The 144179-nt window shown below is 36.3% G+C and overlaps 7 protein-coding genes across 8 annotated transcripts in view; 4 read left to right on the top strand and 3 right to left on the bottom strand.

Moving 5' to 3' along the window:
- The window catches only part of LOC146735432 (uncharacterized), an 819-nt gene extending 688 nt beyond the window's left edge, over positions 1 to 131 (top strand). Inside the window, exon 1 of the mRNA XM_085506297.1 lies at positions 1 to 131. This exon is cut by the window's left edge and continues 688 nt beyond it. Within this exon, the coding sequence (XP_085362423.1) occupies positions 1 to 131 (131 nt within the window).
- A 9115-nt stretch (positions 132 to 9246) lies between these two features.
- Positions 9247 to 30604, top strand: LOC102806476 (uncharacterized). Its single transcript, XM_085506296.1, has 15 exons — positions 9247 to 9342; positions 13364 to 13447; positions 13731 to 17321; positions 17710 to 17829; positions 22297 to 22409; positions 22877 to 22935; positions 23205 to 23263; positions 23449 to 23564; positions 23726 to 23784; positions 24190 to 24338; positions 24493 to 24600; positions 24682 to 25505; positions 25620 to 25718; positions 29431 to 30507; positions 30554 to 30604. Exons 2-15 carry the CDS (start codon positions 13393 to 13395, stop codon positions 30602 to 30604), a joined length of 6480 nt encoding a protein of 2159 aa, XP_085362422.1. The 5' UTR covers positions 9247 to 9342; positions 13364 to 13392.
- A 1449-nt stretch (positions 30605 to 32053) lies between these two features.
- LOC102806352 (protocadherin-like wing polarity protein stan) lies at positions 32054 to 41243 on the top strand. The gene is made up of 17 exons (XM_085506295.1): positions 32054 to 32059; positions 32198 to 32387; positions 33893 to 33987; positions 34145 to 34285; positions 34495 to 34588; positions 35357 to 35644; positions 35764 to 35918; positions 36056 to 36245; positions 36537 to 36745; positions 36917 to 37129; positions 37240 to 37357; positions 37517 to 37638; positions 37806 to 37921; positions 38468 to 38544; positions 38736 to 38847; positions 39569 to 39632; positions 40216 to 41243. Exons 1-17 carry the CDS (start codon positions 32054 to 32056, stop codon positions 40450 to 40452), a joined length of 2427 nt encoding a protein of 808 aa, XP_085362421.1. The 3' UTR covers positions 40453 to 41243.
- Positions 41244 to 41246: 3 nt separating this feature from the next.
- LOC100369254 (uncharacterized) lies at positions 41247 to 45229 on the bottom strand. The gene is made up of 2 exons (XM_002742093.4): positions 45063 to 45229; positions 41247 to 43609 (listed from the first exon to the last, which is right to left on the bottom strand). The coding sequence occupies exons 1-2, from the start codon at positions 45111 to 45113 to the stop codon at positions 42770 to 42772; spliced, it is 891 nt and encodes a 296-aa protein (XP_002742139.2). The 5' UTR covers positions 45114 to 45229; the 3' UTR covers positions 41247 to 42769.
- Positions 45230 to 48217: 2988 nt separating this feature from the next.
- LOC144344189 (uncharacterized) lies at positions 48218 to 89726 on the top strand. The gene is made up of 9 exons (XM_085506351.1): positions 48218 to 48369; positions 62237 to 62311; positions 64881 to 65055; positions 67689 to 67850; positions 69053 to 69297; positions 71331 to 71462; positions 74093 to 74249; positions 82469 to 82579; positions 85720 to 89726. Exons 2-9 carry the CDS (start codon positions 62303 to 62305, stop codon positions 85758 to 85760), a joined length of 1032 nt encoding a protein of 343 aa, XP_085362477.1. The 5' UTR covers positions 48218 to 48369; positions 62237 to 62302; the 3' UTR covers positions 85761 to 89726.
- An 11816-nt stretch (positions 89727 to 101542) lies between these two features.
- LOC102804527 (uncharacterized) lies at positions 101543 to 130510 on the bottom strand. Of its 2 annotated transcripts, XM_085506078.1 has the most exons (9): positions 130423 to 130510; positions 118027 to 118108; positions 115391 to 115556; positions 109220 to 109372; positions 108298 to 108698; positions 107427 to 107531; positions 104982 to 105120; positions 104524 to 104622; positions 101543 to 103864 (listed from the first exon to the last, which is right to left on the bottom strand). In XM_085506078.1, exons 2-9 carry the CDS (start codon positions 118039 to 118041, stop codon positions 103836 to 103838), a joined length of 1107 nt encoding a protein of 368 aa, XP_085362204.1. In that variant the 5' UTR covers positions 118042 to 118108; positions 130423 to 130510; the 3' UTR covers positions 101543 to 103835. The 2 variants fall into 2 exon arrangements, with proteins under 2 accessions (XP_085362204.1, XP_077868201.2); XM_078012075.2 differs by lacking the exon at positions 118027 to 118108.
- On the bottom strand, positions 129385 to 129894 carry LOC144358040 (uncharacterized). Its single transcript, XM_078012076.1, has one exon. It carries the CDS (start codon positions 129892 to 129894, stop codon positions 129385 to 129387), a length of 510 nt encoding a protein of 169 aa, XP_077868202.1.
- Positions 130511 to 144179: the final 13669 nt, after the last annotated feature.

The following is a 144179-nucleotide window of genomic DNA, read 5'->3' as shown; positions in this document are numbered from 1 at the left end:
TGGATGCATCTATTTTATCGCATGATGATAGAATCACTCTTGAAAAATCTACTCACGTTTATGAAATGTTATACAAAAAGCGCATCAAACCAACGGATTGTGACGTCATGTTAAACCAAAGTAATTTATAATCGATGACGTAAACTTCGAGTAAATCACGTACCGTGTGATAGAGACGGTGTTTTTCGTTGCATGGGTTTAATTTACAATGCGCATTGCTAACAAATGTCAATTATCTTACGTCCTGATTTGAAAAATTCTCCAAAAAATCAATAGACAGTAATGCCCACAAATAATGTCAATGTATTTCAAGTTTGGTATCAAATGTATTTCGTTTTATCTGTAAATAATCATTTTCATGAAACCTCTAAATAGAGTAAACATCACCAACAATGTTTTATTAGTCGTTTAGCGAGTATTTGTAGTGGGTTCTTTGTTTGTAATGTAGACATGTTGATTCACCGCCACATTTAAGTAATCGTTATAAATTTGTTGGTTTGGTGTTGGTTTATATTTAAGTTTAGTTACATTTATTTTATGAATGTGAATGTGAATGTGAATGCCCAGTGCGCTATTGTTAAATAAATAAATAAATAAATAAATAAATAAATAAATAAATAAATAAATAAATAAATAAATAAATAAATAAATTCAAGTTCACTTTTGAAGGCGACGTAGTGGAGCGCCACCAACGATGAATTATACACAAATGAGTTATCTTCTTGACTAAACCAACACGTGACCGATTTGAGATTTGACCCCGACTGCCGGGATTGTATCGATTGTTGTGCATCTCTGCCATTTCACAGTCGGTAAGTGTGGGTATGGTTTGTTAACTACCGTGCCATATCCTACTTTTTAGTCAAAGTCTGGGACCCCAAGTAAAATCATATTTATTAAAGTTCTTGTTCATACATGAGTTGTTGTAATTTCATTAAGCTTCTTTCAGTCATAATTCAAGACAAATAAAAGACAAAAATATGGAGATTATAGCAAAATTTCCTTTTGTTCTGTAATATTCTTGTGTAATCGGTAATTATGAAAATTATTTATTGGTTAAATAGGAAATACATTTCGTTTTGAATTATTCTTAATATAAATTTCTAAATTATCTTGTCAAACTCTGTTTTTGCAGGGTTGTTTCTCCAAAAAACAAAAGAATTTCACAATGTCGAAAACGAAAAGTCTTTATAGTGGCGTTTTTTACGTGACATTGAACCTTGGTATGTTGATAACCCATTAATATCACTCTCTGTTGTCAATAAAGTGTGAGACACTGTAGTACAGAAGGTCTAATATTTTAAGTATGAACTCATCGACTAGTAGTCAGCTAATGAATTAATATCATTACTATTTAGTCAATCAATCAGCATATTATGAAAACCTATAAAATATTGGAAGTTTGGACCATCCTCAAATGGGATATATATTCTGAACGGGTTATTTTGTTTTGGAACGTATCGGCGTTACAAATAAAGTCTCACTCAGCAATAACAACTAGCCGGGATAGAAAACAATTTTTAAAATTGGGGAAAATGTCCTATAAAATGTGACAAATGGTAGCAAAAAATGTCCTAGACAAACTATGTTCGACCCCTGGCATGATTTTTGTTGGGGAGAAAATTATATGTCAAAATGCTCCATGCTGTAAATTATGTGCGTGAACGCGATCTAAGGGAGAATATCCTGGTGTCCCTGGAAGGTTTCTAACTAAACTTAAGGGCAGACCATGTATGAAGTCTATATAATGTCACAGAAACTTGTTATGGTGTGTATTATTTGTGCGGTACATCCACAACCAATCATATTCATATTGGCAATGCTATGTAGAAAATATATTCAATATTGCTGCAATATCTCAAAGTCATCTAACTAGCTCTCTCGTTTTCTTAGTGGTGTGCGTGGAATGATAGTGCATTGACCTATAAAATTATGTCCGTGATTTGCATTATGAATAAGAACAGATCAAAATAAGCATTCAACGAGAAATTGTTCAATCTATGCACTCAAGTAATTTATTTGAATGTTGACTACTGTAATAGAGTTGTGCATGTATTTGTGTTCGGTGAGGTGGTAGGCTTAAAGTGGCATTCAGCCTTCGTAATGTTGTTAGAACTCACTATATAAGGTATTTGTGCTTGTGAATAGCAGTCCGTAACAAGCGGGATCACCAGCGGTACACAACTAACCGACGCCTCCCGATCGTCACCGATTCAACCCACGTCCTCCCAGTGCTTTGTTATGAGTGTCAGTTCTCATCAGCCTAGGGAGTTCACAATAATAAAACTATGAGTTGGGAAAAGAAAAAAATGCGAATTTAAAGAAATGTGATTGGAAAGAGACACGAATTTAATGACTATCAAAACGTGCAAGTCATTTTCTGTAAACAAATGTCTGTTATTTAAAACAAATATGCAATTCAAAAACTTGTTATTTCTTGTTACAAGGGTGTGCCACCACTCAAAATGACACAGAGAAGTGCTCTTCGGATTGCCATAAGCCCACAGTATAACGACAACCCTGTCACAGAGTCTTGCTGGCAGAGATGACACCATCGGCTACCACAAACCGTCTGGCGTGCCGAATTTTGCGGGGACAGTGGACATTATGGTGAATCCGAAATGTGTCGAACCCCGTCAGACTTACCAGAATGTCAACAAGAAAACCTCTATTATATGGTCATATTTGCCAATGTATATGACAAACTGGTTGCAAGGCTTCACATTGAGTGCATGCTTCTTCAAACCATACACCGAGTTACTTAAACACGTAAATAAATTTACAGATGAATATACAAAAATACAACATATTCTAGTTTGTTATTGAAATGCGATTGTTTGACAGTTGTAGTCAACTTTCGTGAAGCGACGTATTGAAGGATTCTTTGTTTACATCTTGATTCGTCACGAGATCTGGGCATCATTGTTAAACTATATATTGAAGCTGTTTGCTACGTCTCGTTTACTGTTTGAGTAAGTCGTGAGAGGATAACAATACAATCTTTGTTCTCCTGTTTCAGCGGTGTATATACACACAATGGATTTACAAGTATATTTTAAGAGTTCACTTCCTGGTTCACACTGAATTCTCTTGGCTTGCTTGCCTGTGGTTACTGCTAACAACAATTGAATTAGTCATTTGCGAATTCATACAGACAGACGGGAACAGGAAGTCAGTGGAAAACAAAAGATTTTTCCGTAAGCGTGAGGGAAATTTGGTTAGCGTGGGGAAAACAGAGGTGTTAATCCGAAAATTCATTGTCTTTTCCTGTTTGTGATTGGTCCTGGCAACGTTTGGGGGATCGTGACGTAGCTCCGACTGTGAGAATGGTGGACATCGATTTGAGCCCATGGCCTTTGCTTTGTGATTGCCTCCCGGTAGGGGGACTAAAAGAAAAGACATAAGTTCCTTTATTTGTTTATTTATGACAGTTAACAGTTTATCGATTATGTGAGAGTATGCACTCGATTTATTACCAAACGCTTCAGCGTGGTATTAAGAGTTTGTTTTCAGGGGTGGGTGATACCAAGGTGGGAAATGGATGCACATATGGGGTTAATTCCTTGAATTGCAATATAGAGGGTTCAAGCTGAAATACAATATATAGTGTTTTCATGTTTCGTCTGATATTTCTGTGGTATTCTGCTGCTGTAAGTAATGCACGATTTGTTCCGAAATTCAGTATATTGTGTGTATTCCAGGGTTATTCGTTTTTTGCTGAAAACACCCCTATTTTTTTAGTGGCAGAGTCGAATAGTCTCACTCCCACTGGGAAATCTGCATTGTTGCTTGAATGTGAGTTAATTAAACACCTTTTCCAGACCGGCGAAAGAGTATACAACAGCCAATTTTAACAGCCTGTCACGTGATTTTAGTCTGAATGTCAACATGAAGAGGCTAGTCCATTTTACGCAGGAGTAATTGGGAGTAGAATATGTGAGGGATAGTATCAACAGAGATGTGTATAGTGAAAAGTAATATCTATCCTTCATTTGCATCTCTGAGCATTTCTGTTTTAGTATATTGGTTTGAAAATGTTGAACTTGCATGATTTGCAATGTGTTTTTTTAATAGGACTCCCCTATTGATCGAATCCCGGGTTTGAACGAGAACGGCACACCACGTGATTCGTTTGAATACAATGCTGATGGCAAACATGCCGTGTTACTGCAGTACTGCACTGACGGGATGACTTACTGGTACTGCATGCTACAACTTCGCTTGTGATGTTGCTTGTTAGCCATGGATTACATGAATCTTGATTACCAGTCAAATGTTGCTCATTTGACGTTGGTAATCTTTATTTGGAACTGAGTAACTTCCTGGTACTTCGTACTATGATAAAAATCAGTCAACATACATCAAGTTCTCTCAATCGTAGTATTCCATGTGATGTACACCTAATATGCCAAAAATGTTGCTGAACGATTTGAACTGAATAAAAATAGCAGACGAAAATTTGTTTACAAAATAAAAATACCTCGGTTGCCAATGAAAACCGGTAAAAAACAAGCAATATGTTTTCGGCTGTTATCATGGAAGGGACATGAACGTGAAGCTAACGTCTGTTTATAACTAAAACCGGGCACCTTATACGAGGTTCGCAAAATAACATGGCAGTCATTAGAAGTCACTTTATTTTATTGTTAGGACGTATTCAGCCGTTAAATGTATTATTTCCAACCGTTTTGCGATAGTATTTTCTAGATTGGAGGCAGCATTTACATTTTATTCAAAGTTCAAAGCTGCGTTGGGATTCCGTTGACAGTGGTAACAATGTCGGCGCCGGTGATCTCTTACCAGTGCGCAACGTAGCCACAATAAAAGGCATGATCATTTGGGCACTGCTATTACAAGACTTTGGCTGTTGCCATGGTAGCGGTGGGTCAGGATTGTTTTTCCAATTAGTGATGGTACGACCTGCCTGTCAAGTATGAACCGTGACAAAATCAGCCAAGCCAAAAAAAAATCACAGAAGAGTTAAAAAGCCATTCCTGCTGAACAGTTACTCTAACTTCGGGGTCAACTTTCTCATTAATGAAAACAGATATCAAAAATTCAAATAGTAACTTTTTGCCCACACTCAAGCCAAGTACAATGAGCTATGTCTGAGGTGTTGTATCACAGGGAGTTGGACAAACTTATGTATTTAAATAAATTATTGAATAATAAAATGTTATATAACTTTTCTTTTACCCCCCTCCCCTTCCTGGTATCTATTTCAAGTATTTTTGTCAGGTTCAAATCGTTCACTAGCATTTTTGGCATGTTAGGTGTACATCACATAGAATACTAGGATTGGGAGAACTTAATGTTTGTTGACCACCTGGAATCTGAGTTTTATAAATCTTGAAGGGCTCTCGGAAGATCCACCCGCTGCCTGGACCCGCAGTGAAATCTCCGATTAATATGGAGCCGCAACCATCAACATCGATATACCATGAGGTTTCTGTTGGCGACGTTGCGGCGTTACTCAGTTCCAAATAAAGATTACCAACGCCAAATTAGCAAAATTTAACCGGTAACCAAGACTCAGTCCATCCACGACAAGCAAGCAACATCACAAACGAGGTTGTAGTGTGCAGCTCACGAGTCAGCGACGACCGATTTCAACGAAAGTCATTCCGTCAGTGGTGTACTGCAGTTGCACGGCATGTTTGCCAATGCACAGATCTGTGGAGGAACTTTTAACTTCAACATCAACCGTGTATCGTAGTCGCCCAGTTTAAGTTCTGGTTCTGTCGTGGTCCCAACTAAAGGGCGACAGTCGTCGTGTCGCGTCCTGTTCGATATGGGACTCATAGCGACGTATACAACGCGTGTAAAATACATTGTTTATTTACATGAAATTCGAACACGCGCTGCGCTACGACCACCGCGCTTAAACATCCACGAGTTATTTATTCGGACAATGACTTAAATTAGACGTCTGATTATTTTATTTTCACACGTACAGCGACACGCGTTCTACACTGACAAGCGTTGCTAGGTCGCAGCACTGTCTTGGAGCATATTAATGGGCAATTGGGTTCCCCGATCTAAATTTCTATCCCGGTTTGTTGCACGTTCTTTTTTTAATATGAAATAATCAAATATGGGACATGTGTATAATAACAGAACCCCACACCCTCCCCGTGGCTTCGCTCGTGAAAGTACGGCAGCAGGATACACCGCATGACTCGTGAAAATAACTTCCATACGCAATGAAAGCCACAGGGAGGGTATCTGTCATAATACTTCATTATCACTGAAAACATTTTTCCCCTGAAATAAATTCCAGTGAAAATGCCATTTCCCCTCATACTCTATTGAGACACAGCGCAGTGAAAATTAGATTCACATGTAATGCTTGAAAACATGTCAGCAAAAATAAATTAAGTGAAATTATACACGTCTTCATAATAGTTGGAAATGAACAAATTACACCCGACCCTACCACTCTATATACAATGTAAACTACACCCCAAAACATCCTTTCACCCACAGTTACTACCGTGTTTCACCAGTGTATTCTATTTGACGTCAGGAGAAATTGAAATAAACAAATTAATTATAATTTCAGCCTCTAGTTGACCACTGATTAAATAAACTACCTCGTCTTTATGTCAACTTGCAGTTATTCGTTGCCTACACCAGTGACTTCAAAATATATGTTTCAATCCCAGGAATTTCACTCGCTGTTAATTGCATGGGAGTGGCAGTCTTTAATGAATTTCTATTGTCATGTCAATTTCTTGCGATTACTCGAACATTAAGCTGTAACCACACACCGCCTAGGTGCTGTAATTAAATCCTGGTGTAAGCACCATATGAACTATGAACAATGCATGTGAAGCCAGCTGTGGGGTATATTCAATCCTATAGATTTCTCATTGTTTGGTAACTATTTGCTGCAAATGCAACAAAAATCAATATAAAAAATATTACCCACACAGTATTCTACAGGTTACTTGTAAGTAAACAGTATTCGTTTTACCACGAGAGTAATCGAATGGTGCTTTACTTAACCCTATTATTCTGTGTTTCGTAATGTTGAGACATTATGAAACACAGAATAATAGATGAATTTATGAATCACTCCAATTTAAAATTCTATATACGCACAAATATACCACCGATATCCACATTATAAAGCCATAACGACACCACAAATACAATATAGTGTGTGGAAAGCTATTGAAGAACAATTATTTGATATAACTGAGGACAATATAGCGTGTGCATCCGACGTTTGCTGGAGACACGTGTCAATACGGTGAGCTTTCAATTATACCTTATGTGTGTTTCATTTAATGCGGTGTCTCATTTTATTGGCGTTTCTAATTTCACTTGTTTCCGTATACATCCAATGTTCGATTATGGCGATTATGCATTGCAAATTATATGGTTGAATCAATGGAGTGTGCGTCACTTTAATTATGTTTGTTATAATAGCATAAGGAAACGCAGATTAACACCATGTTTTGAAGACAACAATGTATTAACAAACCTCGCGGTACAACGTTCTACTCGCGTTATTTGAACAAAGAACGATAGATGAGAGAAGATGTGCGATTAGATGAATTACTCGCGTCCCAGACACTTGAACCGATCATCTCAGACTGTTTACTTGGCATCCGAGGCCAACATAAGGTTATTGCGCGACAGTGTATTGCCGGGTTCGGTGTTTACCGGCACGGGCTCAAGCTGAAATAGTATTACAAAATGTTCATGATATCACCAAGGCATCGAGGTTATGATTTCCTATACAATTGATACAACACCCGAAACGTTCTACTTGCAGCATTGATTACTAGCACATGCAACTGCCATGCACCTATTATAGATACATCGATCTGTCCCGCAAATTTACACCGGGGATTATTAACGTTTCAGTGTTGATAAATGTGAGAACTTCTTAATCGACATGATTGCAATAAAATACAGTGGCAAATTAATGTTGTGAATCAGCTTGAAATTGCGGTTAGACAATCGACACATTTCCTGTTTCACGAGAGATCCACTGTACATGCAATCATTTTGTTGGCGTCGTTTAGCGTAACTTTGAAAACAAAATATTTTAATATTGTTTTTGAATAATATTTTGTTGATTTCAGTTGGCAGCAGGATTTTCCCCTACTTGTGTGTACTTCTAAACTCGAAAAACCATAATTTATTTACCGACGACTTGGATAATAAAATAACACGTTCTCGCTCAATCAGAACGACGTATAATATGATTTGGTATACTAGTATAATAGTGAAGCAAGTATAAAAACCATGGTAACCCTGATCTCGATTTAAACCAGACATCATGTACCAGAAACTGCCTATAACTGTTTATCCTGTATCCGACCTTTTTATCGCAGTGTCCCCTGTAACCACTGATTCATTTGTTATTGTCCAAGTTTGGCTGATTTGAAACAAACGCGGTACGTCTAGAGCAAGTCATCGTCACCCAAGCTAAGAGACAAGGTAGTGCGTTATTGTAGCTTATCATATATCTCTTACTAATTTACATCGCTGATGATGTTTGAATAGCTTGGTCCAACTATTTTTTTTTTAGTTAAAGCACGCATTTCAGAACTGGTTCTACTCGTATTTGAAATTCGTAGTGAACTTCGTTTTACATTGATAGTACATAATACAGTGTTATTTTGTGACATGAGTCTTCGTGCATCGTCGATTACATTACCTATTAATTATATTTAGAATTGAGGCCGAACCTTTAAGGGTCCGGGAGTCTGGCCCGGTCAGAACACGGCTGAATTTTACAACACATGGACGTTTTGTTCCGTGGACAGGCAAAAATCAACTCACAGCGTGGACAGACGTAGGAATGGCAGCAGTGACTGAAACGTAAATAGCTCGAAAAATGTATTTTTAAAACAATAAAAGGAATATAAACCCCCTGTAAAACCACATGCATCAGTAGTAAAGGAAATATTTGAACTCGTGGCACGGTCGGTGTTCAGTATGTAGAGCGACAAGTGGCAATTCACGTCCAAGTCGTAAATCTTCCTTCACCTCTGTCAAAACATAATACACAATGTTAATTTGGATGAAAAATGAATACGTGTGTGTCAGACTTTCTGCTGTATGTGTAACAAATATTAATAATACTAATATAACTGATTATATACCTATTCGAGTCTTAGTGTAATATAACGGGGTTTTTAAGCAGCACAGTGATTCGAGACTCGCTTTACATAACAAAGGCTGATACCTGATTGTCCCGTTGCTTAGACTCTATATGGTAAGAAGTACTCGGCTCTCTATTGCCCACAACGGTTCCGGTTCGTACGCTCAGCAATGTCTGTGTACATGTAGGAAGTTTGTAAGACAGTAAAAAGAAGAGTTTGCGTAAGATACTTTTTTATGTTATATCACTTTGTGTAATCTTTATCAATTTTACTGTTCAGGAATTCCCCGCACCTAACTATAGATAGGCTAGTCCAGGGGCTTTAAGTATTTTACGCGATGCTCAAACGACAATCGGCAAATGAACTTCTACTGACAACAGGTTTTGTCGACCTACCTTGTGCATGTTTAATCTTATAATACATTAGTCACTTATAACAAGGCACCCCTAAGTATGTCGTAACCATTATTTCTCGCAGTAATCTTTAAGGCGTCGCGTTCCAATATACTGCATCCACTTTGGAATGTAGAGGCGTAATTAATAATAAAAAAATAGTGGATCGTGCCCCTACGTAGTATTCAATACACGTTGACTAAATGCACCAATGTTTTTTTAAGAATAATAATAACACCAGTATGTGTTATGTTTGGCCACACAGTTTTTGTTAATGACCTCAGCGCACGTACGCCGATATTAGCAAGCTGCTGACAGTACGCATGCTGTTTACTCATCGCTCGCTTAACTTAAATTTATGTATGCTCCATGATTTTAGTATTGTTCGTGTACATCGCATGTCGAATTACCAATATTGATGTTGGGAAAACGGTCCAGCAGGAAGTATGTTTTTATTTCCTCCTAACGTCCCAGTGACACCATTCAGTTTATTGTGAAAATAGAACTCGAGATTTAGTTTAAAATATGTTATAATACAATACTACATGAATACAACGACAGTGACCAAATTAGTAGTGCATACTTAATAATTCACGAAATAGTAGAATTATAAACGTAGTAATGATGGGACGAAAAACTGCTCGAGATCTGTGCCTACCACATGACATGAATGGATTCATTGAATTACGTTAAAGTGCGTTTCAGAGCACAATCCCGTGGACTTGACCCACGTTGTTGTTTCCACACTGCGCCGATTTAGCAGACACATATGCGGGTCACAACGTGTGTTGAATGCGTTTCCCAGTAGTCACATCCATAGTTATTGCACCACGTTCTGCTTATATCGTAATAGTAAACATACGTTGCTTTCATTGACTCGTTGTATGTGTTTCATAGTGCATTCAATGCCTGGCAACATCACTGGCGGTGCTGGCACCAGTCATCGATATCTGTTTAACGCCCTCGGTGTTATTTTGAACACAGTTCAAGCTTACCATACACAAGTTCAATCGTTTAGTTATACAAATGAGCAGATTATGTTTACGATTATAATTAGCTTTATTGGAATGTATCCAATACATTGTTCTTGTGTACATTACCTATATTGATTATTATTTTGCACCATTGTTAATTGCCAGTCATTGTGCCGATAACAATAGCATTACGTATAACCAAACGCTTTCTTCAAACTCATCAATCAAACACAAGAAAAGTAGCGTGTCACAAAAAGTCTCGTCTTAACTAGTTCACCTTTTCAACTTGTCTCAAAAAAACATGAAGTAGACTTTTTCACACAAAATATGCATTCTTCAGTTATGGAATACGTAACAAGTATACAATCAGACTAGATTTACCTCAATCTATAGGTTATAAGGCGGGTCATGCTTATAGGTTTATTCGAAGGGAAAGTATTTAAAAAATAATTTCCGCCTTAATATATTTCAAGCACTTTTATTTGAAGCAGGCTAGTGACCTACGGCCATACCGTTTCGCTGTTTACACACGTCTACCCGTGAACTTTTGAATTTTTAACATGCGTTATCACACGCGTTCGTATTTTCTGCTTAAATAAGTTATCATTTATCTAAGTCTTACTAAATATTAACTAAGAATATATTTGGAATTGATTTTCCCTTACTTCTAGTTGATTGTCCTTCTGATGTTGCATGTTTTTTGCGGATAATCATTAAATTTGTATGCTTTCAACTGAAATCATATGAATACGTAATGTGCGTTCCTTTGTATTCGCTCACCACCCGACTGCACATCCCCCGCTTTATCCCGTATAGTGTCAACATCTTTAACGGCTGCCATTCAAATGGTAATATAATAATATGACAGAACACAGTGGCCGCGCCCTGACGTTTGTGAGGTGTGGACGTTATTTTTACGACTGTTGCGGTGCATCACGCATGATTACGTCTATGTTATAATATGTTCCCCGACTTATTAAATATTTTCCCAGACGTTGGCAAACGCGCCCGAGTTTGCCGCAGTGTAAGAAACGAAAATGCCTACCGCAGACTGCGTTAAAACCAGAGGCGGCGGCAGCTTTTCTTGACTGTGGGGGCGAAGATTTTATGCGAATGTCAACAAATCTCGCGCCTAAGGCCCGAACTGTTCTGGAGGGGTGCGGGACATGCTCCCCGGGAAAATGTTGAAATCTAAAACTCTCTGAAACGCTGTTTCCTGCATTATAGGGGAGAAAATTGTGATGGTACACTTAGGTAAATTTCTCTTACGGTTTCTGGAGATGGATGTATGGCTGTTTCATCTTATTGTATCGTGGGGGCGTCCTATTTTTCGTGGGGGCAACCGCCGCCACTGCCCCCACGGTGCCGCCGCCACTGAAAACAATATATTTCACACGCGTTGTATACGTGGCCATGGGTTCGAACGCCACGTGGTGAGACGACTGAAGCGTTTTAAATACGACTATAGACAACAAACATTGACATGTTGTCAGACCCTTTGTGTATGGGCCGTCGAACTAGTTTACGTTTTGGTTGGCAAGAACCGGTCGAAATAAAAGGCGCTGATATACCGCAACAGTCGTAAAAATAACTTCCATACCTCACAGAGAGGCCGACAGTATGCCGATGTATGATAAAAGTCGTATTTATCTCGACCATGTCCATACCGAGCAAAATTCAGGATTTTTTGATAATCAAAACTAGTACAATAGACCTTTGGACATTCCTTGAGACATTGTCCGTCTTCGTGTGTATTTCAAGTTACCATAGATATTAAATAATAAACGACTCCACCATTCCGACCAAGACTCAAAATTTGGAGAGTACGTGTCATTGATATGGGCTGTTTTCAAACACGTTGATTCGTTTTTGATCCAGGTTTTCTTGGCATTAAAAGCTACACTACTTTAGCACTGGCATATCACTTTAGTTTTGACGTTGTTCTTAGGTTGAGCTCCCTTGTATTGAACTATGAATGCGGCTGATTTGCATAATTCACCGTAAAAATACCGAATTTAAATTATTATTACATGCAAACGTGACTAATTTTCATAGTTACTCTGTATTTCATAGCTTTTGGTATTTTGTTTGTGCAAAAAATGATTCTGGAGGTTTTTAAATTCAAAATCAAATATGCATATCTATAAGTGCACTTTTTTAGATAACGTTAGATTTAAAGATTCTACATGTTATGTTTAAACGTTTTAAGTCGTAGGCGTAGTGATATGTAACAAATCTGTTATGTGCGCAGTAGTCACTTACAGCGCCCATCTGATTGAACCCTTTTATCCAATGAGACAGCGGGCTTTAGTCACATGACCTATCATTCAATATAGCAGAATTTTGAGCTGACGAGATTTTTAAAATTTCCTGTGTCGCCGGACCATACACAAACAAATATTAAGCAAAACCAAGACCATTTTCATAATATAATATAATATAATATAATCGCCGTTGCGGGTTGTTAATTAGCAACCACGCCCCAATCATGTTGCCAACTTTAATCGCAGTATTTAGTAGTACTTTTGGCGGTATAAAATTCAGCCCATTATAATAAAAACAAATTTCTACGTCAGTCGAATGCAGTAGGACAGTGGCTTAACACGGTCAAAAAATTTTTGACAAAGCCAGTAATTTTGGCTTAGTGGTGACCGCGATTCAATGTTCTAACTAAGAAACACACTAGTCAAATGCTCAGGTTCCAGGTAAAATATACCCCAGTAGTGTTCACATTATTATACAATACACAGGCGTAACAATGTATATAGTTGGAGCAGCAACATGTAATGCAGTACAGTTTTGTATAACCTTTGTTTGTAGTCTGAATTTGATTATTAATTATTTAATTGCATGCTATTCCTTTTCTTTTTTGCAGTTTTTTTTCACCAAAATTATATCACAATCATGTTAAACATGATATCACTTTCAGTTTTCATGGGATTCGTCGTGTTCATAAGAGGTACGGTCTGTGTTTTGATAAATGTCGAACTGCCTGTCTACCAGTGGGTGTATTATCTTACAGCCTATACCCGAATATCAAATATATTAATACACCATATATAGAACGCTAAATGAACAACAACGAATAGGAACATTTCAGAGAACTACCCACGCATCCCATTTTACACGAGGAGTAAATACATATGCCAGTTATTCACAATATTTAGAGACGTGTTAGTAAAAATGTCAGATTTGTCTATATCCAATAACTATTAGTTTTATTTTTGCCTTTATACACTCAGCAGCAGACTCAACGGATGTGAATTATACTACGCTTGATGCATCAATAACAGAACTTATTTTGACGACTCAGAATTCTTCACCTATCAAAGAAAACACAATTCAATTAGAAAACATCACGGCGACCGTAATCGAAACATCGTCAGTGGGCTATATATCTGAATATGAAGCAACTTTAGTGGAAACTGCATCGCTCAGCGAAACACGATTGTCAACCGAAATAACTACTAACGTACCTGCCACTGGTGTTGAAACAAGGACACAAACACTACCATATACATCAATAGAAATGACAACTGAATTGAAAAGCAATGAAGTTGAAAGAGAGACACAAACACTACCATATACATCAATAGAAATGACAACTGAATTGAAAAGCAATGAAGTTGAAAGAGAGACACAATCACTACCATATACATCAACAGAAATGACAACTGAATTGACAGACACTGAAATAGAAAAAGATACACTACCAATTACATCAACAGAAATGACAACTGAATTACTTTCTGCTGGAGTTGAAACAAAGACATATACACTATCATACACGTTGACTGAAATTGAAACAGAGGTTTATACACAAACAGCAAAAGAAGTGGTAACAGAAATGTCTTCCAGTAAAGAAGAAGTGGAGATATATACACTACCGTACAGCCCAACTGTAATGACAACACAATTGATAAACACTGCAGTTGAAACAGAAACTTATGAACCACTATATACATCATTAGAAATGACAACTGAATTGACAGACACCGGAGTTGAAAGAGAGACACAGACACTACCATATACATCATTAGAAATGACAACTGAATTGTCGGACACTGGAGTTGAGACAGAGACACCTAAAGTAACACATACAACAACAGAACTGACAACTGATTTCACTGGAGTTGGGACACAGACACATACACTACAGTATCCAGAAACAGAAATGCCAACAGAATTACCTACCACTGAAGTTGAAACAGAGACATATACACAACAGGATACAGCAACAGAAAGCACAATAGAATTATCGAGCACTGAAGTTGAAACAGAGACATATACACAACAATATACAGCAACAGAAAGCACAATAGAATTATCGAGCACTGAAGTTGAAACAGAGACATATACACAACAATATACAGCATCAGAAATGCCAACAGAATTACCTACCACTGAAGTTGAAACAGAGACATATACACAACAATATACAGCAACAGGAAGCACAATAGAATTATCGAGCACTGAAGTTGAAACAGAGACATATACACAACAATATACAGCAACAGGAAGCACAATAGAATTATCGAGCACTAAAGTTGAAACAGAGACATATACACAACAATATACAGCAACAGGAAGCACAATAGAATTATCGAGCACTGAAGTTGAAACAGAGACATATACACAACAATATACAGCAACAGAAAGCACAATAGAATTATCGAGCACTGAAGTTGAAACAGAGACATATACACAACAGTATACAGCAACAGAAATGCCAACAGAATTACCTACCACTGAAGGTGAAACAGAGACATATACACAACAATATACTGCATCAGAAATGCCAACAGAATTACCTACCACTGAAGGTGAAACAGAGACATATACACAACAATATACAGCATCAGAAATGCCAACAGAATTACCTACCACTGAAGGTGAAACAGAGACATATACACAACAATATACTGCATCAGAAATGCCAACAGAATTACCTACCACTGAAGTTGAAACAGAGACATATACACAACAATATACAGCAACAGGAAGCACAATAGAATTATCGAGCACTGAAATTGAAACAGAGACATATGCACAACAGTATACAGCAACAGGAAGCACAATAGAATTGTCGAGCACTGAAGTTGAAACAGAGACATATACACAACAGTATACAGCAACAGAAAGCACAATAGAATTATCGAGCACTGAAGTTGAAACAGAGACATATACACAACAGTATACAGCAACAGAAAGCACAATAGAATTGTCGAGCACTGAAGTTGAAACAGAGACATATACACAACAGTATACAGCAACAGAAAGCACAATAGAATTATCGAGCACTGAAGTTGAAACAGAGACATATACACAACAGTATACAGCAACAGGAAGCACAATAGAATTGTCGAGCACTGAAGTTGAAACAGAGACATATACACAACAATATACAGCAACAGAAAGAACAATAGAATTATCGAGCACTGAAGTTGAAACAGAGACATATAGACAACAGTATCCAGCAACAGGAAGCACAATAGCATTTTCAAGTTCTGAAGTTGAAAAAGAGACATATACACAACAATATACAGCATCAGAAATGCCAACAAAATTACCTACCACTGAAGTTGAAACAGAGACATATACACAACAATATACAGCAACAGGAAGCACAATAGAATTATCGAGCACTGAAGTTGAAACAGAGACATATACACAACAATATACAGCAACAGGAAGCACAATAGAATTATCGAGCACTGAAGTTGAAACAGAGACATATACACAACAGTATACAGCAACAGGAAGCACAATAGAATTATCGAGCACTGAAGTTGAAACAGAGACACATACACAACAGTATACAACAACAGGAAGCACAATAGAATTATCGAGCACTGAAGTTGAAACAGAGACATATACACAACAATATACAGCAACAGAAATGCCAACGGAATTACCTGCTACTGAAGTTGAAACAGAGACATATACACAACAATATACAGCATCAGAAATGCCAACAGAATTACCTACCACTGAAGTTGAAACAGAGACATATACACAACAATATACAGCAACAGGAAGCACAATAGAATTATCGAGCACTGAAGTTGAAACAGAGACATATACACAACAGTATACAGCAACAGGAAGCACAATAGAATTATCGAGCACTGAAGTTGAAACAGAGACACATACACAACAGTATACAACAACAGGAAGCACAATAGAATTATCGAGCACTGAAGTTGAAACAGAGACATATACACAACAATATACAGCAACAGAAATGCCAACGGAATTACCTGCTACTGAAGTTGAAACAGAGACATATACACAACAGTATACAGCAACAGAAAGCACATTAGAATTATCTAGCACTGAAGTTGAATCAGAGATATATACAGAAATGACAAATGAATTGACATATACACAACCATATACAGAAATGGCATCTGAATTATTTTCAATTGAAGTTGAAACAGAGAAATACACACTACAAAAGACAGCACCAGAAATGAGAACTGAATGGACATACTCAGAAGTTGAAACAGAAAGTAATACTTCACCACACAAATCGACTGAAATAACTGAATTCAAAAGTGAAACAGAGACAAACGTATCAGTCGCATTGGAAGATTATACTGAGAACTCCACAGTTCCTTACAAAACATCACAAACAGCATCTGCAGTGCTGTATACTGAACCTCTAATAACAACATATATCACTGAATTGACTAAGCGAGACACAACACTAGAAACTACACCTTCACCACTGGTTGAAGTAACTGCAACAACTATGTCAAAAACAATACACCATACAACACTCAAGACATCAACTAAAATGCAGACAACCATGACAACAGCTTATTCAACTCGTAAGTAAACAGATAAATCAACATACAATGCAATATACATTTTTATGATAGGAATGTGAGTGTATGCTTTCTTAAAATTCGATTAATGCTCTAGATATGCAAATTCAAACAAATGAATGAAATCTGAGTTTCGCAATATCGGAAGGGTTTTCATTTATTATCATTTATTAAGATTCTGAAAATACTAATGAGAAATTTTGAATAGCGAACAACATGACACAATTTGAAATATAAAACATATTATAGATTATGACTGTGATCTTACGACCAAACCATATATAATATGGACAGGTACATGATACTTATGCACGTATGCACGTATTGTTGGCATCATTGTAAATAACATTTGATCTTAAAATATCATCTTCATCATCTGTTTTATCAATAGCCATAGATGTATGTGCAGCCAACAAGCCATGCCAACATAACGGTCAATGCACAAACATAGCAGATTCATTCATATGTGACTGTACACTGACAGGATATGATGGTTATCAGTGTGAAAAAGGTGAATACTCAATTTACAAATATATATATCATATATACCACATATCTATTGCGTTATTGATAGCTGCATGTGACAGATTACAATAGATAAATGTGTAGAAGTATTTGATTACGCTTGGCAAATGTTGCCAATTTGACAAATTTGACAAATGTGTCTAAATGATGTTTAAACTTGACAAATGTGTCTGAATGCTGAGTTACAATTGACAAATGTGTCAAAATGCTGAGTTACAATTGACAAATGTGTCTGAATGTTGAGTTACAATTGACAAATGTGTCAAAATGCTGAGTTACAATTGACAAATGTGTTGAATGGTGGGTTATAATTGACAAATGTGTCTAAATGCTGTTCAAATTTGACGAATGTGTATAAATGCTGGGTTAAATTTGAAAATGTGTCTAAATGTTGAGTTACAATTGCAAAATGTGTCTAAATGCTGAGTTACAATTGACAAATGTACCCTAATGCTTGGTTACAATTGACAAATGTGCCTTAATGGTTAGTTACAATTGACAAATGTGCCTTAATGCTGGGTTACTATTGAAAAATGTGTCTAAATGCTGAGTTACAATTGAAAAATGTGTCTAAATGCTTTTCAAATTTGACAAATGTGTCTAAATGCTGGATTAAACTTGAAAAATGTGTCTAAATGCTGAGTTGCAATTGGCAAATGTGTCTAAATGTTGGGTTACAATTGACAAATGTGCAATAATGCTGGGTTACAATTGACAAATGTGTATAAATGCTGGGTTACAATTGACAAATGTGTATAAATGCTGGGTTACAATTGACAAACGTGCCTTAATGCCGGGTTACAATTGACAAATCTGTCTAAATGCTGAGCTACAATTGACAAATGTGCCCTAATGCTGGGTTACAATTGACAATTGCGTCTAAATGCTGGGTTACAATTGTGCCTTAATGCTGGGTTACAATTGACAAATGTGCCTTAATGCTGGGTTACAATTGACAAATGTGTAAAAATGCTGGGTACAATTGAAAAATGTGTCTAAATGCTGAGTTACAATTGACAAATGTATATAAATGCTGAGTTATAATTGACAAATGTGTCTAAATGCTGAGTTACAATTGACAAATGTGTTGAATGTTGGGTTATAATTGACAAATGTGTCTAAATGCTGTTCAAATTTGACGAATGTGTATAAATGCTGGGTTAAATTTGAAAATGTGTCTAAATGTTGAGTTACAATTGAAAAATGTGTCTAAATGCTGAGTTACAATTGACAAATGTACCCTAATGCTTGGTTACAATTGTCAAATGTGCCTTAATGGTTAGTTACAATTGGCAAATGTGCCTTAATGCTGGGTTACTATTGAAAAATGTGTCTAAATGCTGAGTTACAATTGAAAAATGTGTCTAAATGCTTTTCAAATTTGACAAATGTGTCTAAATGCTGGGTTAAACTTGAAAAATGTGTATAAATGCTGAGTTGCAATTGGCAAATGTGTCTAAATGTTGGGTTACAATTGACAAATGTGCAATAATTCTGGGTTACAATTGACAAATGTGTATAAATGCTGGGTTACAATTGACAAACGTGCCTTAATGCAGGGTTACAATTGACAAATCTGTCTAAATGCTGAGTTACAATTGACAAATGTGCCCTAATGCTGGGTTACAATTGACAATTGTGTCTAAATGCTGGGTTACAATTGACAAATGTGCCTTAATGCTGGGTTACAATTGACAAATGTGCCTTAATGCTGGGTTACAATTGACAAATGTGTAAAAATTCTGGGTACAATTGAAAAATGTGTCTAAATGCTGAGTTACAATTGACAAATGTATATAAATGCTGAGTTACAATTGACAAATGTGTCTAAATGCTGAGTTACAATTGGCAAATGTGCCTTAATGCTGGGTTACAAGTGACAAATGTGTCTAAATGCTGAGTTACAATTGACAAATGTGTCTAAATGCTGAGTTACACTTGACAAATGTGCCTCAAAGCCGGGTTGCAATTGACAAATGTGTCTTAATGCTGGGTTACAATTGACAAATGTGCTTTAAAGCTGGGTTCCAATTTACAAATGTGTCTAAATGCTGAGTTACAATTGACAAATGTGCCATAATGCTGGGTTACAATTGACAAATATGTTTAAATGCTGGGTTACAATTGACAAATGTGTTTAAATGCTGAGTTACAATTGACAAATGTGTCTAAATGCTGGGTTATAATTGACAAATGTGCCCTAATGCTGGGTTACAATTGACAATTGTGTCTAAATGCTGGGTTACAATTGACAAATGTGCCTTAATGCTGGGTTACAATTGACAAATGTGCATTAATCCTGGGTTACAATTGACAAATGCGTAAAAATGCTGGGTACAATTGAAAAATGTGTCTAAATGCTGAGTTACAATTGACAAATGTATATAAATGCTGAGTTACAATTGACAAATGTGTCTAAATGCTGAGTTACAATTGGCAAATGTGCCTTAATGCTGGGTTACAATTGACAAATGTGTCTAAATGCTGAGTTACAATTGACAAATGTGTCTAAATGCTGAGTTACACTTGACAAATGTGCCTCAAAGCCGGGTTGCAATTGACAAATGTGTCTTAATGCTGGGTTACAATTGACAAATGTGCTTTAAAGCTGGGTTCCAATTTACAAATGTGTCTAAATGCTGAGTTACAATTGACAAATGTGCCATAATGCTGGGTTACAATTGACAAATATGTTTAAATGCTAGGTTACAATTGACAAATGTGTTTAAATGCTGAGTTACAATTGACAAATGTGTCTAAATGCTGGGTTACAATTGACAAATGTGCCTTAATGCTAAGTTACAATTGACAAATGTGTCTAAATGCTGGGATACAATTGACAAATGTGCCTTAGTGCTAAGTTACAATTGAAAAATGTGTCTAAATGATGAGTTACAATTGACAAATGTGTCTAAATGATGAGTTACAATTGACAAATGTATCTAAATGTTGAGTTACAATGACAAATGTATCTAAATGCTGAGTTACAATTGGCAAATGTGTATAAATGCTGGGTTAAATTTGACAAATGTGTCTAAATAGCGGGTTATAATTGACAAATGTGTCTAAATGTTGGGTTACAATTGACAAATGTGTCTAAATGCTGGGTTACAATTGACAAATGTGTCTAAATGCTGGGTTACAATTGACAAATGTGTCTAAATGCTGGGTTACAATTTACAAATGTGTCTAAATGCTGAGTTACAATTGGCAAATGTGTATAAATGATGAGTTACAATTGACAAATGTGTCTAAATGCTGGATTACTATGGACAAATGCGTCTAAATAGCGGGTTACAATTGACAAATGTGCCTAAATGCTGGGTTACAATTGACAAATGTGTCTAAATGCAGGGTTACAATTGACAAATGTGTCTAAATGCTGAGTTACAATTGGCAAATGTGTAAAAATGATGAGTTACAATTGACAAATGTGTCTAAATGCTGGATTACTATGGACAAATGCGTCTAAATAGCGGGTTATAATTGACAAATGTGTCTAAATGCTGGGTTACAATTGACAAATGTGTCTAAATGATGAGTTATAATTGACAAATGTGTCTAAATGCTGAATTACTATGGACAAATGCATCTAAATAGCGGGTTACAATTGACAAATGTGTCTAAATGTTGGGTTACAATTGACAAATGTGTCTAAATGCTGAGTTACAATTGGCAGATATGTATAAATGATGAGTTACAATTGACAAATGTGTCTAAATGCTGGATTACTATGGACAAATGCGTCTAAATAGCGGGTTACAATTGACAAATATGTCTAAATGCTGGGTTACAATTGACAAATGTGTCTAAATGATGATTTACAATTGACAAATGTGTCTAAATGCTGGATTACTATGGACAAATGCATCTAAATAGCGGGTTACAATTGACAAATGTGTCTAAATGTTGGGTTGCAATTGACAAATGTGTCTAAATGCTGGGTTACAATTGACAAATGTGTCTAAATGATGAGTTACAATTGACAAATGTGTCTAAATGATGAGTTACAATTGACAAATGTGTCTAAATGATGAGTTACAATTGACAAATGTGTCTAAATGATGAGTTACTATGGATAAATGCGTCTAAATAGCGGGTTACAATTGACAAATGTGTCTAAATGTTGGGTTACAATTTACAAATGTGTCTAAATGCTGGGTTACAATGACAAATGTGTCTAAATGTTGGGTTGCAATTGACAAATGTGTCTAAATGTTGGGTTACAATTGACAAATGTGCCAAATTCTGAGTTATAATTGACAATTGACAATGTCTAAATGCAGTTTAAATTTGACAAATGTGTCCAAATACAAATGTCAATAGGTTGAGAACTGTGAATGAAATTACATGGCATGTAAAAGGTACCTTTTACATAATTTTCCAAGCAAATCATATTTTTAAGTTCCTTATTAGAAATAATAAGTTTGAGCTCATTGTTGAAACATTTCAGAGACAAAAACTGCTGTGTTAAAATTTGAAATAACAAATGCTCTGTATACGGAGGAATATGCTAATCGGATTTCTGCTGAATTTCAAAGTTTAGAGGACACTGTTGTTGAAGAGGTAAGTATATATATATATCTTTTTTGACTGAGAACAAACTACGTAATATGACAACCTGTTGTTGGTAACCATAAATACAAACCGACTTCCCACGCCACATAAGAGGAGTTAACTAACCGAGTGTCTACATACGACTTCTCAGTTTTGGTGCCACTTTTGATAAAAATAACATTGATAATAATAAGTTTTGGAATCTTCTTAAAACTTGTGTTGACAGAAAGTACAGGCAGACCAAATTTTCTTAAAACATTGGGAATGCTACATTAAGTATTGATCATATGACAAATTAAACATTAACCATTATAAGTCACCAAACAATCTCTATGTTTTGAAAAAATAGAATTTCCTAAACAAGTTCACTCATTTTTACATAGTCGATATTCACTAAGGAATACTTACAATGATCAATAATAACATAACCAGCGGTTGCCCTATTTACTTTGCTGTGTCGATATTTTTTTTTACAGATTTCAAACAAAGTAGAAAACGTTCCTGGTTTCAGACGTGTGGAAATTGTAACATTCGGGTAAAACTACATTAAATAATAGCAGTCTTCTTTTAACCAGAATTGTAATATGATGATATCTCACTAGACATGTGTAACATGTTATAAGTATTGTGATATTAGAATGGTGCAGCATGGACATATAAATACAAATGTTGTAATCCGTAATGAAATAATTTATATATATGCTGATATATGAACATTCACGATCACGTTGTTTATAAATAAGGATTCCTTGAATTACTGATATCGTGAAGTTCAATTATTATGCATGTGTTTATGTTGATTAGTTTCCCAGGTGACTACATTTTTGGAGTACCAGGAAATAGAGAACCTGATAACTCTGAAGGTGAGTGAGACCAGATTACTTGTAATTGATTTACCAATGTTTATTAACCATTCTCTAAGTTAACAAGTTATTTTAATGGAAGTAATATGATTTAGAATTTGGGTTCTTCATATGTGTATGTGATCATTTGAACTGTAATTAGTAAGAATTGAGTTACTTGTTTATGCAAATCACTGTAATTGCAGCGAAAGAAGTGGTAACAACCGTTAAACTCGTTGTCACCAATGCTGAGTTTGTGGAAGACCTGAATAATCGCCAGTCAGAGTCATTTAAAACATTGTCCACATCATTAACTGCCGAGGTATGTATGATTGTTGCCCCTAAATAATTTGCGTAGTTAATAAGCTAAAATGTGAGCTGGACGTAGTACAAATAAGCTATCACTCGATGGTCTGCGCATGAATTTGTTTTGTGATACATGTCAACTCACCACTGACAGTTGTTATCTGCTTCTGTCGGCAGGTAGCTCGTCTTTTACAACATACACCAGACTTCATCCGTGCAGAAATTGTGGAGTTCAGGTGAGGGTCAAACACATAAGTGCAACAATATTATGCATGCGTGTTAGAATTGACTGAGTGATTTTATTTAGTGTCAACATTTTCCTCGCATGCTGAGCTTGTTCGGGCAGATCGTTTTTTGTGTATGTAGCTATACGGATTTGTATATTAATATGGAACCCAACATAGACATTCCAAGCTAGAAGTTTGGATCTCAAATGACTCTCGGCGTGAAAGTGTTGACGCGCTTGAAATATTGTAGTCGGAGAAATTCACATATCCTGAAGTGCGTCTCTCGAAAAACGTTTTATGTTTTCAGACGAATCCTGATGTGATTCTCCTATCACTAATTTACGTCATTTGAGTGTTTTTCAGTTATAAAATGAGAAATGGTGTATTTTCTATGTGTTCAAACTTTTTTTATAGACGGGGTTCTGTCATAGTTGTCATGAATCTTGTATTTGCTGAAAACACCACGGATGCATTACAGGAACTATCAACGCAGAATCTCATCAGTAATCTCGAAGCAGATGGTCTAGGAAACTATACAGTTGGAAACATAACCGTCATACAAGGTTAGTACTCGTTGAATTGTATACGAGCTGTAAATAGAAAATACAATATTTTTATGTAGCGTGGTACATGTACGTGGAATTTACATGCTGATGTTTTGTGTTTTACTTTTGTATACTCCAGCCTCTATGAAACGGCATTTTTTTCAATTCTCAGATCAATGTATTGGTAATCCATGTTTCAACAACGGATACTGTGTGTCTGCAGATTATGGATATCTATGCTACTGTCTAGAAGGATATAAAGGTCTTCAGTGTGAGCAAGGTTAGTCATTTTTAATGCACATACAATGTATACTTAGATAGTGTATCGTATACTCACGTTGTTTTCACTCTTTATATTCAGAATACAGCGAACATATTATTCTAAAGAGTGGATGTGAAACTCTGGACTTCAATGAAGAGAGTGTAATAATGCAACCGTTTTTTGACTTATCAACAACCGTCATCAATCCCGAAGTAATAAGTTCCTATGAAATAACTGGAGACAACTACGGCGTGTTTTTCATAAACGAGACATCCGGCGAGTTAACTACTTCTATTACACACTTTGATAGAGAAACACGAGAAGAATACGAGCTGCGTTGTAAACTGGTCATGAGCGGGACAGAGTCGCTGAACTTTGATTTGAAAATAATAATCATCGACATCAACGACAATGAACCACGTTTTCAGAACACTCCATATGAGAATATACTAATGGAATATTCACCTTTTGGAACTCTTGTCGCAGTAGTTATCGCAACTGACGATGACAGTAGTGACATACTCTCGTACTCGTTTGATATCAATTATAGCGTTTATTTACAGAATATGTTTTCCATTGATTCGAGAAGTGGTGAAGTAACCACTCAAGGTTTAGTCAGCAGGGATTATTTTCGTAAATATGGCTTACTGGACGGAAATGACATTTTGCTGCCGGTAACAGTCAGCGATGGCATGTTTTCTGGTCGAACCAACATCTTAGTACAAATCGAACCGCTATTTGTCAAAGGCACAAACGGAACCGAGACAGTCTTTCGTGAGGTACTAGTAAGAGAAGATGTAAATATCGGGACACTAGTTGCAAATGTTGGATTGCCTGATCCCGAGGACCCGGAAACACAGTATAGTTACCGAATGAGTGAAGCAGGCAGTGGGAATTCTAGTTTCCTGATAAACGAAACAACGGTAAGTGTGACGTAAACAGTGTGTAATAAAACTCCCTTGGAAATATACTACAACCCTGTGTAATTAAATCAATAAATTTTCTTTTTTAATAAATACTTTTCATTAATTTGGCAGGGTGAAATCAAAACAGCTGCATTGCTGGACCGAGAAGAGAAAGAAACATATATAGTGTTTGTGAATGTACTTGAAAACCAGTGTACAGCTGGGAATGGGGTAAATTTATATAGTGTTTGTAAATGTACTTGAAAACCAGTGTACAGCTGGGAATGGGGTAAATATATATAGTGTTTGTGAATGTACTTGAAAACCAGTGTACAGCTGGGAATGGGGTAAATATATATAGTGTTTGTAAATGTACTTGAAAACCAGTGTACAGCTGGGAATGGGGTAAATATATATAGTGTTTGTGAATGTACTTGAAAACCAGTGTACAGCTGGGAATGGGGTAAATATATATAGTGTTTGTAAATGTACTTGAAAACCAGTGTACAGCTGGGAATGGGGTAAATATATATAGTGTTTGTGAATGTACTTAAAAACCAGTGTACAGCTGGGAATAGGGTAAATATGTATATAGTGTTTGTGAATGTACTTGAAAACCAGTGTACAGCTGGGAATAGGGTAAATATGTATATAGTGTTTGTGAATGTACTCGAAAACCAGTGTACAGCTGGGAATGGGGTAAATATATATATAGTGTTTGTGAATGTACTCGAAAACCAGTGTACAGCTGGGAATGGGGTAAATATATATAGTGTTTGTGAATGTACTTGAAAACCAGTGTACAGCTGGGAATGGGGTAAATATATATAGTGTTTGTGAATGTACTTGAAAACCAGTGTACAGCTGGGAATAGGGTAAATATGTATATAGTGTTTGTGAATGTACTTGAAAACCAGTGTACAGCTGGGAATAGGGTAAATATGTATATAGTGTTTGTGAATGTACTTGAAAACCAGTGTACAGCTGGGAATGGGGTAAATATATATAGTGTTTGTGAATGTACTTGAAAACCAGTGTACAGCTGGGAATGGGGTAAATATATATAGTGTTTGTGAATGTACTTGAAAACCAGTGTACAGCTGGGAATGGGGTAAATATATATAGTGTTTGTGAATGTACTTGAAAACCAGTGTACAGCTGGGAATAGGGTAAATATGTATATAGTGTTTGTGAATGTACTTGAAAACCAGTGTACAGCTGGGAATGGGGTAAATATATATAGTGTTTGTGAATGTACTTGAAAACCAGTGTACAGCTGGGAATGGGGTAAATATATATAGTGTTTGTGAATGTACTTGAAAACCAGTGTACAGCTGGGAATAGGGTAAATATATATATATGTGTTTGTGAATGTACTTGAAAACCAGTGTACAGCTGGGAATAGGGTAAATATGTATATAGTGTTTGTGAATGTACTTGAAAACCAGTGTACAGCTGGGAATGGGGTAAATATATATAGTGTTTGTGAATGTACTTGAAAACCAGTGTACAGCTGGGAATGGGGTAAATATATATAGTGTTTGTGATTGTACTTGAAAACCAGTGTACAGCTGGGAATAGGGTAAATATATATATATGTGTTTGTGAATGTACTTGAAAACCAGTGTACAGCTGGGAATGGGGTAAATATATATATATGTGTTTGTGAATGTACTTGAAAACCAGTGTACAGCTGGGAATGGGGTAAATATATATAGTGTTTGTGAATGCACTTGGAAACCAGTGTACAGCTGGGAATAGGGTAAATATGCATATAGTGTTTGTGAATGTACTTGAAAACCAGTGTACAGCTGGGAATGGGGTAAATATATATATATGTGTTTGTGAATGTACTTGAAAACCAGTGTACAGCTGGGAATAGGGTAAATATATATATAGTGTTTGTGAATGTACTTGAAAACCAGTGTACAGCTGGGAATGGGGTAAATATGTATATAGTGTTTGTGAATGTACTTGAAAACCAGTGTACAGCTGGGAATGGGGTAAATATATATATAGTGTTTGTGAATGTACTTGGAAACCAGTGTTACAGCTGGGAATTGGGTAAATATGTATATAGTGTTTGTAAATGTACTTGGAAACCAGTGTACAGCTGGGAATGGGGTAAATATATATATAGTGTTTGTGAATGTACTTGGAAACCAGTGTTACAGCTGGGAATTGGGTAAATATGTATATAGTGTTTGTGAATGTACTTGGAAACCAGTGTTACAGCTGGGAATTGGGTAAATATGTATATAGTGTTTGTGAATGTACTTGGAAACCAGTGTTACAGCTGGGAATTGGGTAAATATATATAGTGTTTGTGAATGTACTTGAAAACCAGTGTACAGCTGGGAATGGGGTAAATATGTATAGTGTTTGTGAATGTACTTGAAAACCAGTGTACAGCTGGGAATGGGGTAAATATATATAGTGTTTGTGAATGTACTTGAAAACCAGTGTACAGCTGGGAATGGGGTAAATATATATAGTGTTTGTGAATGTACTTGAAAACCAGTGTACAGCTGGGAATGGGGTAAATATATATAGTGTTTGTGAATGTACTTGAAAACCAGTGTACAGCTGGGAATGGGGTAAATATATAATCAGTTGTGCGTGCTAGCTACATTAGAGGATTTTCGAATGTAATATATTTGTAATTATTATATCACACATGTTTGTCAAGAGGTGACAGTGATTGCTTCAACGGCACCCAGGTGGACTGCATGGCCATGTAACCCTAGTACTAGTTATACGGCCTGTAATGTGTTTATTTATATTTCTAGATTAACGTTGAGATTACAATAGAAGACATAAATGACAATGATCCTGTATTTGCCGAGAATGCATACACATCGTCTGTACGGGAAGATACTAATGGGCCCATTACTCAGAATGATCCGGTTGTTGTCGTGAGTAAATATATTATTAATTGCGCACTATAGGTAGCATTAATGTGTACGTGAACGAATGAATTATCCGGTGAGACATGGAAAACTGTTATGTGCACCGCGTTATGTCGTCTGCAATTAACCCTTTCGATTCCTTCCAAACTTTCTATTATTCCGTGTGAGGGCGCTGCAAATACGTCATTCGCGCGTATCGAACTGAACAGAGTAAGGCAGATCAACAATTAGTATGGCGGATTCATCGCTGAAATTCGCTCATTCAATACATTTTGCGCAGAACTATTTAAATTAAATGTATACGGTGCCAGCACTTAGTAACACGTAATTTGAAAAATGAAAAGAATTACAAAATATGCAGCAAATATGACATGGAATGTCATGATTTCCCATTTTCAGTGATGAATTTTACAAGGATGCCGAAGTCGCCGTGTGGAAACGTAGCAAAGTAACATTGAGCAAACAATAAGTTCTCATTTACTATATAATGTTCTCCGAGTAGGTATACGGTGTTACAGGGGAAAAAACAAGTGAGCTGTGAAAAATAATCTCAAACTAATTTGACAGGCAAAAACAATAAAAGAAAGTAACCTAATAAATTGGAAAATAAGAATACAATTTATTGTGATTTACTTTTCAACAAAGTATTTGATTATGAACATTTAATGCGGAATGATTTGTTACGTTCTAATAAACCTGAGGTATACCCAATCGCGTACGCCCGCTTACGTTGGAAATAGAATAAACTTTCTTCTTTACAGAGAACTCGGAAATCACACCTCTTTGGCAATACAATACGAACACAGACAGAATGTGCAATTCACAGCATTTATTGGCTCCGTGCCAAGGCGGGTTAACATCATTTACGATGATTACAATGGTAACGTCAGATTATCGATATTTGTTTTTGTCGAGTACATGCGTGTTCAATAGCAACGTACTATGCTGCGTCATGATTTGAGTACCACGTTGTGTGTTGCATTTAGTTACTTATTATTTCCAACTGTAATGTGTCATTTGTTGATTTGTCTTAGATACCACCAATTGTTGCTAAGGACGACGATGCAGGATCAAATGCTGATATTCGGTATTTCTTATCGGGAGATGGCAGTGAACTTTTCAAGATTGATCCCAAGACAGCAGTAATAACGAAGAATGCTTTAACAGATCTAGACTATGAAATAACTCAAATGTATACCTTGACAGTGACCGCTAAAGACATGGACGGTAACGCTGGTTTTAGAATGGACAATGTGTATTTAAATGTAATGGTCTTGGACATGAATGACAATATACCTGTTTTCGTTGAAAATGACACATCAATTTCAGTTAGTGAAAACATTGCTGTAGGTACGGTGATTGGGTATGTAAACGCTACGGACGCAGATGACGGGCAGAATGGTGAGATATATTATTTCATTCAGACGGGAAGTGAAGGGAAATTCAGACTGAACCCAGACTCTGGAGAACTATCGATTCTATCTGAACTTGACAGAGAAATTAAGGAAGTATATGAACTGCTTGTCGTTGCAAGGGACAAGGGCTACCCGGCAAACGAAGCAAGTGTCACCGTTACAATTACCTTGCTTGATGTTAATGATAATTCTCCCGTCTTCAACGAGCGACTTTACGTTGCGAGCATCTCCGAAAATGAGCCAATTGATAGCTACGTGCTTGACTTAAACGCAACTGACCCAGACAAGGACGACTTCGGTTTGGTGTTTTATTCTTTAGAAGAAACAATTGACTTTGCCATTGATCTAGATAGTGGTATTTTAACTACTAACACCAGCTTTGATCGAGAGAAAAAGTCTGTATACAATATTCACGTATTAGCAGCTGATGGTGGAATTCCCGGTCGAACGTCTTCCGTATCTGTTCACATTTCTATATTGGACGTGAATGATAACGAACCGAAATTCGATTCCGATCAGTACACCGCGACAATATTGAAAACACCTACAGGAAATATCAACGATGGGACAATTGTGACTGTAGTGTCTGCAAATGATGCCGATGATGGTGTCAATGCTCAGATCACATACAGTATCGAGGATGAAAACTATAACGACCTATTTAACGTTGATGACAAAGGTGTTGTAACTGTAGCAGTTGGTGGTGGTGTAGCTAGTGACGAAATTCAGTTTAACATATCAGCTACTGACGGCGGCTCGTCGACAAAGCGTGCAACGACAACCGTATTCGTAAAACTAGAAGCGCCTTCAACAACATTAATATTCAATGAAACAATTTACAGATTCGCCGTTAATGAAAATGAGTACGATATCACTATTGGCAAAGTCGAAGCGTTTAACCCGGATGATACATTGATAACCTATGTAATGCCCTTTGCGATTGGCGGTATTCATGTGAACTCAACGACAGTAAGTAGTAGCCCCACACCGCCCCTCACTGTTCGTGTTACTATACGACACGACACGACACTACACTACACTACACTACACTACACCACACTACACTACACTACACTACACTACACTACACTACACTACACTACACTACACTACACTACACTACACTACACTACATTATACTGCAGTGAACTGAACTACACTACACTACACTACACTACACTACACTACACTACACCACACTACACTACACTACACTACACTACACTACACTACACTACACTACACTACACTACACTACACTACACTACATTATACTGCAGTGAACTGAACTACACTACACTACACTACACTACACTACACTACACTACACTACACTACACTACACTACACTACACTACACTACACTACACTACACTACAGATATCACACTACAGATATCACACTACAAATAAAGTCCTCAGATTCCAATTTTACACATAGAACCATTTATTTAGTAAACTACTCACCTTTTTACAAAATTAAATTTATTTGTCTAGTTCCATTAATCAATTTATCATACATTATCGTCAGAGTGTTGAAAGTTCTAAAAGAAAGGCTGATTTAATTACACTATTGTAAATATAATATTGACCCAGCTGACTGTTCAATCTCAATGCATCAGTCCACTGACTATAAACTAGCTTGGTTTCGCTACCCGGGGCCTGCATAAGCTAGAAATAAAATGCAAGCATACCATGGCAATTATATTCGTGTCTCCGTGACCTGCCTTGATGCAAATTATAAATATAATGTGAAACCTCTGCGATACTAGAATACACTACACTACACAACACTACGCTACGCTACGCTACACTACACTACACTACACTACACTACACTACACTACACTACACTACACTACACTACACTACACTACACTATGATATATGATCTGAATACGTGTTCTTTGTCTTTCACTGCGCACGATTGTTTTTATGTAGCTATTATTATAGCAACGTTTCAATACCATTTCATTCGAGCTCGTTATAGCATCTCACTAGACACATCACGTAAGTTGCATTATACAAGTATTTCAACTATTAAACAATGTTTCTATGTTTACCCAGGGTGAACTAACCATTGATGCACCATTTGACAGGGAATCAAAGCCAGTCGTCATCTTCAATATTATTGCACAAGGCGATGGGAATTTTGCATTTACAACGGTAAGATTTAAATACACAATTATCGTCACACCAAACAATTATTTTTGTCTAATAATCGTTATCCACACCTGTAGGAAATGAATGTATAATATTATTACGAGAACACCGCAAAGTATTTACTCTGGCAGTACATGGTCACATTTGTATCCATTACGTAGTAGTCAATACGATAGCCTGCGTATTGCATTACATTACATTGTAGTTATACTCTATGTCTCCAGATCGAGGTCACATTTATTGATGTAAATGACGAGAAGCCAGTGTTCATCTTTCCGCCAAACTCTCCATTCTACTTTGATTCTGGTTTCCAAGAAAACGCCATCATTCCTGTGTTATTGAAGGTTGTTACGCTAGACGCTGATGAGGGAGTTAATGCCGATCGCGTGTACACTCTTGTTGACGGTGACGATGGTGAGTATATATGTTAATTGCGTATCGTGCCAGTCATGTTATCCGCTGCGTTGTCTACCAGTGCAATCGTGTTCGTACGTCCACCGGCGTGTGGGATAGTGTCATCACTGTTAACGTTACATTTTCTCTGCTAAACTGTATATGCATATTTCCAAGGCTTTGAACATATATGTCAGCATTGTTCCATGGAGTTACATTCAACCAGTGGCGGATCCAGCAAAATGTATTGGAGGGGGTCCAAGCTTCGCTTAAGATATACGGAGCGTAAATCGCAGAGAAGCTATGCGTAATCTAGATGATATGAATCGTCATGCGTTTGGGGGGAGGGGCATTACCCCCCTGGCCCCCTCTGGATCCGCCACTGCATTCAACAGTCTCTAACTATTTGAAATCGATATACCAGAGAATCGCATTTTGTGCTATTATATCATGTGTAAGAGACGATAGAATCTTGAGCAAAAAAATCCGGATGTGCATGGCATGATACACCTGGCACATACATGTATAATGCTACCCACGTGTCGTATTTCCTCTAGCGCTCCCCTGCTAAGCTCAAAAAATTCATTTTGAGACCCGAGTTTTCGGCATTACCTCTAAAAATGTCTTCAATTCAACATAAAAAAACAATTTTGGTTTAAAATTCAGTAGTAAATTCTGGGAGGATTTGTCATTGTTGTTGTTCTTTAGATAAGATAGAAAGTGTCATTGCTGTAGGTCGAGATATTTCAATGTGGGCGAACCTTATATCCGGAAATTTTTTTTTTTTTTTTATTTGACTCAAATCCAGGCGCCTAAATCATGAGTTATAGGGAATTTTCTATTTTTTTTTATTAACTGTTTGTTGTGTTTCAATTAATGAAAATTAATCAAAAAGGGGGACTATGTCCCTAATTTTCAAATAAAATATGCTACAAATGTTCTAGATGTTTCGGAAGTAGTGGAAGTGGCTATTCAAATAAAATTTGCATACCGAAATTGTGGTAGGTGGACCTAATACGCAATATTTGCAAAATGATCAAGTTATGTACGATATATACATTATCTAACTTGAAACATGACATGTCTATAGGCATCGACACCAACAGAAAATGGAAAAAAAAGTGGCGACTATTATGCAATGTCCTAATCAAGGGAAGCTCTAAAGTAATTTGATCATAATCATATTTATATTAACACTAACTTGTCTACGTGGCAAGGCAGTCTTTCTATCGTAACGACACTACGGCAGTTTGATGTGCTGTCCCGGCGCCAAAAAAAACCGACACGAACGCAAGCACCTACCTACCTTTTGCAAACATTTTTCATATATGAATTACACCTAGCAATTATGTCGGGCCTTCAGGTGGCAACGTGCTTTTATGACATGACAATGACGTAATGCGTGACAACATTGCAGTACAAAAAGCTGCATTATTTATTTAATTTTTCCTCACCACGCACGCGCTTCGTCGCTAGCGGACTATACTTACTTTATCGCTGATCTGACTTAATTTTATCTTCCACAGACGGTATATTTACCATAGGAAACATAACTGGGATACTATCCGTTGTGAAGGCTGCTGATAGAGAATCAAATGACACATATGAACTGGTTGTTATGGTAACGCACTTGTTATATTATTAACAAACTTGTATTCTAAAGAAATCGTATATATTTTTTCCGTAAAAAAACAGTCCGTACATCATTCGTGATACACATAATAGTACAAATCAATATAGTTTGTTCATTCATTAGTACCTTCCATGGTTCATTGTAGGTGACGGACAGTGGTGTACCTCCACTTAATGCTACGACTACTATCGTCATTCCTGTTACCGACGAGAACGACAATGCACCGACTATTTCTGCTGCCCAGACATCACTCACTGTACAAGAACACACACCTAATGGAACAGAAGTGAGTGGGTAGTAGCTGAAATATCGACGATTAACTTGTACTGAATTATTAAAAAGGCAGATTTTAGCGATATTAAATGTTTATTCATGTATTTATTTATACCGACTTTTAATTACATTTGTAATTATTCTAATTTTTGGGTATACTTACCATGGAGTCATGTTTTGCGTTATTTGTAATAATATTTAATCAATGATCCGTAATGTCAGGTGGCGTATGTTATGGCGGAAGACAAAGACATAGGTGACAATGCCATGGTGACATTTACGTTAGAGGGCGATGGTGGAATGTTTACAATTGACGGTAAGTGTGTATTTTCATTCTTTGTACTAAAAATATCATAGCAATTTTATGATTATAACATTTGTGATTGCTAGGCAACAGTTACTGATACTTCATGTGAAAGTTGTCTTGCCTGACTTCGTGTATGTGTACAAGTGCAAGCGCTAGTGGAACAAATAATATGTCGCCATAGAAACAACTCTCATAAATAAAAATCATGTTAATAGTCGACTGTACAATTATGTATCTATGCTATGTGGTTAGGTGTTCATACATATTGCATATTATTCCGCTATTCACCTTATGACGAAGTGAAAGTTTCCTTTAGGGAACGTTGTCACTAAATGCGTGTTATATGCGCAATTCTCTATTGACGTCACGGCCTTGTTTTCGTTATTGGCCCCTGCTTTGACAGGGACAGCCTTTCTTTTACTTTTTTGAAGAGCATTTCTATAATCAATTAAATGTTCAGTATTTGACTAGTTGTCGACAAATGCATCATGTCCTAAATTTTAAAATAGTATATAAATCATCATAAGCATTTCAATGATCTTCTCTTTAGAAAAAATACTATTATTTATTAGTCACATTCTCTATCAACGAAGTGTTTCTTTATTGACGCCTATGTGTTTATATAAGACTTTCCAAAAAATCTATTTGAGAGATTTACGAATGGCTATTATTAACATATAATAACGGACAAAACGGCGTCACAGAAGCGAGCCGTGACGTCACTAACGATGCATTACGATCGTACAATTACATCTGTATGTTCTCTTACATCTCCAGAAACGTCAGGATCAATTCAGATATCAAACGACCTTGACCGTGAACAAGTTGATCGGTATACCCTTACTGTTGTTGCAACAAACGGAGGAACAATCGCTAAGTCATCGGAGCCATTAACATTTAGCGTTCTCATTGGGGACATTAACGACAATAAGCCAGAGTTCTTGACCGATCTGTCATATCCAGTCGTGCTACCGAAGGATACGGCAGTCGGTAGTATGGTGCTGCAAGTACAGGCTATTGATATGGATTTGGGGAGCAACGGTTACATAACGTACGATCTAATAGGTTGGTTTGAATTACTCTCTAATAGTAAACGTAGATTTTAACAATTTGAAGTTTATCTCATAACGTAACATAACAATTGCTGCTATAATCTTCTTGTTTGTGGTCATTGTTTCACATAGGTGGCGGTAATTGTAGTCAGGATATGTTTACTATGAATTCAACAAATGGAAATATTGAAACTTCGCGTCTATTATACAGCGAGGTACAAGGTATTTGCGTCATTGACATCCGTGCCATGGACGGTGGTGTATATCCATTAAGCAGCATTATATCGGTAAATACATTAAAGTAAAACTACAACTCTCAATTAAACATACTGCAGAATCGACAATAAATATAAAAATCGAATTTCATGTTCTAAATAACATAATTGTATAGATAAAAGCAGTGACCTATTGTAATTGTTTGTAGATTGAAATAGACATTATTGAGGTCAATCACCCACCCATATTTCACTTTGATATGTATAATGGAATCGTGTCTGAGGCAGCAAACATTGGTACCATTGTAACCATGAATCCAAGGAGAGTTAAGGCAGAGGAGAAATCGGACCAGGGTCCAAATGCTGAAATAGTTTATGAGATACTGGATGGAGGCGACGGTAAGATTGTTGATACCGTATTATTGGAACATCCAATACTAGATTGTTATTATGTGTATAATTAACCAATATGAATATATATAATGAATCAGTGGCGGATCGAGCAAAATGTATTGGGGGGGGGGGGTCCAAGCTACGCTTAAAATATACGGACCGTAAATCGCAGAGAAGCTATGCGTAATCCAGATGATACGAATCGTCATCCGTTTGGGGGGCATGGCCCCTGCCCCCTCCCCTCTAGATCCGTCACTGTAATGAATGTTGATTTCATTATTTATAATAATTTCACAGGTTTGTTTGAAATCGATCCAGTGGATGGAGATATCAAAGTTGCGAGTAAACTTGATAGAGAATCTGTTGAAATGGTAGTGATTATAATCGTCGCACATGACCTTACACCTGACCCCAAATCCGCTACTACTAATGTAACAATCACTATGACAGACGTCAATGACAATCCCCCAATGCTTCCACGAGAGGCCAGTATCATTCTACCGCAGGTACGTACTACTTGACATATCTTGATATGAGAAACACTATATTCACTTCGACCGTGTTTTTATACGTTGATGTTAGTATTTAATGTATATGATTGCATTGAGCCATATTTGCACTGTGAGAACTATTTAAATTATCGCAATCCCTAACCATGTTGTATTTCAACTTTACAGACGACTGATCCAGGCTACGTTGTGGCACAGATCAAAGCCAATGACTCTGATACAGGAGTGAACACTGAGAGTTATTATTCTTTCGCAAACGCACAAATAAATGGTATTGGTAAGGTTGATCCAAATGATTATTTTGATATCGACGATGATGGAAATGTTACAACAAAGGAGTTACTGTACGATGCGAATAGAACATCTACTCTTACTATTGACGTAAGGATATTATTTTATATAAAACAATTATCATTATTCATTTGCAAATATTTCTGCTGTGTGTCACGTGCTTCACACTAAATACTAATACACTGATGTATAATTTTCAGTTGGTTGTAGTGGCCCGGAATAAACAAAGTTTAGTATCGACAGGAAATCAAAGGGAGTTAGCATCAACCTGGATAACAATCGTGTTCATTTATGAATATACACCTTCTTGTGCTAAAGGTAATTCATTTTCACTGTCGATTTGTACAACCTAAACTAACCATTGGTGGCTTCCGATGTAGTTTCGATTGTTGTGTAAAAGATTAAATGTGCAAGAACTGTGAATAGCCAAAAAATGGATTTTTATCATCCACAATAAATGTGTTTTTGTTATCTTAGATGAATACAGCGTACTTATAAGTGAGAACGCAACAATAGGTGATTATTTGGACGTGTTCCTCGGCCCAGAGAACAATAGTTCAAGACCATTACCAGAACTCGTATATACGATTACTGGCAGTGTACGGATGAGTATATATTCATTGTTAAGTTTGTCAATACTTGTGCAGTGAATATCTCCACACAACTTTGCAAGATTTGTTTATTTTTTCTTCATAACATAACATAATTATATATACTGTATTAATCGTCATCGTCATCATCATTGTGTGCACATTTTGTTTCACAGGACAGATTTATAATTGACAGAAACAGTGGCGATATACGAATCTGGAGGAGTTTAGACATCTCTCTCTATAACCTGACGGTTACAATAGCTATGGCGGAATCAATAAACAGCAAAGGGTAATAATTTAGATTAAGGTTACAACTTGTTATCGTAGATATGATAAGTTGTGATATTGATATGTTCACTTCAAAGATTGAGTTAACGCACATTGTTTTCGACAATTCATTTATCTCGTTGTTTTCTTTTGTTCTTAAATAGTAGTTTGAAGGCCCATTTGTACTTGGAGATGCATTTGATATGTATGCTTGTTCGAATTACTGCTTGCAAAGTTGATTGTGTGGGATAACTCATTAATATTTGTCGATTGCGGCATTGCGAACTGTCGCCATTTGGTATTACTGGGAGACAATATTCACGATCTGTCAAAATACGTAATTATCTCACAATTCGCTCAATTTCAAATAACCTCCTGTTCACGAATTCTTACACTGTAAAAATATTACCTATATAGAACAAAATAGCATAAAAGATATACGCTAACCAATAGGATTTATTTTAGTGTTATCAAATTATCTTGGAGTTTATTATTCAAACATAAAATATGTGCAACTTATCATATCATGTCTAACACAAAATACCGTTATGTTTCATTATTTATTCAGGACCTGTTCTATAATTGTTGATGTTCTACCGCTACCCACAGTACCACCAACCGAGCAAGTGACAATACCAATGACAGGTTTATTTTTTCTCTCACCTTGTTATTTATTTCACTAAACTGATCTGCTTGGTCCCAATGACTAAAATCTGTTCCATAGTTTTTTTTTAGTTTTATCATAGTAAAAACAAAGAACATAAATAAATCTATGCATTTGTAATATTTTATTGTAAACCTATTATATGTCACTTTATAACGACAATTTGTAATAGGACCGTCAGAGTTGTCGACAGAAGCAATCACTATAATGATTATTTCATCTACCGTGGCTATTGTGTTGCTCTTCGTTCTGGTAACAGTGGCTTTGGTTTGTCACTGGCAAAAGTGAGTGTTATGCAAATTTTATAGTCTTGTTACTTATTATACCACATGTTTAGAGATAACTTCTTGCTATAGTACCATTTTCTGTGTCTGTTGTGGATAAGACTCGTGTTGGAGGAACGCTTTGGATCACTTTTTTTATTTCAGAACGAAATATACAATATATTGCTCTGCTCGTTTTTACAAGATACATATTCGACTCAATCTCACTGCTTTAATATTATGTTAATTGTTCAACTCAAAGCAAACTACTGTTAAAATAATTAACGACTTGTATTTCGATTGTAGCCTTCGGGAAAGCCAGAAATATATATTATAAAAATCAGTCAAATTTTGTTTCAGCTTTTTATTTTGAACAATGCAACTTTATTGAAACCACCAAAATACGTCAATACACGTTTCATGGACGCTTACCAATAACGAATCAAATCCTAGTTCTTACAGACCTGTAAGATAGATAATTGGTACATCGAACACGTTTTGGCGACGCTAGTTTACTTTATGCGAAAAAAAACGTGTCACGGATTTCCGAATTATGAGAATTTGTTTTTATTTCACAAAGATCATTTATAGACTAATCAGAAAATATATAACCCTTAAGTGTTCAACATTTTCATTATTAAAATTTAGTTTTAAAAACATTACCCAGTTTTCCGAGTGAAACAATCCAAATATTATTGTTCTATGTATTGTACTACCATATTCTGTATTCACTATTCTTCAGAAAATCATTGAATGATAGGATACAGCAACTGACACGTCCAAACTTTGACAGCAGACAACAACAGGTAAATGTATAATATATTGGTATATGGGATAAGTTGACTTCACTTTCCTATTTTATACTAAGATGTGTCTCCAGTTTACTTGATACTATCTACAATAAAGGCTCATGATACGTATAAGTGATAGTTTGTTTTCGCAGTGTGTTTGCAATAATAAACCACGCAGTTGTGCCTATATTCAGTTAGTTCGCCAAGCTGTCTAATTTACAATGTACATAACAATATTACACGCTTTCAATACTAATGCCTGCTTCACAAAAAACTGTTTACATATTAACACAAATATAGCTATTTACAATCTGTACACAAATAAAACAAAACTAACACAAGTTTTCGAAATGAACAACAACGTGCCTGGCATAAGCATTTTTAACACGAGATGTCTATAATGTAAAACAAACATTACCAAACGAGTTTGTACCTGCCATAAATGCGTGGAATTTTTGTTGAATGTTCATTATGTGTCAAATATTGCATATATATTTTGTAGTACGTGGAAAGCGGTGCGATACTTGAATATGTATTTATACATTGTACACACGCGTGGTCTTTGTTGTATTTACCATAAGCGTATTTTGTTTCACAGAGTTCAAACATATTCGACCCTCGACGAAAAAATTGGCAACTTGCACGACCATTGCCAGAGCCGTTCGATCCTATAGGTAAAGATGGATACTCTGAAAGTGTCTCGGATTACCCGTCTCGCTACGAACAATTTCTACGAGAAAATCCCGACGCGTATGAATGGCAAGAAACACACTCCTCCCCGGACGTTTTCCAGGACTACTTGGAGATAGGACTTCCAGAACCGGACTACTTATAACACGATCTAATGAATATTTTTGAGAAATCTTTTAACGCACGGCAAATACAGTCGACTGTAATAAGAGTCTGATTTTTTCTTCTTTACCATATTAATATAATATTAATATATATCTTCCTCATCATCGCCATTGAGATGTAAAATAATTCATATTTTCCACTAACGCCAAATATTACATTAACGAATTCGCATAAAAGTTTTTTTTAGCAATGCTGAGAATACAGTTTATAAGTAATATATACATCTGCAACAGAACAACTTCAGTAATAATATTATAGCTGCTAGCAGCAATAATCGTTTTGCAATAAATATGTAGTGGGTGCTAGAGACTTACCCCCCCCCCATAAGACAATTAATATATGATCTAAGTATGAACTGTATTTCTCGAGAACATATAGTTATATATCATTTAAAACTGTTGCTATGGGTTGCTAGGTGGCAAAATGACCCTTTTATTCAGAACAGAGACAAATATTGCATATGCTGCTTTTTGTTGGTTGCTAAGAATGTTCACTTGGTTGCCAGGGCACACCCAACTCACCCCTCCGATTACCGTTGATCCTATGCACTTGGTAGCATTAGCTGTATCTGAAATGGTTTTATTGTAATAACTTATAATAACATGTGACCTCCATCATTCCCAACTTATATTAAGAATAATAGGACGGACGGATATGGTACACCATCCTATTTTAGCATCATATAGTGATAAAGGAAATTCTAAGAATGGTTACCATGGGCGTGGTATGTTGCTAGGATATGTAATAAAGGAAATCGGCCATACAAAACAATAGTTATGGTGTTTTTTTACGAAACCTCGGTACCTTTTAATTTATGGAAAAAAAACACATTTCATGACACAATGAAAACATCGTCACTTTTGCGAGATTGATGTAAACATAACCCCACGAATCCGTACGGGGCATTATAACGAGAAATCGAGAATTAGATCTCGTAAAATGCATATATCGGATTGATGGCTCCTCTAAAGTATGCAGCTAATCAGAGTTGGTGTAACATGTGACAACTGGTCATAAACAAACTGTAGCGTTGTGTTTCCGATAACGAAGAATCGCCGATATATTTGTTGTCAGCTTTTCCGGTTTCCCCTGACTGGGTGTCTTCGGTATGTGACGTAGTGATGGAAAAACTACATTTGTTCAACTATCTATGCAGGCTATAACTTGATCCAGTAAAAGTGTGTATTAATTTTTCAGCCCTCTAGTAACTGATTGTAAAATGTCAGCCTAATCTCGGGCTTGGAAGCAAATCTTCTACTTTAGACGTATTTTGTACAGTTGTAACGAGCAATGTAATTGGACAATGTATATACCTCTTGTATTGCCATATCCAAATGAACGTTAACTATATAGAATCTGCATCTGCGATGGTCGAAAAAACTAATCTTGGTTTGCGAAGATGTGCCAATACAAACTCTATATTGAGACATTTTGTGATCGTGGTAAATACTAATGCTGCTATTCTGTATAAAAGCAGGTGTTCAAAGTAAATAAACCGATGCTTGTTCTACAAGTAGATCACTAGCTCTTTTCAAAAAATGTAAGCAAATGACGTCATTAACAATCAAATTAGTAAAAATGATTATTCATTTTTGAGGGGATTCAACATAGATTTTCATGTATTAGGAGTAAAACGTAATGTATATTGAATATATATATATAATCATGAAAATACGTTTTTGTTGATCTTTGGCACAAAGTGATAACAGTTGTTAAAATGAAAAGAAATTTAATTGTTTACCATTTCCGGGTTGAAACTCCTTCACTTTAATAACGATTGTGGTTGCATGCTATTTAATCTTACCGACTTATTCCAAACTTAATGAAGGTTTACTTACTAAAATGTGTGTAATGTATACATCTGTTAAGATAATATTGAACGGTTCAGTAGCGGCTTACATTCATTACAAAATAAACGATAGATCAGAACTATTCAATAGTAAGCCTACTAGATAATAGAAATAACAAGCGCTCAGTGAATTATTGAAAAAAAAATTGTAAATGCGTGATTAGTAACTGCAAGAACACATTTGGGTTACAACCACACACTTTCTTTGTATCTCATTTAGACGTAATATTCAAAGGTGGTGTAGTCAAAATAATGAAAGGTGATTTATATTACTCTACTTCTTGGTCTAGCAGAGAAACAAACACATTTGCCCAGTGTCTATCAGTGCACTGATTTGTAAACCATAGTTGTGATGTTTACATAATCATATCTGAGGGGCGAGTGTACCATTAGCAATTAACAGTGCTAGAAGAGACGCCACGTTTGTTAGATGTCCTTACATCACCGATTATAGTTTGCTAGATTTGAATATTTCATCACAGTCTGTTGGTTTGATGCGCATCTTGTATAAAATTTCATAAACGTGAGTAGATTTTTCAAGAACGATTTTATCTTCGTGCGATAAAATAGATGCATCCATCAACTCATCTTTATCAGGCAGAGGTCTAAAGCAAGTACTGTCAAGTGCGGCTCTGAATAACTGTTCACGTAACTTGTTTTCTTTCCAGTGGTTGTGCCATCCGTCCATATTACGAGGTCTCCATGTAAGCATACTTTCCGTGTATGGAATGTCAACCTTCCGACACAGTATCTTTAATATCTTCTCAGGATGGTGAGACAAGTCATACGCATCTATGATTATAGGCTCTTGTTTCAGTACTTCCGTGACATATTGATATAAACGATACAAACCTTTATTGTCCCATTGCAAAAACGTTAGCCACTGTTTCCCATTTGTATTACGTGCATTCTTTACACCGGCAAGACTATGTATACTTCGTATTGGCTCCCGAATCAAAAAGACGTACGTGAATCCTTGCGGTATGTGGTTGAATTTACCGTACATATACGAAGCCATATCCTTAAATGCAACAACGGCTTTTCCTTCGTAGTTTTTCTCTAGCATCTTTTTTACTTTGGTGTAGCTCTGACCGAGTTCGACAAATTTTGGATTCACCAAAATGTCCTCTGCTCCAGCAAAATACGGTACACCAAATGGTTCGTGGAAGCAGATAGTGTCATCTCTGCCAGCAAGGCACTGTGAGAGGGTTGTAGATATACTGCGGGCATGTGTCCATATAGCAATACGACGTACACTTTTCTGGGTCATTTTGAGTGGCGGCAAACCCTATTAAGTAAAGAAATTGCAAAAATATTCATCAAATATAGACAATTGAAGATATCATCACGATATCGATATCATGAACAAACCTGAGAGACCATGTAGTACTTGTATATGTAGTATCAAAGCAATTGGACTTGCGGTTTTCAACGAAAATATCACGTTTTACCAAAAATTACAAAAATATTCATCAAATTTAGAGAATTAAAGATATCATCATGAAATGAACAAATCTGAGAGGTCAACATGCAGTACCTATATATGTAATATCGAAGCAATTGGACTTGCGGTTTTTAACAAGAAGTCGAAAATATCACTTTTGACCAAAAATGACAAAAATGTTTACCAAAATTAGAGAATTGAAGATATCATGAAATGAACAAATCTAAGAGAGGTCTGCCAAAGGTACATATACACCAAGTATCAAAGCATCCAGTCTTATAGTTTTCAAGAAGAAGTCGAAAAAGTAAAACATTGACACGGACGACGGACAATCACTCATATGATAAGCTCCGCTCGACAAAGTCGACAGCGGAGCTAATAAATGGAGGTTGCTGTTTGTCATTCAGTTTGTGTATGTGCCTTATTACTATTTATTTTTTTATTCACGTTATTTTTTCATCATACCATGAAACAATGTATATGCATACTCCCCAGAAAACGAAATAATTAGATGGTTTTGAGATTATTTTTGCCAAAAAATGCACATAATGAAACGCGACAGAATATTACACTACATTGGCACAGCATATAATTTACAAATCGTGGATGAAACACAGAGGAGATGCCAACCTGAGCTAGATTTCTTCAATATTCACAACAACACTGACATATTCATAACAATAGCCACAGTTTAGGCACATATATACTGTTTGTATTGACCTTAAAAACAAGCATTTGAATCACGAAAGAGACATGTGTGCCAAGTTTTAAAGACGACCTGTCCATGTGAACATACATAATAGTATATTTACTTCCTGTGACCCTTGATCGTTGGCCCTAAATATTGCCAAGTCATGTGGGTTGTTTAGTACATTGGGAACATGTGTGCCTATCGTAAACAGTGGCACGCTATGGCCGTCTACGGCATCCACAGGTGACGACCCCGCTTTAAACTTTAAATGACCCGGATGTTCCACGTCAACCCCATCTGTAGCATTGGCAGAGGTGGACATAAGAATAAAGTCATTGTGTGCTCACCATGCAGACATGTGAATGTCTGTATAAAAGCATACTTTAAAGCTGTATCTATATCAACGCTGTGTATGTTTTAACAAAGACTGTGAATGTACATCGTGAAATACAACGCACTACGCACATAATTGTAGGTCACAGTACGTGTGACCTATATCGGCGTCCATGGGTTCCATCTCATATTTGCAATAACATACTATTAATTCAGTCGTTTACATGAAAGTTGGTAGTGACGCGGTAGTTAACAAACCACACTCATACTTACCGGCTGTGAAGTGGCAGAGCTGCAGGAAAAGTCAGTATGAACCTGTGTCATGGGTCATGCTCTCAGACAGATCACGTGGTGATCATGTGATATATTCATTCGTCTGTGCCACACTTCCAAGGTATGCAGAGGGTTGCTGGAAGGATGGTATTTAAGACTAAAATAAACTAAACAAAAATCATGTTGCAGAGAACATTTTATTTGGAACGTACATAAACAAAAGTAAGGTAATGTCCAAAAGAGCAAATGACATTACTACAAGACTAAAACAGATTTAAAATAAAAAAGCAAACAAAGCAAAATTGGAAAAGATAAACTTGTCACAACTGGAGTGAATTCCATGAATAGATACTAAATACTAAAATACTAAAATTTTGGAAAAGTGGCCCATAAATAAAGAGAGCTGAGAGAAATTTCTGTCTGCAATCTTTGATAATGGTATATTGACAATGAAAAACGGAATGTTTTTCATGGACGCGGCTTTAACCTTCAGAGTGACGAAGAACTATTTTTTACAAACACATCCCGCCACCCTGTGCGCACCCGGGATCTGTTATAGAGGGTCAGCAAGGGGTAGTTTTGTAAGCTGTAATCAATTGTCGTAAGCATGCATGTAATTTAAATTAGTAAAAAACGTAATTTCGTAGACATGAGCAAGGTGTAAGATGTAATCCGCTATTTTATTCATCCGTACCTAGTACAAAGATCTTATTTTTCAAACGTATAACGCATTTTTCACAATGAATATCGTAATTCGTACGCAATTTCCGACTTGCAATTGCTATTTTGAAGCCCGGTGTTAACGCGAAAAATCTTCAATTCGCAAAAACTCCCGGGTGAGGTCGTTGCACATGCGCAGTGAAGTTCTTGAATTTTAGATATGTTTTGCAATATACTTTCCGTTAGGTATAGTTTAGTTGATTTTCGTATATAGCGTGGGGTGTTCAATGAAAATAGACGATCTGCTTGTAGTATATAGTGTCTATGTCATCAGAAAACGATGAAAACTATTCAACTATTATTGAATGTTTATTTATGATTACTAATATATTGTACGTTGCAAGCGCAGCGCATTATTTATTTATTTATTAATAGCTCGTACACATTGCTTTGCAACATATATTTATTTATTTATTTATAACCCATAAGTTGCAAGCATGGTGTATTTATTTGCATTTGAGTTAAAACGTAGGAGTTATTAGTAAATATAATTAAAGTAAATAATTAAATATATTTATATATAGGCCACCGGCCTATAAGTACAAGTAACATATGTCAGGAATGTATTACAGAGCGCTTAATAACTGTTTGTGCTACAATTTGCATTATAACAACCCAGAACACAAATAAACAGAAACTTGCATTACAATAATACTAAAAATCTAACTTGTTGAATTCAAGTTACGTTTCTTAGTAGCATAGGAAATAAATTTGGCAAGGTTTCTAACAACAGTCACATTAGTGGTGTTCATTAAATGAAAAAAAATTGTCAATTGTGGGGAAAATAAGAACATTCTCTGGGATATAGTTTATTCTCAGGGCATTATAGAATGGGCAAATCAAACAAAAGTGAAATTCATCCTCAACTTGGTTAAGGTTACAATAAACACACATTATGTCAGCCCTTTCATTATGTAATGGTCTATCAGCTTCAATGCGCAAATTGTGTGCAGAGACACGAAATTTACAAAGACAAGTTCTGATTGATATGTTGTCAACAATGTTTAGATATTTTGACCAAATACAGTTTTAAATGTGTTATATGCTAAAAGTTTAAGTATATATATAAGTATATGTACATAACTGACAGACTGAATTAATAATTAGTTTTACATTAGTTTGTTTGACGTTGTACATAATTCATGTCGCATTTTTTGGCAATTCAACTATTCTTTTGTTTTACTAGAATAAAATATGGAAACATAGTCTCTTTAGTTCCTTTCTTACATTGTGCAGCCGTAGATCGTGTGTCTCAAAGTGCGTTGGTGAGGTGCGCTAGCGAAACTCCAAATTCATGCGAAATCTCAACAAAATCCTAGTTTTCTCTCCAATAAAATAGTCAATATTGAAATATATAACTAGTCATTTCATGAATATTGTCGCGTATCGAGTTTCCCTGTGATAAGTTATTGGTGTGGAGGTAGACATACAATTAAGTCAGTGAGTAGACACGGGAAAATGTCTACCCTAATACGCAAATCTGATTGGCTGTCACCGTCATGGGGTATAATAGTAATAATATGTATTTCCGCGCTGGCCAGAAATAAAATAAATCTAATTTATTTAATAATCGTTTAGTGTATAAGTAATTAACATTTTTCAATAAATATAACGTTAATTCAATAGCTATCAGTCATTGACCTTTTGCACATGGTTACCATAGTTTTTACAGCGTTGTCACTGATCAGGTGACATGCATGTAGAGGTCAAACGTCATGTTTTGTCGTCCTTGCGATGGTGTAAGTATTTTTGCTACGTGCATACTTACCCCATTCCCTCGGTCGTGGTTTGAACAATATGCATCCGTTTGATTTTCAACAAGCCTCATTGTCACTTGAAATTGGTTATTTATATCGAAACATATACTATAGCCGTGTTTAAGCAATATTCTTCACAAACGCGATATTAAAGTGGTCAAACATTTGAAATTATGAAAATGGAAGATCGTGATCTGTGCTTTTTATTCTTTATTTGGTGTTTGTTTGTACACAGTTTTATTTTTCCTGAATTTGCTAACGTTTTGTTTTCCTGCAATACCTGACATGCATTTTCATGAGTTTTCAGTTTCTTGCTTTCAATCATCCAGCCACCCTCATGATTTTTAATGGTCGACCCCTAAATGGGATGGGCTTCTTGTTCTCACGTGGTTCCTGACGGTTTTCAGTGTAGTTCCGGATTCGAATTGTACTTTTCGAATGTAAACACGGGCTTAAATAACAGCAAACAACCAACACAAATTGTCACCGGAATAAAAAATTATATGTTATTATATTTACTAACTAAATAGAAAACAAAATATTCAACTAGTTTCGACTGCAGCGTATATCATACATATACCAATTTCGAATAGAAACTAGGTTTGAATTGTTAATTGTATAATAATAAAAAAAAAAAAAGGCTAAAAAAAAAAAAAAAAAAAAAAAAAAAAAAGGTTTGAATTCGAAAGCGTTTTAAAGATCTGATTTGTTTACTAGTGAACTTCTCAATAGCGCTGCATTTGTCTGTTTACGTTGTCGGTGTCTGACTGATTTTATCTTATTTCGGCTAAACGTACTTTATAACTGCACTACAAAGATACGCAGATTAGGTAAGTGTAAGCGCCTGTGCTGCTGGCCTGAACGTAGCCCTGAGTACAGTCCTGTAGGTTGGCCTCCTTCCGCTGATCAGTCGGCCCCCACAGTCCTGAGAAGTCGCATAGAGCAGGGATTCGACACTATTGTGAAGGAATGTATTGGGCGATTTAAGAGGCATTCAGCTTTGCAGTTAAAAAATAAGCAGGTCGTCACGTCTAACTATTCTGAATGCCTTAACTGGAAGTGAAATTACATAAGATTTCCCACTCTAGTCGATCAAATCGACATTTTCCAACGTCAACCGAAAGTATACGCCGCCATCTTGTTCTTGACGTATTTATAAACAAAACGTTGTTTCGTTGCGTAAAACTAGTTTTTGCCAACGTTCCAGTGCTGTAGGTTCGTTTTTCGACCACAAAAAGGGTATTTGTGATCGCTGGATTTGATCGATAGATGTTTTAGCTGGTTACAATCATGTAAACTGCAGAACGGTTCTCCGCCATAAATTTGTAGGCGGGTGTCGAATCCCCGGTCTATGCGACTTCTTAGGACTGTGGGGGCCGACTGATCAGCGGAAGGACGGAGGCGTTAAATTGCTGGTCGCTGGTTGCTGGTTGCTGGTCGCTGGTCGCTGCTTGCTGGTCGACAGTTGAAAATATCTATGATCTATATTCTACTGTAAAGTCACTATCAGTTCAATATCATAATAATAATGATAACTTTATCCTAAAAGAAAAATCGTTTGCTTAAATTGTGAAAGGTCGAGGGTCACGATGTTCGACTAGACTGCGCCACCAACGTTCTTGTCGCAGTTCGCGCGCTTGCCTACTGATGGGACTGTAGAAAACAGCAGCTACGAAAATGTCGAAATTTGGGTATGTAAATATAAATTTTATATCAATAACGAAATGTACGTTTGTTGAGTGTGGCCATAAAAGTTTAAAACTACTTCCAAGAAATGAATTTGAACTATTAAGTTTACAGAAAACATGACACAGACGGTAGAGATGCCTCAGCCACATGTCTATTTTACTTTTGTATAATTATTGGACATTGCACAAACATTATTATTGTGTATGTTCCAAATAAAATACCAAATCCTAGTATTTACCATAAAAAAGGCCTAGTATAATCTGACTACTGCATCACACTGAGAATCGATAAACCATTTTATTTTTAGGGGGAATAAGCAACAAATGGAGTTTGGAGTTTCCTGAAGATTTTCGGGCGTATGGGGCTCAAAATCTGACATTTTTTGGGATGATTTTTTTAGATGGGGGGGGGGGGCAGAAGCAGAACCATCTAAATATGCCTCAATCCTACAGAACCTGGACATTTTTAAAGTAAGGCCGTGCAAAATACGTTATTTGGTTAGCATCTTTGACTTCTTAATTTTTAGGGGAGGACGAGAGTTTTTTTTATTTACTGATTAAGGAGCTAGAAATCTAAATAGTGCAGTGAGCTTTTATACAGTGAATCCAAATCATCAGTACATGAAACATAGAATCAAATCTGTCGTGTTTCAAATCGAATTTGTTATATTTTGGTATTTCGATAGCTGGCACAGTGGTTGTGTAGGCATCACAAGCTCCCACAGGTATTACAGTCTTACGCCACCAACTAGAAACGCGTACTCTGGTTATATCGTATATTTATTCCATATGGTCAATCGTTACGGAATCAAAACAAGTTAATACATCTCCAGAATATGGTTCTAAAATATACAAAACAAAATAGGGAAACTATAATAGTCGAAGTAAATCAAACAATTCTCATCATAAAATGTACAGTAAATTAAATATACATTTCTCTTAATATGTGCAGAAAGTCGAGCTATACAACCAATAAATATACGGCAAATAAAATATGTAACAATAAGTAACAATGCTAACTGAAATATTTGTCAACCATTTTGACCAGCCAAAGCACACATTGCATACCATGTGCTTTATAAAACGTGCAGCTGACCACATGTACGCAATGTGTTTGGGCACAAAAAATGGGTGGCAAATAATATAAATAACAAAACAATTTTCAAGAAATAAGTCTTAACAAATACTAGCGAATACTAACATTTACAGACTTGCAATAATAACCCAAAGTAAGAGTGATAAAATAGAGTTCATACGAGTACTCAAACTTGTAACAAATCACTGCCAATAATTTCATGCTGATGAAGCCAACAATGAAAAGAAAACCTTCCTTACCTCGTTTAGTGGCACCTTCCCGGACCGGTGTACAAATGTTAGCAAACCTAGCAAGTTTCAGAAAACCCAATGCGGCAGGGCAATTCAGAGCAGACACAGAGACGTCTTCACTCTTCAGAAGCACATGCTGAACTGAAGACAATAGCCTGCCTAGCCCAGAGTTCACCACAGGTCAAACAGGTGAAACAAAGGAATCTAACTATGTAATCAATAACCAATCAGAGGGGAGGTTTGCACAACTTACAGGTTGAAAATCGGTTACAGCTGATTTATGCAAAATAAAAATAAATGCCATTTAGCTAACATGGTTCCCCATCAGGAATCAACAGATCGAGCCCAAAGACTGAGGACATGCCATATGAACTGGTATATATTTTTTTCATACACAGGTACATGTAATGTTTTTTTTCCCACAAAAATAAGTCTTACCATTACAAAAACCTGTAATACTCACAGCACTTCATGTCAAAAGTAGAAAACCAAACTACAAACTAAATTTTCACACATTTTTAATTTTGTGCCAAGAGCTTCAGGGGTTTTTCTAGAAATAAAACTGCAAGAGGGAGCACTGCAATTCAGCGGAGCCACCAAGTGGGGAGACAGGGTTCTCCCTACCAGGGTGTGGAGTTTTTGATAATTCTAAGTTTAAATGGAGCATTCTATGGCTTCCTTGGGGCCGGAATTACTATCAGACAGGTCACAGTTGAAGACTGTGGCCACATGTAATCCCTGGTCAATGAGAATTTTATGGTTGCCAAAGGATCTGCTCTCCAGGGTAAGGGAGCACATGGCCTCGGCATGAGGGCGCTGCGCCCCTGTTCCCTTGTTTAAAAAAAATCCCGAGCTTCTCCTGTGAATTATGTGGAAATAGAACTGTGCAAATTTCATGTTCTACATTATATGTGATTATCATTACTATTTGCATATAATGTACAACTTTTATGTAATTAATATTGTATGCTTTATTTCAGTGGTGTAATTTTAGTGAGATTCTTGCGTAATAATAAACCCTGGACAGCATCATATTTCCAGAGTGACTCAAATGTTGAAGCTCTCTTCAACTTTATTGAGTTGGATTGCTTCTTGGAAACATCAAGTATTTCTCTTGGGAGTGGACAGGCTAAAAAGACTTTGCAGCAAGTGTTTGGTTCAGTGCCATCAGTTGTTCTTAAAATTGTTACCTTGGAAGAATGCACAACAGGTACATATTTAAACCATATATATTTTTTATTCACAATATTTACATTTGGATGTAGCTGTTACACTATGTGTATAAAAAGTCCAGTTTGGTAATTGTTTATTAAAAAAAATTAAACTACTTATATTTTGTCTGGCTCAGGCTGACAATTTTGTTTCTGAAACAACCGCCAATTTTGCCTTTTTATGCATATCCTTTTACAAAGATTTGTACAAAATCTGAGACGGGGACTTGTAATTTGTCTGTGTCCATAATAATTTCCTGAATGATGACACATATCTTTGTTTCCTAAATAATTTGATCAAATATGGCAGAGTTGTGGTTATTTTAATGTCAGAATCCAGGCCTTGCTCTGTCCATCTTCATTTCTTGAAAAATACCAATTTTGTTGTATCCTTGTGCAATGATAAAATGGTTAACAATAGATGTGCATTTAAATTTGTTCCCATATTTAATCAAAAGTGGCTAATTCCTGTAAAAATAAAAGTTATTTCTTGAAGATGGCTAGCATGATTTTGTCCATATCACCACACTAAATATCACTGCACTTTGATATGGACATCTCTTTCAAACACACTTGCATATCTAAGCCAACATAACTGTATTGTACAGTGTTTCCTCTGCCACTCACTAGACATACAAATGGCTAATAAACTGGTCAAGTGGCTAAAAGTGTACACAGCTGTTTAGCCAAACTGGCTAATAACTGTTTGTGGCTAAAATGATAATACTCAAAGTTATGCTCATGTATGCAGTGTTATATTTAGTTTGTTATCTCATAATCAGTTTAACATTTTTTTGGCTTACAATATTAATAGTTAGCCACAATGGTTAAACAAGCAAATAAGCCAGAGGAAACACTGATGTTATTTATTCCAGTGTTAATGAAAATGACATCAACATATCAAGGTCACTTATTGGCTCCCCACTGGACAAAGTCCAGTAGGGGGCTTGTAGTTTTGCATTTGTCAGTCAGTCCGTCCGTCTGTCCAGAGTAATTTCACTGAGATGGCTTGACCGATTTTGTTGAGACTTGGTACAAAGACACAGGGACCACCCATACAGATGCACATTGTTTTACTTTTATGAAATGATCAAATATGGTCAACTGGCAGTCATTTTGATTGTCAATCATGGCTTTTGTCTGTCCATTGATATTTCTCAGAGATGCCTTGACTGATTTCAATGATACTAGGTACAAAGACACAGTGAGGAGGTATACATTATGCACATGGATTTATTTCCTGATTTGATCAAATATGGCTGCCTGGTGGTCATTTTGAATGTGAGAATCTGGCCTTTTACATAGTAACCAAGCTTACATATGCATGTCAATATACTTTTAGCTCCTGTGATGTACAGCGCCCTCATATGCTTTTAAGGAAACATTTTTATAGATTCTTTATGCAACCTCTTGAATCTTCTTTTATTATTATTACTGTGGACCAATTTGCACAGCACCCTCAATCATCAATATAGCCACCCCACATGACTTTTCTCTATTATTTTTTTTTTCATTTACTTGTATCAAACTGTGATCTGGCATTCAAAATGTTTTGGTTTGCCTGTTATTTCTTGAATTTGACATTGTATAAAGACAAAGTGACATATGGCTGTCCCGCAGCAATATCAAATTCCAGTCATTTTGTCTCTGTCATTATTAGTCCCCGTTCGGACGTAGTCCGAAAACAGGGACTTATGTTTTGCCCTGTGTGCGTCCGTGATCACCTGTATCTCGAACATGCATGGACCGATTAAGTTCAAACTTCACTCATACATCACACATTATATGGGACATATGCACATGCATTTTTTTCATGATCCGATTAATGATAGCCGAATAGCGGCCATTTTAAGGCCGAAAATGCATCAAAATCACGTATTTTCACAATTCCGGAACCGGATCTCAGTCATACATGGATGGATTTTGTTCAGATTTAGTACAACGTGTTGTACATATGCAGGTGCATTTCGGTCATGATCTGCTTTGAATTTATATGTCACTCAAATATGAACGGAACGGGGACGTGTCATTGACAATGACTTGTTTCTGAGATAACTTGACCAATGTAAATACAAACTGACCCACCCTTAACCAGGTTATAAGAATATTTTGAATTCAAAACAAATCAACAAGACAAGTGGGGGCTATGAGTATCTTCCACTTCACTCTGTACATGACATCCACAGCCGACAACATTATTGTTAACTGTATGGATTCCTAGTCCTATAAATATGGCATCCAAATTGTGTGTGTTTTGATATATCTTCTTAGACTTTTTTGTATACTTTTTTTCTTTAGAATGTGGTAATGCATTGAGAGAGCTGCAAGATAATAGAAATATTTTAAGTAACAGTGATCAACATGAAAGTAAGGGAAAATTGTCTGATACTGATTCAGTAGATGTGAAGAAAGGTGGCATCATTGATAGGCAACAGTACATGGCAAGTTCTGATAGTGAAAGTGTGAAACAGAGAAGAAAGGCAAGACGTAGAATAGTACTAACGTCAGATACTGATTGTAGAAACATGAATGATGGTTGCATCAGTGACAGGCAAAAGAACATGTCAAGTTCTGATAATGAAAGTGTGAAATTAAAAAGAAAGGCAAAAAAACGTACGATGGTACTAACGTCAGATACTGATTCAGGAGACATGAATGATAGTTACATCAGTGACAGGCAAAAGAACATGTCAAGTTCTGATAATGAAAGTGTGAAATTGAAAAGAAAGGCAAGAAAACGTACGATGGTACTAACGTCAGATACTGATTCAGGAGACATGAATGATAGTTACATCAGTGACAGGCAAAAGAACATGTCAAGTTCTGATAATGAAAGTGTGAAATTGAAAAGAAAGGCAAGAAAACGTACGATGGTACTAACGTCAGATACTGATTCAGGAGACATGAATGATAGTTACATCAGTGACAGGCAAAAGAACATTTCAAGTTCTGATAATGAAAGTGTGAAATTGAAAAGAAAGGCAAGAAAACGTACGATGGTACTAACGTCAGATACTGATTCAGGAGACATGAATGATAGTTGCATCAGTGACAGGCAAAAGAACATGTCAAGTTCTGATGATGAAACTGTGAAATGGAGAAAAAAGACAAATTGTATGAGTGTAATATCAGATAATAATTCGGACATTCGCAACCAAGTGATTGATCTCACTGAATCTCCTGTTACTGGGAATATTTTCATTGATCTCACATCCTCCCCTGCAGCTTTTCATGAATTATCTTCCAAAAATCAGGGAAAGGGTAATGAAAATGACATGTATAAACCTCTTAGCAGTGACAGTGCTGCTTCTGAATGGTCTGACGAGGGAAATGTTCCAGTAAAAGGAAGGGTAATACCAGCAAATGAATTTTCATTCCTGACACCAAAAGCTGTTAACAAATTGCCATATGATATTGATGGGACATGTGCTTATCGTCTAAAATATGACCCAACCCCAGGCAATACCATGAAAAGTACTTTAGATGGGAGAAACTGGAGACGCTATAATAGGTCATTTACCAAAGCTTTCACAAAAAAACATGGGAGACGTTTACGATCTGTGTGTAAAGGAAGTTACAAATGTGTAAATTATCAGTGCCCATTTCGTACATATTATGAAACTTGCAATTCAAGGCATTATCTGAAACAGGACAAAGATATTGTTTGCGAAGAATGTGAGCACAAAATGAAATATTTTGCATGCAATACTGTAAAAATATGGGAATTCCCCCAAAATAGCAATACAGTAACTATTTACCATTATGGCGCACATACTTGTAACCCTGTAAAGCGATCTACACTCCCTTCTGAAATGCAGGAAGCAGTGAAAAACAATCCCAATAAAAAGCCATGTGAGCTATCTTCACAGATTTTAATGAATGCTGTACAAAATGCAAAGTGTCGTGAAGATATAGAAGAAACTGCATTCAATTTGTCTGACAAAATGCAAGCAAGAAATATGAAATACAGGACACTTGGAAGCCAAGTAGCATCAAAAAAATTAGATGAACTCCAAAATAAATGTGTTAATACATACAACGATAACTATTTATTATACAGATATCAAATAAAAGAACAACGAAATGGTATGTGGTTTGTAATTCAGTCAACCTGCAAAGATGGTAAAATTTCTAAACACGAGTTTCAAACCAACTGTCCAGAACAGTATCAAACTTACGTCATCAAGTCATCTGTGGAGCGACTGAAAACTGCCACACATATTATGGATACAGAACACATGATGTGTGATGAATGGTGTTTCATGGATTTTAAGCACAACAGAGTAAAGTCAAAGAGACATAAACTCAAAAGTGTTAGTGTGAGTACTTACCATCCTTTGTTGAAAAGGGTCGTTTGGTTAGCCCGAATGGACTGTGAACAAGAAAATAGTGAAACAGTAGAGTTGTTCCTAGAAATGTTTGATGAAATGATGTCCAGCTTTACAAACTCTGCTATTAAACAGTTCAAACCTGTTACAGGCTGGATGCTTGATGAAGGTGGTGCTCTTCATTGTAGTCTTGAAAAAAGATTTGGAAGACAATACTGTGATGAAAATGTTGTAAGTTGTCGTCTACATCTTATGCAGTGTGCTCTCCGACATGCCAACAGTGCTTTTATGGGACAGTTAAACAAAAACTATACAGTAACAAAATTCAAATCTCTTGTAAATGAACTTGTGTATTCTGTCACAGTGAATGAGTATATGACATACTACAGGGAAATAGAAACTTTCATCAAAGAGAGTGGAAATTCCGGATTACTTCGATGGTTACATTGGTGGGACAAAAGACGTCATCATGTCATGGAAGCGTACCGACATAAACCATTGTCATGCCCCAATACAAATCTAGCAGAGGCAAGTCATGCATCCATGACACTCAGTGGTGGTTCAGATATCACATTACCCGAGGCAGCTGTATATGATGTTGCTGATTCATTTAAATATGGGCAACAAATTAGAAGCTATTGTGAAGGCACGGCCAAAAGTGGTAAAGGCCCATCCTATGCGGTAAAAAAAAAAGAAAAGAAAAAAAGGAAGATAAAACGGTGAATGTGCTAATGAAGGAACTAGATACTCAGTATGATGGAAATGGCGGTCCACTTATGCCATCTACATCAACTTTTCAGTCGAATCCAGAAGCATCTCATCGAGCAGATAAGGGTAGAGATATTGATATAAGGCCAAAAGGAAGAACCAGAGTGAACATAAGTAATAGTTTAAATGCCTCTCTTCAAAAAGCCAAACTAATGTTCAACTATAAAATGACTGAGATTGAGGTAAATTCTCCAACACAGGCATCTCTGTGCATTGAAGGCAGTGATGAGAACATATATTTTATTACACTTGCTGAAATGCCGAGATGCAGTTGTCCATTTGCTGATAGTCAAAATTCTATTCGACAAGGGGCTGTGGCCTGCAAGCATCGGCTCTTTGTTCTGTTACTTCTTGGGTATAGAGAAAAGGACAAGATTATGTTACAGTTTAGTTATAACCAAAAAGAAATAAGAGAAATTGTAACAAAATTAGAAAATTATAAGATCACGCAGACACCTGCACATGTAATGTTAGAAACCTCCAGCCCCAAACAGCTGAAACTATATACAGCAATTGACACAGATAGAGATACTTATGAAATTGTATTTTTACATGGATTAATTTCAAAGTGTTATGGATGCAATGACTCGTACAGTAATAAAGAGAAAACGGAGCCATACGACTTGATAATTAAGCACCCAGAAGTCAGGCCTTGCTATAACAGAGCTTCAAACAAGTGGTACATATCTAATGGGAAAAAAAAGCAAAATGCTTACTATCATCTGAGTTTACATTGTGTGCGAACAATTCACCCCAACTTTGAACCTTTACTTGTTGTAATGCCAATCACAGTTCAGTTTGCTTTAACAAATAAACACAAGCAAGTCCTGAAAAAGGCAGGTTTTCCTCACTTGGCTGAAGTTTAGTTAAAAGTACCATCTATTTAGATAATAGAGTAACACTGTAAATACTTTATTTTAGCTGGAATTGATTTTCGCTGAAAAGGCTTTTGGGCGTTTTGTATTGAATTTATTTTCACGGATTTTTGATGAGCTGAATGTGAAATATAAGAAAAAAGTATATTCCCTGGATTTTATTTTCACAAAATGATCCCTTCGGCTAAAATGGCGGAAATAAATTCCAAGTGCTAATAAAGTATTCTACAGTATGTAGTTTTTGATTTGCCCTTCGTTTATGGCATTTCCATAGTTAAAAAATTGTTGTGATTTTGACTTCTTGTGTTTTTTAGCTCTGAAGGGGGTAGACTGATCTATTGCCATCCTGACTGATCAATATTTCTACATTTTCCTCAATAGCAATGTAACTTTGTGTTTGCGCCAAAGGTATCATATAAAAAGGCATGTGTGGCAGTGATAGAAGTACACTATATGCATGGGGAGTTTTCAACATTACCGACTACTTAATTCTGTTCCTACTTTCAATTTAATAACTTGTTATTTTGCGTTATTTAAATAAAGTGACTCTGGAAGTAAATGGTCTGCTTTCACTAACATGATTCATAAATATGAAATACGGTCATACCATAAAAAAACAAATTTGATTTATATATGCGCATTTTGTATTATAAACCTGTAACATTCAGAATGGTTTTTAAAAGACTGACCATTAACTATAAATTTGACATTTCTGTTTCACAAATGATGTTTGACAACATTCCTGTTTATAACATATTTGTGATGAAGCCAGATTGTGTTAAGCTTCTTATTATATTGGTTTAGTCTTTACTACTCTGGGGGTTTGCTAGTAGTTATTTATCTATTCCATTCCATTCTTGATTTCCATTGGAAACCATAGAACTCCTTCGGGAAGAAAATGAATGGACTATCCTGGTTAAATATAGATAAATATAATTTCTGGCCATTTTATGCTGCCGTTAAACATATAATTATTTATATCGGTGAAGTCTGGAAATTACTGATCAAACTAGAAAAATAAGAAAGTCGTAGAAAGGGCATTTCAGTCCAATAATCTCTATACTATTGAGTGAATTGTAGGTCGAAATGTCCCCCCCCACGTTTTACAGGTCTGTTTCACCTTTTTTTTGACTATTTTGGATTAGCCTGACATGTACTGAGGTGTGAATAGCGCCCCCTTCAGACTGCAACAAACGTTAAGCTGATCATCGTAGAGGGTGTAACACGCGCGATATTTTTTAAGTCTGAAAACTTTATTTCTGTTAAAATATCAGGCATATTACTTTTGAATAAATGTAACCACAAAATGATCAGTTGCATCATACCAAGTTTATTCACAAAAATATACACATTTCTGGTATTACAATGACAAATACCTGTGATGATCGGATAAAGAGAATTTTGGTGACAAGTTCTGCAATACTTCCAATAGCTACAAAAAAAAATAAAAAATATGTTTGAAAAACACTGCACAGAAACAATGCATAATGACAATAAAGGCACTAATCACAAAAATAAACTTCGTACCTACAGACAGCTGAAAACTGATTTTGCACTTGAAAAATACCCTGAAATTATTAAAAAACCCATCCGCAGATCATCTATGACTAAACTGAGGATAAGTGCCCACATACTTCAGATTGAAGTTGGGCGATATCACAACATAGATATCTTAAATAGAACATGCCCTGTCTGTGACTCCAATGAAATTGAAGACGAAGAACACTTCCTCTTCAATTGTAACCTGTACAAATTTGAAAGAGATGCTTTGTTTGAAAACTTAAACTTATCCGGTAATCTGAAAGCACTTCTCAATAACAAAAATTCTGAAACTGTCCAAGCAATTGCCAAGTTTATCAGTGACTGTTTCACTAAAAGAGAGAACTTCATGAAAAGCAATTTACCAGCTGCCTCAAAATAACACCAAAAAATATTTATATAATAATATTTTCACAGTATTACTATTTATTTATTTATTTATTTATTTCCTTTTTTTATTATTATTACTTATGTATTTTATTGTTCCTTATATCCTTATTGTATTCTAATCTAGATCCCAGAGGGGATACGATATCAATAAAGATTGTTATTATTATTATTACTTTTTCATCAGCTGGGTGGATATCAAAAATTCAAAAATAACTTTGATTTTGACAGTGTGTACGGTAGGTGGTCCAGTCACCAAGTGATGTGGCCATCATCTAAACTGAAGCAAATTTTTAAATAATCGCATACTAACAAATTTTGATCTAGCGACCAGCGACCAGCAACCAGCAGCCAGCAACCAGCAACCAGCATATTAGTTACTTTGGCGGAAGGAGGCCAACCTACAGGACTGTACTCAGGGCTAGCCTGAACGTCGTGGTCTTTCTTCCGATTTTGCCTTGTAAGTTGTATCGTGGATGTGTGACACTGAACGGAATGTGGTAAAAGCCCCTCACGTCATCTCATATCGTGTTCTCTATAAAAGTGACATTTCATCGAGGCGGCCATGTCCCATGGATTTTGTAGCTAGGCGCTACGAACACCGCCTTTTAACCCTTCCCCCCATGTGTAGCTGCTACACTCTATAAGAAAATAAAATTCATCTTCAATACAGCCCTTGTTACACATGTCACAAATACTATTATTGAACGGAATGCTTACAGTGGCTCAAAGCTTATGGTCACTCAACGAAAAGTTAATGAGTAAAGAACTTAACGCAGTGTAACTGGTCTTTAACACCGGGCCCAGGTACACAATGTCCAAGTGATGGTTACCACACAGTATTATCATTCGCAAACAATTTATTTATTAATTAATTAGACAAATTGCAGCTGGCAGCATAGCTTTATAATTACTGGTGCACACAACATTAATTTTAATTAATGTCAGTCAGTCACATGCATGCCGAGTAAACAACAAGTTAAATTAGAGTGGCCAAATCTAATCAACTCAATTTATCTCTGAATACTTCAGGTACACTCTCACCTGTGTAACGTATACACGATAGTGTGACTGCCAATAATGGAAATAAACTACTAGTATTATGTAACAATTTGCAAGACAATGGTGTCAAAATTTGCGGTAATATATACACAGGTACATTGAAGGTAGAACCCACGATTAAGTGCATATCATAGTAATAAAGCTATTCATGTTCACAAATACAACATTTAGCAATAATATAATTTAATTAACAAATCAGTTCACTGTGATTTATCCATTTATCTGTACTGATTGTGACAGTTATGCAGTTATTCAGTTTGAAAACACATTGATTGTAATAAACTCCAAGATCCTAGGTATCCATGTGTACCAATTTTCCTTACGTCGGCACATCTCATTACGAGAGAAAAATTATAGCTCTGCAACTAAATTGAAATTACAGTTTAAGGCAAGGCTAATGACAACTAAATTTACGAGTTACATTCAAGTAAATATAACTTTCAGTAAAAACAATAGTTTGCTCAATACCTGAATTTACATTACGACTGGCTCAAGGATCGACTGTTGACAAGATAATTTTGTGGCTTCCAAATAGCGACAGGTATGCACCGACCAACAAGTAAAAAAGTATTGAGAGAGTGCAATGAGATTGAGAGAGTGCAATGCACCATTTTGCATATTGGACATCTGTACTATATTTGGAATCTGGTTACATCAGTACTCAGTATTATGATATGGGCATGGCTCAAGTAAGTTTCGATAAAGATGTATTGAAACCTTTCTTTGTATTTAGTCAGGATAAACAACTAATTTATTTCAATCATACATTTTACATTGAAGTATCTGTAGTGGTCAAAGTCACCCAGAAAGAGAAAAAAATTTCTGTGAGATTGAGTGATGATCTGAACAAGATGGCACCACTAATAATTTATTCAAAACTCTTGTGAAATGACTTCAATTAGTATGCAAATCAAATTCATTGTCTGTCATTTGGGTTCAATTATCCTGTAATGTATGAATGAATGTTTACCCAAAACTGAGTTTTGAAAAAAATTAAACACCAATGCATTGTGCGCAGTAAATTTTGAAAAATGCAAATTTTTTTTAAATGTATTATTATTCATGTTCTTTTCCTTCTCACTGCCCTATTTTGTATTTTGTTTTTACAGAGGGCCCAATAAATAAATAAATAAATAAATAAAATTGATTAATTAATTAATTAAACAAAGGGCAGTGGTCGCTGCCCCTCGCATGTGCAACATTTGTGTCTACAAACATTGATTTTCCCACAATCCAATGAGCTCTTCTGATGGTAATCACAAATATGTGTTTTGACCGAAGCGCAAAATACATAGTTACTGCCAATGACTCCTTCGATAAATCACCAAATAAATAACATATAGTTAAAGCTTACACCAGTTGGTCTGCATAACAGTAAAAGTCGTCATCTTCATTCTTATGAGTCCTATATCTCGCACATGCATGGCGTGGCGACCTTTAAATATACAATTTTGACATTCATTTTAACAAATGTACCACTAATTAATTTCTTCAATCCAATTTTTGTTTTCAGAGTTCCTGTATAGTATCTTCAGGCATTGGTGTAAATATACATGCACAATACATACATTGATTTACTATGGAAAAAGTAAGTAAAAGTGTTTTGCATAATTTTAAATTTGAACAGAAATAAATTAATCTAATTGTTGTTCATTTTATGTATGTGGCAATATGGATAAATCAGAGTTAAAAATTAACCTGTGATTCAGAAATTCTCTAAAAGTTACTACTATAGATACAGTACCACACGTAACCTAACCCAAAGGTTGTAAGCTTATTTTTGATATAAGCTACATGAACTACATAAACTAGTATGTTTACAAGGCAGTACATGTATATTGTGGTGCTGTCAATCTCAATTTGTCATGGCTATTAATATCAATTCTCAATTTTTATTAGTTCATGTTCAGTTAAAATCCTCTGTTCGTCCATTCATCAAAACTCAGTCATATCTCACGCATGCTTCAGCCAATCAAATACCACACACATGCTTCAGCCAATCAAATATCACACACATTTACATCAGATATTATTTTGGACATACATGTATGCGAGTTAATGCATTTGTTTCATGATGTGATTCAAGATGGCCAAATGGCAGCCATTTTAATTCCAAAATTGCTTCTGAATCCCACATTTTCTTTATTCCGGAACTGGATCACAGTTGTGTTCAAACTAGGTACTTTTGTAATTGCAGTTCCTGATTCATATATTTGAAATGCCTGGACCAATCAAGTACAAACTTTACACATACATCATAGATTATGTCAGCATGGCTATATAAACCAGCTCGCTTAAAGTTTGATAAATGTTTTGTGTATCAATGTTTGATTGTAAGATTTTTGAAAAGCTTGGAAGTTAAGTTATGTTTCTATATATTGGTGAAACTACAGAAAAGTAATTTCTTGCATTTTAGCTCATGTAAAACTGTATGGAGATCGATTTTTAATTCTGTCGGCTGTCGTATGGTCAACATCTTTGAAAATTACTGTGATGTTTGACTTGGTTTCTGATATTACTTGAGGGATGCACCTACAGCCAGTGGGAAGGTCGTATGATATTTTATCTACAATTATAATGACCATTACGTGCATCTCCAGTTGTCCTGACCTGACCTGACTGTCGTAATAAGCCCATGTAAATACGGAGAAAGTAAAAGATGAACTTATATCGGAAGACTTCAGAAAAGATGAAATATTTCTTTATTAACCATGTTACCATCTTCAAAATATTAACCAAATTACATTTTTTGTTCACCATGCCAGACTAGGATAAATATTACATCCTTTTGGAGAAAAAAAAATTTTGAAATATATTTTGTCGTCATTGATTTCTGTGACACTTTAACATTGTAGAATATGTTTACGATCGTATGCAAACGCCATTATGACCTGAAACAACGTCCTCTTACCTAACAGATCAAGTCTGTCATTAATCAATCAAAATGCTGTGTATAGGACTGGTATGGACAAAGTTTCCATAATTTTCTGAATATTGTGGATGGCATTGACTGCAAGTGAATTACCATGTTTTTTAAAAACATGAAAACGATGATTTTTTAAAGGTAAACTGAGCATGGAGGAAGTATTTAACACCTTTCAAATTCATCAACAAGTTGAAAAATAGTTAGATTGAAGAATGTTTTTGTTATTATCATCTACAGATGGGATAAATAGGTCAAACGAAAACAAAAAAAAACTATGTAAGCATAATTAATGAACTTGGCATCCTAATTTGCATGCAGTTATTGGGTGCTGATACTGGGAAATATTGTACTACTGTACTCCTTTGAGTACAGTAGTAATACATTTATGTTTTAATATCAGAAATTATAGTATAATGATTAATGACATAATATGAGGTTATTACGAGGATATCTCAAAGTATGCACGAAGACAGTACAGCGGGATTATCAACCGACGTGCAGAAGAGCGCGATGCGATGGTGTACTGTCTGAGTGTATACTTTGAGGTATCCTCGTAATAACCTTATTATGATACATCTTTTCCTTCCAAGGATACATCATGGGAATGCCAAAATCTAAAATGAACAGAATCATCAAACTTTTTTGTGTGGAGTCCGGTCAAACCCTGGTGGCAGCAATGTTTATTTTTATTATCAGAGGACGCTTAAGCGCGAAATCATTCCATATTTGGAATTCACATTTCCTTATATGGTAGGATGAAAATACCCTGTAAAATATGGCGTTACTGTAACAGATGTATAATAATTTATGTTACTTTAATTATTACTGTGTATCTCTGTTATGATAAATTATGCTCACAGCTAATAGATAACATCATAAATGCATGCACACACTATGGTTCTGGCCTACATTGTACCAAACAGTCACAATGTTGTTGTTGGCAAAAATTGAATTATGATCTAAGAATTTAATAGTAAATTCAGCGTTTCTCAGTAAATGTGCTCAAAACTTCCTAGCATTAGATATTGAATTATTTAATAGGAAATTATGTGAAATGTTTACATTTAGATGTTCTACATGTACCCATATGTAACCATGCCCTTCAATGACATGTCACTTGAGAATATTAGATAAATGCAATTCTGGTAACCAAATTGATCAGAGTGTGTACAAATTGCATGCTGTGGGTCACAATAATGTGGAAAATATATTATTTACTCTTTCTTTGCAGTTTCATCACTCGATTGTTAGAAATTATGATGACTTGGCTAAAGATGTTCCAAAAAGATCAAGTGATAATCGCTGTCCTTTGTGCCCAGTTGAGAAGTTTAAACCAGCAGTTACGTCAAAGCTTAAAAAACATTTAGAGACACATATCAGTAGTGGTATTGAACTTCACAGTTTAGGTTTGTACTTGTTTATTTTTTGAGATCAAAGATGATGAAGCAGATCTGTAATTATTGATTGTTCATTATTCTCACTCTTGTTTTTTCTTTGCTATACTGCTAACTTCATTTTAAATGTAATTCTGTGATATGGAAATAGCTGTAATACAACAAACCACAGACAAATGTGATACAGCTAGAATTCAAAACATTGTACTTGCATGTAAACATGTACAAGTAAAATCATCTCAATAAACATAATTTTAAAAAGATGCCAGTTATTTGAAGTCCTGTATTAAAGTCTGATTACATTTGCGAAACAACAAATTTTCTGGACTTACAAGCAAGCCACGTGGTGCTGTAGACACCATCCATGTTTTTGGCATCATTTGCATAATTTTGTAAAAAAAAAAATTATCATACTTTTTTTTTAGTTGTTGCTGATTTCAGTATTTGCCCCTGTTCTGTGTTATTCAAATTTGAGGCCTACAACTGAACACAAAAAAAACGTGGTATGTCGTTTATTTAACTATGACTTCATATTTACAATCATGCTCTTGCCCAATGAGAATGAAGTATAATTATATACCCTATATATAAAATATGTTTTTGAAATTCAGTTCCTCACCCCCTTGTCTATTATCGCTGATTTTTTGTCGCCAGAGTGATTTACATTGTCAATTTTGGTTCCCCGGGTGTCTATAATAAATCACCTATGTAACCGCTGGACGATAAGACTCGATATCAAGGACGCAGGTTGTTTGGACCAGACTGTTTCTTTTGTTTCAAGTTCCTTGTGAGTCTAACAATGTTGTTTTTTAGTGAATATATGATATGTTCTGTTTCAATGAAGGATTTTGATTTGTCAATCGGGCAATTTTAACAATTTCTTACTGGAACGTCCCCTGTATATATAGTCCTCTACTCTCCAAAAATTTAGAATGGTACTAGCCCAGAATGAACTTCCTGTTCAGCGCGTCTTTGATTGTAGCAATGTTCACGCCACTGTACAAAAATATACACACTCGCGAATTTGACAACATTCACTTGAGCGTCTTAGGATAGTGCGAATAGAAGCAAATAGATGGAAATGTCAGTTACGTCACTCATGAAGATTGATGATTCGATTGTTGGCCGGGATAGATTTTAGTGTTCATTTCTATGCATATTGTCTACACTTGCAATTCCCAATTTCAATGTGTGAAATCATATCGCTGCTGTGGACGGCGACGGCTGACAGATTAATTGGGTTCTGTGGCTTTCTTGGCAAGGTCAACTGATTTTTAGGTTTCTTTTTTTAATATTCTGATGATTACTTGGTCGTATTTTGTATATACCAGTCCGACACTGACAACAAGTAAGTAAACGAACCATGACGTAGTCAACATGGGACTCTGAAGGCCCGGGAGAAAGCATCATCGTACAACATTAATGAACAAAATTTACATTGCAATCTCATGCTTCCGAACAATTCGATATTTATGCTGGAGAACAAAGTATACAAGTACTATCTACAATATACTGCAAAGTGGAAATAATATACCTATTTAACCGAGAACCTCAGACTACTGTATTAGTAGTCTGGGTAATAACACAAAACAAACAACTGACAACATCGACAACACAAAAAAACAACAACTGCCGAGTACACTACACAGTCACTTTAGTCAAACCAGTAAGAAAAATATACTGTGGAACTCATGGCAAATGTAAATACAGAATAAATGTCAGTGAATACAATATTTATAAAAAAAAATTGCAGTTTGCAGTCTCCATGAACAAGTTCACAACCTCTAGTATTGAAAAACCGTCAGTTGTGAACTGAACTTTAAATCTTATTAGGATTTCCACATGGAGTTACACAGATCGAAAAAATGCAATATTAAGACATGGAAAAATAATCCATGTATGCATTAAAATCATCAAAACCTCAAATGTAACTTGAATCATACTATGAATGTAAAGTAAACAAAATTATCGAGTGATGTTGAATTTGTTGGGAAAGTAGCCGAAATGCTGTGACATTGTCTAATTGGTGGTGGGAATTGCCAAGCCAGTTTTTAAAATAGTGAACAAAAATTTTTGTAAATATTACTGACCTCGAAAGACACGCGAAGTGTCTTGTAAACTTGTATAATAAATGTTTGACTGTCAACAGTTCTCGGGCCTAATAAAGAGTCACTTATTTTCAAACGCCGTAGGTGTTTTAACGAAATGCTGAAGGCATTTCAAGCGAGGGATGTACCGGTAAGGCCCAAGAGACTCTTATAGCTTGTAATGCCCTCATGCAGCATTACGTGGAAATTGCCTGTTGATGTTCCTGTTGAGACTTGTCACTCAAACTACTACTACTTCCTGTTTATTGGTGACCCGTTTCGCTCATGATTGGTTGATCGGTGTATGACGTAGTTTGAGTGACAAGTCTCAGCAGGAACGTCACCGGGCAATTTCCAGGTAATGCCACATGAGGCTGTTACATGCTATAACAGTCTCTCGGGCCTTACATCCCTCGCTTGAAATGCCTTCGGCATTTCGTTAAAACACCTACGGCATTTGAAAATAAGTGACCCTTTATTAGGCCTGATAACTGTTGACAGTCTAAGTAAATGTTTCACCATTTCAATTATATTAATACGGTGTCTACATTCTTACAGGTCGTATAGTTTGTGGATGTCATTTGCGTTGCCTTAACAACAAGACACATGATCATGCACACTACCATTGCCCTTATTGTCCTGGTAGGCAACCATTTGCTAGAAAGAATATTTTTGAGAAACACTGGCAAAATAATCATGAAGAAAGTATAGCAAAAGCTGGTATGTATTTTGTGTGATCAATTTCAATGTCCACATTACATAAAAATGATCTCATCACCAAAAGTTAACAACACTGACAAATTTCATTTTTGCTCCCTTGTGCAGAGCATGTGTGGATAGATAGATATGTTGATTATTGTTCCACAATATCTCAAGAACTGTTTGAATTAAGATGCAATTAAGATGCAATTCCAGACCTGATTGGATTTTGATACCAGCAATCTGAGCATATTAATTACCGGTACTGGTAGATAATTGGCGTAATAATTAACTACATTCTGCATGTTTTTTAGTCCATGTTCGGCACAAATATGGCATGGCATAATATCCTTTGCAACTATTTACCTTTATAGGCAGTGTAATTGATGCATGTCACTGCCAAGAGGTCAATTAATTTGGCTTTGACAAATTTTACTCTTCGATCAAAGAGTTGTATTTAATAATGCAGCTTACCGGTAATCTTTTTTATCTAGTTTTCTAAAATTTAGCTGTTACACAATATGGCTGTATATAAATACATAAGCCTGCAAGTTTTTGACTCCTGTGTGCGAAGCACAAAAGGGAGTTTTTGTAACTACCCTGTCTGTATGTCTGTATGTATGTATGTCACTTTTTGTTCACAATATCTCAAGAACCACTAATCAAATTTCGATGAAACTTGATACATAGATGCTCAGAACTAATGCGCGGATTTGATTAGTTTTAGGTAAAAATCTGTGCATGGTAATTGGCTTATTTGCAAAATTAATTATATTTCAGCTTTTGATATCTCAAGTACTAATCATCACATTTCAATGAAATTTAGTACATAGATGTCATAGGATACTGCACAGACCTGATAGTTTTTAGGGTAAAATCAGTATATATTAATTACCTAATTTGCATAATTAATTAATTTTTTTTTTTGGATCAGCTGATTCCCGACGATCAGCAACAATTACGACGTTCACTAGCGTTCTCACGGCGCTCTTCTGGCGCTGTCCCAGCGACTTTGGGCAACTACCAATGTTTCCTCAAACGCCAGAGAACGCTAGCCAGAACGTCATGGTGTGACGGGACCTTTACGGCAAAGTAAATATAGGTTGTCACTGTACACGGGTTTGCTGTACTTGTTGCCCTGTAACAATCAAAGTTCAATCAATGAGCTCATCTCTGTATAGTCTCAAAATACTTCAAATCATATACTTGCTTTCGATTTGTAGATCATACTGGACAAGCAACATGTACAGCACCCTATACAGGTTCAAGTAGTACATCATTACCATTATCAGATACTTCTGTGTCTTCAACTTCAAGTTATGGTAAACCAGATGCTGTGGAATCTTCCTCTAGAGTGAGATCATTGCCATTATCGGATACTTCTGTGCCTTCCACTTCAAGTTATTGTAAACCAGATACTGATACTTCATACATCCCACATTCAGTATCCAGTGATTATGCTAGTTCGGTAAGAACTTAAACATGTTTTAATACATTCACTATGCTGCTCTGTTATATAACTTGCATAGATTATTGGGAATGATTGTAAAAATTCAGTGTAATTCGGCAAAAGGATTATATATGGTAAAAATATATAACTGTACTCTATAGCGAGATTACACTGATGTATTCTATGGTGAGAATACACTACTTTATTCCATGGTGATAATACTGTATTCTATGGTGATAATATTGTACTGTATTCTATGGTGATAATATTGTTACTGTATTCTATGGTGATAATATTGTACTGTATTCTATGGTGAGAATACACTACTTTATTCTGTGGTGATAATACTGTATTCTATGGTGATAATATTGTACTGTATTCTATGGTGATAATATTGTACTGTATTCTATGGTGAGAATACACTACTTTATTCTATGGTGATAATACTGTATTCTATGGTGATAATATTGTACTGTATTCTATGGTGATAATATTGTACTGTATTCTATGGTGATAATACACTACTTTATTCTATGGTGATAATATTGTACTGTATTCTATGGTGATAATATTGTAGTGTATTCTATGGTGATAATACTGTATTCTATGGTGATAATATTGTACTGTATAATTTCTATGGTGAGAATACACTACTTTATTCTATGGTGATAATACTGTATTCTATGGTGATAATATTATACTGTATTCTATGGTGATAATATTGTACTGTATTCTATGGTGAGAATATTGTACTGTATTCTATGGTGATAATACTGTACTGTATTCTATGGTGATAATATTGTACTGTATTCTATGGTGATAATACTGTACTGTATTCTATGGTGATAATACTGTACTGTATTCTATGGTGATAATACTGTACTGTATTCTATGGTGAGAATACTGTACTGTATTCTATGGTGAGAATACACTAATGAAATGCAATCCCTGCACGATGAATGTTATTAAATGATGTCTGGTATCTTTTTTGTTTTTTCCCACTTTACAGGAAAGCATTGGTTTTTTTTCTGAGTATGGGAATCCCATAACGTACTGTATGGAGGATTTACCAAATGAGGTTGAAGAATCCATACATGAATATGAAAAGAGTGATTGTAAAAATTCAGTGTAATTCGGCAAAAGGATTATATATGGTAAAAATATATAACTGTACTCTATAGCGAGATTACACTGATGTATTCTATGGTGAGAATACACTACTTTATTCCATGGTGATAATACTGTATTCTATGGTGATAATATTGTACTGTATTCTATGGTGATAATATTGTTACTGTATTCTATGGTGATAATATTGTACTGTATTCTATGGTGAGAATACACTACTTTATTCTGTGGTGATAATACTGTATTCTATGGTGATAATATTGTACTGTATTCTATGGTGATAATATTGTACTGTATTCTATGGTGAGAATACACTACTTTATTCTATGGTGATAATACTGTATTCTATGGTGATAATATTGTACTGTATTCTATGGTGATAATATTGTACTGTATTCTATGGTGATAATACACTACTTTATTCTATGGTGATAATATTGTACTGTATTCTATGGTGATAATATTGTAGTGTATTCTATGGTGATAATACTGTATTCTATGGTGATAATATTGTACTGTATTCTATGGTGAGAATACACTACTTTATTCTATGGTGATAATACACTACTTTATTCTATGGTGATAATACTGTATTCTATGGTGATAATATTATACTGTATTCTATGGTGATAATATTGTACTGTATTCTATGGTGAGAATATTGTACTGTATTCTATGGTGATAATACTGTACTGTATTCTATGGTGATAATATTGTACTGTATTCTATAGTGATAATACTGTACTGTATTCTATGGTGATAATACTGTACTGTATTCTATGGTGATAATACTGTACTGTATTCTATGGTGAGAATACTGTACTGTATTCTATGGTGAGAATACACTAATGAAATGCAATCCCTGCACGATGAATGTTATTAAATGATGTCTGGTATCTTTTTTGTTTTTTCCCACTTTACAGGAAAGCATTGGTTTTTTTTCTGAGTATGGCAATCCCATAACGTACTGTATGGAGGATTTACCAAATGAGGTTGAAGAATCCATACATGAATATGAAAAGAGTCAGATTTTGTCAAGTGCTTCAGCAAAAAAGGTAGCCATTAATTGTTCAGTAAAAAACAGGCATTGATGTTTTCATGCATGTGATATTATGTTTTAAGAAAACGGTTCAATTAATGTTAACACATTTCCAGTCACTACAAATATGCATCATTAGAAATATTTTTGACTATACCAGCTTTCATTCCAAATATTTTTTTGAGCTATAGTCAAACATTTTATTACCGGATTTGCCGTAAATTTTCCCATCCAAAAAATCTCACTGGGAGATTTCATTCCTGACATTGAATGTCACTGTTGTATCCTGATTTTTTTTTTGTATGTGCAAATTGCAACTGTTACTGCTGACACATAGTGCATTTTTGCCACAGAAGTCATATTCATGTTTGGGACTACATGACAGGGCTGTGCGGCCATCTTCCTATTAAATGGCAGTTTAATGCGCTATCCTTGGTTGAACCAAGGTTCCCACAAATCGCATTCATTAGTGAATGAATCTCGGCCAGTGGAATTGGCCTTCCCATTGACTCTGTTGCACTCTCACCTAGGGTAGGGGGTCAACCCTTTTGATGTTCAGAACTTGGGTCTACCGATCATGAGTCTGATGCGACAACCACTATGCTACCAGTGACCGGTAGTTAATTTTTTTTAGTTTTATTAGTAACATAAGAGTAAATTCTAAATGAAGTTTCAAATAAAAACAAACACAACTGCATTGCGTAGCGAGGTATGTATGGGTATCTCTAGAGGTACTTTGCGAGTTGTCCTGGTAGTCGCCAAAAGTTGCATGAAGGCATTCTGCGAGTCGAGTCAAGCCACTTTGCGATGTGTCCTGCGAGTCGCCAAAAGTCGAATGAAGGCATTCTGCGAGTCGAGTCAAGCCACTTTGCGATGTGTCCTGCGAGTCGCCAAAAGTCGAATGAAGGCATTCTGCGAGTCGAGTCATGCCACTTTGCGATGTGTCCTGCGAGTCGCCAAAAGTCGAATGAAGGCATTCTGCGAGTCGAGTCAAGCCACTTTGCGATGTGTCCTGCGAGTCGCCAAAAGTCGAATGAAGGCATTCTGCGAGTCGAGTCATGCCACTTTGCGATGTGTCCTGCGAGTCGCCAAAAGTCGAATGAAGGCATTCTGCGAGTCGAGTCAAGCCACTTTGCGATGTGTCCTGCGAGTCGCCAAAAGTCGCATGAAGGCATTCTGCGAGTCGAGTCATGCCACTTTGCGATGTGTCCTGCGAGTCGCCAAAAGTCGAATGAAGGCATTCTGCGAGTCGAGTCAAGCCACTTTGCGATGTGTCCTGCGAGTCGCCAAAAGTCGAATGAAGGCATTCTGCTAGTCGAGTCAAGCGCACTTTTCAAGTTTTCCTACGAGTCAACGGTACGCACAGACTGAAAAGACGGACCGAACAGGAAGTCGGTAGAAGACAAAAGATTTTTGTGTTAGCGTGGTGAAAAGTTCGCCAGCGTCGGGGAAAACAGAGGTGTTAATTCATTGTCTATTCTTGTTTGTGATTGCCTTCATTCGACTTTTGGCGACTCGTAGGAAAACTCGCAAAGTGACTTGACTCGACTAGCAGAATACTTTCATTCGACTTTTGGCGACTCGCAGGACAACTCGCAAAGATTTTGATTTGCGAAAAATTTCAACAATTCCTTACTGGAACGTCTCCCGTATAAATATTGGTTAACTCTCTAAAATTTGACAATGGTCCTAGACCAGAATAGACTTGTTTTTCAGCATGTCATTGATTGCAGCACTGTTCATGCTACTGTGCACAAAGACACAGTCACAAACTATACAGCATTCATGTGAGCATTTTACTTGTATTGATAGTGATAATATAGATGGGAACCATGGTTACATCGATCACTCATGCTGATCAATGATTCAAAAGCAGTTCAGAATAGCTGTATTCAGTGTTCCCTCTAAGCCTTATTTTCGCACAATTTTCTCAGATTCAATTGTAGTTTCTCAGTGAAATTTTGTCTTTTGAGAAACTTTCCATGCATTTTGTATGCAGAAAAAACATTTCAAGGGGAGTATTTTCAAGATTCCAAAAAATTAAAGGGAACAGTGGCTGTATTTAGTGTTCATTTTGATGTAATACATGTCTACATTTGACTGACAGGTTGTTGTGGTTTTTCGATTCTCTTGATATACTGCAAAGAAAATAACATAGCTATTAAACCGTTGTTTTTTGTGCAAAATTCATATACCGGTAGGGAAATACACAAACCCAAGAAGACAAATCAAACGACTAACAACAATCCACAAGAACAAACTACGCAACATAGTCAGATCAGTAAGTGATGATGGTTCAAATGGTAAAAATGTAAATAAAAAAATAAATGTCAGTTAATACACTGTGTTCCCATTCAAAACTTTAAATGCAAACATAGTACACAAGCAAAGTAAAACAATTTTTAGATTTGTTAAAAATGAGCAAAAACTCTCTGACACTATGTATATCTTGGGGGTGAGAATAGCAAAGCCAGTTAGAGAAGGTCTATAGAATTGTGAACAATAATTTGTAAATATAACTGACTTCAACCAGATAGACACACATTTAGCTGAATGAAGACTACCGGTAAGTATTATTTGTATTATTGACATTCAATATGACACTGTGAAAACAGCTAAAACATATGCTAGTATTTCATCCTATAGATTTTGTTGCGCCCAGGTGAATGCACTGAAGTTCCAACTGATTTCAAGGAACAATTAATGCAACAATTTGAGAGAAAAGTGGAACTGTATGGACTAAGTTATGAGGCATATGTCAAGATATCCCCACACCCATGGACTGATTCAACAGGGTTGGATGGTAAGTAATTTATCTTGTATCACTGAGTTGCTATACTGATGCTGAACTAAATTCACTACGTTCAATTACCCACCATAGACTCCGGTCAGTCAAAATGACTATTTTGAACTGTAGGCATTAATCAGCGATTCTGCCGGTGACAGAGAGATAGAATCCAGGTCAGGGGAAGCCCCATGACCTCAAGATTCTTTTACCCCTTGCGTCACGAACCCACGTGACCGAGGCCACCTGGCAACGCCACAGGTAGCCGTCCATCACTCTTAATTTCTCTCCGCCTCGAGTGGAGATGAAATTTAGCGAGCTCTGCTGGATCGCCTGCTTTTTTTTCCTGTCCGGATTTATAGCTTGGGTTGTTGCCGCTGCTCGGCATCCGACATGGTAGCTGGTAGGACAAGTTTTCCTTGTCTTTTTTTACCCTCGTGTCGTTTTCCCCTTTGTGTGTAGTATTTTTCACAGCAAAGAAATCAAAATCCGGCGCCACTACGTAGTCACATGTTGATTTCATGGCGGCACCCTTTACAACTGTAATTCGTTTCCCTCATGCATGTCGTCTTTTATTTTTAATGTATTTAGCAATATATAGGTGTAATGACAGCACCAGGGCTCGCTGCCGTTTTTCTTTCCGGTCTCCTCGTGTTTCGAGTCGACCGTGCAGTGGTTATATTCAGAATTTACCAGCATAGAAACCGCATCCGAGATACTTTGTCGTAGCTACGTGCGGCTTTCGGGGTTTTTGCGTGAAAGCGTGTTTTTTTCACTGGAGTTCTGAGGCCTGAGATTTTCTTTCAGAGCCATCAAGATCGCTGAGACTGCATGACCGCGTCACAACAAGGTCGCGCGTCCAGTAAACAAATCGGTTAAAGTGAGTTGCGTGTTTTGCATGAGTGGAAAGTCCTCACGCTCGGCTACCGGTACTTCATGTACCGGGACGTCGAGTAAGAGGCCCGACGGTGGAGGTACCGATATTTTTCTCGGTCTCCTCCGCTGATCGGAGGGCATCCTCACAGTCTGTTTTTTTCAGGCGGTGGTTTACCCGATTTTACCGGCTGCAGCGAGGCTGTTCCCCTGGAGGCTTTCCTCCTATGGGGCCCGTTGCGGGTCTCTTTGTGGACCCTTCCTTGCACGGCACCGGGTTTGCCTCCGAGTTGAGGGCTTTGGTCGAAGGACTGTCGGGGCAATTGCGTCCCTGGCAGGCCGGGTAGATCAGACGCAGTCGGAGCGAGCTGTCTCCACTGTGTCCCCTCGGTGGGCAAGCAGGAAGAGACACGAAAGCATGTTTGCATTCAAACACGTCTCTTCCGGGGAACCCCCGTTCCCAGTCACGGCTCTCCCACTATTTTGGGGGGTGGCCAAGGCTCAGGCTAATTGCACCGGTCCTTCTCTGGATCCGCGGGCACTGAATGCCAACGGGGTGCTGGCAGCCAAGTCTCCGATCTCGGGGCAGGGCTTTCAGGGCAGGGCACGTGTTGACCCCCCCCCCCCACTTTCAGCCAGCTAGGGTTCGTCACGCGGTAACAGTACAACGGTAACGAATTTATCCTTGTGTCCGGTCCCCGCTGTGGGTTTTGACTCCTTTCTTACCGGCCCACGGGCGTCCCCAGAGGGAACCGACCCTGTCATGAGACGCACAGTCGAACACGCTCCCTCTCACATATTTTAAGTTAGAGAAGACGCAGTTCACTCGCGTTGGATACAGCCGGTACTCCGGGCGGTCCCTCAGAGTCTTCCATCTATATGACTCGGTGAGCCACGCTTTTGGGGTGAGGCGGAGTATCATCGATCCCAGTGATACGATGTATATACCCCCACCCTTGATCCTAAAGCGACCACCTAAGGTTGCTTCAACGCTTATGGGATCACGGGCGTCGGGATCCAAAGCAACCCCGTCGGCACATCTCTCCCCTGTCCGTCTGAGTGCGGAGTGGGGCGCAGAGCATGCAAACGGTGTTGATGGGCAGCGTTGGTCAGCCGCGGAGGATGTAATGCTTAAGGCCCCCGGGTGGGGATAACGTTAGGCAACATTTTCCACTGGACCAAACGCTACCCGGTCGGTGTATTTCGGGATCAGACCCCATAGCGTGGGATGAGACCAAAACACCCCCAACCGGATTCCAAGGCTCCTTCCCCAGACCCCGGTACCATGAATTTGGCAAACCGGGCAAAGGGGGATAGCCGCGTTCCATGGGTGTCTTTGCCAATTGAGGACGACCCATCTAGCCCTGAGGGCAGAGTTGCTTGAGCGCATTATTATGCGTGCCCAGCACTCTGGTGACCTTGGAGGCAGAACGAACCAGCCTCCTAGACTAGGCGACATTTTTACTGGTGGGCCACCGCACATCTACGTGCGACACCCCCTAGTGTTGCCTGGCTCGCTTGGCCAGGGCCACTACTGTGCTACGAGACGCGGCCTTAGACACATGTGTTTTCGCCGACAAGCTGAGCCGGGGTACGTCCCCACCTCAGTGACACAGACTGGATACCCTCCACCCTCTTTGTTCAGGGAATGGTGGGTACAGTCTCGGAGCTTCGGAGTGCAATGAATCAGAGGGTTCAGATTGAATCCGCTAGTCAGTTGGTCCTGCCATGGGCAAGCGGAGGGCACCCCAAGCACAGAAAACACAACGCCCTAGGGCGTTGCCCGCTAGCCAGAGTCAGCCAGGAGGCAAGCATGTTTGACGCTCACCTCTGCAACCGGGGGAGACAGGCATGTGTTCGGTGAGTGGCCAGGTCACAACTTAGTGACTACTTCAGGCCTTGGGGAACTCGCCTCATGGGGGAAGGGAGCACCCTCCCCCCTTGCAACTGCCGAACACATGGCCACACATCCCTGTCGTACACAGATTGCGCCGGTGTAGTCCGGTTTGGAGACGGCGGGTGACCGACCCCTGGACCTTCCCAGGTGGTGACATCCATTTACGGCATACCGCTGAAATCTCCACTTCCCCCCGTCAGTGTCTCCTCTGTTGGGCACTGCCAGGGGACTCCCGCAAGGCGGAAGCAATCAGACAGGAAGTAGCAGTTTGCTGGGGAAAGACGCCATACACAGGGTACATCAGCCAGAACTAAGTCAAGGCTTCTACCCAAATGTGTTCGTAGTACCAAATCTACAAGTGGCAGGCGTCCAGTTTTGGACCTAGACAGACTGAATCAGTACGTGCCCCTCGATCGGTTCCACATGGAGACACCATTCAGGGTTCTTCTCTCCATCCACCGTTTTGACTGGCTAGCCCCGCTAGATTTAAGCGGGGCCTACCTGCACGTACCGATGCACCTAGCGAGTTGCCATCTCCTTCGAATCGCCCAGCTGGGCCAAGTATTCGAACTTCGGTGCCCCCCCTCCGTTCGAGTTAGGCACAGCGCCCTACGTGTTCACCAGAGGGATGAAACAGGTAGTGCTGCTGCTTCACCAGATGTCGGTACACCTCAATCTGTACCCAGACTACTGGTTACCAACAACCCGGGCAAGGGGTAATAGCCAAACGCATCAGGCTAACACAGGATTTACTTCACCAGCTGGGCTCGTTAGTAAATCGACAAGTCCCACCTCGAGCCAACGCACAGTTGGTGTCCCTGGGCATGGAGTTTTGACACAGAGGTAAGCTTGGCTTAGCTATTTCAAGCATATTGCTTAGCGCTAAGCAGCCTAGCCGAATGCCTAGTCAGCGTTCCCTCGGTGTCCCTCCGTGAACTAATGCGGATCATCGGAATGATGACCTCGGTTCGAAGGGTCGTTCCCCAGGCCGCACTACGCAGCCGCCCGTATAACACTTGTTATAACGCCGAGCTCTTCTATGGGAACTAGATAGGCGGGTTTCGATCTCGGACCAAGTGAAGGAAGCCCTGCCCTGGTGGTCGTCACTGACCAACCTCGGGCAGAGGGGCCCACTTGGACCCGCTCGCCGCAGGTATGACTCTGGTAACAAATGCCTCCCCCCAGGGTTGGGGAGCGCATCTATTGGACGAACAAGCCCAAGGATATGGCTCCCGCATAGTTTTGGGACCACCATATCAACCGGCTCGAACTGTGAGCAGTGTACAATTAGCACTACCACGCTTTCTACCCGTAGTTCGAGACCACAGAGTCCTGCTCCGCACAGACAACGCAGCGGTGGTCTTCTTCAAGAAGGAGGGGGGGACGCATTCCCCATCGTTGTCAGTCCTAGCGGAGCAAAATCCTCCTTTGGTGCCTGGAATACAATGGGGAGCTAACCGCACACCACCTTCCAGGGGTGAGGAACAGTCTGGCGACGCCCTTTCAGGGCGACTCCGTCTCCAGAACACGGAGTGGCTGATACCCCAGTGGGTAGCCTCCAGGCTGTTTCGGCTGTGGACGGTCCAAGGTTAGACCGTTTGCCGCACCCCAGAACACCAAGCTCCCGACGTACGTAACACTCCTGCTGACTCCAGGAGCCTGGGCCAGGGTCGCTTTGCTATCCCCCGGATCCACTTAGTTGTGTACGCTTTTCCTCCCTTCCCGCTAGTCCACCGGGCACCGGAGAAGACTTCAACAGGTGCACACCTGCATATTATCATTGGTTGCACCCAATTGGCCGAACAGGGCCTAGTTTCCACTTCTGTCGTAAACGATAGTCGAAACACCAGCAGTGCTTCCAGACTTACCGGACATGCCGTCCCAACCAGACGACGCACTACCACGAGCCCAGCGGGTATCACTTACCCGCATAGAGGCTCTCATTAGACCCGCCCATACGAAAGCTTTATCTGAGCGGGCTGCCAACGTCCTGGCCAGGGCGAACTGGGATTCCACCAATGCAGCCTACATTTCTAGGCTGCGAGCATACACTGGTTAGCGTAGCGGAAGGGAGATTGATCGATACCATCCCTCTATTGGCCAGGTAGCAGGCTCCTTCGTCCACCTGTTTGACGAAGTGGGTTTGTCCTACGCAGCGATCGTTGGCTACAGGTCGGCCTTGTGCCCCACCATTCAAACGTACGGGAACAAGACTAACCGATTGTCCTACTATTAGGAGACTATTTACTGCTTTCCAGACGCTGAGACCCCATGCAAGGGAACTGCCCAACTGGGACTTGTCGGCTGTGTTGTCCGCTCTAAGCAGACCGCCTTTTAAGCCTCTCCAATCAGCACCACTCAATTTTTTGAGGTGGAAAATAGTCTTCCTACTGGCCCTCGCCTCAGGTAGGCGCCGGTCAAAGCTAGGCGCGCACTATCCTTTGCGGACGGTTGTGCCGCTTTTATGGGCGATCAAGTTGTACTAAGACACGAATCGGGTTCTCGCCAAGAACGAAATCCCAGGACACGATCCTCAACCGATTGTCATCCCCCGGCTGGCAAATATTGTCAGTCCGGAAGATCAGGAGGAGTTGCTTCTCTGCCCGGTCCGAGCGCTGAGTTGCTACGAGAACCGTACCAGGTTTTCTAGACGGGGAACCAAACACATGTTTTTGTGTTACGGCCCTGACAAGCGGGATAAGCCGGTTTCCCCGACTTCCATCCCCAGGTAGATTACTGCGACTGTACTGGAGGTCTATAATACACTATCCTCCTCAACACAGACCTTGCAGAAACACCAAGTACAAGAACATGAGGTCTGTGCGATTGCTAACTCACTAGCGCTAGCGTCAGGTGCCCCCCTCTCAAACACATTCTGAGGGCAGGCTTCTGGAGAACGCAGAACGTCTTCATCAACTACTACCTAGGAGACACCCAATCTATTGAGCAGGGTCTCTTCAGGTTAGGCCCCGTCGTAGCGGGTCAGGCCTTGTTTGCTGACCCAGCCCGAACGACTGCAGGGGCCTCTGCGCATAGGCGATAAGTCAGTCTCTGCATTTTTGCGGGCAGATTGTTTGTTCCACTAGCACTTCCTGGAAGCTCCCAGGTTTCGCTTCTGTCGACCTACGCCCTCATGCGAACTGTTTCGGTCCTACTTCAAGCTTATCACCCCCGAGTTCGGCTTGGGTCTAGCTTTCTCGGGCACACCGAACCCTGTCACCACAGCAGCATTGGCTTCTTGCTTCTGGGACAGCACAGGCAAGGTAAGACACCACCCTTCTTGGGTCTTAACTTAGGTCTTTGGGTTTATTTTTCATCCCGGACTGGGGGAAAGTCTTTCATCATTCTCCTTTTTTTTCTGTTTGCTCGGAAAAACCCGCCACTTATCGGTGTCTGACTCTGCCTACAGTTCAAAATAGTCATTTTGACTGACCGGAGTCTATGGTGGGTAATTGAACGTAGTGAATTTAGGCGAGGGTTCTTCGAACCCGCCTATTCACATAGTTCATACCCACCATAGACTCCGGGTCCCCCCCAACCTCCCCACTCTTTCCGTCGCGTTGGTCTAAGTCCTCGAGGCGGAGAGAAAGGAACCAGAGTGATGGATGGCTACCTGTGGCGTTGCCAGGTGGCCTCGGTCACGTGGGTTCGTGACGTAAGGGGTAAAAGAATCTTGAGGTCATGGGGCTTCCCCTGACCTGGATTCTATCTCTCCGTCACCGGCAGAATCGCTGATTAATGCCTACAGTTCAAAATAGTCATTTTGACTGACCAGAGTCGATGGTGGGTATGAACTATGTGAATAGGTGGGTTCGAAGAACCCTCGCCTAAATACTAAATAATATACCGGTAACATTATTATGTTACAAAATCTGTTTCTAAAAAATATACTTTAAATCTTCATTTGGTACATTAATTGCTTCATGATTGGAGATTAAATTTAATCACCTTTGCTCTGTTCTAACTGTACATGATATATTTTAAACTTATGGATTGACCTCTGTTCGTGCATGCTTAGACATTATCTTAGACATGCCTGGACCTATTACATTCAAACTTCACACATGCACATCAAACATAATATTATACACATGCATATCAATTTGTTTTACGATTTAGTTCAAGATGGCTGAATGGTGGCCATTTTTGTGCTGAAAATGATCAAAATCAAGCATTTCTGGCATTCCTGACCCAGATCTTGGTCGTTTAAGGATGGATTTCATTCAAACTTGGTACATACATTAGACATTATTGGTCGTTGATTCAAATCATTTGTTTTTCAGATCAGATTCTTAATGGCTGACTGGTGGCCATTTTGTTTTAAGGTAGAGATGCAGGTTTGTGAGCACTTGGAAGTGAAATTTTTTTTTTTTTGCTTTTTATTATCCAAACAGTCTTGGCTATAGACTGTTAAAATTTTGTAGAATTGTGAATAGTAGAACATACTCAAAAGACGATTTTAAAATATAGATAACAGGTGCAAACATTCTCTCTTTTGAATGCTTAGCAAGATTTAGCAAGGTTGTACATAAATAATAAAAAAGAAACATGATGAAAAAAAGAAATGTCCGGATCTCCATATTATGCACTATATTTAACTTTTAACAAAACGATAATACATTTAAATTTGGAACTGTTACAGCCATTTTAATTATGAGCATTAGCAAACTTCTAGCTGAGTAAATTGTTATGCAAATTAGCTATTATCTCAGCTTCTTTTTAGTGCACATCCCAGAAAAAATAGCTCCTAGACGCTTTGACCTTTTGTTTTGAAATTTTCACAAATGATTGACAATGTGTTTATCTTCAAAACACCGTCGGGGCATTGTTTCTGGTTGAAGAGTGTTACAACAATCGTACAGAGAACTAGCCTGGGTGTTAATTTATGCATAAACTTGAAGTAGTGAAATTTGAGCTGCTGCCCTGCAAAATTGACAACTAGTAGACAATTTTCAAGACGGCACTTTTTTCATAGTAAACAGATGTACCCACAAACCAATTTTGACAGGAAACAGAAGCATGGTTTAGGAGCTAATTTTTTTTAAATCAATTTTGACCAAAAAAGCACATTTTTGTGCATATTTCAAACTACAGTGTCCATAAAAAAGTACTAACACAATTTTAAAATTCATACAATAAGCTTTCAGAAAATATATAGTTTTGTGGACAAGGGAGGTCATCTTGGTTTCCTAATTAACTAATTAAAATACCTGTTAGGTAAACTGCATCTCTACCTTAATTAATGCTGTTCCAGAGCAATATCTCTCAATATGTAAAAGTACTCATTTAATGATCATATAGAAGATGATTGAATGTCAAAAATGTTAATGTTAAAAAATCATCATAATCAAACATCAGCTTCTGGATCATTATGTCTGACATTTATGTACCAACTATATATTTTAAATTTGATAACTAACAGGGACTGTGCCATGCATGCGTTGTTTTTCTTGTTTCTTTATTCCAGATTCATTGCAACATAATCTTGTACCTTGTAAGAAAAGAAGGCTTTCGACTGCCTGTGATATAGACACCACAGATTTCTCACGTAGTGCTGCAAAGAAAAAGAAAAAGAAATGTACGTACCAAAAATTGCCTAAACTTGGTGTAAATAACCATTCTATATTGATTGCTTTATCAGTCATTGATAGTGTTGTGGTATAGTTGACCCAAGTTTAAATCCTAGTAAAGGGGGCTGATATTAAATGAAAATCATATATTGGTATTTGTCTGGGAAACATTGATATGGGACCTATATATTGAATGTGACAGAGATGATCATAATGAGTTGTTACAATTTTCTGCAACCAAATCCAATTGTGTGAAAACTGTGTTGAACAAACATAAAGCATTGGGTGAAGGGTGACCATCACCAATTTCTACTGCCTAATTCTAAAACTATCATGAAACGATATGGTCTGGCACAAAATCGCTTGTCTGAAAAAACAGCAACATATTCAAGTCCACCAGGTAGTATTTGTTATGATGCATTATTAAAAAAAGAGTTTCAATGATGTTTTTTGGTCCCCGTTCAGACAGCGTCCGAAAATGGGAACTATTAATTTGTTGTTCATCCGTCAGTTCAGAGTCATATCTCAGACAGTCATTGACCGAGCTTATTCAAACTTTACACACAGACAATATATATTACAGATGCATTTTTTCTTTATTTAAAAATCAGACCAAAAATGGTTGAATGCATGGTGGCCATTTTGGAAATAAAATTTGCTTTTCTCAGATACACCTTTACAGATTAATTTATTCTTAGTACATGCATAGTAGATATGAAGATACCATTTTTTTTTTTGTGATTCAATTCAATTCGGGCCAACCAATGTTCAATTTTGATGAAAAAGCACAAAATCACCATTGTTACATGTCAGCAGCTGTTTCTCACACATGACCAAGACGATTTTGATCAAAGTACGTGTGGAGATCACACATGTGTGATTCAAACAAATTTTGATGACATGCGACCATTTTGATTTTTAACACATTTTCCTCTTTTTCTCAGATACACTTTTACAGATTTAATTTATTCTTAGTACATATCAATAGTATAAATGAAGATACATTAGCACCATTTTTAGTCCCCGTTCGGACAAAGTCCGAAAACGGGGACTTATAATTCGGTCTCCGTCCGTCCGTGCGTCTGTGTGTCCGTGCGTCCGTCCGGAGTCATATCTCAGAATCCCTTGGACCGATTCTGTTCATTCTTTGCGTGTGCCTAGTACTTTATGTGGGACATATGCACATGCAGTGGTTTAGCGATTCGATTCAAAATGGCCGACTGGCAGCCATCTTGTTTTTTGAAAATGTTGTATTTTGGACATGCTTTGTCAGTTTTCATTCAAACTTGGTACATAGATTATACATGTTAGGATACATGTCCATGATGATTTATTTCACAATTGGATCAAAGATGGCCGACTGGCAGCCATCTTGTTTTTTGAAAATGTCGTATTTTGGACATGCATTGTCAGTTTTCATTCAAAATTAGTACATAGATCATACATGTTAGGATACATGTCCCCGACCGTTCGTGAGTTCCTGAGTCTGTCTGTCTGACCATCCGTGTGTCTGTCTGTCTGTCTGTGCGTCAGTCTGTTCAGAGTCATATTTCAGAATCCTGTGGACCGATTCTGTTCATTCTTTGCATGTGCCTAGTACCTTATGTGGGACATATGCACATGCAGTGGTTTAGCGATTCGATTCAAAATGGCCGACTGGCAGCCATCTTGTTTTTTGAAAATGTTGTATTTTGGACATGCTTTGTCAGTTGTCATTCAAACTTGGTACATAGATTATACATGTTAGGATACATGTCCATGACGATTTATTTCGCAATTGGATCAAAGATGGTCGACTGGCAGGCATCTTGTTTTTGTTTTTTTATGCGGTATCTTGGATGTGCTCTGTCAGTTTTCAAATTTGGCACATACATGTACTTTATACATGTTAGGATGCATGTCCATGACAATTTGTTTCAAAATCTGGTCAAGGATGGCCGATTGACAGCCATCCGACTTTTTGGCCTTACTACTATATTTTCACAATTTATGTACCATTTTCATTCGTATTTGGCACATACATCATACACATCAGTGTGTTTCATAATCAGATCAAAGATGGCCGAATAACGGCTGTTTTTATTTTGGCCATATTACCATGACACGAAACATTTTGATGTAAATAAACAATCTGTTGTATACGCCACTTGGAACTCAAGTTTCAAGAACACACTCGCGACAACCTCTCCGCTTTAATATGACAAGCACAAAGAGAACTTAACGGGGACTGTGTCATTTTTCAATGACTTGTTTTTTTTGTGATTCAATTCTGTTGACCAATGATCAATTTTGATGAAAAAGTGCAAAATCACCATTGTTATGTATCAGCAGCTGTTTCTCGAACATGACCAGGACTATTTTAATCAATGTTGGCCATTTTGTTTTATGAAAATGTGGTATCTTATGCATACTTCATCAGTTTTGGTACATATATTATATAAGTTAGGATACCTGTCTATGATGATTTGTTTCATGATTGGATCAAAGATGGCCGACTGGCAGCCATTTTGTTTTTTGAAAATGTGGTATCTTATGTATGCTTATGCATACATTGTACATTTTAGATTACATGTCCATGACAATTTGTTTCATAATCAGATCAAACATGGCGAACTGGCATCCATCTTGTTTTTTGAAAATGTGGTATCTTGTTGGCTTTCATTTAAATTTGAAACAAACATTATACATGTTGAGATACATGTCGATGATGATTCATTTCGTGCTCGAATTCAAAATGACCAACTGGCAGCCATCTGGTTTTTTTCAAAATGTATCGTTGACATGTATTTTTTTTCTCTTCAAATTATATATGACAATCAGATAAAAAATTGGTAATTGCCTGCAATCTTCCTTTTTGACCATACTACTATATCACTGTACACGAGTTCAAATGAAATTCAGTTTGGATACAAAAAATGTATGAATAGCATATCCTGTTTAATTTCTGACCATATATTTTGATTTTGGAAGAGTCATTGATTAAATTTAATTTCTATTGATACTGGACCAGCCAATGTTCACTCTAAATTATTAACTAAGCTTTTTGGTGCATACGACTTTATTTTTGGCATAATTACATTTTCCCTAATTCCAATGGGGACTTTGACATTGTTATTAACAATGACTTGTTTTTTTATTATTTTTATAGATACAACAAAAGATGGTATGAAGATGAGGAATGATGGGTAGATGGAAGTGAAATGGGAACACTGTTATATAAACCATAGACTGTATTTGCTCCATTAGTTGCACATGTGTTTATGTAAATGACAGAGGTTTATCTATGGTCAAAATAAGAGTATTCAGCAAATGCAATAAATGCTTTTTTTGTCCATGTACGCCTCTGTTGCAGACATGCTTTAAATACAGCAAATACAGTAGTCAGTTTAACAACATTTATAATATAGAATCAATCTGTAAATTGTAACTTTAGAGTATAGTGATATACCTCTGAGTAAAGATGATGTAGTTTATCTGACAGTGGAAGAGCTAGTGATGACAAGCTTCACTTATTATGTTATTGTAAAACTTATACAATTTCACAGTTCAGAAATAATTTTTATTGACTTGGTTATTGTTTTCTCAGAATCTGATGGAAAAAAAATGTTTAAAAAAATAAAAATTATAATTATATTCTTGAGTTTTCCAGATATTTTGAAAACATTTTTTGCAGTACTCATACAGTCAAACTGAGGTTCTGCATTTTTAAGCGTTATTGTTATTTATTTTGTTGTAAAAAAATTCTAATCTAATCTATTTGGCTTTTGAAGTGATTCAAATTTAATTGATTAATAGAATATCAGTCATGCTTTGGTATTTATTCATCTAGGGAAACATTGATATGGGACTTATATTGAATATGACATGAAAAGATGTGTTGTGTATAAGGTAACCAACAAACCAATTGCTACTGCCTAATTCTAAAATTAATGCTATCACAAAACCACTGGTCTGATTTCAATGAAACTTGGTATATATATACTCTGAGATAATTCATAATGTCATATGGAATAATTTTACCTTTGTAATTTTAATCTTATCATATAGAATACAATTAGACTTTGTATAATTTTACTTTTTGACTCCCGTGTGCGAAGCACAAAAAGGGAGTCTTTGCAGTTAGTGTGTCCATCTGTTCCACTGCTATCTCAAGAACCATACATCAGTTTTTGATGAAACTTGGTGCATAGATGCTCTGAGCCAATGCGCAGATTTGATTAGGTTTTGGTAAAAATCCATGCATATTAATTACCTAATTTGCATGATAATTAGCTGATTCTTAGCTGTTCCATGACTGTTCCACTGATATCTAAAGAACCACTCATTGGATTTTGATGAAACTTGGCACACAGATGCTCCAAACTAATGCGCAGATTTGATTAGTTTTGGGTAAAAATCTGTGCAATATTAATTACCTAATTTGCATAATGATTAATCAATTTTCGGCTTTTCCACTGATATCTCAAGTACTAATCATCACATTTCAATAAAACTTGGTACATAGATGTCATAGGACACTGCACAAACCTGATAGTTTTTAGGATAATATCAGTATATATTAATTAGCTAATTTGCTTAATTAATTAATTTTCAGCTTTTGATATTTCAAGTAGTAATCATCACATTTCAATGACACTTGGTACATAGATGTCATAGGACACTGCACAGACCTGATAGTTTTTAGGGTAATATGAGTACATATTAATTACCTAATTTGCATAATAATTTAATTTTCAGCTTTTGATATTTCAAGTAGTAATCATCACATTTCAATGACACTTGGTACATAGATGTCATAGGACACTGCACAGACCTGATAGTTTTCAGAGTAATAAGAGTACATATTAATTACCTAATTAGCATAATTAATTAATTTTCAGCTTTTGATATTTCAAGTAGTAATCATCACATTTCAATGAAATTTGGTACATAGATGTCATAGGACACTGCACAGACCTGATAGGTTTTAGGGTAATATCAGTATATATTAATTAGCTAATTTGCATAATTAATTAATTTTCAGCTTTTGATATTTCAAGTAGTAATCACATTTCAATGAAATTTGGTACATGGATGTCATAGGACACTGCACAGACCTGATAGTTTTCAGGGTAATATGAGTACATATTAATTACCTAATTTGCATAATTAATTAATTTTCATCTTTTGATATATCAAGTAGTAATCGTATTTCAATGAGACTAGCTACATAGATCTTCTAGGATTATGCAGACACCTGATTAGTTTTAATTGGATATTAATTACCTAATTTGCATAATGTTCCACTGATATATAAAGAACCACAAATTGGATTTTAATGAAACTTTTAAAAAGAACTATGCAGAAACCCAATTAGTTTTTGGTAAATATTTATGCTTATTAATCACCTAATTAACATTATTAATTAACACTGATATCTCAATTACTGATCATCACATTTGAATAAAATTTGGTACATAAATGCTCTAGGACAATAGACAGGCCTGATTAAATTTGATTAATATTAATTCTCTAATTAGCATAATAATTCATAATTTTTTTGTTCTGTTCTGTTCATATTAGTTACCTGATTTACATAATTAGTTTTCAGCTTTTCCATCAATATCTCATGTACATGTAATTTTGAATTAATTGTTAATGTGTCTTCAATACTCTCAGCACACGGGAGTTCTTTCTAAGCTTTCTTTGATTTTTTACTCTTTTTCTCAGTTTATGTTGCTGCCAATTACAAACACTATTTTGTTTTGGTTAAATATTGTCAAGATCAGTTATATGTGAGTTTGTAAGCCAATTTCTTTCTCTACCGGGTATTGAATTTTCTAATCATTACATAATTAGTGTCAGTAATTGACAGCAATGGTAAGCAATAAAACTAGTAACAGCCAGTATTCCTCTATTGGGATGAGCCTAGAAAACAGGCTTCTACATATTATATATGTGAGTGTACATGCAATAAATGACAGCGAGTAAAATGAGTGGAGATATTATGTCTGCATTTCACATAAACATTGAATACTCTAAGTACTTAACCACTCAGTATTAAGGGCATACTAATTGATTGTCTGGACAGGCAGTGTATAACTTAATGTATATGCTTATATTCAATCTGGGAATGTTCATATAATGTCTTATTGTATCAGTGATGTCTATCCTGGAAAATGTAAATAACATTGAATGTTTAGTCATTCCCTTTATCAACAAATTACAAAAAAGAATATATATTTAATGGGTTGTTTCCTCCAGTGAAGTTTCTGATTACTTTCTGTTTTTATTAAATAGAGATGTTTGACTTTCACTAACATCAACTCTCTTAAAAGGGTGGTGGTCATTGTGGCATGCATGTATGTATGTGCACACACGAGATGCATGTCATGTCTCATATGAACAAAGACAATGATTTTGACTGTAGGGCAGACCAATGAGTACAAACTGATACCAGGCTTTAATTAGGTAATTCTTTTGGTGATAGGAAGGTATCAAATGTGCCATCAATGGTAGTGCACGTCGTGCCCAGGTAAAAATTCATACTTGTGAAAAGAGCGCATTGGATTGTTTGAAAATCAATGGTTATCAACACAAATGTTGCACATGCCCAGTACAACGACCACCACCCTTTAAGATAGAAGCCTACTCATAATTTTTGAGAAAGTTGGTCATAAATCACATGACAATGTTCATTGTGCCATGGCACCATAAAATAACATTATTTTGAATGTTACAGTGATGTATTTTGATAAACTTGTCCCGATATTTTTTAAATAATTTAGGACAACAATAAGTAGCCCATCATTGACAATACCGGTATATGATTCTTTTGCCTATGTCACCAGCTCACATTTTGAGATATGGCATAATATCTCTGCCATAGGAATCTATGGTAAAAGCATTATATTTCTGTCAAAATGGCCACTATCCACTAAAATACAACCATTTCTCGAAAATTAAGCTTGTGACCCCCAACTTTTTTAAGTCAATATCCTCATGATTCCTGGAAGCATAGTTAATTGCAAAATTAATAAAGTCTAGGTATTTGCATTAATGAGTAGACCTCTACCTCAAGTCACTGTACAGATTTGTAGGCTTTGTCAGTATCTTTTCTGTAGCATATACATGTACCATTTTCAATTGATATTAAACAATGGTCTCTTTGAATAATTAATTTGTCTGTATTTTTAACTTCCATGTTCAAAACGCTCAATGTGAATCAGTGAAATAAAGTTTGGTAAGAATGTGTTTTTAATTTATCTCCCAAATCCTTGGATTATTTTATTTTTAAGTTAAGAAATAGACAGTCCAAATTGATCATACATGGTGATATCATGGCAATCAATTATCACCGTGACAAGTTTGAAAACAACGTACTTCACCTGGATCTACATCATAGTACTTTCAAACCTCAAGTGATTTTCGTGCTGTCCATAATATTAAGTTCATTTTTGTTGTCTCAGTTGATTTTGTTGACAACACAGACATCGTTTTGAAACCAGTACCCTGAGTCTTGGGACACAAAACAGCTTTCAAAGTACCGGAGAGCATTTCAACAATTGCAAACCATCAAAATTGTTATCGAAAGGCCAGTTGACAGGCGTGGATACTTTTCAGTATAACTGCACATATTATTAACTGCCATACCATACAAATTTTTAGGCCAAATCTTTCACTTCTCTGCTACAAACAGTACTATAAAAATCATGTACAATTACAAAAATCACACCACTGTTCCATTTATTAACATTCACTTAATTTCCTGCTTGCCATGTCTATGGGCAAATATTTTTTGTGAAACATTCAGACCCTTGTGAATTTATTTTAGTAATTCCTAGCCAAAGATTTGTTTTTGCTTACAATATATCACACAAATGATGTTATCACAAGAAAACAAATGTCTCTTCTCTGAGTACATCCTGCCAGAATGGTCGCTTCCCAGCATGCAACCTGCCAGAATTGTAGAGGCATTGATTATTGGCCAAGTCAGCCTGCCATAATGGTTTACACGTTATTAATTCACCAATAATCAAATACATGTGAAGAAATATTCGCAAGTTTTGACGGTTTTACGGGAAATAAAAAGGGCTTTTTACAATTTACAAGGAAAAAAAGACGTTTTTACAGTTTTTACAATGTTAAAAAATGGAACATTGAATGTCCAAAGAGCTCTCCGCCTCAAATGCTCTGCCATTACTGCGCCGTGTGTAGAGATGCATTCGCATATTACCCTCGTAATGCTCTTCATTCGGTTAGAGGGCCTTTTACGTCTTGGACATTCAATTTTGTAGTGAATTGTGTCATCTAGTCATTTTAACAGTTTCTGAAATGTAATTTCCCTGGATTTTTTTTACGATTTTTTTATTTGGATGTAAATTATTGTACGTACCGAGAAAAGTGACACATGTTTACAGTGTAAGAAACAAATATTTGATTGATTACGTTGTCCGTCTAGCCTGTGATTACAGAATTACGGGATTTATTTTTTCTATTTACGTTGTGCGAACAAAAAATATTGCAATTACGTTGAACTAAAATAACCCTTGCCCCCCCCCCCACTTCATACAATACGAAGTACTAGGAATCAACAAATATTGAGTTATTTTCAGGCAACGCAAACACACAAATTAGGATTAGACAATTTTATATTTGTGGGAATGGAATAATTTCATTACTCTGCAATATGCCATTTCCCAATTTACATAATTTATTATCTCCAATCCAAAATTTGTTATTTATCATAACACGCCATTGGCTGCATCGATCAGTTTTGAGTTGAAAAAGATAGAATACAAAAATATTGCACTAACAAGAATTCATGTGTTCTTCAGTCTAGACAGATGTTGTGAGTGTGTGGGGGGGTATTTTTTTATTCACAATTAAAGGCTGCGCAAGTGCAACATTTGTGTTAATAGACATTGATTTTCCCACAATCCAGTGCGCTCTTTCTAGGGAAATCACAAGTATGAGATTTGAACTGGGTGCGTGACTTGCAATAATTATCGTCGGTGACTCCTCTTTATAGATACCTTACAATAACCTAAAAATACCTAATTAAAGCATGATAACGTCTCAGTTGTACTTAATTGTTGATCTGCGCAACAGTCAAAGTCGCCATCTTTGTTTATATGAAACCCATATACCTCGCGCATACATGGCACGACGACTATCGCCTTTTAAACAACAAAATACAGAAAATATGAGGGTGGTTGATGTAAATTTGTAATGTGTTTGTTTCAACAGAACTAAATGGCATAATAACTCACAATAATTTAAAAAAACAGTTAATGAGGAAACAAAATATATCTATGCCTTGGTCTTTTCCATTCTTCATCTTGACCTTACTACTGCACTGTGAGAAAGATGTGTTAACGGGAGTAGAAAAACTCTGCAAAATTGTTGAAACAAAGTATCATTGGGGGAACAATCTCTCGTCAAGATCCCCCATAAATGCTCCAACCCTCGCTTGCAGAAATGCAAATCAGTGCACTCACTAAAGTTATGTTTCAGAACTTATAAACCATTCTTTGAAAATAAAATGAGAAAACAATTCCCAGAATAAAAAAGAATTGAAGATTTTGTCACTAAAATAAAAAAACTGATAAGTGGTCAACTCAATAATGCGTCCTATCAATATCACCCATGTAAACCAAATAGTGTCATAGAAATCATTAAATTTCCATCTAAATGCACCAAGACAGGTACACAACAAAATCATGTTTAACGTTTCAGCGTTTTTGAGAAGTTGTTTCTCACATCCAGACATCCATTTATCCTGACTCCGGACATCACTATACATATACACTATTAGTATATCTAAGTCACCCTATGATCCGTTGAACCATTAAATACAAATTACATTCTCCTTTATACATGTGGAGTTATTTTTATCTCGGTGTGTTATGTTGTCAGCCTGAACTTACTCTTCAAGGAACACTCAACATATTCCAATGACAATCAGTACATATAGGTGGTCTGAAATGTTATTTGTACATTAGTTACCTAATTTACATATATTAACAAACTTTTAGCTGTTCTATAGATATCCACTTGTATTTTAATAAAACTTGCTACATGTTGTGCTCTGCAATAAACCAGATATTTTCCTAATGATAGTTTTCCTCTAGATCTCAAGCAGCTCATTTACCCACTTGCACCTAAAATTAATGTCCCTACATTTATTTCATCTACATTATTGGATTCCTTGACCATGAAGACATACACTTAGCAAACATACACATAAACCTATATCACCATTACTTTAATAGTTATTCACACTAATTCTTATGGCGTTATTCTTCAGAATCTAGCTTTTGGAGATGCATCAATTACTTCTGTCGACACAATACTGATTCAGAAGAACTGTTGCTACAATTTGGTGTTAGTTGCATGCCTGTATTTGTATTTGTATTTGTATTTGTATTTGTATTTGTATTTGTATTTGTATTTGTATTTGTATTCGTTACTTTTAGTGTTTGAAAATCCAACCTTCATTTTTTGTTTTCTGGATCATAGTATCCAGGATGTTGCCCGGATCCAGATCAAACTTCATATAAAACCAATTCGGATTTTATTCTGTAGTTGCCAAACACTCTCCATATTTGTTATGGATCGAGTTGTATTTCAAAAATTTGCAATCTAGCCATTATAAACAAATCCTGGATCCAGACGGTAAATCCAGATCACCATCAAAATTTCATCTGTCCATAACTTTCCAGAATATTCCTAATATAAATACAGGGTGGCTACAGACATATAAACATGCACACACAAGATTCAAACCAATAGTCACAGCAAAGCGCCTTACCGCAGTCAAACTCCATTTTAATGCCAACTCAGTCACAGGCGACATATACCCTATCAGACCAAATGCTACCAAAAACATGACACAAGTAAACAATATAGCATATTAGCCCACGACTGTCCGGACTTCGGGCACATCACTTAATCTAGACTCCTTAGATGCGGCCATTATATAATACTTCTTGTATAGTACAATGCTTTACATCTCTTCCAGAGTCACCAATTATGAAAAACACACAGTATAACTATTTAAAGTGTACTTTATTTTTGGTTTTGGAAATATATATTAAAATATTTCTGAAAATGTTTATGTGTCAAAGGGGTATGTGTCATGTACACTTGTCATGTGTCATACCTGCTGGTGTTCAGACAAACAAATCGACGCCTGGTTTCAGACAAAGTCAGAATAGCTTTGTGATGATCTGTGATAAAATCTGCCATTTCGATGTCATAAAGTATGCTTAGAGTATGGGTAAGTCGGTGACTGCATATTGTTTTCACCCTGGTGAGGCTGGAAACTGTTGCATTGCACACACTAGCTGTTAAATGGTATAGCAAGGTCCCTCCCTAAATTAAATGTCAGAAGAACAATGATAAATGTACTCATAAATCAATTTACTCATAGCCGACCACTCTTTATTTCACTTGGCGTATCAATTTTCTATGGATTTCAAGGGAACCAAAATGTGGTATGGGCTTCCAATGCATCTAAAAATAAAAAGTCGTTCAATGTGTAAAAGGAAACTGAAGCCACATATAATGACATTAAATTAATGTTGTATCTGCTCTTTATTGATAACTTGATTATGTAATGAATAAAACAAATGATTAACTTGTTGATTGATTAATTAGTTGAGTGTTATTTATTTTTGGTTTGTTTGTTTATGTATTATTTATATATTTAATTATTAATCATATATATTGTTAGTTGTTCGCCATATTTGACTGTATATTATTTATTTATATATTGGCAGTATACTTGACTAGCACCACTTGTGTTAATTTCTAATTTCCTGTCATTTTACACTTACATTTTTTTACACTTGAATTGTATAAAATGCATTTATTTATTGTTGTATTTTAAGGGAAAAATGTATGTCTGGCGTTTTTTTTAGTCGTCGTCGTTGTTGTTAATAATTGTTCATGTGTGCACAATAACTTTACTCATTCTATTCCAAACTTTATCAAACTTGGTCACCTAGTTCGAACGACAGATATCCTGTGTTAAAATATTATGCAAAAAAATCCTATGAATTGGGTGCCAAACTTTTGATCAAGATCTGAAACCAAAGTTATCAAAACAAAAACAATGCAAAACTAGATAAAAATCAAAACGTTGCATTCACATTTTGAAAGAAAAATTGTACTCAAATATATATAATTATATATTCAGACAAACAGATCATTTGATAAAACATTATATACAAAAGTATATACATTTTGAAAATCAAAATTCACAGGAATTTGTTTAAGCTATTATAAGAACAGAATGATAGAACTTTGAAAATATATAGTATAAATATATAATATATAAAATATATAAAACGCACTTCAAAAACAAAGATTGCAGTGTTTAAAGATGTAGATTCTCAGGAGGCAACAGTACTGTTGACTTCTCTTTCCACTGGACACCAACTTTTTCCCATTCTTTGGCAATTCAACATCTTTCCATTGTCATATACTATGTCAATTCTGATTTATAGCCATATGCTTTACATGCATTCCAATCTCTATAACTATTAGAGTTAATTTGAATACAAAGCAGAGCTTGCAACATGATAGTTATTCCTAGAGGGCAAAAACCAGCAAAGATTTTCTGTTATCATGCATGTTTTACGAATCTTTTTTTTCTGAGATGAGGCATTTGTCACTACCTTATACTAAAATATGTTTGGATATTTAGAGTAGCAACAAATCCCCACTTCTGGTCCGGTTATACTTAAAATACATTACGAATATTCACTTTAGAGATATAATTTTTGGTTCTGGGATATTTAAGCTTCGTCGTCCTTTACTTCGTTCAGTAATTCTAACTTCCCATATTGCGTAAAAATGGATAGTTTCGCAACTTTGACGCAGAAAATGCCTAAATTATTTTCTGAGGGACGGCAGCTTAGGCATGTGCCTCTAACTTGCAGCACATGAACCTAACAGTTTTAGGTAATCAAACAAAAAATCACGTTGTACTAAAGTACATACCAGTAAAGTACGTTCAAGGTCTTAACTTTTTCATAGCATAGAAACGATTTGCTCTCTCGCTTATTGTGACACCCTCAAATCGAGTCATTTCTATTCCCCTCAAAAGTCAACAATGGTTCAGTCCCCTATTTTTGGCTACGACTCGAAATGGTCTTTTATGCTTCAGTTACGTTTTGGTGTTTGTCACAGACCACCTTTGTTGGGAAATTCACGTGCATTAAATTTAGTTTTTAAGTCACATGCTATAAATTGCGTCTCTAAAGTCTGTTTCAAAGACTGCAGACGCACCCGAGGTAACAAGGATATTGAAATGTTTGTCGATACGTTCATCGCGAAATTCACATGCAATTAATTGTGTTTTTTTGCAGTTCATGAAATTTGATTTTGACTATTGTCAACCATTCACCCACTAATATTTGTTCTCCGGGAATCTTCGCTGGCATTTTCACAGGGAGCCCAGGAACTATAATAAACTGTAAGCAGTCCCTATGAGTTGGGGTTTATCGGCTGGTATCTAGTATGAGAAATAGAAGGATGAAGGCTCCGGTGAGCCCATAATTTTTAAACTCAAAAAAACTACTAGCTATATTAATTGCTCTTTAAAACTTTGCCAAAGACTTACATTTATTTTACCGATATCTCTAGAATAAATCAAGAAAACTACAAAAAATGACTCCATTTACGAACAATTAACAGTTACACAGAAAGCACGGCAAAGTTGGAGGCGTGTGGCCTGTTCAGAATTTGTCAAGAACCAATCACAAGACTGGTTATACGAACCAGTTGAGCGAGGCAAGCAGAGTCGTAAACTCTGTGTGGTTCGTTAGCATATGGTGTTGGGTGTGGACACTGTGCCATAACCTGTATTACACAGTATGTGCACTGAGGCAGTGTAGGTCTTGTGCATAATATGGTGTCCGGGTGTGGTCACTGTGCCATAACATGTATTACACAGTATATGCACTGAGGCAGTGTAGGTCTTGTGCATAATATGGTGTCCGGGTGTGGTCACTGTGCCATAACATGTATTACACAGTATGTGAACTGAGGCAGTGTAGGTCTTGTGCATAATATGGTGTCCGGGTGTGGTCACTGTGCCATAACCTGTATTACACAGTATGTGCACTGAGGCAGTGTAGGTCTTGTGCATAATATGGTGTCCGGGTGTGGTCACTGTGCCATAACATGTATTACACAGTATGTGAACTGAGGCAGTGTAGGTCTTGTGCATAATATGGTGTCCGAGTGTGGACACTGTGCCATAACATGTATTACACAGTATGTGAACTGAGGCAGTGTAGGTCTTGTGCATAATATGGTGTCCGGGTGTGGTCACTGTGCCATAACATGTATTACACAGTATGTGCACTGAGGCAGTGTAGGTCTTGTGCATAATATGGTGTTGGGTGTGGTCACTGTGCCATAACATGTATTACACAGTATGTGAACTGAGGCAGTGTAGGTCTTGTGCATAATATGGTGTCCGGGTGTGGTCACTGTGCCATAACATGTATTACACAGTATGTGAACTGAGGCAGTGTAGGTCTTGTGCATAATATGGTGTCCGGGTGTGGTCACTGTGCCATAACATGTATTACACAGTATGTGCACTGAGGCAGTGTAGGTCTTGTGCATAATATGGTGTCCGGGTGTGGTCACTGTGCCATAACATGTATTACACAGTATGTGAACTGAGGCAGTGTAGGTCTTGTGTAGCATATGGTGTCCGGGTGTGGTCACTGTGCCATAACATGTATTACACAGTATGTGAACTGAGGCAGTGTAGGTCTTGTGCATAATATGGTGTCCGGGTGTGGTCACTGTGCCATAACATGTATTACACAGTATGTGAACTGAGGCAGTGTAGGTCTTGTGTAGCATATGGTGTCCGGGTGTGGTCACTGTGCCATAACATGTATTACACAGTATGTGAACTGAGGCAGTGCAGGTCTTGTGCATAATATGGTGTCCGGGTGTGGTCACTGTGCCATAACCTGTATTACACAGTATGTGAACTGAGGCAGTGTAGGTCTTGTGCATAATATGGTGTCCGGGTGTGGTCACTGTGCCATAACATGTATTACACAGTATGTGCACTGAGGCAGTGTAGGTCTTGTGCATAATATGGTGTCCGGGTGTGGTCACTGTGCCATAACATGTATTACACAGTATGTGCACTGAGGCAGTGTAGGTCTTGTGCATAATATGGTGTCCGGGTGTGGACACTGTGCCATAACATGTATTACACAGTATGTGCACTGAGGCAGTGTAGGTCTTGTGCATAATATGGTGTCCGGGTGTGGACACTGTGCCATAACATGTATTACACAGTATGTGCACTGAGGCAGTGTAGGTCTTGTGCATAATATGGTGTCCGGGTGTGGACACTGTGCCATAACATGTATTACACAGTATGTGAACTGATGCAGTGTAGGTCTTGTGCATAATATGGTGTCCGGGTGTGGTCACTGTGGCATAACATGTATTACACAGTATGTGAACTGAGGCAGTGTAGGTCTTGTGCATAATATGGTGTCCGGGTGTGGTCACTGTGCCATAACCTGTATTACACAGTATGTGCACTGAGGCAGTGTAGGTCTTGTGCATAATATGGTGTCCGGGTGTGGTCACTGTGCCATAACATGTATTACACAGTATGTGAACTGAGGCAGTGTAGGTCTTGTGCATAATATGGTGTCCGAGTGTGGACACTGTGCCATAACATGTATTACACAGTATGTGAACTGAGGCAGTGTAGGTCTTGTGCATAATATGGTGTCCGGGTGTGGTCACTGTGCCATAACATGTATTACACAGTATGTGCACTGAGGCAGTGTAGGTCTTGTGCATAATATGGTGTTGGGTGTGGTCACTGTGCCATAACATGTATTACACAGTATGTGAACTGAGGCAGTGTAGGTCTTGTGCATAATATGGTGTCCGGGTGTGGTCACTGTGCCATAACATGTATTACACAGTATGTGAACTGAGGCAGTGTAGGTCTTGTGCATAATATGGTGTCCGGGTGTGGTCACTGTGCCATAACATGTATTACACAGTATGTGCACTGAGGCAGTGTAGGTCTTGTGCATAATATGGTGTCCGGGTGTGGTCACTGTGCCATAACATGTATTACACAGTATGTGAACTGAGGCAGTGTAGGTCTTGTGTAGCATATGGTGTCCGGGTGTGGTCACTGTGCCATAACATGTATTACACAGTATGTGAACTGAGGCAGTGTAGGTCTTGTGCATAATATGGTGTCCGGGTGTGGTCACTGTGCCATAACATGTATTACACAGTATGTGAACTGAGGCAGTGTAGGTCTTGTGTAGCATATGGTGTCCGGGTGTGGTCACTGTGCCATAACATGTATTACACAGTATGTGAACTGAGGCAGTGCAGGTCTTGTGCATAATATGGTGTCCGGGTGTGGTCACTGTGCCATAACCTGTATTACACAGTATGTGAACTGAGGCAGTGTAGGTCTTGTGCATAATATGGTGTCCGGGTGTGGTCACTGTGCCATAACATGTATTACACAGTATGTGCACTGAGGCAGTGTAGGTCTTGTGCATAATATGGTGTCCGGGTGTGGTCACTGTGCCATAACATGTATTACACAGTATGTGCACTGAGGCAGTGTAGGTCTTGTGCATAATATGGTGTCCGGGTGTGGACACTGTGCCATAACATGTATTACACAGTATGTGCACTGAGGCAGTGTAGGTCTTGTGCATAATATGGTGTCCGGGTGTGGACACTGTGCCATAACATGTATTACACAGTATGTGCACTGAGGCAGTGTAGGTCTTGTGCATAATATGGTGTCCGGGTGTGGACACTGTGCCATAACATGTATTACACAGTATGTGAACTGAGGCAGTGTAGGTCTTGTGCATAATATGGTGTCCGGGTGTGGTCACTGTGGCATAACATGTATTACACAGTATGTGAACTGAGGCAGTGTAGGTCTTGTGCATAATATGGTGTCCGGGTGTGGTCACTGTGCCATAACCTGTATTACACAGTATGTGCACTGAGGCAGTGTAGGTCTTGTGCATAATATGGTGTCCGGGTGTGGTCACTGTGCCATAACATGTATTACACAGTATGTGAACTGAGGCAGTGTAGGTCTTGTGCATAATATGGTGTCCGGGTGTGGTCACTGTGCCATAACATGTATTACACAGTATGTGAACTGAGGCAGTGTAGGTCTTGTGCATAATATGGTGTCCGGGTGTGGTCACTGTGCCATAACATGTATTACACAGTATGTGCACTGAGGCAGTGTAGGTCTTGTGCATAATATGGTGTCCGGGTGTGGTCACTGTGCCATAACATGTATTACACAGTATGTGAACTGAGGCAGTGTAGGTCTTGTGTAGCATATGGTGTCCGGGTGTGGTCACTGTGCCATAACATGTATTACACAGTATGTGCACTGAGGCAGTGTAGGTCTTGTGCATAATATGGTGTCCGGGTGTGGTCACTGTGGCATAACATGTATTACACAGTATGTGAACTGAGGCAGTGTAGGTCTTGTGCATAATATGGTGTCCGGGTGTGGACACTGTGCCATAACATGTATTACACAGTATGTGAACTGAGGCAGTGTAGGTCTTGTGCATAATATGGTGTCCGGGTGTGGTCACTGTGGCATAACATGTATTACACAGTATGTGAACTGAGGCAGTGTAGGTCTTGTGCATAATATGATGTCCGGGTGTGGTCACTGTGCCATAACATGTATTACACAGTATGTGAACTGAGGCAGTGTAGGTCTTGTGCATAATATGGTGTCCGGGTGTGGTCACTGTGGCATAACATGTATTACACAGTATGTGAACTGAGGCAGTGTAGGTCTTGTGCATAATATGGTGTCCGGGTGTGGTCACTGTGGCATAACATGTATTACACAGTATGTGAACTGAGGCAGTGTAGGTCTTGTGCATAATATGATGTCCGGGTGTGGTCACTGTGCCATAACATGTATTACACAGTATGTGAACTGAGGCAGTGTAGGTCTTGTGCATAATATGATGTCCGGGTGTGGTCACTGTGCCATAACATGTATTACACAGTATGTGAACTGAGGCAGTGTAGGTCTTGTGCATAATATGGTGTCCGGGTGTGGTCACTGTGCCATAACATGTATTACACAGTATGTGAACTGAGGCAGTGCAGGTCTTGTGCATAATATGGTGTCCGGGTGTGGACACTGTGGCATAACATGTATTACACAGTATGTGAACTGAGGCAGTGTAGGTCTTGTGCATAATATGATGTCCGGGTGTGGTCACTGTGCCATAACATGTATTACACAGTATGTGAACTGAGGCAGTGTAGGTCTTGTGCATAATATGGTGTCCGGGTGTGGTCACTGTGCCATAACATGTATTACACAGTATGTGAACTGAGGCAGTGTAGGTCTTGTGCATAATATGGTGTCCGGGTGTGGACACTGTGCCATAACATGTATTATACAGTATGTGCACTGAGGCTGTGTAGAACTCGTGCAGCATATGGTGTCATTACATACAGCTGGTAATCAGACATACTTTTGGTTTTCTCCAAAACTTACCATGTTGATGACAAAATCTTTCATTGTCAAAGAATCAACCAGTCAACGATTAAAAGACCCACAAGATTAGTGTAAAAGGTGATCAAAGAATTAGAGAACAGTGCAGAACAATCTGAGCTATCAGAATCGAATCAGAAATGTACATATATTAAACTTTCTAATACAATCGCACATTTCATGAATGCTAATTTTTCTATAAATCTTCACTTTATTTGACAAATTAGATTTCATATAGCAACATATGAAAATAAGAAAAAAATAAAAATAAACATGAATATGAATCAAATAATGAAATGGCAATGAAAGAGCATATGATGATAATTGTTTAAATGAATTGTATAAAAGTAGTTGTATATAACACACAAAGCTCAAAACGTCTCTGACTTCAAACAATGGTTCATTTCATGATGTTTCGGGGAGATGTAAAACCCCCTTTATTAAACAACAAACTATTAAAAATGGATAAAAAACAAACAAATATCAGGGTTGCTATACAATATAGGGAATAATGGATAAATATACTCTAGGTGTGTGGTAAAAGCAAATAGATCAAGAACTTACTAGCCAAAGTAATATGGATGAAAAAAGTAAAGTTGTTAAAACTAAGAAAATTACCTGCTACTAGTGAATTGTATACAATAAAAATGGTCTCAATAATGGTTTGTTAAATAATACATTATAGTATCCAACAGTGTTTAACTAAAAATTGTGATAAAATGAAGAAAGTTAGACACATTAGGTTTCAAGCTTGGCCCATTTCAGTTGACTAAGTATTTCAATTTATTGTATGATTATTTAGTGGAATGGCTTTGAAGTGTACTTACTAGATTAAAAAGCAAAAACATTGAAAGCAATGTTTCATTAAAAAATTTGGTTATTTAAAACAACAAAATTCATGTCAATTCATTTTTCGATACAAACCATTTCAATACTGAGTAACACAAATTAAATCAGAAAGTTGCAGCATTTGTAACATAAAATGATCGAGACCCGATATATTGCGCCATATATCTACCAATATATTTGTTGCTTTGATTACAGTATTCCTGTTTCAATTTCTGCTTTGGGTGCACAATCAATGCAACTAACCTGGCAAATATGGAATGATCAAAAAAGGCTTGGAGGCAGTGGCAACACAAGAATATAAATAATGGTAGTTGATTTATTTATTTTTTTTCGAAAAATTGCTTTAAAAATTGAAAATGATGCCCATAGAAAGCAACTCCAGAGTCTGGTGTGTATTTTGATTACAACAAAGTACACAGTAAAACATTATTGGTCCAAATCTGAATCACTGTCTGGGACATTATCTGACACTGTGCTCCGAATGGTTTAATAATAATTTCCCCAAACTTTTTGTTTTTTTTGACAGCATATCAGTCATATTGTCACGTGACTATGACATCACAATCGCACACACTTGTTAATTGCTGCATCTCTGTTTCAGTTTCCATGTTATTTTTTGGTAGTTGCTGGTTTGCCAGCGTTTCTAGTATTTTTCCTTCAAATCTAACTTGAACAATGTACTTGTCATACTTGCGATTTTAATACCCTGTAAATAGTTTGATCCGGCTTTAACTCATGAATATGCAAATAATCTGTTTCGAGACTGCCCCTGTATTACTTTGGGTAACATAAAACCAATGTAACCAATTAAAATGTCAACCTGCATTGGTAAATACTTTTCATATGTAAATTATTTACTATCCTTGGTTATGTTTTACACACAATGTGAAAGTGAAGTACACCACATCTCAAGGAAAAGTAAATTACATAAATAAAACCAGTAGTGGTGGCATTTGATGCATGTATGCACACTGAGAAGCATTGATTTGATGACAGAGATCACAACCTTCAGTGCAGCTAGCTTTAATGGTTAAATATTTCAGGACTTGTTGCCATAACAACCAATTTTATCATTTTTCATGGTATCACAATAATCAGTTGTGTAAGGTTTTCTGCATATAACACAATGTGGGAATTAATGTGACTTTAAAATTAAATATAATTAATTCTCAGAAATCAGTTGCAGTAGCAAGCAAAAATAAAATAAAATTAATACTGACAGTAAATGATAAGTAATAGCCTCAAGTTGACGTTTACTACTGTAAAATGACTAATTTTCACTAGGTTTAAATTTTGCTGATTTACCATTTCAGGCATATTCAGTAGGTTTATCATTTAGATAATGTATTCTATGCTAAATTTTACATGTTCACTGAGTTTTAATTTAGCACATTTGTCAGCGAAATAAGCAAAATTAAAAGCCAGTGAATAATTAATCCTTTTACAGTAGCACTTTGCTTGAATATTAAAAATACAATCATTTTATGAGTACTGGAGACATTGCTGAATGAAGCTCATGGAACCTGCTTAGCTGGTCAGGTGAATTCCAATTAAATCATATTATGTCTTCATCCAGAGAAATCCACACTAGTACTATTAGTATGACGTGGTACAACACACAGGTTACCATTTGTAAGTTTGAGTAGCTGACTGACACCAGGCTTACTTTTGTCAGGCTATTATTATTACCTGGGATGACCTGCTCTAATGATATGCCACAGTATTATGTATGTATGAATACCGATTTTCAACTGTAGTCCCGCTTTACCATGGTTACTATACAACTGTATATAACCATGGTTCAAATATATGTTACTGAAAGCGGGGAAACTGGTTTCCATCCACCATTAATCACCATCAACGAATGGACTTTCATCTGAAAAAATCAAATGTGAGGGTATAATTATACTTGACCTATATAATAATGTGTGAAAGCCTGAGTTATGGGGGGACCAGAATTGTAATTGAATATTACAGCGTATGGCATGGTGGGAGTGTATACAAATCCTTTGCAATCTCAGCAATCACTGGGTAGGTGTGGCTTCTTAGCTTGTGTATATATAGGTATATCTGGTAACATTGCATATTAACCCTTATTAAACCCATATTTTTTTCCCCCACAAAAATTTGTTCAAATTTTGTTTTGATAATTTTTGACCAAATAGACATCATTTTGCATTGGCTGCAAATCTTGATCAGAATTTTGGAACAAAAATGAAACAAAATATGTACCGGTACCGGTAGGTTGTAATTTGTGAACAGCAATCAAAGTTTACACTCAAAAAGGTTCAGTAGGCCGCATTAGAGAATTCAGTTTCCTGTGTAATTCAGTGAACTTGGTGACGCTGAAAAATGCTGAAAACTCATTAAAACTAAATATACATAAATGCTTGGCTGTTTTCCAACATTTTCTGATCCAGATGTAGTGTTATTGTTACATTTGCTATATGCCACATGTATACACACATATATCAAAGGCAAAAAAACACAATTTAATAACAACAACTTTAAAGTGACTACAAAAGTTTTCCATACCAGAATAGGGTTTGTTATTAAGCTCATAAAGTTCACTATCATATGAACCATGCCGAAATGGCTCACAATTACACCAGGTCATGGATTCATCTGGTGGTGCTGGAATAAAATAGAAGGTACAGTTGTAGAGACATACCGTATTCAATAAGTTGAGGTGCCATCCCTTGACCATATATATACACCATTCAATGTTTGATGGATTGGTAATAGTAAATTATCACACAATATGAATTTATAATTAGTTCTTTTAAATTAAGCTAGATTTATTAACAACAGAGACTCACTGAGTTAGGGGGCTTTGTTGGGGAATTTCACTTTACAAATTTCATGATAAGTAATCAAGACGTTTTTCATGATCACTATATGATTTTAAAAAATATACTGTTGCATCAATAACACACCAGTGAATCAATGGATCTTCATATCAGCTTAGTGGATACAAGTCAAAAACTACTTACCGTCAGTTATTAAACATGGTGGTGAGTATGTATTGTAATAATCATTCATTAAGGCAGGTTTTATGATATCAGTTTCTGAGTCATTTTCAATGCGTACAGTGGAGGTAGATGGTATTGATATACTGGAATAAGATGACATCTAACGGTATACAAACATTTGGTTAAAAATAATTTTACAAAAATAAGAAGATATTGAAGTTAACAACACACTGGGAGAGTTGTCATTCTGATGTGATGCAAAGCTGTCCATCATGCCATTTTTCTAGTGCTAACAGATGATGGTGAGGTATATGTATTGCCCATTCATAGTGTGAAATAAATTTCCTAAGAGACTGCATAGGCACAATGCTGTTCAGACTTTTAGGTAGACGATAAGACTATATCAGTCTACAAGATGGTGCGAACACTAACACATACGGTATAACCTGCGTACCCAACTAATATTTCACTTGCTAGGCTCTCTTCAAAATAGCCTGGAAATACTGTTATACTATAAACAAACAACAAATATTTACTAACAGAGCTTATCAAATTTATAAAAACAGCAAATACCATTAGAGAAAACCAACTAATGGGTCATTAATATTTTTTTACATTATTCCATGTATCTGTATTGTAGTAGATTTTAGATATCTAACTTGTTTTGTTTATTTTACCACCTTTATTACATTTTATAATCCAAAATAGATAATTATGTAATTCATTCTATAAGGTTGTAATAAAGAATTATCTTATCTTATCTTATATCACTGTTCAGGGTGATAGTACAAGGAAAGTGAGAGTATGACTTGAGAAAACTAGGGGTAAGGGAACAGATACATTTTTTTTGCATGGCTGCGCCATGGCAATAAAATGTACTTTCTCCCAAATGATTGGAAAAATTAGTAGTACAAGCCGGCACCTCTACATTTTTCAGAAAAACATTTGTCACATTTTTCTATATTGCCAGATATTTTGTTGCAATTAATGACAGGTTAGGTTATATTTTATTACAATTGACTGAACTATTGGGGTTGTTGTCACCTGACTGAATGAGCTAAGGGGTGATCTCATATTAAAACACCTGGCTCAAACCTGGGTTAACCCGACCTGCCCTTTCCTGCCCTATTCAGACCTACTGAACCTACAATATGCAAATTAGTAGTAGGTTTGAACCTAACCACCAGATTAACTGCCCATTAATGCCCCCACTGAAAACAAACAACAGAGAACAAAGAAGACAGACCTAGGGAAACCTAGGTTTTTCTTACAATACTATTTTAGCCTGGTTTCAGGAGAAAAAAAATAAGATGCATACTATGGAGCAAAATATGATGAAAGTATTAAATCGATAATGGCAACATTGTTTTCTACGAAGGCATCTGAAAACCACAGTCCCTCTATCACTGTGTCAAAACTAAAGTCGGGGCTAACGCTACGACTCCGGCGCTACGACCACCGTAACATTGTCAGCTGACGGCATTGCGGGAAGATTACGGGTATTTACCGCTACCGATATCTTACTTTTCTGTGACAAAATGGACACATTTCAAACCCCCGGTTAATTAAAAAAACAAACATTATTTTAGAAAGTACATCGAAGCACAGTGTCTTGAGGGACTGTGGGCGAATTTCTCCTTGTCACCCAGCATGCATCGATTGCGATATCGCAACATGCATTGTGTCGCCTTGGGCGACAATCTTGGGTACAAGACACTCTATGAATAAGGTATTTTTTCAGAGTTCAGTGTTCGTTTTTTATAAGTCTCGTCTGCAGATGAATAGCCTTAAATAATCAGCGCGAGTCCATTTAATTTAATATCAAAACAAAACAATTTATTCAGCACGCTGTTCACCGATATATAAAAGAGTGTTTGTTTAGGCAAGACACATGGTAAAATGACTACTGTACACCAATAAATCAACACATTTTAGAGACAACTATCTAGTCTTCAAGAAGCAATGTAAACACTGTCAATCCTAAAAATAAACAACAACTTGAATGAGGTGTGAATAAGATCGGTTCGAACCGCAGTTTTTATGCAAATTCGTGCGGTCGTCCTGAACCGCACTGTCTATTGTTTAAACTTCCAAACCTCAAAACTGGGTTTTGTTCGGGCGGTTTGGGTTTTCGTAGGTTTGACCCACATGTTTGAATATGAGATCACCTCTAAGAAGGTAACTATAGTGAGAGATGCACTGAAATGCACTTGAACTGGCATGACACATACATGTACATATCAAGTGTGCAGTGTATATGTGGTTTATTTTTATCATCAGCTCATTGTACATCTACAAAAACGAAGTTTGATATTTGCAGCATGCATCAATCACAATGGGGTTGGTAGAAAATTTAAAAAATTTGTAGAGGTTATTTAAAATAATTTCCTTATGTATGATACGTTTCTTTCCATAACATTGGTTAATTTTTAGTAAGGACACAAGGAAAACATTATTATATCTAACCTTTGTTCCTATCATAGGGCTAAGAATACGGTTTTTATCCAAATTATCAGGAGTTTCTTCATCCATTGTATGAAGTAACAGCTTACTGGAAGATGTAATGGACGGCTGAAATGTACAAAGAAAAATAATATCTTGTTAATTACTATACATGTACTGCAGGTTATCCCATATAATGTGTTGTTCAGAATTAGATCACTGTAATGTAATCATGTAATCCAAACTAAGATACGAGATAGTTCCACATCATGCATCAAATTAATACCCCGACTTTAAGATGCTGAACTCTTTAGTCATGCATTGTGCATGCATGTTGTGATGCGCCATATCTAATACAAGGAATTTTCCATTACCCAAATTACATTGCAAATACAAATTGCAAATAAGCTAGAACACGTGAATAGCTTGAGACAGACAACAACAACAGATTCACTCATTTTTATTTAGTAATTCTACAAATCAGCATTCTTGATAGTGACCATTTTGGTCGTTATGGCGATTTAATTTATTGAATACCGATTAAAAAAATGTGTAGGTCGATTTGGCATTCAACAAAAACAAAACTATTGTTTGAGTATTGTTATGCCTAATAATTAATTAATGTGCTATACTTATTTAATGATGGATAATTTTGATGAAGTTAGGAGATCTCAATGCCATATTCCTCTCTAAAAGAATGACACACTTTTAGATGGTGAACTATAATTTTTGATATAACTACCATCTTTGGTATGCACCATGAGATCTCGCAGTGAAAGGAACAAATCCCCTACTCACTTTACTAAGTAAATTCTTATGAAATGTTGTTGCATATTACACACATCTTATAAATCTTACGCGATTATCATATATATTTAAACATGTTGTTACTTACCTGAGATGATTCAAGTCTGTGATATGCATCGTTAAAGCAAATAGCATTAAGGTGTTGATTGCTGATGCTTGGCTGTGTGATTTGAGATACATATATGTCAGAGCATTGACGAGCACTAGTGGCTAATTGTGGACTGTATGCTGCATCTGATATGGAAGCACATGTAGCATCAGGAGTAATCTGGTTTACATTACTTATGCTTGGTTGTGAGATTTGTGATGTTGCCATGGCAGTGCTTGGAAGAGCTGCATCACTGGAGTCTAATTGTGGGCTGCATGTGGCATTTGACATGGAAGCACATGCAGCATCCTGGATACCATTTTTGTTGCAAACTGGAAAAGAGGTGTTAACAGAAGCACTGCCACCTTGGTAGGCATTTTCCAATGAAAAATATCCACTGTCTGTAAGCAAATAGAATAACCAATTCAAAATATGACATAGTCCCTGTATGTTGCAGGATTACAATAGGCTATGTAAGATTGCTGTCTTCACTACAATAAATTCTGTCATGCATTACAGTTGTACTTTGGGCACACAACTAAAACCTAAGATATACAGAATGTTTCATTTTCCAAGTTCACTCGTGCACAGGAGAAACATGATTACTGTAAAATACTTTATTTTTACTCGAATTAATTTTCGCTGAATTGAAAATAAAATCCAGCAAATTGCCTTTTTCCTATATTTTACATTTAACTCGACAAAAATCAGTGAAAATAAAAAATAAAAGTCGTTTCAGTGACAATTCATTCCAGATAAAATAAAGTATTTTACAGTAAATAGTCGTTGGAGCCTTTTGTTATTCTGATCTTTCTCTTTCCCAGCTGTATTTTATGTGATATGTACCTTTTGAGAGAACCATTTAACAGAATGCTATTAATTTTTAACGATTGGTCACAATGTGAAACTTTGAATCTCATACCTGTATGACTGTCACTGTGCTTACTTCTCCAGTGATCTTTAATTAGATTCTTACGAGCAAACGTATTAGAACAAAATGGACAATGATAGTGACCATGATCAGAACTACTTTTACGACATTTCAAGTGACACACAAGGCATAAATAATTATAACCTGTAATGCAAACATAAATTCTGTATTTTAGTTTGGCAATATAAGCACCAATATGAATAGACCATTGAAAAGAAAAGGTTAAGTAAATTGGAAGTAAATTGCTTTTCCCAAAGTACAGTTATCTATTTACTATATATATTTTAGATCTTAATTAATAAAGCTACTATGTTGCTAAGGTTTATGTGCACCACTGTACCATATATTGTCTCCGTGCAAGTTGCATGGTAAAATAAAACAGCTAAAATTGAAGAAACAGCACAAACTCAACTACACAACCGAATTTATTTATGTTGAACATGTAGGGGCAATCTTGTTATACTTTTCAGGAGAGCCTCAAAAACTATCCCCAAGTACAATTTTCACTCCGATAGTTGCCAGGCAGTGAGATGTCTGGATGTCCGTTCCCAAGAATAGGTGAAAATAGTCTAATATAATGTCAATTAGGGCAATATAGGTGCAACTATCAATGTTTTTTTGCAAGGTTTTTTTTTAATAAAACATTCCCTGTATTATTACAGTATTACTGACATTGTAACTTGTAACATAGCGTATATGATATAAACAAATGAAAAATGAAAAATGAAAAAATGAAAAATGAAAAATGATTCCATACATCACAAATAACTTGTTTATGTTTTATGGTTGACCTAGATATTAATTAATTTGCAAAGATGTCAAGTGAAAAGTAATTAATCCTGTCTTGTGAAATATGCTGACAATTTTGAGATAATACTAAAGTATGCTAATTATAATGAAAATTGGATAAATAATATTCACAGATGTCATTATTGGTTGATTATCATGCAAATTAAATAAATAATATGCACAGACTTTCACAATATTCTAACCAGGTCTGAGAGTTCTTGAGATATAAATTATGCAAATTAGATAGTTAATATGCACACACTTTCACCATATTCTAACCAGGTCTGCATTACCCCACCGCAATGTTTCGAGAGTTCTTGAGATATAAATTATGCAAATTATATAGTTAATATGCACAGACTTTCACAATATTCTAACCAGGTCTGCATTACCCCCACAGCAATGTTTCGAGAGTTCTTGAGATATAAATTATGCAAATTATATAGTTAATATGCAGACTTTCACCATATTCTAACCATGTCTGCATTACCCCACCGCAATGTTTAGAGAGTTCTTGAGATATAAATTATGCAAATTATATAGTTAATATGCACAGACTTTCACAATATTCTAACCAGGTCTGCATTACCCCACTGCAATGTTTAGAGAGTTCTTGAGATATAAATTATGCAAATTATATAGTTAATATGCAGACTTTCACCATATTCTAACCATGTCTTCATTACCCTACCGCAATGTTTAGAGAGTTCTTGAGATATAAATTATGCAAATTATATAGTTAATATGCACAGACTTTCACAATATTCTAACCAGGTCTGCATTACCCCACTGCAATGTTTAGAGAGTTCTTTGGATATAAATTATGCAAATTATATAGTTAATATGCACAGACTTTCACAATATTCTAACCAGGTCTGCATTACCCCAACGCAATGTTTAGAGCATTCTTGAGATATAAATTATGCAAATTAGATAGTTAATATGCACAGACTTTCACCATATTCTAACCAGGTCTGCATTACCCCAATGCAATGTTTAGAGCATTCTTGAGATATAAATTATGCAAATTAGATAGTTAAATATGCACATATCTCCACTATATTCTGATCAGGTCTGTGCATTACCTCAATGCACTTATGTATATATCATGTTTTATTGGAATATTATTTTAACAGTTCTTGAGAAATCAGTTGAACAGCTAAAAATTGTCTAATTATTATGTAAATGAGATCATTAACACCCAACCAAAAACTAATCAGGTTAGACTTGCTTACAGTCAATTGCTTGTTTTTTCATTGAAATAAATTATTATGTGAGTGTTTAAATGGCAAAATTAAGCTGGGTTAACATGAAACAAACTAGACACTTAATTGTGACCCTTGCAAGAAGGCTTCCTTTGCTATTATTATTAATGAGCATTTCAATGATGTCACAAATTGGCATTATTTACATTTAACAATATTTCATGGGCAAAAAAATATAGACTGGTTCTGCCAAAGAAAACTTTCTGGTTTGTGGAATATATATAGTTGAGCTTTCTAGCGTTCATGTTGTTGGTCTGAACCCTGGTGTCGCTGATGTAGAGAGCTTTCAGACCACGTTCCTTTTATGTTGTTGGTCTGAACCCTGTTGCCACTGATGTAGACAGGTTTCAGATGGCTTTCCCTTATTTTTGTACTTGCTCTTTCATAAGAACAAAAGTTTGTAGTTTGGGCAGAAAGGTGCAATTTTGAAAGTTATGTACTTTCTGCTACTGGTGGGCACAATCACAATCAAAGAAAGCTTAGAAAGAACTCCTGTGTGCTGAGGGAATAGGGATCATGAAGTAATATTCGGGAATATTTGAAAATGATAAACAAATTATGAATAATCTATTAAATAAGGAGCCACCAGTAGTCATCTACACACATAGAGATCGTATACCTACAATAAGCCTACTTAAAAATATGCATAAAAAGTCTACACAAAATTGCAACATTAAAAAGAAAACTGAAATAATTCATAAAACATTGAGGAAAATGAAATGCAACGAAAATAGTAAACAAATAAATGCCCAAAAGAAACTTATAGGGCATTTAAAAATATTTTAGAAATTTAGTTAACACGGAAAACGTAAAGTAGCAAGAACAACTATGTAAATTTCTGACAAACAATCACAATCTAAATATCTAAAATTCAAACCACTATCTTAATATCAATATATGTGTCAATAAATATTATATTTATTTATTTTCAGTTACGTATATTAATAAGGAAGGCATCACAATCTTTTCGATTGGTTCGTATATCCCGAAAATCGACATGGTAAAATTACAACCACCGTACAGCTCAGTACCATAACAAATATTAATAATTTACGGCAGACGTACTTCTCGGTACGTAAAATTTAAAGTAATCCCCAACGCGTCTCATTTGTTACTGTGTATAAATTGACACTATCTGGGGCACGTCGCACGCGATGAGTACCAACCAAAAATACACATAGGACATTTTAAGTGGCTCGAAACAAAACCTATTCGCTAATTTTCGTTTCAAAAACATCTACGACAGCTTAAAACCCTGCAGCCCGTCCCGCATGTTTTTTTTTACCAGGCAGGAGACGCCGGTCAGCGTGGCGTTGCTCCAGTGGTTTCCACTGTGCATCCAGTAGTTAATGCCGACATCACGGTCTATACATTCCACATGAAGCATAGTATTCAGCTTAACCATATTTTCTTTTTTTCTCCATGGCTTAACTTAATAGGAACAGTAACTCGAGTAATAAATGTGCCTTCCGATTTGAGGGATATCGTGCCATGTAATATTCAATGAAAAAAATAGTGAAACACGAGGCCCACGCTGGGGGCCCACATAAGGTGTTGCAATAGTGTAAATATAACAAAGCCAGACAACCTTCCGATTTGAGGGATATCGTGCCATGTAATATTCAATGAAAAAAATAGTGAAACACGAGGCCCACGCTGGGGGCCCACATAAGGTGTTGCAATAGTGTAAATATAACAAAGCCAGACACCGATTGTGTCTTTTGCAAGGTAAAATCAATGTACAGAATAATCGGATGAAATAAGTAAAGTAAACTGGGATATATTAGAGCCAATGAATTCGTAATTTCCAACGAAAAGGGCCGGGAAAAATACCCCTCATAACAAATCACCGTCGATCGTAACAAATCACCGTGTTGAGGGGGCGGTGAACAAATGAGACACCGATTGTCAAATTGTTTTGGTAATCATCGCATGTCGATTCACGTCATTTGTACAGGGTACTCTGACACAAAATAAGGTAAACCAGCCAACTTAGTGCTAATGATTTTGTGATTTCCCACATGAAGAACGTTCTCAGAAATAATCCGACATGCTGATCAGCCCACCAGCAATCGGCACCAAAATTGATCACTCCTGTCACGGTAAATTCGGTATGTTTTATGAGTTTTTTTCTCCAAATCCCAACATATATTCACACATGTAGGCGAATTTTGTCAGCTCTGTGTAAATAGATATTTTTTCTGGGAATGGGCCCCATTTTACGTACGAGAAGCCCTTACACAACGCAGTAGTCATCAACACACATAGACATCCTATACCTACTAATCGACTTGATAGCTTCGTAATTTGGGGAAGGTGGGGGTGAAAGTGCACCATGCAAGTTTCCAAATGTGTAAAGGAAAATAAAGGAAAGAAGTACAATACAATGTTGGTAAGCAATACAAAGGAAATATCTCCTTACGGCAGTGACTTGATACAACTACATTGATGCTGGAGGTCACCATATTTGTTCTCGCGTTCAATAATACGGTGATAAATCAGGATTCACAAGTACAACGAATTTACACAACATTTTACCATGAAATCGAACCTACCAACCATTTTCATATCTTCAACACTGCCATGGTTTTAGCGATGATGAATTTCACATTCGTTATTTTCTTGACTGGGCTCACACAGGGTTCAATGTTCCGTGGCTTGAATGTAATTGTACACCACACGTGAATGTAAACTAGCTTGCACAGTAATTCGTTTCACAGTCATTGAGGTTATACATTTGTTCAATTACTTATTTATTTATTTACTTATACGATAATAAAAAATCATACATGTAATTTCTTAGACCTTTTCATAATGTAAACTGATACATTTCCTCTCCCGAGCGCTTGCTTCGTTTTTGTACAACACACTGGAAATAACAAAATGGCTGACACCATCATAAATTGCTGGTCATAAAAAATAGAATACGCATGCGCATCATTATGCAAATTAGTCCACTCACCGATTCCTATTAGTTGTATTCATGCAATTGGGCAGAAAAATTAAAAAAAAATAATAATACAAAAATACATAAAAAATGCTAAATTTTAATTAAAATGTAAAATACAACAATGAATTGCAGCTGCCAATCATTAGTAACATTCTTACCAAGTTACATGAAAATCGTTTTAATGCTTCTTGAGATATAACAGAAATAGTGTAAAATTCATACATTATTATGCAGATGAGCTCATTAATATGCATGGATGTCAACCAAAAACTAATCAAATCTGCACATTGCCCCAGACAAGCTATATACCAAGTTTCATTGAAATCCGAAAATTGGTTCTGGAGATATCGATGGAACAGACACACACACACACACACACACACAGACAGACAGACAGACAGACAGACAGACAGACAGACAGACAGACAGACAGACAGACACACACACACACACACACACACACACACACAGACAGACAGACACACTAATTGCAAAGACTCCCTTTTTGTGCTTCGCACACGGGAGTCAAAGACATCGTGATCAGAAGTGTATGCATCAACGACCTCTCATTTATTTTCCTGAAGTGATGTACAGCCTAGTATCTTTATTTCATTTTCAATGCTGTCTTGCAATGCCATTAAAACAAAAAACTTCAAAAAATATTGTGAAATGCATGTGTGTGAAATTTTGGAATGGTTTTTTATTAAGACACATGTTTGTTTATGAAAATTTGATTTCAATTTTGATCATAAAACTGATGGGTGGAATATTATTGAGCCTGTCAATCATTGCATCATGTACTGAAACCAGATCAGTGACAATCATCACTGGTGTCGCAAGAGGGCATCTACAAAGGTCACATCTTATGTTTGTGTTTTGGTATACTGGGCTTTCATGATAACCCTACTTTACCCATTTATACACTAGATATGTATACAATTTTTTTTTTATCGAGGAAAAAACACCAAAAAAACTGTATATGCAAGTCAATAACCAGGTCTGCACATTATCCCAGAATATCTACATACCAAGGTTCATCAAAATTGGAACAAAGGTTCTTGAGATACTGGAGGAACAGACATACAGACAGGGTAACCACCAAGACTCGATCCCACTATGTTCTTTGCACATAGGAATCATAAAAGCATCTATACAAACCTTCTCGTTTGATTCCTGATTTTTCGTGAGTCTTCAAATGTTTCTTGACCTTAGCAGTATTATTACATTTAAACTTTGTAACTGGGCACAACGGACATTCAACTTTCATTCCTTTAGAAAGGTTTTCAGTCAAATCCTTCAGGTTATTCACTATTGAAATGTGTTGCTGCAAACAAACAATATAGTATGGTTTACATGAAACAAATTAAATATCATTCACAAAATAAATCTAAGAAAAATTTGGCAGCTTTACATACAAAAGTGTATATGCATTTCTTTTGGCTGTCCAAAAAAAAAATGAAAAGTTTATTTTCTTATTAAGTTGCCAAAAAATGGCAGTACCTCTTTCTTAATTTGAAGCCACACCATCCTAACTCTATCACATAACTGGTTGACTAATAAAATGAGATTATTACGAGGATACCTCAAAGTATGCACAAAGAGTATCGACCGATGCGCAGCGAAGGTCGATGAGACAGTGTACTGTCTGAGTGTATACTTTGAGGTATCCTCGTAATAACATTATTATACATCTTTTCCTTCCAAGGACACATCATAGAAATGCCGAAATCCAAATTGTTTAAAGAAAGTTAGAACAGAATCAGCGTACTTCTTTGTGCGGGGCAGCCATGTTTATTTTTATTATTAGAAGACGCTTACACGCATAATCATTCCGTATTTGGAATTCGCATTTCCTAATATGGTAGGATGAAAATACCCCATGAAATACAGAAAAATTACGGCACGCTATAAGTTATGGCATTACAGTCACAGGTGTATAATAATAATGTATAATTTTAATAGTTTAATTCATCATTTAAATTAAAGTATTTCACTTGTAGTTCCTAGTTATTTTTCTTAAATATTTTTTTTATTCTCATTTTTTGTCATGTATTGATTTTCATTCATTTCAATGAATATTAAGTGATTAAAGATTATTATTGTCCCAATGAAAAAAGTAATATGCATCAGGGTTCTGCCCAGCCAGATTCGAGTGCTGGTCGCTAATTAATATTCATGAGGTCATTAATATTCATGAGCTAATTAATATCTACTCGCTACGATTTAACTACTTTAATTATTTTAACTTTTATTTTAAATATTTTAATGTAAAATTAATCTGATTTGATAAAGTGAAAAAATATAAATACTTTATTTTCACAATCACGTCTAAAATACGTATTTTGAGACATTTACCTCTGACCTGGCAGCCATTTTTTTTCAAAGCGTGTCGTCCCTTTGTTACAGCCAAAGTGGAAACAAGAATTTAATTGTTTTCTTTTCCAATGAAATTGCTGGTAAATCACATTAATAGTGAGAAATAATTATTTCTGTATCGCTGACTGAATATAGCTTATGAATTTTATGAACGAGTCATGGAGCCAGAAACATCAATGAAGGTTACTACACTCGAGTGCAAGTGCAGATTAAACGAACGACAGCTTGACGCATCGCTGCCGGTTAAGTGAGCAAGTTATTGTTAAACTCGACAAATCCTACAAACAACTAAACTTGCAATGGTAATCCTTCCTTCTGTTTATTTACCATTGTCTTCCCGTCCATTATCTTGATGTACGACTTATTCCGATCTGGTTCGTTTGTTAAAACAGAATGTCAATCGCAGAAGGTTAAAACAAAAACACATTAGGCAGATGTCACACGTGTACGTTGATTTTGAACAGCGGTGTCTTCTTTCAAGTTTTGTTGTGTGTTAATTGTTTTCATTGTATTTTGTGTTTAATAAACAAGAACAATAGAATGATGGTCCAGTGGCCGACATCCTGTGTGTATCATGAACAAATAGAATAGTGCCGGTCGTCAACTTGTTGTCCTGGTCGGAAATTCTGAGTGCCGGTCGCTAGCGACCGTCGCCGACCAGTGTGGGCAGATCCCTGATGCATCTTCATGTTGTGACTTCAAAGAGGAAACATGGATAATTGGTGATATTGTATAGTGAGAGGACGCAAGCTATGAATCTTCAACATGGATTTCATACTAGTTTAAATTAAGTAAGAATTCATCAGCAAATTCTTGTTTGGATTGCACAAAAACAAGAATTTATTGGATTAAATCAGTAAAACGAATTTTGAGATACATGTATTTAGTGTTCTCCCTTAGCAGAATAATCCCTGAGAAATGATGTGATTTCACCTTGAAAATGACCTTGAATCAAGTGATTTTATATACATGTATATAAAATGAACTGTTTCTCGGAATTTCCAATTTTACTGAGAAACTCACTAAGAAAATATTATGTATCATATATTTATCATTAATGCCTCACCAATAGATGACTAATTCTGACCACATATACACCTGTGCAAGGGTACTACATGTAATAAAATAATTGCAATATATAGGAACTCATGAAATTACTGTAAACTACCTTAAGAATGTAGTAGAGATTTTCAGAATTTCAAAGTAAATTTCAACATAGTTATTTTCATAGTACATTAAACCTTATCTAACTTTTATACACTGATTATAAATTAAATTCATAATCATACTAAAAAAAATCTGTGTTCAACACAGAGTGTCAGTGATTTTACATTTGTATCTTCAGGAATGCTATAAAATCCTTAAATCGTGAAAATTTCTGGAAGAGTAAATTATTAAACATGATTTCAATACAGTACCATTACAGGAGCCATTATTGATAGAAATCTTCAGTATGAAGTAAACCATGTAGAGTTGAAAAATTTACCAATTCAAATATCTCTAGAATAAAAAATTAATATTTGTTTACACATGTACAAAACACACTGTCATTGAGGAATCTCTCACATGTCAAGGATTCATAACAAAATATGGGTATATAACTGTCAACACATTCTGAACATTATGAAAAATTTACAGAGAAAAACACATTTCCAAAATCGGAAACCACTATTTGATGCATGAGTGACTAGGATTTAAGATTTAGTGAAGTTGTTATAATATAAATCATTTAAATGCAATGTTGTCTGTCTTTGATTATTATAGTATTAGTATGGGTCAGTGATATTTGGGGAGAAGGGAGTTCAACAAATCTGACACATAAAAGATGTTGAATTGCAATTTTAAGATGCATCTGAGGTGTAGGAAAAACATTCATATAATGGGAATATATGGAGAACTGGTTCACTTTTAGGAAATTATAATTAAATACTACAATCGATGTTATGAACACATCAAACGAACTTATGATGGAAGCAGTGTTAATGAATAGACAACAAAATAGTTGGTATTGGTATTGCGTAATAACTTCCCAACTAGATTAATGAACCAAAATTAATCGTACATATATAATAATGATGAAAAATAAACAGACAATTGAAAGAAAAATTAGAAAAATCATACATCCTTTAATGGAACAGGGGAATTGATGCAGAGAATTTAAAGGGGAACCGATATTATAAATAGGGGCAAGATAGCCCCTGCAATTAGTATGCTAATCCGAACCAAGTCGCTCACATTGTGGCGGGAGCCATTTACGATGTTTAGAGATCAAGCTTTGAATCCAAATACATTTCTACGGGGGCATGAATATGTACGCTAGCGATTACACTCATCTGGTTGGGCTTTTTATGTATGAAAGTTGTTGTTTTTGGTCGAAACGTGCCGCGACAAGTACAAATCATGATTTTAAAATGGCGACTGATGTATGCAAAATGCCTGTCAATCACAGTTTGAGTAAGCGAGCATAATAAGCATTCATTTACTTAGTGGAAAGAGGCGGAGTTAATTACCCATGAGCATGTGGTGCAATCCATGGATTTGAGCGGTTCCCCTTTAAAAGAATAGAAAATTATTTAACAATCCTAATAAATATTTCGTGAGTCAATCTCTATGTAACCATGACCTGAAAATCGAGAGGCATAATAAACTGAAATTACCAGTAGAAATAATACTTTGCAATTATTGCTAAAAGAATATAGTGGAACACAGTACCGGTAGCATTTTATCACAGAAAACAAATTATATAAAAGCCAAAAACCAAACAATTTCACAACTTTAATGGAAGCAAACAAATTTATAATAATGAGCAAAAGAAACACTGCAATGAATATTGCAATGGCCAAATTTATATAAAGACAACTCGAGATGGTGACACCTCTTAATGGCATAGCATACATGTTGTATATGATCAAACACAGTCCATCTATCCCCGGTCTGGAAATGCTTGGCATTCTATTGTGCCAGGGCTGCTTGCGGGAAAATAAAACGTTCACACCTTGGACAATTAGCCAGGAAGCTGAGCGTACACTAACTTAAGCATTGCAATCATAAACTGCTAACAGAACAGAACATAATACCATGATTTATCAAAATACGAGAGAAAAACTAGCCACATCGCTGAAAAGTGCATGTCAAAGTACATAATTCACATGAAAAACAAATATTATGGTTGAATGCTGTTTTCTTAATATAAAAGGGGCCAACCCACTGACAAAGCATCAAGTAATTTAAGTTCAGTAAAGCAAAAACAAAATGGCGCCCGTAAATAAATTCTCAATTCTTAATTCTTGGCGGTGCTAAAGAATTGATACTGCAGGATGTTAATCTTAAGAAACATGATGTCACCAGCATTGTTAACTACATTCCAAATATCTGTTTGAAAACAAAAATAATTACACGAAAATTTCAATGGCAATGAATCGGCAAGAAGCCATCTTTATTTTGAACGAAAAAAGTGAATGCCTAAATATGATATGTGTACTGTATATAATATAATAAAACAAGTAAAACTACAACTAGGTTTAAGCTATCCAATAAATTAAAAAAACATTGATCTTTCTAAAACACATGACGAATGAACAGATGTTTCAAGTTGTGATTCCTGAGTACATCAAATTTGAGTCCGATATTCACAAGTAATAATGTCAATATGCCACTATGGAAAGAATTGTCGGCTAAGGAATTGTGTTGAGCTTCTAAATCTATATAAAGCATCAAAATATATGGTCTTTTTCAGTTGTAAAAACTAGAATATGCAGGAAACAAATTGATTGTTTCAATGAAATGCTCTGCTATCAAGATACTATGCTGCGAACGCAGTAAGCCATACCCGGGCTGTTCGAGCACTTGGGGTAACTGACACCATAGACAATAGTCGTTTCCAGACCAGGGATATAGGGACTGTGGATCATGTTACGTTTGATTTTCAAACCACTGACAGAAATTCAATTTTTATAGGTGTTCTATTTTTAGCTTGCTATTTTGCAAAATCGCATTTCAGTAATGATGCATTTCAGCATATTGTAGCAGTAGTGTTTTTGTTTAAGATATGCTAGTATTTCGTTCTGTATTAGTCTTTCTGAAACTATTTTAATTCCTCAGGAAATTTTTAAACATTTAAATAAATACATGTATATATCAACCAGGTCTACGATTAGTATAAAATCACCATAATGGTGTTCCCCCAGCTATTATACATGTACAAGTGGTCCATGCAGTTCTGTTCTGTTCGCAATTTTATAGCGAGCACAGCGAGAGCGACCAAAGGCCACTCGCAAAGCGAGCTTTACAGATAACATGTGTATATATGTACAAGAGTGTGGAAGGAATGTATATACCCTAAGAGTTTGAAAACAGTGTACTTCTGGTCAATGGGCATCACTATTTTGTTTGTTTACTTCACAAATTATTCGAATCCAGACAGCTAATTTACAATATAGCGTCTTCAGAATGCTGTCCAATGATAAGCAATCATTTTCTGGCAACAGACTTATAGTTTGAATAGTGTTTCGGGTCATTTTTATCAGTGGCGACACAAGAATCGTGTATTGCGCCATTTTGAATTCAATTCATTTCAGGCCGTAACTAATAGAAATAAACTTAGAACCTACAGTCTTTTTTAAAAAAAAAAATATCAACTTAGGGGATTATTTGACAAACATTAAATATATTGAACTCTGGGAATTAATTAGTAAGTTTTGTCTGAGTAACCATTCACTGAGAATTGAAACAGGATGCCATACTCAGTTGCCAGCAAATGAAAGGATATGTCTTCTCTGTAACACAAATCAGATTGAAGATCACATTTTGTAATGTCTTGCCCTGTCTATGCACAACACAGAAGCATTCTATTTATGGAAGCGAGAAAAATATCCCCAAATTTCAATAAAATAAACCATGATGACAAATTCAGATTTTTCTTGGGCAATAAATTCTTGTCAATTCCTTTAGGCCAATATTTGCAAATCTGTTTTGAATCTAGACAGCAACACCTAGAAATGGATGTCCCCTTATGACCTTCGAAATTCTTGGATTTTTTTGCCATTTTCATTTTTAATTGTTGTTTTTAATTTCTTGTGTATTTGTATTTACTTTGTCATGTCATATTTCGCGTTTTTGGTATTCAAATTGAACAATTTAAACAATTCCTTACTGGAACGTCTCTTGTATAAGTAGTCCTCTAATCAAAATTTTACAATCGCACTAGCTCAGAAAGGATCTCCTGTTCAGCACGTCTTTGTTTGTAGCAATGTTCATGACAATTTACGAAAATATGTAGACTTATGAATTCAACAACATTCACTTTGGCTTTTTAAGGATAGTGGTAGACTGTTTGGGCCTAATGTATTTGTAACCCCTGACACTTTTCACGATTGGCCATGATGATGTCTATTCATATGAAAGTACCCGGATCTGGTAAGAAATCTTACCGGTGAATTGCAGAACAGGACAGTCGGTCATGCCTAACGCACTTCATACTTCCTGTCTCAGCGTTCGCAATTTATTCATGCCTATTACATTTATACACAATATTTATTAATAATAACTGATTAATATTAGGTACGACTGACTGTCGACTGTCTAGGATAGTGGGAATAAATGGAAATATCAGTTACATCATTCATGTAGATTAATGATTCAATTGCTGACCAGGATAGCTGTATTTAGTGTTCATTCCTATGTAATGTGTTTATACATGTCCATTCGTGATTTCTATGTGTAAAATCATATCGCTGATGTTGACTGGGACGGCCGACAGATTGTGATTACTTGGCTCTCTTGGCATGAGCAATCGACTTTTAGCTGGTTTCTTTACTATTCCGACGTTTTCTTGGTCGCATTTAGTATATAGCAGTAAGTATTAAGTTAACAAGCCGGGACAGAGTAAAGATGAGACTCAAAGATAGCATCATACAGCATTAATGAACTAAATTCACATTACAATCTTATGCTTCTGAACACTCAGATATTTATGCTGGAGAAGTATACAATATTGGCGAACAGACAGAAAAGCAATTTCAAAGACTTTGACTTTGTTTTGATGAAAACTTGAAGTATACATGAGGGTACGACGTATGTGTTAATATTTATTTATATTGGATACTCAATTTTTAACTGAAGGATAATTCCTAAATTAAATAATCTTGTTTATTTTGAACCTTAGAAATGATTACTGCTCAACTCAGGATGTTTAATTGTACATACTGTATGTTACTATGACAATCACCCAATTTGAAAAAAAAACAGTCGACAATGAATAAATGCATGGCCAAAGCCAAATCGCTGTTTAATTAATTGAAATAAAAAAAAAATCAAAGAAAACAGAGAAGGAAGAGAAACACAAGCGATGTAGTCGAACGACAGGCATTACGGCAGCCATGTTTGTTTCACCTCGATCAATACAGTATTACCTAATATGCACTATTCCCATTAGCGTGGGTATGAGCCAAGCGTACAGTGTTCAAAGTAAGAAATTACGTGACGAGACCATCCCGATTCGGGTGCATTTCATACAAGAAGATCGATACGCACTACACCGCCGAGTGTAGTAGACATAATCCCGATGGCAATAGGACATTCGAAGGAAGCTACCGGTAATACAGTTGATTTATAACAGACGAAGTAAATGAAAATCACTTCAGTTGAGAACACAAATGTATTTAAATGAGTTGGAAAACAAGAGACGATGGCAACTCCACGTTGTGGCAGATTTACACACTACTACAGTTCGACTAATGTTTACAAACACTACGGCGGGTCACACGAAGTCCCCCAAATCAAAAGGGATTTTTAAATGCATTGGGGAACACGAGATGAACAATTGTGCATACTCAACGCGTGAAAATGGCAATTTAAACTTTGCTTGCAGATTTCCTATGGGCAGATTTACATAATACTACAGTTCGATAACACGGTCAATCACACAAAATCCATCAAAAGGGAACTGCAAGTCGTATAATGCCAAAACAGTACTATGATTTCACAACTTTCGAAATACGTTTTTTTTTTATTGATGTCAACTGTACACCAGAAAATGTCTTCCCGTTCGCAAGAACACAAAGCCTAAACTATCAGAAATTCGTAACACATAATTCAAGAGATGGTTTAACAAAATAACTCATCATTTGTAAATTCAATCCATCGAAAAAATATAAACAACATTATTTATATATAAATACACTTTGAAAAAACATAAATCTATTTGAATATATTCTCACTACAAATTACACAATACCTATTTTCTAATGGAGTTTCTTCACAGCAAAAACTAGGCACGTGTGAGTACTTTGGCGACACATTTTATAGCTACGCTCAAAATAGTCCATCATTTATTGCGACCAAACAATAACATTCTGTTAACATGCACATATTTTCATAAAATCTCCATGCACTTTTTGACCTTTCATAAGTAAAATACACTACAATTTACTCCAGAAAAACAATTTTCTTGGTACATTCCTACATTCTTGCATACTAATGAGGGATTAAAACACATTCCAAGCTGAACAATTTTCTTGGACTAATAACAAAGCCGGTCAATCCTCTCCCAGCAAATACGGTAAATGTCAGTGAATGCAATATTTAAAAAAAAATCCTTCAGCCCCATAGATAAGTTGACAACCCTCAATATTGCAAAACCACCAGTTGTGAACTTTAAATCCTATTTATTAGGATTTTCACATGAAGTTACACAGATTGGAAAAATGCATCATTATGCCAGGGAAAAATAGAGGTTATATAATAAATTCTCATATTATAATATATTATAGGCATTTGTGTGAGTGTACATTATGTATTATAATATGTACATCCATTGAAATTATCAAAACTTCAAATCATTACACATGCAAAGTAAACTATTATCGAGTGTGATTTTGTGACACTATAATTGTGGGAATTGCTAAGCCAGTTTATAAAATTGTTTAAAAACAAAACATTTTCGTAAATATTACTGACCATTAAAGATACTCTTCGCGAAGTGTCTTGTAAAAAAATAATTTGACTGCCAGTGTTCACGTCAGTTCTATTTTTTTTGTTTTTTTAAAGATTTATTTACTTTTATGTATATAACATACATGGACAAACAAAACATGTACATTACATTACAGAAGGCTTAATTTCAAGATATGATTTCAAAAGAAACTGTGTGTGGTAAGATCTAGCTAGCTGGAAAATGAATACATAAATAAATATTGACTATTTTAATTTCAATTTTAATAAGCCTGAGTTAGAGTCTATCCTGTATGATTGCCCACTTTTTGTTATGTACCTCCAGTTTACTATTCTTCGTTGCAATATATTCCTCAATCTCTTTTATATATTTGACCATAGTTATGTAAATAATAAAATTTGGATTGATTAGTTGCAGTTTGCATTAATACAAGTGTATTTTACCAAGAATGAGAAGATGATTTGTGAGTTGGGACAATTCCGTTGAACCGAGTATTATATCCTGAACACTCGGAAAACCATCTGTTGGAATGCATTCTGGGAACTACCTCGAGAATGTTGTCCAGAAATTACGAAAGAAGATACAATGATAAAATAAATGATACATTGTTTCATTTTCAGCTTTACAAAAAGTACATAAAGGGTTGTCAACCAGTGGAGAATTAAATTTAAAGAGATCTGAATTAAAGTACAATATATTGTGTATAATTTTAAATTGAAACTCATGAGAGTGTCAATCGTGACATAAAATGGTAAAATATACAACTTTCTCAAACTCGAAAATGGAATATCAAAATCATTCATAAATTTGTTAGCACTTGTCGGCCTTTGGTATTTTGATTTTCCCAATTGTCGTTTAATTGTATATTTAGAAACAACACTGATTGGAACAAACTTTTTCTCAATATAAATACATGGTTAATGTTTCCTATTGGCTGTACGTGTATGATTGTACTTCAGCCAGGGGGGGATAAAATGAATAATACCCAGGACTTGAAAGTAATCAACACTTGATAAATTATAAGCTTCCCGAAATACAGCTGCTGTTTTTATCGTACCGTTGGTAAAAAGATCGTTGATATATGTGATGCCACCGTTGCTAATATTAGAATAATATACTGACTTATTTCCAATGCAATTGTTCCAAATTATAAATCTAGATGGGTTATTTCCAGTCAGGTGTAGAAGTTTGCTCCATGCCGTAAAAGCTTCTTTGTGAAAATTAGATAAATTTATAGGAAGAGATTCGATGCTGAAGTTACAGTTAAATAGAAATGAGCCGCCTACAGGTTGTAGTCTATGTGTGAAGAAATCTTTCCATGGGTGATGGAATGTGGGGTCCAAATATTTCTTAATTGTTTGGATTCGAAATGAATCCTTCAAGACAAATACGTCTGGGATGTTAAGATCTCCATCCTTTATATCCGACAGCATCGTGCTCCTTGCGATTTTATCTTTTCTGCCCCATAAAAAATTAAAACAAAGTGTGTTCACTTGAGAAAGAATTGTATCAGGTGTATTGGCTATGCGCATAAGATATATTATACGAAAGATTTTTAATATCATTTTACAAAGGGGAGAATATCCAGATTGTTGGAACACAAATATAATCACACCAGTACATAAAAAAGGAGACAAATATGATCCGGCCAATTACAGAGGCATATCAACAAGTAACACAATTGGAAAATTTTAAATAAACGTATAACACAACATCTTGAAACCAGCAACATTATCCATAAAAACCAAGCCGGCTTTAGACGCAATCACAGAACAACTGATCATATACTGACATTACATACACTGATCAAAAAATACCAATCAAAAAACAAAAAGCTTTACACTTGCTTTATAGACTTAAAAAAATGTTTTGATAAAGTTTGGAGAGAGGGACTATTCATAAAATTATTACAAAACAACATATGTGGTGGTGCATATCGAGTCCTAAAACATATGTATATGAATATGCAATTCAAAATTAAATTAGATGACAAAGTGACCCAGAGCTTTAAAATGCAAGAAGGTGTCAAACAAGGGTGTCCATTAAGCCCAACATTATTTAACATTTTTATAAACGACAACATTGATAACTGTACAATGAATAGTCCAAACCTAAGTAGTCAAAACATCTCTTCACTTCTATTCGCTGATGATATTGTTCTAACAGCTATTAACAAAGAAGACTTACAAAGGTCATTAGACACACTTTATGAATATACAAAACAATGGGGTTTAAAGCTGAATATGAGAAAAACAAAAATTATGATTTTCACAAAAAATGGTCATAAATAAAAAAATACAGAATTCTCATATGGGCTAAACACGATTAAAAAAACAAACCAATTCACATATCTAGGGGTAACATTTATTTAATACAAATGGGGCAATGAACATGACCATGGAAAGATTGGTAGATAAAGCAAAAAAAGCTGATGCAGCAACCAAACCAGTATTAACATCAAACAAGTTAAACATGCTTTTACAATTGAAATTATTTGAGGGCATCCAGACACCAATTTTAACTTATGCTGCAGAAATTTGGGGAATCAATAGCAGACCAGAGTACTGGGACAAAACGTGTACAGAAAAACACCATTTAATGTTCTGTAGACGATTATTAAATGTTAATAACAGAACAAGTAACATTGGTAGTAGAATGGAAATTGGACGACTACCATTACTAGCAAAAATACAACTGAATGCAATCATGTACTACCAAAATATTATTAAGAATGGCCCAATCAGTCTAGTATATGATGCAATAAAAGATCAACAACAAAACAAATATAATGACACATGGTTAATGAATCTGCATAAAATAAAACAGCTGTATGATATTAAGAATTTAGAAACAATTAAAAAAGACCAGTTTAAACAAAAAGTGAATGAATATTACAATTATAAATGGAACCAAGATAATCAAAGACCAGATTCAAAACTAAGAACTTATACATTACTGAAGAAAAATATAAATACTGAACCATACATTAAAATCTTTGATAATAAAGAAAACATTGGTCTATTAGCAAAATTGAGACTAAGTGCCCATAAACTAAACATCGAGATGGGAAGGCACAAAAGACCAAAAATAACAAGTCATTGTCAATGACACGTCCCCGTTCCGTTCATATTTGAGTGACTTATACATTCAAAGCAGATCATGACCGAAATGCACCTGCATATGTACAACACATTGTGCTAAATCTGAACAAAATCCATCCATGCATGACTGAGATCCGGTTCTGGAATTGTGAAAATACGTGATTTTGATACATTTTCGGCCTTAAAATGGCCATCATTCCACTATTGTTAAGCAGATCATGAAACAAATGCACATATCTATTTGTGACATGATGTACCATGTGTGTGTGAAGTTTGAACTTGATCAATCCAGACATGTCTTGGATACGGATCCAGAACTGAATTCTTTAACAAAATGGCCGCCAGTCGGCCATTTCGAACTTGATCCGAAAAAAAAATGACGTGCATCAAGGTCCTATTATGTTTAATGTATGTACCAAATTAGAATGAAATCCATCCATGCATAACTGAGATCCGGGTCCGGAATTGTGAAAATACGTGATTTTGATACATTTTCGGCCTTAAAATGGCCATCATTCCACTATTGTTAAGCAGATCATGAAACAAATGCACATATCTATTTGTGACATGATGTACCATGTGTGTGTGAAGTTTGAACTTGATCAATCCAGACATGTCTTGGATACGGATCCAGAACTGAATTCTTTAACAAAATGGCCGCCAGTCGGCCATTTCGAACCCGATCCCAAAAAAAAAAATGACGTGCATCAAGGTCCTATTATGTTTAATGTATGTACCAAATTTGAACAAAATCCGTCCATGCATAACTGAGATCCGGGTCCGGAATGGTGAAAATGTGCGATTTTGATGCATTTTCGGCCTTAAAATGGCCGCTATTTGGCTATCGTTAATAAGATCATGAAAAAAATGCATGTGCATATGTCCCATATAATGTGTGATGTATGAGTGAAGTTTGAACTTAATCGGTCCATGCATGTTCGAGATACAGGTGATCACGGACGGACGCACGGACGGACAGACGGACGGACGGACGCACACAGGGCAAAACATAAGTCCGAACAGGGACTAAAAACTGAAGACAGAAAATGTACTAAATGCAACCTACTTGAGGATGAAATTCATTACATCACAAAATGTGAACTTTACACAGATGAAAGAGAGTTGTTAAATTCACATTTTTCAAAGAAAATTAACAATTTTCAACACTGTACAAACAAAGAAAAATTCATTCATATATTGAACACAAACAACAAATATTTACTAACAGAGCTTATCAAATTTATAAAAACAGCAAATACCATTAGAGAAAACCACCTAATGGGTCATTAATATTTTTTTTTTACATTATTTCATGTATCTGTATTGATATTTGTAGTAGATTTTAGATATCTAACTTGTTATGTTTATTTTAACACCTTTATTGCATTTCATAAACCAAAATAGATATGTAATTCATTCTATAAGGTAGTAATAAAGAATTATCTTATCTTATCTTATTATTTTGGAGATTGCTAATGATTTAATAATTTGATATTTTCCAATGAGAGTAAGATTTCTTTGTTTCCAGAATTTAAAAGTGCATGCCAAATTTTCCAATGGTTTTGCATAATTTAATCTTGTTGCCAATGATGTATTATAAGGAAAGTATATCCCAACGATTTTAATTTGCTCTCTGGGCCACTTCAATCCAATCACAGTCACTCTACTAGTAGAGTGACTGTGATCCAATGGCGTATCCTTCCGATCTTTCCAGCGACCCACAGTCATTCTTCTAGTAGAGTGACTGTTGAGTGACCCAACCACATGCATTCTGTTTTTCCCCAGTTAGTTTTTAGTCCAGAGAGCCTTTCAAAGTCGTTTAGTAAAGTTAACACTTTGGACGTGGAATCCATATTACGCAAGAAACACGTAAGATCGTCGGCGAATGCAACCCCTTTCACATCTATATCTTTAACTAACTGTATTCCTTCAACATCTGGATCTGACCTTATCGAAAAAAGAAATATTTCCAGTGCAAGTATAAATAGTGCCGGTGGAAGGGGATCCCCCTGTCTGATGCCTCGTTCGATTGTAAAGTATCCTGTTGTAAGTCCATTGCTTATAACTGTACATTCAATGTTACAATATAAAGCATCAAACCACCTTATTAAAGACGGTCCAAAATTGTACATTTTAAGGCAGTGTAGAATGTAATTCCACTCCAGAGAATCGAAGGCTTTTTCAAAATCTATCGCGATCAAAATTCCTGATAGCTTTTCTTCCTTAGTTGTCATGAGAATTTCCTCAATTAAACGAACACAGTCTGAAATATCTCTCCCTTTAACAAAAGCTGACTGGGTGTTGTGAAGGTAGTACTTTATCAAGGCGCTTCGAAATACATTTAGAGACTATCTTAGTATCCACATTAATTAGTGAAATTGGTCTCCAATTTTTTGTGAGGTTATTCAAGGAATATACACAAGTTCGAAGTAACGCTACACACTACAGCTCGGCTGTCAGATAGCTGTGGAATCATAGCCCTATGTTGATGACCGCATTATTTCCGTGACTGACTCTGACTGACTATGTTCGACGTAAAACAACAAAATTAAAAAGAAGACGTCCAAATGAAATTGTTAGGGCGAAATTCGATTGTAGGTCGCACCAAAGAGCTACGGAACCGCAGCTTAGTAGGCTGTCAGACAGCAACGCATTTCTGAAATGGAGATAATTTTTCTTAAAATCAGAAAATATCTTTGACAATGGTATCTAATGTCCGCGTTATCTGTGGAAAGTGACTGTCGGACACAAACTAGACTTACCTGTTTGCTGTAATTGATGGATATTTAAATTGTTCAACCAGGAAAACAAACACGATTTAACTCAGGTACTGACTGGTGGCCATTTTGGGTTTTCAGCTGACCTCAGAAGTGCGCCCTCTACAAGTAACCCTCATAAGCTGGCGATGTGATAAGGCTTTTTAGCACTGTAGAAAACAACAAATCAGGAACATCTCTTTGAAAATTCCCGCGATATGGGTTTCAGCGGGATGACGTCACCTACTTACGCCGATCAATCAATGCATGTCTTCCAGTGCAAAATCTCCCCGTCTGCCATCTGCTTGTCTTGTACAAGGGTGTATCTGAACAACAGTCACTTGGGGGCTGACAATTAATAAACACTATTCTTTTTTAAATCACCCGCTATACGCATATAAATAAGGGGCAGGAAGATTGAAATGAGGCCTACTTTTTTCCCCTATCTGATATGGAATTTTTTTCAGTAGACAATGTCTCTAATTTTTTTTTTTTTTTTGCACTCAACAGTTGTTTTCATTCATTTTTTTCAGTATTTTAAAGCGGGAGGGTCGTCACCTGCGCACGCGCGGGAGTGAGTCCCATGCGGCGATAACAACACACGCTAAAACGCGATCTTCTAAACCCGGCTTCTAAACAGTACACTAAACTACTTGACATTTATTTACCGACCCACCTGAAAAAATTCCAGACCATTCTGGTAAAGGGGGAGAAAGAAGCGCAAACAACTAATGCCTGGCTGGAAAAGAACATCAGGCTCTGGCTGTTGAAAAGCTAAGGCAATTCCTCAAACAATCGAGAAAAAGAGTGCAGGACCCCCGAAAGGACAGGAAACGTACTTCTAGCCTTAAATAAACCAGTGCTTCGGCACACTAATCAAACAGCCCCTTTGAAGGCCACCAAATCCTCCCAAAAGAGAACTACCATTATTATTATGGACTCTGTCCATACAATCAATGACACAAAACGCAATAGACACTTCTCACGTAAGAAACACATTGCAAGATGCAAACAAATAAAGAAATACAATGCAAAACTGGCTAGAAATAAACGGCTGGCTGATCAAGCTCAGTTGGTTTCAAATTTTATTCGGAATTTTTCGAGTAAAATTCTAACCCCAACAGATGTCATTGCCCTTGGCAACGGACTCAAATTTATTAACCCCACCTAAGCCAACGTATCACACTTTGCTCAGAGACATGTCTGTACTATTTAGGAGAATGCGTATCAAATATCTAATGCGTAATAAACAATCTCAGCAACATCCTTTTAAAATGAAATCAACATGAAACCCACCAGACTCGCATAACAGTATCCCCGAAAATTACATTGAGGCAACTAAAGTTGAGATATCCAAAATTACTACCAATAAACCCAAACAAAACATGAATTTTGCCGAAAGAGCACGATAAATGATAACAGAATTGTAATGAAATCATTCGACAAAGGTCGTGGCATTGCAATCATGAATACAACTGACTATATATATGAAAGCCTTCATCAACTAAACAACGAGCAATACTACACTAAAATTAGTGGTAACGATACCATAGTTACAACGAATTTGATTCATGAGTTCGTTACAGAAATGTACAATCTGGAATTAATCGATTTTTATACTAAATTGTATAATGAAAGTAATAACGTCGAACATTCTGAAAGCTAAATAAATTGAACGATTCGGTCAAGTACTGTTCCGACTCATGAAGGGTTCAACAAAAGAAACAGCACCATCACACTATCCAATTACGGATAAATTTGAGTGTTTTATCGACATAGGCTTTCTTCGTACTCAGTTTCGTATTCCATTATTGTTTCCTTGTTTACGTCTATCAGGATCACACCTGAAATATTTTAACACGGTATAATACGTCTGTTACGTATTTAGTTAGCTAATGCAATACTGCCCTCAGTCGGTGAGATGTTCGTCAAACCACCACCCCCATCGATAATAAATGAATTGTTAGAGACAGTTTATACAGAAATACAGCAGAAAGTCACTGTGAAAGAACTGTTAAATAACATAGTTGATGAAATTGTTGAGGGAAAGGATCAATACAAATCATTCTTCAAACATTTAATTTTTTGTTCTGTCTTGTCTTGATTTTTTTTCAGGGGGTCTGAAAATTTCAGATTTTTTTTACATGCATATATATATATAAATCAAGGAAATACTCGCTGTTACGACACGCCTGATTGGCTGGCAATGAGTGCACGCATCTCAAAATCTAGCCTGGTGACATAGGCTGAAAAATCACATACTGTTAATGATGGAGTACTTGTTGTTGTTATGAATTATTTAAAATATCTGGGTTTTAAAAAGTGTCAAAAAATGCATTTTTTCTTTAACATTGTATTCCATGGAATTGTTCAAAAAATAGCAATTTCAAGAAATGTTAGGACACAAACAAGTTAAAAAGCTTAACTGTAAGACACAAAATAATGCTATTTCATTGTACCATGGGACAGTAGCTTTATGATTGTACATAATAAACATTGTCATGCGATTTATGACCAATTTTGTCAAAAATTATGAGTAGGCTTCTTCCTTAACTCAATTTTATTTAATTTTAATTTTATTTTGCTCCATTATATATTGGTGGGTAGTTTTTAAAGTTGTGGTAAATGTGAAAGCCAACAATCTGGAGATAGTTAAAAAATACCAAGCACATAACAAAAACATAAAATATTTTTTGAAAAAATAATAAAAGTAATAAAAATGACATACACACCGTAAAATACATCAGGATCATCAGATTAGGATAACTATTGGACAATTTCAAACACATTATATGAAAATCTAACCGCCCTACAAGGCAGATAAGACACCGCTCTCGAATATATTATATGAAAATCTAACCGCCCTACAAGGCAGATAAGACACCGCTCTCGAATATATTATATGAAAATCTAACCGCCCTACAAGGCAGATAAGACACCGCTCTCGAATATATTATATGAAAATCTAACCGCCCTACAAGGCAGATAAGACACCGCTCTCGAATATATTATATGAAAATCTAACCGCCCTACAAGGCAGATAAGACACCGCTCTCGAATATATTATATGAAAATCTAACCGCCCTACAAGGCAGATAAGACACCGCTCTCGAATATATTATATGAAAATCTAACCGCCCTACAAGGCAGATAAGACACCGCTCTCGAATATATTATATGAAAATCTAACCGCCCTACAAGGCAGATAAGACACCGCTCTCGAATATATTATATGAAAATCTAACCGCCCTACAAGGCAGATAAGACACCGCTCTCGAATATATTATATGAAAATCTAACCGCCCTACAAGGCAGATAAGACACCGCTCTCGAATATATTATATGAAAATCTAACCGCCCTACAAGGCAGATAAGACACCGCTCTCGAATATATTATATGAAAATCTAACCGCCCTACAAGGCAGATAAGACACCGCTCTCGAATATATTATATGAAAATCTAACCGCCCTACAAGGCAGATAAGACACCGCTCTCGAATATATTATATGAAAATCTAACCGCCCTACAAGGCAGATAAGACACCGCTCTCGAATATATTATATGAAAATCTAACCGCCCTACAAGGCAGATAAGACACCGCTCTCGAATATATTATATGAAAATCTAACCGCCCTACAAGGCAGATAAGACACTGCTCTCGAATATATTATATGAAAATCTAACCGCCCTACAAGGCAGATAAGACACCGCTCTCGAATATATTATATGAAAATCTAACCGCCCTACAAGGCAGATAAGACACTGCTCTCGAATATATTATATGAAAATCTAACCGCCCTACAAGGCAGATAAGACACCGCTCTCGAATATATTATATGAAAATCTAACCGCCCTACAAGGCAGATGGGACACCGCTCGCTAGTGAGGCATTGATGTAAATATAAAATAAACTACAAATCAAAATTTCCAATACAGGAATAGACTGGTGAAAAATATTAATGTTATATTAATTAGTAAAAATATAATAGCCGTGAAAGGGTTTGGTTAATTTGAAACTTTTTTTTTACTTCAACTGATAAATTCAAGTTGAACCAATGAAGGCATTATTCCCGATTTATAAATAAAAAATAATTATCCAGAATTAATTTTGCAATAAATTGTACTCCCGGGCAGTATGAATATATATTGACTTTAAATTGTTTGGGGTTCATCAGCCTTATTGTCGGGAAAATTATAGTCGCATTTTAGTGGATAGTGCCATTTTTACACTATTTTCAATAGATCCATATGGCAGAGATAATATGCTACATCTCAACTTGTAGACTGGTGAAAAAATCATATATTGTTAATGATGGTGTACATTTAGTTATTTCTATTTAGTTTTTTATTTTAAAAATATGAGTTTTAAAAAGCGTTAAAAATACAACTTCTATGGAAGTTTCCCAAAATACGTCACTTTAATACACAAAAGAATGTCATTTCATTTTGCCATAGGACAATAGCTCCATGATTGTAGTACATAATACGATTTTTGATTTTCTCAAAAAATATATTAGTAGCCTCATGCATTAATAGTAATTTAGCTAATGAATCACAACGGCGTCAAACAAAAAGAAGGTCAAGGGCAAAATCGCCATCTGAAACAAAAACGTCACTCAAGAAAACCACATTCATGATCATATGTATAGTCACTTAACTCAATCACCAGCTTGAGAGAAGTGGCTACAAATAATCAAAATTAATCTATTTTAAAGCTTTAGCTTCTATGTAAATATACAATCGTTGCTGTTTTATAAAAAGATATCTAAAAATTCCCAATAGTTCGTGAAAGAGCAATGGCATTTAAAAAAATATGATCATCACCCAGCAGGAGTTAAGCGCCAATACGTAGTAAATTCGATTAGAATCTGCACAGAAATTTTTGCAATTTTGCTTAAACAAGCTGAAATGAAATAAATAACATACCAATTACACATACTGTGCTACATGAGTCATTATTTTTTTATTGAAAAGGACTATGAAATATTCTTTTAAATGCATCTGTCAAATGGCATCTAAGTAGAATTCCTCACATAGTGTAGCTGCTACATTCCATTGTTACAAATCCTATTGTTGAGCGGGATGCGCTTATGTCAAGATTCAATTTTAAGATTATGGTCACTGAAGCAGAACAGTGCATGGTTCGAGTTCTACATCAGATTTAATTGTTCCATATGTTCTAAAGTTGTTCTTGTTATAATGGTCACGTATTTCGTTAACTTCAATTTGTCAATGAGACAAGAATAGTTTGTTGATGTTGAATTTGATTTTAGTTAATTTAGTTTTTGAAAGTTTTTATTGATTTTGAATTTGATTATAACATTTGGTCGACTTAATGAAAATGATTGCCGTTTTTTTAAATACATCTTGAACATAATTACCGAATCTGACATTAGCATCTTAAACTGGTGATTTGGTCGAAAACTCAGATAAAGGGATACTCGAGTTAGAAATTAAACCAAAGTTGTGCTTTAAAAGCGAAAAGCGTTATTTTTTAATTTACCATTTGTGGTAATAGTCAACATAGTTTGCTATTACTGTTTCAATTTCACAATTATTATTCAACTATTATTATTATTCAATTATTCGTTAAGCATCTGTATATTTTATTGAAAACTACGACATTTTTTTTTCTATATTGAAAGTAAGGCTCCACTTCACTCGTAGTGATTCCTAAATGATCACTTACTGCAAATTACTATCAGTGGATATATAATCAAGAGAAAATACATTTTTTTCTATATCGAAAATAAATGGATGCGTGTGGAAATACATGAAATAGCGTTTCAGAGGATTTCAAAATTTTTAAGGGGGAGCATGCCCCGGTCTCCTAGTAAAGTCACGTCTTCGGCGCAAGGTTGGAAAGCAGATCTCGCCCGATGCAAAATTTTGTTCCGCCGCCTCTGTAAGCTACAATATGGTTTACACCTGTTGCACACATTAACTTCATCAACACAAAGGCAATTACATTTTACTCTTAGACTAATACTCTCGCATAACCCGAAACTCTCATACACAAGTATATAATATGGGATAGCGCGTCTAGCCAGTAGACCCCGCAGTTGCGTCAAAGTACGGCAACTGCATTCGTGATGCGATAGAAAATTGCCCCAACAATGCACTGTGGGCGCTTGAATATGAACATCACCACTCGTTCACTGTATTTGTAGAGCTCTATCATCTGCATATACACCATGCCATGTGGAGGACAGACTCTGACTCTGGCTGTGAACGATAAGAAAACATTTCCGTTCTGATTCACTTCGCTCAAACCACAGTCCCTCTATCCCCGGTTTGCAAACGAACATTGTATTAGGTGTGAATTAGCCTCCTCCGTGGCAAAGGCGTGTTGCGTACGGTTCGGCCGCGGACGTTCCGGTCCGTGATTCTCTTCTGTAAAATAAACGATTTTCAGTATTTGAAATTAGCGTTACAAGTAATGTTGCCGATATTAGTGAAGCCATACAGAAATATCTCCCAATCTGATCAAGTAAACGGTGGTGGTAACATATAAGGAAGCAACGTTTTACCACTTTTATATTTAATGTACGTAATGAGTATAATGGGACATGGTGATACGTTTTGGCAGTATAGGTTTGTTTAAACATGGATGGTAGACGAAACACATGACTTGACGTATCATTTTCATGACCATTTAGATACACATTGTTTTTTTTAATATATATATTTACGTGGTTTTACTTTAAGTAAAAACACAAGTACGTGTATTTAAATGTCTTGTATGATTTACATGGTGGTCGTGAGGATAATAAAAAAAAACAACGGCGAAACGAGTTAATATAAAACACACACCAGGCAATACGATTCGACTATCGAAAAGTATAAACAAATTATAACAAAAAGTTATACCTCATAACGTCCGCACTGGTCGAAATTTTTGACCGAAACGTCCGTCCACCGATCAGTACACAGTCGATCACTCTTTTTGACATCGTCAGTGCTATGTGTTTTTACAACTTAGTTTTTTATTCCAGAATTCAAGCTTTTTCACATAATTTTCTAGTCTGTATAAGGTCATATTTAGCCGGCGAATAATTCTTTAATTAATCTATTTTACCCGCAGTGACGCATTTTCGCAACAAATTTTCATACCATTACCCAGAAATTGTTCGTGTTTGACTTTTTGGGGAATTGAAATGAACTCTATTTTATTTACCATTCTTCTCGGTGAAACCAATATTTGTCTTCGATTTTAAAATTTTACGATCGAAACATATATTCCTTAAAAATTTGTGGGCTGATTTGTTATTTGTTCACACCGCATTTTATTAATGTTAAAGTGGGCAATGTACGCTATTCAGTGCTAAAATCATTTAGATACAAAAATTAAAGCATTGTGTTATACTGAATAAAGTCATTAGTTGTTGTACATTTGGCCTGAATTGTTATGAACCCCCAAGAATCAGTAATATCACAGGTTTTTCGATCGACCACGTTAACATGAACGATACCATTTTGACAAGATTTGTTTAGCGATGTCAGCAAGTTGGTACGCACCGTATTTCTCTATTAAAACTAGAAGATGAACGATATTATTCTTTACATGGCAGGAACTGGATATTTATGAGTTGGTAGGCTTGTTTTATTACGTATTCAGGTTCAAAACCCCCAAATTTCATAGTGCTAGTTTTGTTTACATGTTTTGTTTACGTTGCAGTTGCCCGAAATTAAGGTCAAAGTGAAGTCGTACAATGAGGTATCGCTTTGCATGACGGTAAATTTCCGGATTTTAATGAATATTCTGACGGTATCGTAATTTGTCTGACTTCTTGACGCCCTCGGCGCAATTCGAGACAAAAGAACGCTAGTTGTTTCCAGACCGGGGAATAGAGGGACTGTGAATAAAGCAATGATTTCAGGTGTAATTGGTTCTTTTTTGTTAACTGGTTTAACCACTGGATTTTAAGTAGAGCTTGGAAACCCAGCCTTGTTATGAGCCAATTGAATAGCATAAAATGCAGATGTTACCTTGTGCGTAGAACCTCAGACTACTATTATTAGTCTGAGGTAGAACCGAATGTGTCTAAAAGGTGCTTCAAGTAGAATGTTACGTAAACATTGTTTTGACATAGCCCATTGCTTTCAATGCAAAAAATATAGACACCACTGTTATTTTTTGCAAATCTCAGATCATTAGGATTGTGGAATACCAGTATGTGATTCGACACTCTGTATACATGGGCGTACTACGTGAAAAATGTAAACAAGTAATTTCATATTGTCACACAATTAACATTCACGCTCAAAGTATTTTCCAGCGGCGTGATACGTGACATATTAGCTGGAACTAGGAAGTGAGCAGACACTGACAAAGAAATAAGTTATTAATTTTAGAGTTCTGAAAAGTATAGTCTGATTGTATTGGAATGAAAATCTTAATTTAACTTGTCGTTTACTCCTTTTTTCATTTCTTTATCGGAAAAATGTTAGGGTAATTCATGCTTTGATATCCCAGCATTCTTTGCATGGCTCTTTGTCGGCTAGGCTTTTTATAAATTCACAGTTCATGTTTTTCCCATAATGCAAGCGCTTGGCATTAGTTTTTCGAAGATATTCGACGAAGACGAGTAAAAAGTTCATGCAATACGAACTATATTAGCAACATAGTTCAACCGTCGAAGTCGCAGAAATAGACGTGTTTAAAAGTACAAACAGGTATGTAAATAGCCTGTGTAAGGGTAGTATCCCCATTGATTGTATATAATTATGTAAATTAGGCGGTATCGGCCTGCGTATTAGTACTAATTCAACTCAGACAATTATTTATATACGAGATACATATATCTGTTAATATTGCAAAATGATATCAACACAAACACAATGTTACTAGAACACATACTGTATGCATGATCGTAATCGGCTTGGCTTCACACTGTTTCATAGCTGTATTTGGGTGGGCGCATTTCTAGAGTACCCTAACTAAATCATTGAATGGTGAAACAAATATGTGTATTCGACTTTAAAGAAAACAAGAACTGTTTTGAAAGGTTATGACAATCTGATAAGATAACGTGTTATAATTAATGGTAGTTTATTAACCTGAGGTGAATGACTGTTCTTATATTGGGCTGAACTCTCAATGCACCCAAATCGATATTCTAGGTTATTGTCCCACAGTCTCAATGCTTCAACAAAAAACACTGACTGGGATTCTTTTAAAAGTGGTCAAAATTTAAAAATATTGCCAGCGATTAAAATCATTAATATGTAGAACATTAATTCAAGTTTTTCAAAACATGTTATATGTGGTCAGGAAAACACCTATGTAATTTTTTCAATCATCATGAAATAAACATGAACATTATTCTTGTACTTTTTTTTATTTTAGTTTTTTTTTATATATTTTATTTTTACGTTAACCACATATACAAATACATAAACTCATCCCAACAAAAGAGTAAAATCTCTACAAAAAAAATATGACAACGACGAGATAATTATAAGAATACGAATATAAAGTAAAAAGAAAGAAAAAAGGGGGGGTATGTCAACGTCACAGCATATTAAATGATTCCCATTTTCCAGTGTGCTTCGCCAATTTGCCTCCCCCTATCGCTAACTCTTTTTCAAAATTAAAAACTTGCCTAATGAGATATAGACATCCATGGAAAGAAGGTTTTTCGTTTCTCATTTTAGAAAAGTAGATATGGCGTTTAGCTAGAAGAATAATATGATTTATTATATTCGAAAAATCCTTGTTCCCAAGAAGAATATCTTGGTTGGACATATTACTAAGGGCGGGCAGATGAGCGAAACGCACCGAAATAGTTTGCCAGAAAGTCTTCACAACTATACACTCACGGACACAGTCAGCTGGCGCACACGTGATAATAACATAAATACGATATTTACTACATGGGGGCCGCCATCTTGAATGACGCATACAACTAAATAAAATAAATTACGCGAAGAACCTAGAACACTAAGCCGGGGTATTTGAAACCGAAATTGTCATCTAAGCGTTAGGCCGTCGCTGATTGGCTGCTGTGCTGGAATGCCAATTTTTAGTTTCAAATACCCCGGCTTAGTGTTCTAGGTTCTTCGCGTAATTAGGTGTTCGTATGCAAGGGATTTTTCCACACAAAAACGACGAATTCGGCCGAATTTTGTTATCGGTTGGCTTAATATAACCCCAACGGACCGTATTTTTGTGAAAGATTCGTATTTTTGTCCTGATTTGTAGGAATCTGAAAAACGCGTTTCACAATTTGTCTCTTATTTAGTTTTATGCGTCATTCAAGATTCAATATTTGTTTGTATATAGAATATTATAATTTAGTTTAAATTGAAAATATCTTGTTCTATTATCAATTGTAGTGGTGAATGGTAAATTACACACTTCTGAAAAAGTAATACTAGTATGGTCAATATTCAATATTTCTGACAGTTTTCTTTCACTCGTAGGACGGGTGGCAACTTTGTTGATTAACTCTAAACGTATTTTTCTGCTGTCAATTTCGTTAACTTTGGTAAAATTATTGTATTGTAAATTTTAAAATTTTCTTTAATATTTGGAATAGCGCTTATTACCCTATTACCCTATTACCATATTACCCTTATACCCTGATACATAATTTATACCAAATTTGTGCAGTATTCTATAGAAAATAGACTTTCCTGCAACCGTAATTACTTACTTAATTACTATCCCACAAGTACATATCAATATCTACTTCAGTTTGGTTATTTAATTCTGACCATGCACTAAAACAATCTATGTAAAATAGTGGCAAGTTAACATTAAGTAATTCAGTGGTGAAGTTACATTTAAAAACAATATTCCCACCTACATTTTCAATTCTCTTTGTTAAAAGATCCTTCCAGACTTGGCTGACATTTTTATCTAGATAACGTATGATCCAGTTTATCTTTTTTGTTTATGAATTATATCAATGTCTGGTGCCCCAAGACCCCCATTGTCAATGCCCGATATCATAGTTTTACGGGAAACCTTGTCTTTACCGCCCAGAGAAAACTAAACAAAATTGAATTAATTTTGCTCAGTTCTTCGAGCGGAACCGTTATCAAATTTAAAATGTAATGTAATTTAGAAATACCAATTGCTTTCATGATCAGAACTTTGCCAATGAGAGTAAGGTTGCGTTGTTGCCAAATATTAAATATATCAAGGAGATCAGATTTTGGTTTTGAGAGATTAAACTCCAACGCTTCCTCTTTATTGTATGAAAAATAAATGCCAACTATCTTAATTGGAGACGTCGGCCACTTAACATTGTACAATTTATCTCTACGCTTCCGCAACCTACCCAACCATAGGGCTTCAGTTTTCTGAATATTTAGCTTAAGGCCGGAAGCCATATAAAACCTGTTAAATAAATGCAACAGTTGATTTCCAGAATTTTCTGTAGATAAGAAACAGGTGAGATCGTCGGCATACGCGAACGACCTAACCTCTTTGTCACCTATTTTGACACCACAGATATAAGGACTTACATTATTAATTGGTACAAGTAGCACTTCTAGCACAATAATAAATAAATATGGTGACAATGGGTCACTTTGTCTAACCCAGCGTGTAATGTTGAAATAGCCCGTACTACAACCGTCATTCATAACACAGCTTACAGGGTTTGAATAATATGTATGCACCCATTTAATAAATGATTCACTAAAGTGAATAGCATTCAAACATTAAAAAAGAAATTGCCACTCAACTGTGTCAAACGCTTTTTCGAAATCCACAGCCACCATGATAGCTGGGATATTTTCTTCCATTGTATACGTAAACATTTCGTCAATCAAACGAGCTCAGTCACTTATGTTACGACCCTTGCACATTGTGATTCACCAATTATTGATATAACAACTTTTTTAACGCGTTCAGCAATACATTTTGAAGCCAGTTTGGCATCCACATTCATAAGGGATATCGGCCGCCAATTTTTCAAGTTGAGATGGTTTTTACCCGGTTTATTAATTAATGTGATAACACTTTGCTTTTGTGAATCAGATAACTCGCCCTGTGCATAACCCTCATTTAACGAACCCATGACCAAGTTTCCAATAATGTGCCAGAAACATCTATAAAAGGTAACCATTAGACCGTCGTTTCCAGGTGATTTGTCACACGACATCTATTTTAGAACTCCGAAAGCTTCATCTAATGTGATATCACCGTCTAGGACAGTGTTTTGTTTAGCGATGTCAGCAAGTTGGTACGCACCGTATTTCTCTATTAAAACTAGAAGATGAACGATATTATTCTTTACATGGCAGGAACTGGATATTTATGAGTTGGTATGTGTGCATGTCGGACCCTCCAAATATCTACCAGATAAAATACATTAATAAATTTCCGAACACAATTTAGTGACGCACGCCGTGCATAATGGTGACTTCCGAGTCTATCTAGAGTGAGATTGAAATCGCCCTCTATGAGCTTAATTTCATGTGCATTAGTGCATTGTTGTTCTAATAAAAGCGTTACATCTTCAAAAAGGTGATCAGTTTCAATATTTGGGGCATATAGATTCACGAGCGAAAACTGAGTCTCATTGAATTTAATTCGAGATAAAATATATCGACCGTTATTATCTGAAACTGTAGTTTGGATATCAATTGTATTATTACGAATTATGGTCATTACTTCCCGACTATTATTGGTGCCATGCAAATAGAAAATACGTCCTGAAATCACTTTGGACCAGAGCTTTTCAATATTTGGTGTGGAATAAGTTTCCTGTAAAAAGAAAATATCAGCGCGTGTATTATTTAACCACATGATTAAACGTGCACTTGCCTTAAAGTTGCGGAGACCCCGGCTATTTAAAGTGATCACCTTGATTTGAAAATCCATTCTGATTTAACAATAATTTCTTTTGTTGACATACCTACTAAAGAAAAGAAAGAATAAAAATAAATTGTAAACATTATATGATAATAATATTTAGAAAAATGAAGTAGAAAAAAAATAGAACATGACCAAAAAATAATTACCATAAGAAAATTGAGTGATGTATAAGACGACATCCGTGAACTTCACGTTTTAACAAATAATTAATACAGGAACCATATTAGACATTATTGTTGACTAATGGCGAATTCTTACAAATTGTATTTTTATATTTTTAAATATTGGCATTATTGCTTGCCTTACTACAAATAAAACATGCAACTGAAAAACATATGGCAGGAAAAGGGGCACAAACTAATAAAACCGTACTTATTTCAGATTTGTTTCAGGTGCTTATCAATGTCCTGGATTATCACGGAACGCAAACTGACATCTTCTGCTTGGTAAAGTGAAGTGGCCGGTACTTTCCATGCAATGCAACATCTCTTTTCTGGATACCGTTCCAGAAACCTTTTAACAAAACGCTGACGTAGAGTTTTTCTTTCTTGTGCAACTCGACTGGAAACGTCGTCCGACACGTAAATTAAGGTACCACCAAATAAATTGTTTCGAAGCGCTTTCGGTGCATTGAATAATATACGGTTAGCATTGCTGGAGTCAACGAAACAGACTTTAATTGGGCGTGGACGATACTCTACTTTAGCTGGACCAGCAGGTGTTCTGTATGCCCTTTGTATTGCTACATTCTTCAAATTTTCGAACTTCATATGCGCAACAAGTAAATGTCGAATAAGAGATTCACATCCCCCAAATTTCAACTCTGCGTTTTCCGGTATAGAAGTGAAGTTTAAGTTATTCCTATGAACACGATATTTGAGGTTGTCGTTAGCGTTTTCCAATCTGGTAATTTTCTCACGTAATACTTGG

Source organism: Saccoglossus kowalevskii, chromosome 12 (assembly GCF_978046115.1).
Source record: "Saccoglossus kowalevskii chromosome 12, keSacKowa6.1, whole genome shotgun sequence".
NCBI lineage: Eukaryota > Metazoa > Hemichordata > Enteropneusta > Harrimaniidae > Saccoglossus > Saccoglossus kowalevskii.
The sequence above is the reverse complement of the archived record's forward strand: the minus strand, read 5'-3'. Positions and strand labels throughout refer to the sequence as shown.

Bases quoted from the DNA above. Each gene is read 5' to 3' on its own strand.
- LOC102806476 (XM_085506296.1), top strand. From the start codon at position 13,393: ATGTTAAACATGATATCACTTTCAGTTTTCATGGGATTCGTCGTGTTC. The intron at 23,565-23,725 runs GTATGTATGATT...TTCTGTCGGCAG, and splicing joins CCACATCATTAACTGCCGAG to GTAGCTCGTCTTTTACAACA. The intron at 30,508-30,553 runs GTTGGTGGTGGT...TTAACATATCAG, and splicing joins AAGGTGTTGTAACTGTAGCA to CTACTGACGGCGGCTCGTCG.
- LOC100369254 (XM_002742093.4), bottom strand. From the start codon at position 45,113: ATGACACAGGTTCATACTGACTTTTCCTGCAGCTCTGCCACTTCACAG. The intron at 43,610-45,062 runs GTAAGTATGAGT...TTTACTTAATAG, and splicing joins GCTCTGCCACTTCACAGCCG to GGTTTGCCGCCACTCAAAAT.
- LOC102804527 (XM_085506078.1), bottom strand. The intron at 109,373-115,390 runs GTTTGTATAGAT...TTTGCATTACAG, and splicing joins ATCAGGAATCAAACGAGAAG to GTTATAATTATTTATGCCTT. The intron at 107,532-108,297 runs GTAAGTAACAAC...TGTACATTTCAG, and splicing joins ACAGACTTGAATCATCTCAG to CCGTCCATTACATCTTCCAG.
- LOC144358040 (XM_078012076.1), bottom strand. From the start codon at position 129,894: ATGACAACTAAGGAAGAAAAGCTATCAGGAATTTTGATCGCGATAGAT.
- LOC144344189 (XM_085506351.1), top strand. The intron at 74,250-82,468 runs GTAAGTAATTTA...TCTTTATTCCAG, and splicing joins TGATTCAACAGGGTTGGATG to ATTCATTGCAACATAATCTT. The intron at 82,580-85,719 runs GTACGTACCAAA...TTATTTTTATAG, and splicing joins AAAGAAAAAGAAAAAGAAAT to ATACAACAAAAGATGGTATG.
- LOC102806352 (XM_085506295.1), top strand. The intron at 38,545-38,735 runs GTTTATTTTTTC...AATTTGTAATAG, and splicing joins AGTGACAATACCAATGACAG to GACCGTCAGAGTTGTCGACA. The intron at 38,848-39,568 runs GTGAGTGTTATG...ACTATTCTTCAG, and splicing joins TTGGTTTGTCACTGGCAAAA to AAAATCATTGAATGATAGGA.